We start from the raw sequence: 144,179 nt of genomic DNA on the forward strand, positions 1-144,179 counted from the left end.
AAATTAAATTAGTTTGGTGCAAGGCACTTTTATAAATCGTGTGTCTAAATGAATTAATGTCCGAGCCAGACGCTCCAACAAGATAAAAAGAGATTAATAGAGGTCCATAGAACTTAAAAGATTTCATCAAGAACAAAAAGACGCATCTATATTGTCTCGATTGCTGCCATGCGATTTGAAAACATGCTCGTAACGTGGCACGATCTAAAATCGCATCGCAGAAAGGATCATCGATTGTTCCTCGCCGAGCTACTGGATGAGTGTTTCTGCAAAAGTGGTAATATCGATGGCGAAACGAGAGGAGAGGTGAGGTGCGGCAGGGACGCGACAGGCTTGAATCGAGAATATAGATACCGGCAATCGCGAGGGGAAACCATTAAGGGCTGTTTCTGAGGCTTATCGTAGCTGTGCAGCGAGAACGCCAAAGCAAGGAGGGCTCGACCCATTCAATTGTCGCGATAACGTCGGGATTCGAGTCAAGACGCATCAGACTTCGGCCGGAAACGACCACGTCCAAGAGTTTCCTCCCTCGTTTAGCCCTGCTCCCTACGAACACTCGCGTTTCCGACCTTACACCCCTTTTGCTTCGTCCTCCACCAGAAGATTACAACCTTGAGATGTAATATAGATATTGGTAAAATGCCACTTCCTCAGTTATTCCGGCCGATCAAGTATTGTTGACCCGCAATTTGATCGCGGTTAGATATAATTCCTAATCACTTATCCGCTATAAAATCTCAACGAAATTTCAAGCCTTAACAATAAATTCCTCTATCGTTAATTCTGATGAAGTATACTTAACAGAATGAATAAGAGTGATTTGATAGTTATGCATGTTAGTGATAGCTTAAGATAGTTATGCATATTAGTTTTATATTCGATTTTCTTTCTTTTCATATGGTAATTTATCACAAAGAGACGATTGTATAGTACTAAAAGCGCGAATGACGAGTAAGAACGGGCAGATTAAACATCCGCTGAAACGTTTGGGCATTTGAGCGTGTAATGAAAAACACGAGAAAAAACGGTAATTTGGCTTTCAAGAGTCGGCGGGATGAGGGCCGCGCGTTCCCGGGAAGACAGAGCCGTGCCATCAATTTCCGCTATGGCCCAATAACCCCACCTCTCCATTCGCGCCACCACCGCCGACTTCCGCTCAGAAAGCACGAAGCATTCCCTTCCGCCCGTAGTTCGTCATGTGTACATGACAATAGAATCGCGAGGGTTCATGCATAAATGCGACGTAACAATAAACAGAGCGGTGCCGGTTAAGGGCACGGGGAGATGAAGCGTGGGAGGGAAGTGCCAAGTTCAAAAGCCGTCATAGCCGGAGGATCAGAAACCGATATGAGATTCGGGCCATATATGAATGATGTATCGCGCTTCCACGCAGCCACGCTGCACCACGTACTATTTCTGTCGCGTTATTACGAGAGCGCGAGTAAGAAACCGTGAAAATGCTTCATGCTTCATTCGAAATTTTCACGCGCGACGTGCATCAATGCGCATTCTCAAACTTGCCGAATGTACATCATGGAAAAAAAAATCTGTTGTAAATTGTGAATTTAACTTCGGTTAATGCGCACACAATAAAAGGCGACGGTAATTAACAAAAAACGCGAAGATTGTAAATGGTACAAGATAAATAAGATCCTGTAATTTATAATTATAATCAATATATCACATTTCTAGAAGAATCACAACTCAAAAATTCACAAGTTTTAGGAGAGAGAGAAAAAAACAAAAATTTAATTCAATTTTAGGCATACTTTTTATAGGCTTAACTCAAAATAATTTTTTGAGTTGTGACAGTATTCTTCTTCTAGGAATGCGATATGTAAATCATATATGTGCGCAATCGTATGTATGCGGCTGCGCTTCTGTCCTCCAGCTCATATAAGAGCTATCTAAGAAAGTAAAACATTAAAGGCGATACACGGTTGCCGAAGGAAGAGCAGTAATAGTTTATGAAGCGAGTTGTTTCGCGCGTGCAATCACGGTGATGCTTATACGAAAATCTGCCTCTTTCGTTCTTTCATTTTTCATCTCGTCTCTCCATTTTCTTTCGGGATCAAAGATATTTCGACTTGTGTCCCAAAAAAGAGAAATATGTATATTACTTTTTCATATTATCTTCGCATAAGATGTTAAGACTTTTGCGAAATGACTCAAGCTACATGAGAGAAAACACTAATAAATATATTATTTAAAACAATTTTCTTTACATATATACACATATATGCGTTTTAATTTAATTAAATTTAATTAAAAATGTTTTAGCCTCGACGTTCTTGTTCGTGAAAATTCAATATATTTCAAATTGAGAGATGAAGCGTTTAGCATTAAATTATAAAAATAAAGCATATTGTACATATCCCTGAATATTCAGTGAAGATAAAAAAAAAGTACAGAATGTGAAGCATTCGAAAAGTATTTTGTCAATAACTGCACATAGCTGCATAAAAAGATGTTAGAAGTTTAATTAAAACAATCCAACGAGCAAAGAGTTTGTGAACATGCTCTTTAAAAAATTCTTGAATCAAATTAAAAGTCCTAACGACGCGTGTCGGCTCGCTACTCTGATTATTTCAATGGCAATTGAGATCAAACGAAGTGTAACGCGCTACACATTTCTGAATTAAGATCTACATGTATATCTCCACTCTCTTTACTCTCTTTATCTAGGTCGCTACAAGAGTAGCGAGGAGCCTCATCGTTTACAGAGTAAGTACGACCCCCGTCTCTCTGCCGGATTAGATACTCGTAAACTCTTACAGGTGACAGGAAGATGAGGAACGCGGAGGGGGAGGGGGGCGAGGGATGAAAAGGGGTGGCACTCAGGTCCATGAAGAAGATACGAAAGGAAGAAGGAGGCGGAGGGGTTTGATGGCACGCGGGGACCGAGGTTGCCTCGAGTGGCGAAACGGCTGAAAGTTCCTTTCATGTAAAGTAATTAACTACCGGCAACCGTTGACAAACACCTTACCCTCGTTCGCGGGCATTCTGGCCTCGAGTGTCCCGGCGTCGTTTTTCTAACATGAATCCACCACCGCCGTCCACCCCTTTACTCTTTCAAAAGAGAAAATTTTTGTATTTTTCATCAGCCCTCCGACCTTTCGTTTTCCTCGCTGCTCTCTGGTCGCTAACTTGTCTAGCTTTATAACCTGCGTTCCTTTTCGTTCTTGAGGCTTCTCCTCTCCTGCATTAAGCTTCTATCATCTTTGATCCTCTTCGGCTTATGCGCAAACCACTGGCCTGGCCGACGAAAATCGACCTCACCCTTTTATTTTATATATATATATATATATATATATATATATATATATATATATATATGAGGCCTTTTTTATTATCATATATATTTTCAACAAGAAACCCGTACCTCAAAGCGTTATAAAAATTGTATGCACGTGCAATTTTACATCTGAACGTACACAGAGATTAGTTCTTTGCATATCTAAGTACTGGCCAGAAGAAGACAAACCATAATTTGAATTGCAAATGCTCAAATTAATAAAGGTTTTAGCAAGTCCAACACTTTTGCATAAAAACTATATCTTGTTTTTTAAACGTATGTAAAAATATATCCATCGAGATATTCGGATACCTTTAAAACGCTTTATTACTCGGTATTTAGCTAAACTACAAGTCTATTTATGATCTTAGTAGTTTTATTCATTTTTCACCCTGAGAATTTGCCTTCGGCTACAAACTTTCACATCTCTCAGGATATTTAGACTTTTCTGATCACCTATTCTCGAGAGATACAAGTCTGTATTTTTAATCAGTATACGAGAGATGAGCGCCTCCATTTACCCTTCCCTTTCTTAACTTTATTGTTCAGTTACCTTGCCTTCCACCACGATGTTATCTACTTCTTCCACGTCTTCCACTACTTCGTCATCGGCGTCCCATCGGGCCAATAAGCATCGAAGTTTCCACGTTAAGTGGATAACGGGCTTGACAAATAATTATGAACTTCGTACAACGTCGCCAGCGTCGTTTCAATTAATTACAGATTTATAAATTACATAAAAAAATTAATAAATTAATAAGAATATATACAATATATTTAAAATAAGATAATACAAGTCACAATAACATACAAAAACGTAAGTACTTATTAATATTATGAAATTCGACAGCCATTTCTTAGTTTAAAGTAGACACTGTTATTGCAGATATACTTACTATCACTGCTACGTACTTTAACTTTAAAAAATAATCATTTCTCATGCATAATTATATTAACACGCACTTTTTTCATTTATAATAAGCATGAAATAATCACAATATAAATAATAAACGCAAAATATAAGATATTTCCTAATAAATCATGTTATCGCTAAGGAAAGAATAGAAGTGACTCATTTTAGATTATTTTAGATAATGCTAAATCAATCGTAATTACTTTAGTTATATTTGCCTCTTTTCTAACACCAATATAAAGATGTATATCGTCAGTTACGCATGCATAAAAATTAGCACTGTCGTGTTTCCTAGTTATACACAAAAAAGATGTCATATTAAATTAATATCATTATTTACATTCGATTAAACTTCAGTCGTTGTATTTTATATTATCTTATCTCAGAAAAACAATCGTAGAAAATCTATACACATAAAATGAAAAAGAAAGTATTAATCAGCAATGATGCAATAAATATACTTTTGATATGCTTCTTTACTTAATGATAGACTTCGGTGAGAGAAGTATAAAAAAGAGACAGAGAAAATTAGAGATAACCAATATGAGCTATCTCAGAAACTATATATCCCGCTAAAGTAAATTATGTCAGGTTAATAAAGTCTAATTATAGATCGTTAATTAATCTCTCGTAAATTGGAATTTAACACTTCCGAGGTAATCATCAATTCCATTGATAAGCTATCTTCGCCACCAACTCTTTTCCATGATGAAGCGAACCATCAAGGAAAGGGCCATGAGAAAGATGATGACCGCCGCTGCCACAAGGATAGCGCCGTATCCTGTTAAAAATTATTTGTGTTTAGATCTTTTTATATCTCTTTTTAATAACTGCATTTAGCATAATAGCAGATATTATGAGATCTTGTTGATTAATCTAAAAAAAATTTGACCTTGTCTATTATTGCATGATGATGTAATGTTGCTATACAATCACTCGCCTATCGTCGAGTTAAATTGTGTTGATATTATTCGCCAATTTACTCATATTCCAATATGCTGCTTAGATAAAGTAATGACCAATCAGCTTTTTCACTATCATTTCTTACAAGTTGTTTATTAATACTTTTTATTTATAACCAAGGAAATCTTCTCTATTGCGTGGAATTATGAGTTTTAGAATTAAGACAGATATTTTAATTTATTCAGAAAAGCTTTAAATGTAATAGCAATTAGTATTATTTCTATAATCTTTTATAATTAAAAAATACACGTAGCAAAGACCACAATTCAACCACCGATGCTCACTTCGTGATTTTCTATCGTCGATTTTCTCCGCGATCCCGTCGTCCGCCATTTCCCTCGGCACGAAAGAGCTCCTGCGGCAACCAAACTTGAAAAACTGGTAAGGCATTAAGGGCATCGGATACGACGCGTATTGACCGTTAATCCCTTCGGGATGGAAACTCGCTGCCGGTGCCAGACAGGCTTGGAAAGGTGTCAACGGTATTTCCATCCTACGAGTCGTCCCGTCCGTGGAATACGACGAATCGCCGAATGAAAAAAGTCCGTACGGCCAACCGATGTGATCCGGTGGCGAGATCGCGGTATAAGGCGGCGGAATCGTGGCATAAGGCGGCGGATCGTCATTACTCTCGTTGCCGTTTGCGACGATCGAGGACGGCGTTATCACAGCCGTCGGACCGCTCGAGCTCTCCCCTATGTGTGCGTTATGATTTAATAACACGGATTTGTCCTGAAGCGATGACGAAACGCCACCTTGCAGATACAACTCGTTCATGGACAACCGCTCATCTGGTTGTAGTCTTCTCACACGTGTGTTTGGCGTGTCATCGCCTGCCTCGGCGCTCGGCAACAGCTGCTCGACCTCCGGGTTTGCCGAAAAATCTGTAATCGAAGTCAAAATGATATACACGATCTTCTGATTAATTAACAATTCTTCGTTAAATTAATTCTAACTGACATAATTATTTGACATAATAAAACTAAATATATAATTAGATTGTATTCATACAAAATTTGTATTACAGTGATAAAAACACATAAGTTTATTTTAAATTATCAATTTTCCTTTATATACTCTCCTGTAAAAGTTTATATATAATTAAAACTAAAAAAATCACTAAAAAAACAAATGATTAAAATATTTACACAAAGTGTACCTCTAGCAAATGTACGTCAGTTAAAATTAACTCATGAATTGACTCATGCTAATCAGTTGACGTCATCAGTAAACACCGTCGCAGAAAAAAAAATGATCCGATAATGCATTTTCCTAAGTTGGAGAACCATTTTATTTTTATACATTACCGACACGTAATCCGTTGTAAATCTCATGCGACAAAATATGAAGCACGAGCTATTTGAAAGATAACCGCGTGCACGCTACATGTAAATTTCAAGATTAGCTTTAATTTATGGTGTGCACCATTAGCATGGCACTGCGTCAACGAATTTTAAGCCACTGTTGACTCAAGAATATTTTATATCATTAATGCTTGTTTGACATGAATAATTTTTACAAGATCTTACGTGAATAACAATGTTTCGACAATTGTAACGTAGTCTCTTGTGTGTTTACTTTTTCGTTTTCAACGCACGATTTCTTTATTTCAAGCGGATATGGCTAACTCGAAAATTTATTACGCAAATACAGTATTCAATATGAGTATAATTGTGTGTATCCGTTGCACGGGCACATACGTTGCATACTCAATTAGCAAATACCTTGAAACTATACTTTCATCTACGAAGGACAATTAACCAATTTGATGTATAAGGACCCCATCGGCGACCTTTTAAAACTCAAATATTTCATGTAATCCCCCTGAAGACTGTGGAAATGTACGAGAAAAATTTCCTGAATATGTAAGTTTGAAGAAAAAGTGATATAACGGATCTTTTGCATTACATAATTTTTTTATCGTTTACGTTACCATTACCTTACAACGAACACGAGAAGAAGCTTTTTGATGGTTATTTTATGATAATAAAGTACGTGCATTACGCGTGTGTCTGTCATTACAATTCTAATAAGTTGGATGACGTCCGTTTCAAAGCAATAAGTCGCGGCTATTTTACATTCAAATACTATAACGCCAATTGATTAGCCGCTCGCAGTGTTTGTTTCATCGCCAAGTCCTTGAGAACCCGCAGCCAATATGTTACTATCACACTGTTAAAGAGCAGTAGCTCTGAAGAAATACTTTCTATTATCGTAGACTTTGTAAATGGCAACGTGAGTCGAATTCCCGCGTCTATCGTTGCATTAAACATGGCGTCTATAAAGAAAGAGTTTCACCCAAAGCATCGGGCGCTTTTCATTCTGTCCAGCACATATTGCAATTTACTTAATAGCTAAATGATGTTGCCATCTGTCATATCCTATCTATCATAATTACTCCGAAATATTTGTTTCTAAATATATTCATATCAAGCGTGATATTCATATAAGATAGTTTTTAATATACATTTATCTTTTAATAACTCTTAGCTATACCATAAATATTATAAAAAAATTTTAGCAAGATATTTGCAATGTCAAAACGTTATAAATTCAATAGAAGATAATCGATTCCCGTATCAAATTTCTTACACATACACAGAAATAGAAAATTACAATTATATTTTATAAATCTACCAGGTACACACACAGAAAAAAAGAAATGTTAAATCAATACCACTGATACACTCGTATATACAATAATATTGTATATAATCTTATAAGAATTTTAACTTTTTATTTCAATTTTTTTTCTTGATGGTTGAATCATATAAAGCTTCGTTTAATATAAATGACTTCTTTCAAGCAAATTTTCTTTGTTTAACGCAATATAATCGCATTTCAAGATTATACCTATTGCGTATATGTACGCCGCGAGTATATCAGTGTTGATTTGACACTACTTTGTTTTCTTGTACATAACGCGTATAATTTTTTTCTCATTTAGCAGTATTTCTTATCAACCATTTAAATAATAAACTCTAAAAAACACCACAAAATTTTCAACGATCTTACGGGAGTCCTACTGAGCAGTATCTTGTGCGTGATTCTATACTCAATATTCAACAAAAACTGGTAAGATAACGGAGATTGAAATTTGCGCGACACGGGTGAATCGGAGAACTGATTTCCTTGTCTCGGAGCAAGTGGTATCAGTATCACGCGCACTCGAAAATTCGCAAACATTACACGGAAAATTTATTTATATCGTACGCGCATACCTTTTCGAGCGTCCCTCGACATTTCTCCATGCTACGTATACGTAGACCTCTCGAATAACGACTGAGCGACAAGAATGTCGCGCGAGTATCGGTAGCGCGCGTCTGTGATCCGAATGGCGATCACGATGATACACCTGACTAAATGTACACAAGTACGCGGACACGCGTACCCACCCACGCACGCACGTAGAATGCACGCGCGTGCATACACGTGTAACTGCGTGCCGATTGCAGACCGACGATAAGAGATGATGCGTCGCGAGGCTGACGCTCAACACAACTGAACGAGCGGCGCGCACGACGCCAGCGGAACTGCGATCGCTAACGCTCGCCAATCGGCGAGCAATACGAACACAATGAGGGAGTGGACACGTGACCAGCCGTATACCGATTCCGCAATACCATGGAGAACTCATCCCGTTGACCGCCGTCATTCAAGGTCACACAGAGGTAAGTACGTTGATTTCCGAGTAGAAAGATCGGAGTGATCGGTCTCGCGAAGAAAGCGCGTTATAAAGTAGAGAAATCCGTCCTTGGTCAAACGGTCAAACGGTTCCTTATTACTAGAGATGTGCAAACTATTCGATTTAAATTCGAATTTCTAATGTTTCGAATCCAAACTATTCGAAAATTTCGACTTTAGATGGATCGAATACGAATCGTATGCATTGTCAATTTCATAAAATCATATTTCCCGTTAATAAACAAAAGTACGATCATGTTAATAGGTGCATTCAGTGAGTGCACTCAGTATTATAACCGCTCACTGAGCGGCTAAGTAGCAATTAAAAAGTTTATTTCTAATTTGTAACATTGCCCTGTGACCCTAGCGAATTATAAGTAAAAATTTGAATATGCGTGAAAATATAATAAGCTATCTATAAGTACTGATAATAAAATAAACGATATTATTTTATTTTAATTTTTATGTATGTAATTTGATAACGTTATCGGATAATACATAAGAGTATCTTAATAATTTTATCTATAATTTTTCGCCTAATTGATTCGGTTACTGCGACATTAAATAAAGTATATTTTATTAGTTTTATATTAAATATTTAAATGTGTTTTTTTTGCTTTAAAAAGAATTTATATTATATAATTAATATTATTTTTTCACATATTTTTTAAAATATTCTTATATTATCTACGTGTTAAAATTCAGTCTAATAATAATAATAATTAAAAATCACATTTCAACGATTCGATTCAAAAGTGTTCTATTCGTTTCGATTCGAATAAAATTTTTTCGATTTAATTCGACATCAAAAATGCTTGATTCGCACATCTCTAGTTAATTATTACAACAGTTAAGCATCGTTAAAAACTAGACTATAAAATTTCTTGAATATGCTCAACGAACATATTCTATAAATCACATATTTTATAAAGTGTTACTACTGTCTTTCTCAATTAAGTCATAATTTTAGCTTCATCCAGCAATACACAAAATGTTAATGACCAAAACTTCATGTATTACAAAATAAGATGAAGCAATTATTGGTGAGTCGTAAACAACATGGGATATAATGCTGAATTAGCATAACAGAAGAAAACAGGTTAAGGTCGACGTCTGGTTTAACGAGCGGCCTCGACGCCAACAGGAGTTCCAATTATCCGAATAGAGTCGTATATGCGGTTTCAAGCGAGCAGACGTCGTAAACTTTGTTATAAAGCCTTTCGTGCAGAAAATTATATATCGATCAAGCTATTGAAGTGCAATCGAAATTGCACTTTGAAGCGTGTCGCGTATGCAAGACGGAAGAATACAAAAAATGGAAGGTATATGAGAACGGACATGGAAAATTTTACTCTTATAAGCGTTTTATGAGTTATTATTACTGCTTATGGTAAATCAGTGACCGACACCTGCGCAAACAGCATCAAGAAAACTGAAATTAAACAATTATAATATTGTAATTGCTGACAATTATATAAAATGTAAATTATTCTATAATTATCATCGACGTCAATAAGCACGGGTCGCTAACGTGTCATTTCCTGAAATTTATTAATGTTAATTGATTTATTGAAATAATTCTCTCTAAACTTATCTTTAATCTAACAGCGCGCGTATATTTATCGCATTATTCGTTTAAAAGTTGCCATTTGCATAATGCATTCGCGTTCACATTTTTAGAGGAATATTCCGTTCAATTTATACGACATAAAAGAAGTGAGAGATATGTGATTCATATATCGCATGCTGATATTTTATCTTATGCACGATCGGTTATAAATTATAATTGATGAGTACAATACGTTCTGAATATACCTAAAAATCGGCCGTTTACGGTCGAACTCCGGCAAAGAATATGAAATAATAATCCGGATATACAAATGTTTTTAATTTTTCGACACGTACTTATAATAAAACTCGATCTCGTGATGACATGAGATTGCGACGGTGTTCGTAATAAAAACTTATTTTGCTGCTTTTCATGCGACTCGGCGCGGAGCGCGGAGTACACTTCACACGGATACGCGCGCTATATTCGCGATTACGTGTCTCGCATGTCCTCCGCCGAGCGACGAAACGATCCCTCCGGAACGACGACGGAACGTTCCTTCCCCGACCGGTCCTTTTACGGTCGTCGGAATAACACTCCGTCGTGATTTCTCGCGGATTCGGAGAAAACTCGGCCGGCGCGGCGCGGCGATTTCCTCGAGCCAGGTGTCATTCTCGTATGTTTTATTTCGGAGACAGCCGGCTGTCGTAAACTGACTACGGAATGAGACGTCTCACATTTTCGCGATACGCTACGTGGGCCGCAACGGTAAACTGCCGGCCTGATTTTTCACGGATAATTGGACGTGGCGTGAGATTTCCATCATTTAAATTAACTGATTGGAAAAATATGATTTATTATATTTCTGATAAATACTTTGTAAATAATACGAAACCACCAAATATAAATCAAGTCATAATAGGTAATAACAATTACGTGTGTAATAACAATTATGTGTGAATCCGACAAACCAAGTTGGCTCACAGTTTTTCAATGTTCATATCAGAGAGACGTTATATATATTGCCAGTCAGGTCGATTTAAATTACTTTAATTGTTATTTTATATACTGCGGCAAAAGAAATTTATTATTCTGTTAATAACAATTATATATATAGTATGTATAATATATATATATATATATATATATATATATATATATATAAGAAATATTAATTATTTTATTATATAATAATTTTATAATAGTACGTTTTTTAAAAATAACTTGTATTATCATCGATGAGCTTTGTAGCTTGTGTTATTAAGTACAGGCCAACCGCGATATCATCGGTAGTTCATATACGATGAGACGCTATTAAAATTACAATCATAAGAGCAGCTCTTAATCTTCTAGGGTAGCTTTCAAGATTTCTCTCGCCTTTACTGCGTGGATGATACGGCGAACGGGGAAAAGGGAAAACGCACTTTCCACGAACGTTGGGTCATAAAGGTGGGTTACTACCGGGGATGCGCGCACTACCACAGCTTCGCCTACGTGAAACTACTACTCTCATATAGCACATCCGCGTTGTCTTCTCTTCTTTCCGTATGCGCCATATGCATAACTACTCACTCACAGCGTGTACATCCGCTGCGTGTCCCATAAGCGCACAGGACGTGCTTGTTAAAGTTTGACGTCGTGCCCGATGCTCGCGTGTGCGTGCATCGCGATGGGCATCATTTGGGGGACGCATAAACCGGAAGCGATGACGTTGCGGCCACAGGAAGCAATGATAAGCCGAACAATTAAAAATGTGATCAGGTTGCTTTCTTTATTCTAGAACGCGCTCCCATATACATGACTGCAAATAAAAAATGTAATTGGTGAGCAGAAATGCCATAGGCCGTTCAATTTGACCATAACATCGAATTTCTTTGAACATAAATTTAAAATAAATTCTATTTAAAATCAAATAAATAATAGTAGATAAATTTTGTCTCTCATTGAGTCTCCTATTGAGATACGTCCAAAAGCTGTAACAAATATGTATTGTTAAAAATGGCAAAAACAGATTAGTACGTTTCCGTGCGAAGAACATTGTAGCTTACAAACGGGTCGCAATTGCAGATCTGTATTAGAGTCCCTCATCATCGATTTCCATTCTTTGGCTAACGACTTTACTGATGGTTACGAGCGAACGCTAAGACTGTCGCAAAACAAACGAACAAACGAATGTTTAGCCACAAAAGGCGAGAACGGAAGCTTGAACTCGCACACTTTAATAGCAATTTTGCGCGAAGTTGCGGGCCCAAGTACACAAGTTCGACGTTCCAGGCTGTACCGGGTAGATTAGATTTGGCTTAAGAGTGGATGAACTGTCCTGCGATAAAAGCAGGTAATTCCGCGACACTCGCTAACTTCGACACGACTTGGGCGCCCGGAAAATAATCAGCCGCGGGGGTTGAGTCGGTGTTTGTGTCGACGGGCCACGACATAGACAAACCGCCTTGTTCCAGAGAGCCCCGTTACCTAACGACAGCCCGAGACGAGAAGGGACCGTCTTTGTGCACTGTGGAAATCGTAAGATTGGTATCGTCGCTCGGGCTGCCACCCGGTATTGCGCTTCACGGCAACATCACCGCCGTTGTGGTCGTCGCCTTTTATTTCGAGGGAAATTAACGACGACCGCTGAGTAATTGTCGGGCGTTAAGCTCCCGCGGAACGTAATTACGCGAGGACAAAGCGCTGCACGAAGTAAGTAAATACGAAAACGCGGCCGCGGGACGAATTTGTCGCGGCGCTTTCGAAGCGACGAAACTTCTTCGGAACTCCATCGTCGGATGTTGTTCCCGTTTGTGTGTGAGTCTGAAGTTTTCTAATTGACGAAAGAGTGTCTTCACAACAAAAGCCCGCGACCAAATAGTTAATAAAATTTAGGTAATAGAGTTATGTGGCTACTGCATGGCAATGATAATGTCGCTTTTCTAAATATATGAATATATTAAAAAATTGTATTTTCTTTAAATAAATGTTTTAAAACTAAATTTTACACATTTTTTTTTAAAGGTATGCAAAGTGAAATAAATTATAAAACTTGAATATAATAAAATTAGCTGCATCTTCTAATAAAATAGCGAGAAAAACGTTGCAAATTTGCAATATTTTTTTGCAATACTTTTGTGCTATTTCTTAGAAAATATTGTCAAATTTTAAGAATTTTATACAATACACCAATATAATGCTTTTAAAACATAAAGTTTATTGTTATTCTCCATGTAGAATTAAAAGAAGGTTACGCTTATATCTCGAAGAAGAAGAATTTTGATTCCTAAATATATTTAATTTTTTTTAAATATTTTTTAATAATTCATGAGGTAGTACTAATAGCAATTATAATACAGTATAATACAAAAGTTCTTTAAATTGATCTCTCAAAGTTGTGTCTACCAAGCCAATCGCTGATTATCTCAAAAATTCATATGGATACCAGACGATCGATTGTGGCGATTATCTCGCGGGAAACGTATCCGTTGTACCGCTGGTAACTTCTGACGTGAATTAAGCGTCGCGGTGTTGTAATTACTGCGAGAACAAAGCGCGAGGCACGCGCGATGTGCGCATCGAAGTAAACACGAAGATATAATGGCACGAATTTGTCGCGTGCCGGCACAGGCGTACCGCTGCATTCGTTATCGGTGGCTATTGCGACTACAGGTGAGACCCGCCGCTGCAATTTAAAAGTCCATTTGTTTCTGGATAACGTCAGGAAACACCGACGCCACCGGCACGCGCATTTTATCCGTAAAATATTGAGATTGAAAATAGTATACGAGGCCAACACGTAGAAAGAAACGTGACACGAGTACAAAGTGCACGCGAGAGAAGGTCGTAAAAGGAAGAAAAGGATGTTAAATGCGCAAGAACAAAAAAAAACTCTTGTCGATAATCTCAACATGTTATAAACATGTTGACAAAATTTCCGATATTTGCCGAGAAATGAAAATAATGACGGGTAATATAATAGAATAACAAATGTTTATAACTGCTTTTATCAGTTTTACTTTATGAATTGGTGTAAATGAGTTTATCACTTTATAAATGGATGAATATATGTATGACAATTAATTCTTTTTTTTTTAACAAAAAACATAGTATTATGTATTATAGTTAATCATGTATAAAATTTTAATCGGATACTAGAATTGCTATACATTAATGAACAACTCATATAAGCAAAAAAACACATAATGATGATCACATGATGATTAATTGCTTTAATTTCTAAGTGGAACATAAAGTCTCTTAAGGAGGTTTCAATAATCGCTTCGGATGTCGGGTGATTGACCCACTACACTCTAAGGTCTAAAACGATATATATAATGATTTTGTGTATTTTATTAAATATTTGTCTCCTTTGCTGACGCATATACTTGCAATAGCTTTTTCATTAATAATTTATTCATGTTTTAATAAATAATATCTTTGGCATCATATATATACATTTATATAAATTTGAAATATCACACATTATCGATCAGGGATATGTTTTCCCAACATCTATATACAGATATATTCGTCGTACGAAATATTTATTTTTTCAGCGAGCAAATCATCGGTATTATTAAACTCACACTTGTACAGAGTTTTGCAATTCTACAAGCCATTCTTGACAAAATTTATTGCAATCCTGTCAAAATTCCGATTGACCTCTGTTCTTTCGACCATATGTAGCATTACGAAATGTTAGCTCTTAAATTTTTTCAATAATAAATAAACGATTTCTTAAAAAAAAAATGTTTTCTCGTTTTCTTAATGTAATTATTAATAATTACATAATTATTGGCTTATATAAACTTTATATGCATCCTTAATTAATATTTTGAAACAACGTATAACATATAAGTTACGATAGTGACCTCGACATTTATGATTTTTTGGACTAATTTGAAAGAAAAAAAACGAGAGGGAGAGAAAGTCTTTCATTTAATAACCATCTATTAACATAAATTGACCTGTCGGTAGACTTTGCAGCTATTGCGTCAGTCTTTTTATCGTTTTGTGAAGCAAGAAATACGTGCCATGAAAAGATGCGTGTGCGTAGTGCGTATGTAATATTTATACGCGACCTTGATGGGACATACACGTAAACACGAAACAACTGCATGGATTTTATTTGCAAGTGAAGTGATCGCGAATGTTGAGCGTAACACACCTTTCACCGGTTGCATTCTTTGCACATGACGTCGTATTGAAAAAGAAACAATGAGAGCATGAATTGATCTTGATACGTAATTACTGTATATCTTTTGTCATTTTAATCGAATCAGCAATTAGCAGTAAGATTTTATGACTTCTTCGATCAATCATGTATGATTTTGTGTAAAATTAATAACATATGCAAAACTTGTAATTGTAAAAATAAATATGAATAGATGTGCATTCTATAATTGTAGCTATTCTTGAATGGAAGGATATCTAATGCCATTAAATCAAATACACGCAGTTAGATTGATGTAAAATGCGTTTCTGCTAAACGATTCAGCTGTGAGCTGTGACATTTGTTCATGCATATTCTCGATTAGTTAATGATATTTGAGTTTCTTTTACGGATCAGCGGACTCGACTGTATAGCTGCGAATAGAAATAGCCAAGTTGGAAGAGTTGACGGCTTTTCGCGTGCAAACATCGTACGATGTAGTAAATGCGGAAAAGCTTAGTAAAATTTGCGCGTCCGCGAACATCCTGATTTGCATGTGCTTCGTAGTACACGGATGGGAAAACGTGTTTTGGAATTATGATTTAAATAACAAATCGCATGGGTTAAACGAATGACTATGAACCACTGAAACGTGATCTCCCTATATTTTCGCCATAAACCTCATGTTAAGAGGCATTTATTGAGACTAATCTATTGTGCACATATATTATTGTATATGCATATTTATTATACATATTTAGAGCTGTTTTAATAAATTATATATGTATAGATATATATTTTATTTTTTAACAGGTTATAAAATGTTAGCAAAAGTGTATAATATTAACGAAATTATTATAATCATATTCTCACACAATATTATAAAGAACTATACGGTAAATCTGGAATACTGTTAAGTGAAACATTTTAAACACGTGAACTATTTCAGGGCCAAGCATAGATTAGACAACAAAAATAGTTAAGCAGTATACATTGTTTGTATAGATTAAAATTTTCCATTACAAAAGTCCCCTATACAATTGTAACTCCACTTCGACATTCCGCTTAATACTGATGACGTATGTAGTAATGAGAAATATGTAAAAGTAGTGATAAATATGTTAAAGATGTCTAACAATGTATGGATTTAATGTCGCGGAGATATACGTCAAAAGATATATATGTGATATATATGTGATGTAGAAGAACAGTGCACTAATTTAATGTTAGCTGTTATTTTTAAAAAAAATATTTTTAAGTTGGAATGTATATAATCTTATGAATAACAAATGTATTTCAATTGTATCAACTTAACTGACCACAATTCAGTACAAAATTACGACGTTTCAGCCCTTGGTTTGGGTCCTTTTCAAGTGTAAACTAAATCATCTGTAAGAATCGTCGTTGAAATCACAAGACATCCGTAATGTATGAAATTATTCCAGAAAGATCATAAAATATGTCTTGTCCAATAATAAGATGTACATAGTCACTTATAAAAATAGCCGAGAGTGACAGGTCGGTTGATCGCTTTCGTACAAACAAACATGTCACTCTCGGATATATTTTTATAAGTGACTATGTATACATCTTATTATTGGACACACAAGACATCTTTTATGAACTTTTTGGAATAATTCGTTGAAATATATTCGTTAATAATCACTGGCAAATTACGAAATTGCTATTTTTTTCTTATGAATATTTTATATTCTGAATTAAAAGAGAGACATTTCTTCTTTAAAAAGATATGTTTCTTCTTTGAGAAACTAAAACATAATTTAATTCACTAATTCGTACAAAAAAGTTGTATTATATATTATAGGTACATATGTCATGAGTAAATTATATAAGAAATGAAAGAAAAACAACCGATAAATGAATGTCCTCTACGCGTTAATGCGCATTGCAGTGTTCTCGATCTCACGAACTTTAATCGCGCTTATCTGTGACTCAACTTTAACTCTAATTAAAACTTATTATAATATCAATCATAATCTTGTTACCACGAGCTATTGTCTGCTTATCTCTGGGAAAATTTGTACATGCAGGTATTACGATGACGTTTTACACACGATGGCATGGCTGTAGCGAATTACCGCGGATGTCACATTGCCATTTTGCTTCTTCGCTGACAGAAACCACCGTCACACCCGGAAATTATGTGGCGTGAATTCAGTGCCTTAACGTTCGACAGCCTGTCTGAGTACATTTTCCGGCGCTACACGTTATAGTCGCCGAAGTCTCGCGGAAGCACGACCTCCTGACGTTTTAAGATCGTATATTATCGCGTTACAGGAGTTACACGTGACATTTCCTGTATCACGTAAATTGTTACCGCCAAATACGTTTCATTTTACATCGACTAATACATAATGGTAAAATTTATTAATAATATTGTTATTTAAAATAACATTATTTGAGAAAAAATACACAGATAGAACAAACAATTTTTATAGATAGGACGATATAAAGGCGATAAAAAAAGATAATTGTTCGAACGTCTGTTTCATAAGTACTTAATAATATTGACGCGCAAAATATATATCATTAAAAATATGAATAGTATTTTTTATTAAATACATAATTAGCTGTGATTAATGTTTACAAATTTACATGCATTTAGCATTTATTTAATGCATATACATTTATTATATATCATGTTGGATGAAATTGATTGAAAGCAGGATTGACACAAAATAAACTTTTATTATAATATCGTGCCGTTTCTCTTACGACCGAACGACGACATCTTGGTTGAACATAAAGAACATAGAGATGGCGTAACATAGAGTAGAATATACACGAGGAGAAAAAAATCAGGTTCGCCATCTTTAGCAGATGCGCATCAGTGTGTACATAAGAAAAACTAAAGTTCGTTTACATGAGCTTAAAATAAAATACAGTGAATAATTGCAACGTATATAAACAGATCAATATAAAATGAATACGCAAATCTCCACATATCACTTACAGAATGTTTTATTTAAGTTATCTGAATTAATCTGTTTAAACAAAATTAAGATAATTATTTTTTTATGTTGTATTTAAAAAAAGAATAAAATTAAATAAACGTGGTTCATTAATTGTCCTATTTACATAAATCTAATAACTTGACTCAACTTCTATCTGCAATTTAAATGAAGTCTCATCTGCATTTTATGTTTCACAATCTGATGACATCTTACATGTTAAATTTTTACATACCTATATATTTGCAAATTCTATTTTGTTACGTTTATCGTTTTTTTTTTATACAGAACGTCATTTCTGTATCAGATTACTACTAGGCCTGCAACTCAACCGCTAAAAGCCTTCTAAAATGCGAGTAACCGGCAACGACGAGATAACCAGCTCTAACTATGAAATATCGAAAGTACATCGTGTGACAAGTAAATAAACGAAAGTTCGCTAAAATTCGCGCGTCGGCCGGAACAATACAAAATGGCATCTTAAACATAGGATTCTTCTCGATTTTTTTTCACATCTTTGGCTTGATAAAATTGAAATTATTAGTATTGTGTTGAAGAAAAGTAGAAAATGCACTTAAAAAGATGTACGTGGCAAGTATATTTGTGGAAAATGCTCATTTCCCATCAGTCATTGAAATTCTTGATCTAAAAGAGTACGGATGGCAATTAATTAATGGACAACTGATTCCCGTTTATTTTAAAGGTCCTACAAATTTTCAATTACTGCAAAAATATATATGTAACTGAAGTTAAACAAGATTTTTTTGCCGAACATCTATTTCATGTCCTTGCCGTGCTGCTGATTTGTCCTGCAGTAAAATTTGCAAATGTACTGAAAAATGTGGCAATAATTCAAATGACGAGAGTGAGGATGATGAATAAGTTTCTTCCCGTTAATATATTATATATTAAAATATAAAAATTAAAAAAATCTTGAAAAATATAAAAAAAAAACAAAATAAAAAAAGTACAAAAAAGTAAATAAAAAATGTAAATAAAAAATGCACTTTTAGAGTCCAACTCTTATCCTTTCCGTGGTATTGTGCGTAAGTAGATTTATGACTAAAACTAAAAGAGCTCTGGCACTAATTATAAAGTAATAATAATAATAATAATAATAATAATAATAATAATAGTGGGACACCGGCGACGACGACCGGCTTGTCCTAATAGTAAGAATAACAATAATGGTTAGTTCATAACCATTTTACTACTTGAAAGTAAATATATTCAAAGTTTTAGGTATAATATATGATTACGGATCGCATTACGCAACAACCTCGTGCGTAATTAAAATTTCTTCACGTATATACGTTTGGGCAGCATTGTATCCACCATTATAGGTGTTTCTTATGTAAAGAAGTACGCTCTACAACTTTCATTTGAACATTTTTGTCGAAAAATTAACTATAAAAAAGTTATGGCGTGTTTTATTAGAGAAAATATAAAAAAATATCGAAAAATTTGACTTTTCGCCAAAAATTTCACTGTATTAATGATATATTTGACTATTTTATAATGCATATTCTTAAAGTTTACACTTTTCTGAATAAAATTCGATACTAATAATTTCAATTTTATCAAGCCAAAGATGTGAAAAAAAATCGAGAAGAATCCTATGTTCAAGACGCCATTTTGTATTGTTCCGACGCGCGAACTTTAGCGAACTTTCGTTTATTTACTTGTCACACGATGTACTTTCGATATTTCATAGTTAGAGCTGGTTATCTCGTCGTTGCCGGTTCGGTAACAAATGTCAGGGTGAGTTGCAGACTTATACCCTCTTTCTCTTTTGTCAAAGTACGAAATTAAATATTTGGAAAGAACTGCTGTCTATATATGAATTATGCATATCAAACACATATATATGTATATTCAGGAAGAAACTCGTGAATAAATAGTTACATTTTTAGATCATTACTATCAGCTAAGCAGTATTCGTATTTGATTGCTACTAATTCTAATTACAGCTAATTCTATTCTGAGAATGCATATAATGTTTGACGTATTAATAGACTACGTCATACTACGATACAAGACTTTAATAATACACATGTCAGAAGAGTTGCAACTTGCAATAACATTTTTTATTAATATCGCATATTTTCCGTATGAATGAATTCTAAATATGTATTTGATTATTCAACAAGTTGTTTCTATCTTGACATGCATGCCAGTCACACCTAGTGATCAGTTCAAATTTAATGTGCTCATAAAAAAATATCTTTAAACAACGATTCCTATGCTCGGCGTCAATTCGTACGTCGCCAGAAACAATCGAGCGTATACGTGCGGCCTCTTTTACATACATAGATGGAAGTTTGATTCGGTCGATGACACGGATGCCACACACGCAACTTCTTTCCGTCGTATGTATGTACCTCTCAACATTGACGAGTGAGCGACGAGTGTCACATTCGGCGCCAGGGTGACTTGCGGAGCGACGGCGCCGCAACGACGTCGTTCGAAAGAAAGAAACAAAAAGCGGGAAAGAGGGTGCACGATAAAACGACGTGCGTGGACGGCCGGAACGACGGGCAGGAGACGAGATGCAGCTAAGGGAGGCCGCGTGCCTCGGCAAGAAGTAGAGAGAGGTGAGGGAGGAGACAGAGAGAGAGGATGCATTCGATGAAGGCGCTTATCGCGAAGCGAATGACAATCCGAATCTTCGTTGTTATATAGAAACGGCTTGTGCATTTTTTTTACAGACACGCCCGGTTGGCGCCGAAACCATTGATTAAACCCTGGCGCCGACCCATTTTTCCCCTCTCTCGCGACCTGATCTTCTCCCCTCCTTTCCTCAGCCTTTTCCCCGAACCTCTCAAGCCATCACATGCGCCCCGTACGAGGCAAACTTTTTGGCAACGAAATACACTCGCCGTTATTGCCCCGCACCGATTGAGAACCACTGGGATCACTTGGCTCACCGGACTAATCCATAAACACCGTTCCTCTCGCGCAGCGTCGCAGCATCTATCGCGTATGGGAGCTTTAGAGCCGAAAGTCGACACTCGATAAAATACGAACACGACACACATCGCTCGCGAGACTTTTTTCCCTCTGATATTGACATTGCAATGCTTCACGCGAGAGTATGACTCGATCAGATAGCGATTTGATGGAAATGCGTTTCTTCTATATATAGAGACAGCAAAGCAAACCAACTACGCTATACGCGAAACGGAATGTAAGAATCGTTAACGATTGTTTTAAATAAATTTTTCTTTATCTTCTTTCTTTTTATTATTACAATAACAAATTGTATAAATAATTAATAATATGAATAACTCATTTTTGTACTGTTAATTGCGTGTTTTACAACATAATATATTATGTATTTAATATATAAATATTGTAGAGATAATTTCATTTTTTTATATTACAAAGTTGTACGAGCATGTTCCGGTTCTTAAAAACGCGACCTCTTTATCAAAAAAGAAAGTATATCCAAAAGAGTATTACATAATATACGACGAAAGAAAAAAAGCATAAAACCCTTTCTATTAAAATAATTAAAAAACCAGCACTTATTGGATTCGCTTATCCACTATCTTCTGGAACAATCTTGCGATAATTTCTATATATAACTCGAATAGTTCACATCTGACTCGATTCTACTATATATAATTGTATCCTTTTCCTATTATATTATTATATTATATAATTATATTAATCACATATATATATATATAATATATCATTATGATATTTTCAAAAAAATACAACATTATTGTAAATTAATTTAATACTGCACTTTAAAAATTAATTACAATTTTCCTCATGTACTTTTCATATGTTTTTAATCCGCGATTATGTTAAATGCTGCTCGTTATATGTATATCGTATATTTAAACTTTCTGCTCGTATATAATTTCTGTTTAAAAGCGGGAGTATCAAGAACTGATAACGCCAATATTGATAAAATCTATCTCTTTGTTCTTGTACATACTTAAGAGTTCACGAGATAACAAAATGCAGTAACTAACAGTGATAATACAGGAACGGTCCAATAAAGCCACGTGTAAACGCGCTATTAAGTGAGATTTTTATATTATACAAGATGAAAAGGAGAAACTATAACACAATTCGCTTGAGATTAATCTAATTTTATCTAATTCTCGCATAAATTTTACGGTACTTGTGCTAATGTGTTTGCCTCCAATATCTAACAAAAAAAACATATTAATAAATTTATTACGTGGATAATTTAAGTTAAGTGTTACTATAGAAATCACGGGACATGTCTATGGACATTTAATATACATATATTACGTTTAATCAAATATTGAAATATTTACAGTAAATTATGCATAAAACATAAATTACATAAATTACACAAATTACAGACAATAAAAAAACAATATTAGAACAAAATTTATTTTTTATTTATAAGCATTACTAAATATAAAATTTGTTCAATGACATTTAATATTCCGCGAAAAAATGTGTGGCTGATAATGGCAACGTGACGTGTTATCTTTAGAACGTTGATATGTAATCGCTTTGCTATAGCACCGAAATCAAGCACTTGACTTTTATTCAGACGCTTCAGAATTGAACGTCAAGTTGTGAAACATCATAATTGAATTATTTAAACATTTTTGCAATTATCTTAGTTTTGTAAACAATACAAAATGTATATGTATATGTATATATCTTGCTGCAGGCTACGATTTGCACACTAAAAAAACCATTGACGTCATCATCGTTGGAGAAGTCAGCGATACACCAGGTACGATCACAAAATTTTCCTTATTCTTACAATGAGTCATTCATTATTTATCACAATAGCATAAAATATAAAATATCTTGAAACTTAGCTAATATGAAAAAATCAAGATAAAAAAACAATATAAAATCTAGAAGATATTGAGACCAGATAAAATAACTAAAATAAAGAAATTAGATAAAAAGTATATAAAAAAGCATCTGAGGAATACACGTAGATGAGTACCCTATATACTACTATTAAATCCTAATTACTTACTACAGAAAATTCGAAGATAAAACGACAATTTGTATTAACGTTTGTTAAAATTTTGTCCTTTTTTGCAATAAAACTTTATTCAAGAAAAGCTTAATTAAAGACTATTTATTTAATTAATCTAATTAAAGATTATTTTAGCTCTAATTTGCGAATGTTTTTTTTTTAATTAAAAATAGAATTTGCACTGTCGATAAAAAAATCACATAACAAATTACTATTGAAAATATGTTACCTGATATGTATTTTTTTGAAAAACGAAGAGAAAAGCCATCATATATGAAAACGTACATTTATATATGCTTATGATACGGTTCGATATTAATCATTTTTATGTCAGTCGTTGACGCTATATACGTACAGAAAATTCGTTTTTATGCCAGTGGTGTTATTTTCGCATCACATCATAGGCGCGAAGCACGTATAATTCATTATAAGAATTGCTTCCGGCCAATGATACACAGGAAGAGATAAAAGTATTAACTAAAATTTGTTTACTGCGAATCTATAGAGATAAGAACATGGCGTGATATCGGTATCTTCATACGAAATATATATATATATATATATATATATATATATATATATATAATAAAAGAACTTATTAAAATATATCATGTTATCGCATGGAATATTCTGGGTATTTTTTTTATCGCAATCATGTTAAATATAATCACATCAGAAACTTTTACTCGCCAGTAAATGATCAACGATAAGAATTTTTATTTATTCGACAACTGGTTTATTCTATTAATTCTACTTAATCATCAACGACGTATAGAGCATTGGTTTTGATTTGAATAGAGAATGCTTATATACATATATGAGCATCAAAGTTACATTGAAAAGGACTAAAAACGGTCAGAACGTCATGATGATTATAATTGACCAATGATCTAAACGTTGTTGACGATTATAATATGTATAATAGAGATATGTCGAATAAAAAAATCTTTATCATGTTAAACTCCGTGTCATCAACAAAAACAACTATGAGAAAAATATATTATCTGTTCTTCAAAGACAAATTTTATAGCTCATATATAAGAATACGAATAAAATAACAGTATGGATAATAATGGATGAGAGTCACAACATATTTTTTAAATTTAGACTGTTGTCAATATATAAAACATACGTGCATGTACAATTTCATTTCACTACCTGTGTAGCAATTTATGAAACTTTTTACTTAAATTATTCACTACACTAAAAAAATAAAATATGTAAAGTTGTTATCATATATAAATATGTATAATATAAATATCTTTAATAAAAATCCTTTTTTATTTCTTTGTGTCTTTACCAGTTATATATATTTTTGATATACCAATCACCGAGCCAACCACGATTATTAATTTATCGCGCTTTAAACAATTTAATTTTCTTTTTTTTAAGAAAAAAATATCTTATTTAATTTTTTTTTCTTTCAGATTTTGCGATAATTGCTACAGCGTTGCGATAATCCAGTATGAATCTTCAGAATAAACCGAATATTTATACAATAAGCAATGCCGCACCACCTTCATACGCGGAGGCAACAGGACTATCTACATCTACAAGGACATACAATCCAGAGTTCAACCAAAGATATCCACATGTAGTAGTCCGTTCATCACCTTCGGCGCCGTCATCGTGTTCGTACCCGGCTACTTTTTATCTGAATAATACGCCTGTTCAATCGACTTACCCGCAATATGAATCGGCGCAACGACAAAATCAACCATTGAGCATACCTCATACCAGAGTATTAGTAACAAGACATAGACAAGAACCCACACGTAAGTTAAAAATGAATGTCGTAGATATTAGTTAAGCATCGATTTGACAATGTGTGTTTTAACGGAAAGTAAAGTAGGGGGAGTCCGGGAGACTTGCAGACCATAGAAAAGAGTTGAACCCCCCACTTCAAATATCTCGTTCAAATTTTGCGCCAAGCGCGCAATTGTTAAGTTGCTGTATTATATTATATTGTTGTATTTATATAATATTTATATAATATTTTTATATAATATATTTTTTTACATAATATTTTTATATAATACACAACAATATAATATAATACAGCAACTTAACAATTGCGCGCTTGGCGCAAAATTTGAACGAGATATTTGAAGTGGTTCAACTCTTCTCTATGGTCAATTAAGTCTCCCGGACTCCCCCTATATCACAAAAATTAGGAAAAAAACGCTACTGAAACTCGCTGTATTTCTTTAGAACTAATCAAAGGATTTATTTAATTTTAAAATGCCAAAAAAAATTAACGTAAAAATAATCATTTTTAGCATAAATAGCTACATCAGATAGAAATGAAATATTTATGACGGTTATATAGTCACAATTGTGACGTTTATACATACGCATTACCTATTAAAGTAATTTACACGTGCATGTGCACAATTTGATTCTAATATTGATGAATGTATCTGAACAATTCAGATACGGTTACGGTATCTGAAAGACGGTATTGCAAAAACTCCCTATTATAATAACTTCTTTTCGTTTGTTTCAGCATGTTTCAAACTTTTTCGGTTCTTATGGATAGCAGTTACTATTATAATTATCGTGGGTATCCTTACGATAATAATTAAAGCCGCTCGATCACCATAACTTATATGCCGTGCAAGTATTTCCGTCACCAATCGCTGCAGTCGTTACGCAAAAATTTGCTATAAAATGGGTCATTGCCACCCATGGAACCAGCGGAACGATAAGAATCGTCCTTCCACACGCGCCGTCATAGTTCCTTCATTTTCCTCCGTTCCGCATAAAAGAACTCATAACGTCTATTCACGGCGACGTTACACCGTGTAAAGTAACGTAGCGGTGAGAAAAGGAAGGAAGAAGGGGGAACGGTGAAGGTTGAACCGTTAACGGCCCTTTATAATACAAGATCGCGGTGTAACAAAATCCCATGTTGCACGGTAGTCTCGTATATATGTCTCAGCGCGAGCATGAAAGACATCGGTCGATGTGCGTAAAGCCCCGTAGTATAAGTAACGACCATATTTCGCAGCTATAACAAAACGTCACATACACGTTGGCAGGAGAGCGGGGGGGGGGGAGGAAGAGAGAATGCTATAGGTGCGGGAGAGGAAGGTGGAAAGGCCGGCGGGTGGGCCACTTTTATTATTGGTGCAATAAAATCTCGGTAACTGAGTAATAATTTAAAAGTTGAGCGCCGTTCAGCTCGAGCACCTTTGGCGCCGCGCCGCTTCAAGCAATCGACGGCGTCCAACGCAACGATATCCGCGCCAATAAGTGCGACCGGTGAAATTCGCGAATATTTCGAAGCTATACACAATCTACGGAGGTGTTGATTTTATTGTATGTACAATCTGTCGTATATCAAATGTTTTACTGTTCAAAATCGTGTTAAACAAATATAGAGAAAGGCTGCTGAGTTTTCTTATGTAAATGCATGTGATAGAAAAAGGCGGAAGGTAGGAAAATTGAACGATCTAATGATAGACAATATAAATGACTAATATTTATGTCACATTTGATGACATTCCATTCGCAGTATAATAATTAGATTATTACACAAATTTTCGAAATTTATCACAATTTCTACAGAAGACAAGAATTGATTTTTCTTGTTGATAAGACTAATGTATAACAAACAATTTTCCGCATTGCGAGTAATGTATATGTAATATGTCAATAATAAAAAAAGTTTATCATATGAAATGTAGAAAAGAAATTAAAGATGTATGTCACTTATATGTCAAAATAACAGGATAAAGCTGAAATTTACAGAGATTGTGCACTTATATATTCCAAAAACCTGTGTTAAATTTGCGATCGATTGTCCGACTCGTTTCTAAGATATTTGCTTTAAAAGTTACAAAAATTGTATATATATAGATATACTTTCCATGTAAATATCATAATATGTATCTCTGCTCATGTACGGTAAAAATGGATGAAATTTTTATGGTACACTTCTATGACATCGAGAATTGCAATTACGGTTTTTTAAGATTTTCTGGTTATATATATTTTTCAATTTTTTAATAATTTATTTAAACAATATCAAGTACCCCTCTAAATGGGACAAAATTGCGATTTTTACGCTTTTTCTGTCCCAATGTTACCATGTTGTTTATGAATAATTTCTGAGATTAGATCTACACTGTTTAATCAAAAAACAAATTTATACTACATATAGCAATCTGACATACATCTTTAATATAAGGTTCAGTAATAGGTGCACAATTTGATCGAATGTATATATTTATATGTATAAAATGTGAAATAAAATATTTAATTCTGTTAGCAACTACTGCATAAATTTGTAAACAAAATTATTTAATTTATCTATTTAACATATCTATAGGTAGAACTTCACATATGACATGCCGTTTAATATAATAATGCGTTACAGCGAGAGTAAATTTTGGCAAAAACTACTCATTTCGTATCCGTCAAAAATTACATGCGGCGTAATTAATTTGCACGTACGGCGACGTGAATTGCAGAATGAGGCTTGTCGAAAGCTCATCGCGCTCCTTGGTCGTCGACGGGGAATTTACGAGGCGGCTTTTGTGCGATTCCGACGAATCGATCAGAAAAACTTGAATAAGTGCGAAGGACGCATTGTCGAACGGGCGGAGAATACGGGAATTGTCGTTAGCCTCCCTCCTCACCCCCCTGGTGACACGTCTGAGTTGTGGAGCGGAGAGATGGGGACTAGATATACGGTCGGACGTTGAGAGTGTAACAAGGTTTTCCGTTATCGAGTCTAAGATATCTTTAAAAAACGAGCGCCGATCGCGATGCATCTCCGCGTTGCTATCCGGGGGGACCCTGGGAAAAGGGAAGAAGGAATGCGAGGGAAAACGCGGTTCCGCTCGCGCCTCGCGTGTTAAAATAGATCTTCTTACGCGGAGCCGCCGCCGCGCTGCTGCGGAATTCGATATCGCTTGTATACGTTGCACTCTCGCATCCCCGTTGTGAAACGTAAAACGAATTAAATATTTTCTCGCAGCGGGGCGGCCCGGAGAATTCCAATGTAACGACGGCGCGGCGGCGCGGCGCCGCGCGCATATCCGCGGATTTCGTTCGCGAATTAAAATTAATAGAACGCCTATCGGGACGGAATGATTGCACGCTCCGCATGTGCATTTGCTTCTGGTTACTATGTACGCGCGCGCGTTACATAACCCGAGATTATCGTTACGATCGATCGAACCGATACCTGGTAGCGTATAGGTATATGTACATATAAGAGAGGATTTCAAATGACTGTTGGAAAAGTAGGTTTTTCCCGGGCTCTCCACGCCGGACTTTCGAGCTCGCTGCGGCGAGATGTGGGCTCACGTGGGCTTAACGTTTTTACCGTACCTTTTTCCGATAATTAATGTTCGTCCCTACGCGCCTGCAAAGCGAACGAAAGGGACAAACGCGAAAGAGAGAGGCAGATCAGATTAATGATTGTTTTACCCGCTCGTCATTACGTGAAAGACGACGCGGGTTATCGCCGAGCGAGATAGCGGAAGGGAGAACGAGACGGAGAAAATGCAGGAAAGGACGTGGAACGTTGTCGGGCGAGAAATCAAAGAGTGCCGTGTGCGTCATTCTAACTCTGTGGGGAAGGGAAAAAAGAGGGGGAAAAGTCGGAAAAGAACGGAATCGGCGGACGGAGTGACGCTTTCGTTTTGCACGAATTATTTTCCGGACTTCTATAACGAAAAAAATACGTGTTGTGCATTTAAACGGCCGTCGCAAAGGTCTTTGTGATCAAATTGCGATGTATGGTATTTTTTGTACACATGATGTTGCAATATAAATTTTGCTCTTTATTGGAATTAATGTTATTAATATTGCAATCAATAACTGTTTCACAATTAATCGTTTAGATAATTAATCAATATATAATTTCATATTTAATAGAGGTAAAGAATAGAGTTTGTTCTATTTCTGTTATGTTGAAAACATTTCTATTACTTCAAGATTTAAATGATGGTGATAGGACACAAAATTAAATATTTCTCCAAATTTAAATTTACAATCGCATATATCACGGTCATCATAATGTCAATTTCAAAATTATATATACATATAATCATATCGTTGGTGTGTTAAGCATAAAATATTATTTAATAATGTTAATAATCACGTAAAAACCGATATAATGGCGATAGATAAATGATCACTTGGTGATCTATAACGAAACGGTTGCTCTGGAAAACTTATAATGCAAAAGAAATTGATTCACATGTAATCTGCAACTTTTTAATAAAATGTAATATTATAAATAACGATAATAGAATCCCGCCAGAAATATTCTCAATTATTGAGAAAGTCATTGAAAAAGTTTGCTTTTTAGTCCAAAAACAAAGAGAGTGAGAAAGTGTGAGTGAACATAAAAAGGATAGCACAATCAGAAGAGAGAAAAAGACTCCGTGATAGGTCAGTTAAAACCCGAAAAGGCTTATTTGGTAGAATTTGACACCGAATTTAATCAATAAGTTACGATCAAGTCAATGTTTGTACCAATTTGCTATCGTTCCTTTCCTTCCGTGTGATTAGAGATATCGAGCGGTTTTAAGTCGTATAGAAGAAACTTTATCTTCTTTTTATTTGGAATATATCGCAAATACGAGTGTCGCTGTCGTGTCGCCGAAACGAGCGACGAAGTGGTTTCATTGAAACGAAAAATCCCAATCTTTAAAAATACTGTAAATCGTTTATACTATTCCATTGTACAAATGAAAACCCAGTACTTTGCGATGAATGTTTCACTAAAATTTATAGGATTTCGGTAATTTGTCGGAACTCGCTCTCTCGCATTAAAGTAATTAATGACACGCATGTTTTACTACAAATGCCGACGTTTGAAAGTTGTGTTGCCAAAACGAGCAAAACGGCCCGCAACGGAAAATTATGTATACTCGAACGCGCGACACACAATGGCGAACGAAAGTGACCGGCAACGTCACAGCCCTCGGGAAAGCCTTAATCCAACATAAACCGATATAAACTTCAAAACTTATATAACGCTGTAACAGCGGCGTGGCGAGGACACGTTTGCGCGGGCCCCCCTCGAAATGGAAGTGGCGCGGTCGCTGCGAGTGCTAAAAGGGGTTGAACGGACGTGAGAAGTTGGTGGATGCGGTCGTTGGAGGGCGACATAGAGACCGGGTCTGGGACTTCTCGTCTAAGTTGCCGCGTTCGTTTCTTTTCTTCTTGCCTATAGCCACATTTACGCTCGCCTAGCCCTTCAACTCCCGCTTCGGCTCCCGTCTTCTTTCCGCCGCGTTTTTCTTTCTTGTCATCCCTCTTGCCCGACCGACGGGCACATCGTCGTGACAACCGGAAGTTGAAGAAGCTGCTCCCGATCGATACCTGGCACTGTTTGGCTCGCCTCTCACCCCACGAGAGGGAGAAAAAAACGGGAGAGCGTCTTTCGCGGTGAGGAACAGGCGACGACGGCGGCAACCGCGGCACGACGCGACACGGCGTTCCAAATTGAGAGCGATAACGATAACGCGGCGGGACGGCTTAAAATCGAGGACGGCCGAGGCACGAAGAAACCGTTGCGAATCTTCACGGCTTGCGCTTATCCGAGGAGACGTGCATCGAACGAGGCCGACGAAAAGACGCATTTCTATCGGCTATGTGATGTGGCGTGTGTGTTTCTTCTCCCCGAGATTCTTTTCTCGAATGCGATTTCAGAAAGGTCAATTCTCGAAAGTACTCGAGATATATCGGATATCAAGATGGAGACATGCAAAATCAATTTTTCATATTTTGGATAACTGAAAGCAATACCCATTTTGAGAGATATATTGAAAATGTATTATATATCTATAATATCTAGTATCTAGTATATATATATATATATATATATATATATATATATATATATATATATAAAACTTAAGATTAATCAATGATGACTAAAATGGATTACTGCATTACTAAAATATCTAATTTTGGAAAGATTATCGGTATTAAATATTTTAAAAGGCATCCTACATTATACAGAAACTTGATAATCATTCTCTTTTAATATATTTAATACCTCTTTTTTAGATTCAATTAAAATAATTATTTATTATGATTTAATATGTACAGAGAGCATTAATTAATACATTTAATTTAATTCCTATTTCCAAAAAAATTATTAAAATTTTCACCAGTTAACACATTTAATTTTTTTTTAACACAAAATTCCGTTTTTTTTTAAATAACCAAACTCTATCACTTTCAAGAATCATTTAATTATTTATTTAAGTATTTCACCGAATATATATATTATGCACGGGGTGATTTATTTTGCGGATTATGGATAGAATGGTCGGAAAGTGTAGGCATTAAAAACCTAGTTAAAACTTCCCGTCTGCGATAAAAGCGAGAACCCCTCGAGAAGTCAAATGAGAGAAAGTACTTGTACGAAGTGCTAAACTCGCGGCACCCTCGGCAATTTGCATACGTTTCAATTAAACATCCCTTAACACACTATTCCGAATCGGTACGATCCTAATCCCGTGCGCGCAGCATTTTGCATAACTTCGCCAATTTGCATGTGCGATACAAGCGTCGCGAAAAAATAACGAATATTGGGAAATCGGCAGAAACCGCGAATGCAGGTATAAAGGCGTAAATTTGAATGAATTTGGCGAAACAGATATATGGATCATGTTCATTCGTCTCACATATAATACTTCTTCACGGACGATGAGCATTTGCCGCTACACGATGGCATATTGCGTCGTAGACAAATGAAAAGAAGACACGAAACTGCCGGATAAGAGAAGAGAGAGAAAGAGCAACAGGAAAGGAACGTGGAAAAATGTTTCGCGTGCAGCGACAAGTCGACAATGCGCTTGCTTTAAAACTCGATGCACTTTACCGTGGCTTACGTTTACACGTTTGCATTTGCATGCATGCAATGGACCGCGACGGTACATACGTAGATAAACGTACGAAAGAACTCATGTAGGTTATGTACTCCGTCATGCACGTGTGCCAATGCAGCGAACGCGCACTCACATGCATGGATGAGCGTATGTGCATCCACTGTATGAAATCCGTGATCGGTAAAGTTGCAGAGTCGCGAATCCGGGAATCGTTGGCAACGGCATATTAAAGTTTACGCTATAAACCGCTTTTCGGTTCCCTGAAAACTTTCGTCGAAAAGAACTCTCTGCTTCCAAGCTGTAACAAAACAATTTGCAAAATAGACTGACGACCGGTAAAGCTGACATAAATCCTATGAAAATGCAGAGTTAAGTATTGTTGCGAACTCAATTTGAATAATTAAGATCAATAAAATTATAATGAATAAGGTAAACACGTAAGTATAAAACATTCTAAATAAAATAAATATTTGGTGCTAAATATAATATCGCAACGTGCAAATATATTGATGCTATAATATCGATCAGAAAAGTAATTTTGACCGATACCATAGTTTATTCGCGAAACTTGAAACTTCTATCTGCGATACAATTCGCAGGTATAGCAGCGCGTCATAAAGGGACACCATACAATCAAGTTACACATGAAATTCATTACAAATATGAATATATAAGCCACTTGGAGTAGATGAAGCGCGGAGTTCTACGTCGGAAAGTTCCAATGCCATCGGCGAGAGTGTTTCTCACAAGTTGCGCTTTATAGACCGAAGTGGCACGACGAATGTATCATATACCGAGACGGGGTTAAACGCTTCCATCCGACTTCCCTTCGTGTAGTTAAGCCACGAGCAAATACAAGTTCGGAGATAAGTACACGCGGTCGAGCATCCGTCTCTCGAATGTCGATTCGGGGATATATAGATAATTTACGAAATTACATTTCGTCCATTGCAATTTGCTACCAAAAAAAAAATAAATGAGAAAAATACTAAAATACGCGCGGTTTCGCATGCGAGAGCGACAAAATATACGCGCGCTCTCCCCGATAACAATCGTCCACCTCTTCCCTCTGCCGGCAGCGGTGAGTTCGGATGCATTTACATATGCGCGATTGTATACGAGAGAGTACTCGGAACCATAATTCACCTGGTGAACCGTTCAACCGCCATATTATCTGCGCACCAATTAAGTGCGAGCATTGTAATACAGGCTCATAATTCATTCATTTGGCCTTTTGATATCCGCGTTACCTGAATCTCGCGGTACACAGTTGTAACACGCAAATTATGCAAATCGCCGACTATAGCGTTTATTTCATCGATATACACATTTTTACATTCAATTTTTACTTGCCAAAAATTTAGGTATACAAAAATCACGGAGCAAAAACTTATCGTGTATTTTACGCACAATTTTATAATTTTATACGTTGCATGTTAAAATAATTCAAATTATGAATCTAACGTGTCTCTATTCTCCGGTATCGCATGCAACTGCTCGTGCTAAAAATGATTTTGACGTAGAACTACGTCTTTGTCGACAGTAAGGAGGGAGTATAAGAGGGGTATTAGGGGGGGGGGGGTTTGGGGGGGTAAGGGGGGTTAAATCCAGGCACAGCCTGCAACGAATGCAACAAAAATATGTCACACTTTGAACGTTTATATCTTCGAAACTAATATTCGTTGAATAATGATCAACATCTCATTTTAAAGCTTAAGAAGTCCCATTTATGATAAAATTAGTCAGAACCTTCTACTTCTTATCTCTTCGATACAGTAGCGTTCTAAAGTTTAGCTAAATTTCTTGTAGATGCAACGAAAACATGTCACACTTTGAACGTTTATATCTTCGAAACTAATAATCGTAGAATAATGATCAATATCTCATTTTAAAGCTTAAGAAGTCCCATTTATGATCCTCCAACGAAAAAAAAAATTGGCTTAACAAATAACTTAAAAACTAACTATTATTCACTATTATTCAGCGAAAGACAGTTGACGTAGCCCTACGTCTACTTTCTTTCGCTGAATATTTTAACATGAAATAGTGACAGTTGACGTAGTTCTACGTTGTTGTTTGCGGCACAGTTGTTACTGTGCCCGTTTCTGATGTTTCTAATACTTTACTCTTGTAACTTGCTGCACGCTGAGTTTTATATATTATTGTTTCACGCGTTTTAAAGCTTGTCACAAAGATGATGTTTCAAATACAGGTATAAAACAAATTATTTTTATGCAAACACTATTTATTATATTATACAAAATATTATTATTTTCGTCATCATTATATTCTAAATGTTATTTTTCATTACCATATTCCAAGATAACGTACATTCATTAATATAATCGAATTACTAGACAATGATTGTGTCTGAATGCTGCCTTTTGTTAGACGAGATGTACTTTGAAACAGTAATTCTAACCGGTTCATGAGTATCTTGATTCTGTTTCGAACTGCGATTGCATGCAACTCTATAGTTGCGTGCAATCTGCACTTCCAACATCCGAGACAGAGAAGTGGAGAATATAGCTACGAGGACATACAATTAAAACAGTTTGGTAATGGAGCGCGAACAAAGTGATTCTTCTCGTTCTATGTGCGTACAGCATACAAACCGTAGATATGTGCTCCTTCGTTTCTACAAACCACTGTAAAGCGTTTTATGCGCATACTTACATTTAATGTGCTTCATAAGTATGTTATAAAGGAATACAGCGGCATGCGAATTAATATTATAATTTACATCCAATGATAATTTTACGATGATTAAAATTAAAAGATTGATTTATCTCATTCAAAAATTTGAATTATTATAACGTATTTTTACTCTTGTTTTAAAGCTTATGTTTGTATTAACAATCTTATAAAAAATACAGGAATAATGCGATGTTTCTTATGTGTTTACAATAATTGTAACTTAACCGTTGTTTTAATTATTCATATCACACTTTGCTATGTTGCATTAACTCACCGTAAAACTCTTTAAACTGCTAATTGTTTATTTTCCTCATGTCTGTGTAATAGTTTTCATCAAAAGATATTTAAGAAAATTAAAAATACACGTGTTTCCCATCTTACGTATATTTATCCCATGCAGACATCGACAGCAGTATTATTCCTCAATTCCTTGTTGCAAAATGGAATTTGATGCGAATGTAAATGTCAATGAAATTGCACAATTACTAAATGCAACCGTCTGAAAGGAAAGTTACCGTCCTCGATTCTAATCCACGCAACGAGATTTTCACCAATACGTCGTTGCACTTCCTATTGGTTGCGGTCGCTTTCATACGTGACCACCTGTTTGGCAAACGTGGTACTATAATTTCTATAATGGTCGTTGCGCCGTAGGACGTGTCGAAATCTCACGCGGTAAGCGCATTATCGTAAGGCGCTTACCCCGATTGCTGACCAATGCAATTAGATACATCACGATTAGTCGCCAACGCTGGTTAACGACTAATGACCCGTGCGAAGACTGCAAAATCGAAGGAAGCATGCCAAACACCATTTTAAAAGACGTAGGGGAAAAGAAAAAAATGAAACTATAGAGGAGAGTTTCTAGCGAAACGCGACGACTTAACTATCCGTTCGGTGCTAGGAAGCAGCAGACGAAGAGAGGAAAATAAAAGAGGTCTTCATTAAGATCTGAAAGGGCACTGTTTTAAGAGCAAACGAATAAGAATAGTTAACAATAAGACACGAATGTCGTGAGACTACGGGCAACGGCGGCAAGCGAAAGAAAGAGAGAGAACGAGAGAGAGAAAGAGAGAGAGCAGCAAATTTAAACGCTTCACGTTAAAACGAACAATTTCTCAAGTATTATTTACTCTCGCTCTTGAAAGACACAGAATCGAATTAAATTCGAAGTGAACGATCGAGCAAAAAGAAAGTATCATTAAGTAGAATAAAATAAATCTACTCGCGTGTGTACGTGAATTTTCCGAGAAATAGAAAGAAAACGTTGCAATTATCGCAATAATATTTTAGGCAAATCAAACCTCTATTCGTCGTATAGATTTAATCGCAAAATATTATTTTACTCGACAATGTTATTTTATTTCGATCGTAAAATTTCACTTCCAATTTCCTTTACATTTTCGATGATGAGGGTTTTGAGCTTCTATTTGAAAATCGTGTCGCGCTTAACTCCACGAATCGGTCCGAGTGTTTCCATGTAAATTGCCCCGAGTATGAACATAATGCCGAATAGAATGAAGCAAATCGGTTGCAAAGATAAGGTCACACGAATGAACGAGTAACACTGATATTCATCTATATGCCGCGCCGCGTAGACAAGGAATAACACGCCGAACACACAACTAGAGAAACTTCAGCATTTTTGTCTCATGCATTATGGAGCAGTCGGTTATTAGACGACAGACGATGGTAAAGAAAGTCACGGTTCGTTTTCTGATAGCATTACCTCGTAACCTCGCCGCGTTCTCATTGCCGCGAACCGACACTTTTGACCAAGATTTTAAATCTTGGAACGTGAAAGCGCTATCACCTCCATCCGTCCGCCTGTCCCTCGTCTGCGTATATCGATTTCCAATTCAGCCAGATATTTTCAATATCGTTGTCATGTCCGTGCTATTTGCCATTCCTCCACCTTGTCTGTATTCGGCGCAACTTTAAAAGCTCCCGACAAGACCTTTGATTTCTTTTTTCCCCGGTAAAGTTAACCCCTGCAATTTCTCATTAACGCTTTTGTCAATACTTGGGGATTGTTTGATCTTAATTGTTACTTATGTTTGACAGCATTTAATAATTTAGTAATTTTTTTATAATTTTGCGTATACTTATTGCGAAGAAATGCATGTATACTTATTTTAAATTATGCAAAAAAATTAATTTCTCAACCGTATTATAACTTTTTATAAACTAAGATTCAGTGGCTTGTAAAAAAATATCAGAATTACTAGATTTCTTTTCCATCGACATATTTGTCTGAGACGTATTGTTTCCGCTGTTATTTGAAAATTCTAAAACATATCTGTAATGTATTTTACACATAAACGTTTTTCTAATACATTTTATATGTCTCGACGGAAAATCCTGTCGCAACAACTGAATCGTACCATTTTTATCAAATCATTTCTATCAGAATTACAGCAAAAAAAACGAGAACCATCCGTCACGAAGCTATACCGAGGTCAGCGTGGAAAGCACGCAATCAGCAACATCGCGGTATCGAAACCAACCTATCGACAACGAGACAGAATTAACGTCCCGTCGAAGGTGGATTGAGTTTAGCCCTGGAAGAAGGATAGGGCCAAAAGAAGCGGAAGGAGGAAGACGTGTAGAAGAAACGGGAAAAAGAGAATCACGAGAGAACTCGGTGGCTCTCCTAGTTTTCGAGTACTTTACGGCCCTTGCTGGGTTAAGTACGTAGCGGCAGCCGACGTTTGCCACCGGCACACGTAAAGTATATATCGTAAAGAGGGCACGAGGGAACGCGGAGGGAGTCGGCGGATGTCCTCGGCCGACTCGCCAGTTCAATCAACTGTACACCCGGCAACAAACCACCGCCGTTAATTGGATCCGAGCTCGCAGACCCGGCTTTACGAGGGCCAATCGCGCCGAATTATCCGACCTGCATTTCCCAATCGCCCTGCAACGGCTGCAACCTGGAGGCGCACACCCCGCTGCGGATGCACCACTCGAAAGTTAAAGCGCGGCGCCGACCGCGAGCAACTTCCGACTCGAGACAAGGAGAGGGTTTGAAGGCAGCAGCCTAACGGCGGGATTAAGTTGGTCCGTTTCACGGAATACAGAATAAGGCCGGTCAATGATGGAAACGGCTTGAAATCAGAATCAGATGTAATACCGAAGGAATAAATTAAACATCGACTATCTTTATAATGTATACATAGCCGAGATTTATTACGTAAAAAAGATTGCACAAAATAAATATGAACTTTTCTTCTTGTTTTGTAAAGAATAAATAAATATTCATGGATGTTTCAGAATATCTATTGGAATCATTGTAACAATTGTAAAAAAAAAACTAGCTGGATATTAATACTAAAACGGAAATAGACGATTTTTATTTGACTAATTGCGATTATTTGTTTAACGTTAAGTGCCATGAATATGTTTGAGTACTTTATTTATATATTTTACAAAAAAAAAAAATATTTTTTAAATGAAATATTTTTTATTTCTATTTGATTATTTTAATAAATTTTACTTCCTTATAGTTTCTTTTGAACTACTATTTCAAAAATTCGTGAAATCGTATTAAATAACAAAAAAAATACTAAAATCACGTAATTAAATGTACAGATAGATGATATTTATGTATACAGAAAATGGAACTGCATACAGGCGGAGATAGTTCCCTTTGAGCTAAAGATACAAACTTATCTCTTTGCGCAGACGTTTCACATAACTGAAGCAATGATTAATCCTCGAAACCAACACAGGATACGATCGTATGGGAGATACAGCGGACTAGCATTACAAGTTACGCGGATAGTCGGATAGGCAAATGCTCCGTAAAAACCACGGAAATCGAACGGGGGTCCAAATTTCCGGTACACTCCAAGTTAGTCGAGAGGGAGGTGAAATCTCGTTTTATTTCTTCGGTAATATATACGTATATACATACACGACCCCGCCATCATCGTCCCCCGTAAAAATGCTTCCACCGCGCGAAGTATCCTTTTTGCAACGACCCTCCATTTCCGAAAACCTATAGAGGGACCTCTTCACCTTGACGAGCCGGGAGGGTATCAAGAAAAACGAGACACTATTCGAACGTCGTCACCACCCTTTATTTGCCACTTAGCTTAAACCCTTTTACCCACCCAACGAACTTTATACTGAAACATTAGATCTTCGGCGAAGACAACGCTGCGCGCATATATGTGTGTGCACCGCGTGCACCGATTTCGCAATTGTTAGGTAACGTGTTTACATAAATACCAAGCTAAGAGAGTACTTTCGAATCTCTATTTAAATATCCTAATGCACTAAACAACCTAAATAGAAAGTAAGCATGTTTACATGTTTGCGTAAGATTCTATTGCCGTACACTAAATATATAACGATTGAAAGCAGCATACACGGCCATGTATGCACATTCTATACATCCTTAAGCACAGACGTAACTTTACGGTTCCCAACGGATTGTATTCATCAAGAGCGGCGCGCGCGCTTAGCTCGGGAATCTTGATTCAATTTACGACAGTAAGTAGTGGATTCTGTAATAGAAGTACGTTGAACACAATGCACAATGCTGGACAATGCACGTTCTGCGCTCTCCGCGAAATTACGGCACGGTCGTTAAAAGTGACTTACAATTACAATTTGGAATGCTCTGTGAGAAAAAAACTCCACGAATTTCCGCGAGGATTTTTGGCCATGCATAATGATTTAATACTTCACAACAATCATGAAGAATGATCATGGAATAACAATAAAAAAATTTTTGTAATAAGTTTTCCATGGAGATTATTCTATAGGAATATCTTGTATAAATACTTTTCGAAATTACGATTAACAATTATTAAAAAGTATTATCTAAAATTACATTTAATTAAGTTTCTGTATATTTGCATTGTTTTATGATAAACTCTATTAATAACTATTTCTCTCTCTCTCTCTCTCTCTCTCTCTCTCTCTCTCTCTCTCTCTCTCTCTCTTTCTCTCCTTCTCTCTCTCAAAATCAATACACAAACACAAATTAATTATTAGTAAAGATTCATTGGCATATTGAATTGATCAAACTAGAAACTTTCATAAACATCCAATATGGCAATTGCTAACAAGATTTTAAAAGGAATCGGAAAGGAAATGCAAGGCGAATAAAGAAAAATGGAAATATTTAAAAGCGTAAAGAAAAATATTAAAAAGCATAAAAAAAGGGATTAAATCTCAATAATAAGCTGAAAGAGAATTTCTTTCTACCGTTGCAATTATTGATTTAGTTTCTACCCAGCAATGAAAGTATTTTATGAATTTTGCAAATTACGCCAAATCGAAGCTTATAATTGTTTGATTCAATCATATCGCTGTCAAAATGTTCCGGTCCTATAATAAAGACGGCAGAGTTGCATATTAGAATAATCTGCCATTAAAGGAATTAAAAAAATCTAGTTCTTGAAAAATTTATAGGTGATAATATCGCAATCAAAGAACCGAGAGCACCAGCGTGCGCCACGAAGATGTGCAGGTTCTTCATACGGAATTACTAATGATCATTCGTACAGGTCGCATGGTGCCGCATACCCACGGGAGCTTCTTCGCGAAAGGTAAGGACGTTCCAAGAGCAGTCGGGGAGAGATTGCGAAGGTGGATTTCGGAGCAGAAGGGTGACAAATCAATGGCGGATGGTAGGGTAGGTAGCGGCATATGAGCGCTGGTCTCCTATCTTATCAACGCATTATTCAACGGCGGAGGCTGCTCGGGACTCTAACTGCCTGCATTTGCATAAATCCATAGATCTTCCGGACCTGCTCGGCTGCCCGGCCGTGTCTATCCATCTCTGGATGCATGCATACAGCAAATTACAGTGCCCGCAAGCGGAATTGTGGGTGGCGAATCGGTATATGTGTGTATGTGTGTTTATATATGTGTGAGTGTCTCTCTCTCTCTCTCGGTCTCACCTCTTACCGATCTCCTCTCATCCCATTCACGGGAGGACTGAAGGGTGCACTACGGCGACTGGGGTGACATCCATTCTAGTTACGGCTTTGTATTGGATCGTTAACGACACCCCGCCTCCTAGCCTTCTCTTATTGCTCTTGCCTTGATTGCCTTGCCGAAGAACGTTAGCATAACGAAGAACACTCAGCTCTCAAAAAGTTGACAATATGGTAACGCGACACGTGTTAAACTTCACGACAAAACAGATTACATATTTCAGGTGTAACGCTTTTATAATTATTTTATAATTAACACAATTAAAAACATAAAAAATATTACAGAATTTAATATCTTGTATATAACTTTCATGTTACAAAATATTTTTCAGCGATGTGTGTCCACGTAATGCATATTAGATCAACAGCAAACACATACACATACAACAGCAAACGCGCGATAATTAAAATATTGTTTACGTCATTTTAAGGCTGTGCGTTCTAAAAGTTTTCACAAAGCAATATGAAAATTACGCATTAACTGGAAAACATCGACAAGATTTACCACGGTAAATAAAAATGCCGTCATTTATGAAATTTGTCACATGTAATTTCAAATTCAGATCTTGCTTTGATGGCGTATTCGAAGCACAATCTTCGTCAAATCACTAATCAGTAAGAGAAACAAAATGATTGTTTCATTGTATTAAGGTGCCACACGGAAACCCGTTTCACCGTGTCAGGATTGCAGTCGAGCCTCCCGCCATGGCGGTTCGTTAGCAAAAGGAGACGAAATTATGAGTTCTGGTGCAAATACCGTCGATTACGTGCCAAGCAATAATCCCGATCCTTAGTGGATTTTCGTGCACGGCGGGTTATTGATTGTTACGTGAGCTCCATGAAATCAGAATCTACTGACTTATCGTGCGCTATGTGTGCAGCTAACTCATTAAATAATTTCTCTACAATTACATAATTAATTTGCACCGAGCTTTCCCGGGGAACGTGACCCTTTGAAACGCGCCTCTTCGAAATATAAATTAATATTTACTCCACACATGCGTTACACATCTATCAGCGTTTCGGTCATCATAATTAGTAAATTTATACTCGATGTAAATTTTAATTATGTCATGCTCACGCGATATTTCGTAATTTTATTATTATGTTTATCGATGCTAGAACGCGTCTTGTTTTCCATCATTATTATGAACGTGCTGATATTCAAAAAATATTAGGAAAATATTTATTAAAGACTACAAATCAATATACGTTAAAAACAATAAAGTTTCTAATTATCAAGAAATCAGCTAAATTTTCGCACAAAGCGAGAATCAAGTCCCGCCATATGTACAAAATCCATTTCACTCAATCACTGGTTAAAAGTTCTCATGTTATTATTCAACCGCGTTGGGTGATCGCACCGATTTCGAGAACGGCTGAAACCGATTCCCGAGATTCTCGCGAGTAGGGTGCAATGGACGCGTAATAAATTCCAGGTTTACCTATTCTGCTTGCGACAGGAATTATTCAGCGAGCTCGTAGGTGTACGATCGATTAAACCAAGAGAGATGAAATACGGGGGACGCACCAATTCGTTGTGCCGGTTCAGTAGTTCTACGGTAATCTACGATTATCTCTCAATCCTCTCCTGATTGTTTCAGCGGACCTTCTCCGTTCCGGCTTTACGCTTGGTCCTTCATGATTACGCGATCAAATCGATTTCATAAGTTAAGCGACATTTATTAATGTGTCTATGTATATAATATCAATATAATTATCTAATAACATTTTTTGCTAGATATCTTATTTCTGAAAAAGTATATCGAGTTATCCTTTTCCTCTTGCGCAATTGCATCGTTTCTCAAACGGCTAGATGCAACACGGAAGGTGATGAAATGGGCCGAGCAAGTAGTTCGCACTCTAATTTAACGCAGCACGCTTGAACTCGCCAGCAACTCGCGGGAAAAGCCGCATCGCATTTTACCGAGCCCACGTACGCTATATCGCGCTCGAAGGAGCACTTCCGTGGAGGGAAAACGTGGAAAAGCCGACGCCGACGGCGGAAGTTACGCTCCACTGCTCAGCCTTAAAAACTTCGTTCAACAACCCCTCTCTCTCTCTCTCTCTCTTTCTCTCTCTCTCTTTTTCTGTCGTCGGTGTATCATCAACATGCTATCTTACGAGCATTTCAACGAGCGACGAAATGACTGCGGAGTGGCCAACTTAAGAGAGAGAGAGTCGAGTCCTTCTCTCGAATGTCCCTGACGGCGACGGGACGAGTAGTTAATTAACACCTCCGCTCCCTTCGTTGGTGGCAGCCGCAGCAGACTGCCGGCGTGTTCCTCTCCTGGAGTGTACCGCCAGCCTTTCCCACTCCCCCGGAAAAGCCTTCCTCCGTCCGCGGAAAAGCCCTACTCGAGGCCCTCTCCGCTCCCTTCGTCTCCGTGCACCCTTTCCTGGCAGCACTTATCGGGTCTCCCTTCCTTCTCCGGTATTTTCTTCGTCGCCTTCGCAAGATCGGTTGGTAATTAAGATGCTCTCACAGAGTAGAAAAAGTCACCGGCAAGCACGAGACAGAATCTCATGTATTTTTAATTTAGGTAGTGCCATCTCCTCGTACCGCGCCACGCCGCGCCGTTCAAGGCATAAAAAACGAGTGAGAGACCACTTATATCGCAGACAGATGACTCAGCACAAACGTACTGTCTGTTTGACTTTTGCGTGTCTTATTTGGTTACCTTTACGCAATTTCCCCGCATTCATGGTTTCTCACAATTTTACGATATATGTGTTCAACGATTAGATCTACATGTCTAGATTGTTATATCATCAAAGATGGAAAAATCTATCTTTTGTGCAGAAGTGATCCAGTCAAACGATTTTCATTACACAGAAATATCTGCTTTAATATTATTCTCCCCAAAACGTCGAAATGAATACAAGTGTCACATATCCTTGAAAATGGTGAAGCGACCGCCGGCGGCAAAAACTTATATTCCTACATACAATATCCAACGAATAATCCGGCGAATCCAGATCCCTTCGCGGCGAATTTCGGATGTCCATGGCATAAATATTTCCAGGAGTATCCGTGCGCGGTTGGGTGCAAACAGACGTGACAAGAACGGTAATATTCAACGGCTCAGCCTTGCCGCAGCTCGTTATCCTTGCGATGTTAATGGTTTTATAATATCGGGACGTCACAGAAGAGCGCAGCAATGGCGGAGACCAGCATCGGATGTATTTAGCAAAAGACGGCGCAAAATCGCGAGAAGAGATCGGTAAGCTGCTGGAAGGGTATACGGACGGGAGGATAGACGCGGACGGTTCCTTTAATCCGGTGGCGACGCTAAACATCGTGGCGCTGAATAGCTCCTCATCGCCGCTATATCCAAACCGGTTATCGGTTTTCGATCTGTGCGACGAAGCGCGAGAAACGTTGAGTGATAATGCGGCGGCTAATATCGTAAACGATAATTTAACGGCGTTCCGCCCGACGTCGACGCGGTCGGGGCTCCGATTCTTTCAACGTTAAAACATGACGCGAAATGCAATGGCTGATATTACACAACTGTATTGTACATTGTGTGTTTCCACAAAAAAGAATAAAAAGAAAAAGAAATGAAAAATAAACTGAAATTATCCGAAAGAAAAGTGAACATTTCTGTGGGTGAAAATTAAAGCTCAAGCAAGAAAATATATTTGACACGTTTATCTGTGACGTATTTGGTGATACTGCTTTTTGCGTGCTCAACGATCTTACATTAATCTTCAATTCACTATTTCTTGAACGGAAAAAAAATTTTACTTAAAGAAAAACACGTTAAAAAAATTCCTAATCAATGTCAAAAACGTACATGACATATATACTGATAAAATATTATAAAAGTAAAGAGGAAAATATTAGTTCAGAATATACAGCCTTCTTCAGTTCTATGTATATAGTAATGATGAATCGAAACTTGACATTTCTCTCATTATATATTTCTTTTGTTCTAACTGCCTAACACAATTTCGTATCTCAACTCCTTTGATGTATTCCTCGATATTCCTCGGGAATGGTACTTCTCTTTAATCGTTACGGACCCACAAAGCGCAAAGTCATTTACGCCAAATCGCTAATTGATGCAAGCGGAAATCGTACGTAGGGTTTATACACACGAGTAACAAGCGACATTGCCATAAATAAACCATTGCGGTGCGCCTGCGCGTTATAATTATGTGCTAACTACTCGGTAAACAGCACTTCGTCCTAATGACGTCATATAGGTCCTGCTAACGACGGGACAGTAATATGCGCGTTGTGCACAATACCAAAACCAGAATGTTACAGATCACTTGCATTACTCTGTATCACGCTCAATCTAATCTTGGATTATCGCCCATAGTTCCAACGTGATTGCTTTAAAACAAGCGAATCCGATTTTCTAATCAGATTATATTTATTATATTAACTATTTATTAACCACAAATATATAATTCAATATCTTTCAAATATAAATGTCACTTTATTACTTCAAACTTTAAATCTGTAACGGTTTAACGTTGAATAATAAATTTTATATCGAAATATTGAAATATGACGAAAAAGTCAACACAAAACGAAGAATATATTTTCAGCTAAATACATTAACAATGCATAGCCATTACTTTTAATCAAACAATACGATAAAGTTTCAATTCCAAATTAATTGAGATACCTGCGGTAATCGCGTCACGAGGGCGCAATATTACAATATTAATGACTCAAATCAATGTCCACTGAATGCAGAAATTCGAATATCTGACATCGAACGTTAGTGTTTACACTGTTTACTGAATTTCGCGCAAATAGCTTTTTTTCATCCGCCATGACGACAGATTGTAAACTGCAAGGCTCAAGTTTTACGAATCAGTCGATCCATTATAGTCAAGCGCGTATCCGGAGTACTCTTTTAAGTACAATGCCCGCTTCACTCAAAATTGACATATCCCGACATAAAAAATTTTCGCGTGACGTACTGCGAAATGCAATTTCCACGTATACATGGCGCGCCGATTTCCTACACTGCAACGCGCTTAAGTAATTACTACGCGCACAACGTGCAACCCTCAAATCGGATTTGACGCACCCGCTTTTGCGTCGCGTTTACGTCCCCTCGCAATCCTTCACCACCTTATTCGTGTCTGCCTAAACGAGGTACACAATGAGATTCTCCGCGCTTAAATCTCTTAAACAATAATTTTTCGACGATCGTAATGGGAATGTACTTGCCGAAGATGTCGGATGTCGGCAATCGACGGGATCACGATCACCGATCGTAATCGCGGGGTTAGTGGAATCGCGTCATTCCGCGGCGGCCAGGTATTTCACGTCGACCCGATGCAATCATCCTTCCACAGCCTAGCCACTGCTACTCTGTATAGCGGGGCTGGCGTTAATTGATCAAATTACAGGGCCGTGAGCCGCCCCGTCGAAATTGCAGGACTGACGGACGCCACGTTTTCGGACCCGCTCTACCCCGAAAGGGGGCCGTCATGGGGGTGCCCCGTGATACTACGTGAATTTCAACCCCTATCTCCGGATACCCTTCTAACCGCCCTCGAACGACCCTTCGTTCACGGGCGGAAGAGGGAGGTCGGGAGAAGGGGGATAGAGAATCACTTCAAACCGATCGGGATGATGTTCCGCGAGGCTGCTCGACCGGTCAAGTGTTCATTGCCGGTTCATTCGTGCGAATTCCGCTTTTAATTAATGACTACCCAAACTCGATGATTGATCGACAGTATCGTTGATTGGCGCCGTTGCCGTGTCGATCAGAATTTATCTCCTATTCGATAGACAATATCTTATTATTGAAGTCTCTCTTAAAAAACGTGTCTTGTCACTTGTTACGTATTTTTCGAGATAGCCCTTCTTTAAAGACCCGTAACTAATCCCTTAAAACTCCGCGAACAAGTAATAAAATTTCAATGAAAATATGTTAACAATTTGCCAATTTGCAAAATAGCAGACAAATTATAATTCCAAATTCATATTTAAAAAGTACATTTTCCACATATGATTATGATTGCAAGCATAGTTTATTAATTGAACATATAATAACATGTATATATTTTTCTTGAATAATTATATGTATGTGTGCAGTTATATTTCCTCAATATACTTAAAGAAATTAAGAAACGCAATTATTTCCGTAAAAATAAACTGTAACATGGAATAAAACAACTGTGATATTCTCTGGACGTTTGTGAAAATCATCAATGTTTATCGTTCTTCATTTTCCGTGCCGCCAAAAAATGCATTCACGCATTGTTCATAATCATAGAATTCTTGCATTTATATTAATTGACCTTGTGTCATCATATTTGAACAAAATATATAAATTAACATTTTAGGGGAAAATCTTAGGTTTTTGACTCGTCTGGTATTTTGGAGGTGGTAGGCAATTAGCCATATCAAACGGCTTGACGTGTCTCAGAGCACATTTACCGCCGATCTTTCGGCCCGACAGACCACCAACAACGGCCAGAATTTGTTGCAACAGTGACGAGGGTCGACATAGTTAAATATGATCGACGTGAAACGAGTGCCGCCAACGCCCCTACTTAGTTTGCCATTGTTTATAGTTGTTTTCAACCTGCCATGGGGCAAAGAGAGCGCAGGAGAAGCTTAAAGCATGCATGGATTGCGTAATATTCGAATACACCGATTTAATAAAATATGATTCAACATCCACGTCGAGCATTATTACTTTTATCTATCGCGATATGTAAAATTAACGCGAAACTGTACGAGAAATTTAACGTAAATTATATATAAAGTTTAGAATGTGTATCCGCGCGCGCGCCCCATACAGAATTACATGCGCAGCCATCGAGTTTTACAGTGTTTTATTTTGCGTAATATGAAATAAATTTATAAATGGAAATTGCGGCATAAAAACAGTTACATACAATTTACTATACGTTTTGCAAAGCATTCAGGTTTCAATAGAATTGAAGCTACAGTTCTCTAATACTTCATAAATCGCAGGTTTTAATTGTATATATTTTTTTCAAAAGATTAATGTTTTATATACGCAGATATTTACAATATGAAAACAGAGGTCTACTGCATTTTCGAACAAAGGGAAAATTTTATGATAAAGCTAGGTTTATCATATGTTTATTCGTTCTCCGTTTTTTTTTTCTAAGTCCTTCTCGCGTACGTATTTCCATTCTCCTGCGAACAAACCTGAGTCTGAGGTATTCGTGCAAATCAATTCTCAAGATTCGTAAGATGGTTGCAGCAATACTCGCGAGCAACGGACGCCCGAAACATTGATTCGTATCGCTTGAAACTTTGCGACGCCGCGAGGCATAACTTCCGCGAATGTTTGGTGCACGCGCCTAGGCGGTCAATAACGCTGAAAACTGGTCGGCGAGACGAAGGGAGCGAGGGGGAAATTGACGTAATGAAATATGATCGACGTAGAAGCGCGAGTGCCATCGCGATGAAGTTATCCAGCTTGGTTTTCACACAATGGATGACTTCGTTGAAATCCGTATACACGCACCAGGCCGGCATATCTACGGTGCGTATATAACACGTCAAACGCGAAAATATTGATTCGGCCATTGTCGAACTCTCTTTGGCAGAGAACGATATAGATTTGCGCGAAAACGCGTGACACATATGCGAGCTGAACTGCTATACACTCGTATCAATGTAATCGATGATATCCAGATAATCCAGATGACCCTCTCAAGTATAACAGGCCGGTGACAATTCCGAGTAATTGGCTCGATCAAAGTAACAATTTATTTAAATTTTTTTTTAACAAAGCTTCGCAGCGCGTGTTTTTGTAATATTGTAAAATTGCGCTCAAAACTACCAAAAATTGCTTGGCTATGACACGCAGTTGGATATGACACCAGTACGAATGTTACGAAAAATAATTTGTTTTGTAAAATTTGACGATATAAACGAGTCTGTTGATCTTTTATGTACTAGTTATTAATTTTCTAACGTAATTATAAAGGATTATTCTTTTAATCCTCTGTATCGATACTCATCTATCTGTATTTATACTTGCGAAATTTATATTTGCGAAAGAATGAAATAAAAGGACGTATATGCTTTCGGCATAAACGGTCATATTAAAAAAAAAAAAATCAAGCAATCAACGTAGGCGTGCAGTAGTCGATATTTCCGGCTGCACCGAATCGCGTTAAACAATTTACATGGCAAGCAGCCGAAGAATATACGAGTTCCATAACTCGATTCCTCGATTGCGATACAAACGAAATCATCCGCTTTTCAAAGTTTCCCAGGCCAACACGACCGGAAGATCGCGCAATTCCGTGCCCGTTTATCTTCGCGAGTGTACATAGAGAAACGCGGGCGATTGAAGTCGAGGGGAAGAGCAAAGAGTAACAGGGCTCGTCAAGGGCTAAATCGATTTGCCTGTACGTTGAAGCCGCTGGCGCATCCATCCTCTTACCATCATGCCGCCGACTTTTATTTGCCGGTTCAAGCTGTTCTGCACATCCGTCGTCGTCGTCGTCGTCGTCGTCGTCTTCGTCGTCATCGTCGTATGTACGCAAGTTTCTAAATTCAATGCACCACACGCAGGGCGCGACGCGAAAAAAGCCATGGCAGAAAGGACGATTGGTGTACGCGAGAAACGGTGAGCGAGAAGGGAACACGAGGCAAAGAAAATCAAAAGGGGAAAGGAAAAGGTTGCGGAGAAAAGAAGGGGCTGACCCAAGGTGAAATCTTGGGGAGAAATCGAAATTGCAGGTTTTCGTCGAAACGCTGGACTGGTCAGACGTGACCGAAGTGCCGAAATAAGGGACACAGGCCGTGTCCCTCTCCGCACCAAGATAAATAGGATATTTTGAGATAAATGCTTACCTACGCGTGCTTTCAAATGGTATCGAGTGCACTACCCCGAAGTTACCATGCCCAAAGTACTCTCGACCATCTCCCTTCCCTCTTCCCTATACGACAGAAATTTACTTACAGTAGAACCTGGAGACACACATATACATACACACGCACGTACGTACATACACCTTTACATCGTCGCCGTCGTTCTCGCTGCAACGCGAGCATTACTCTGTCGACGTTCCGAGAATTAAATGAACCGAATAATTGCATAGAGCACCTCGACGCTCATGGTGCCCCGAATCTCCTTTGCCACCCTTCCGCGCCTTTTCACCCTTTCATAGTTACTAAAGTAACCATTTTATCTCGCACGACCGACTTGCTCCGAATATCGATTCTCGAGGACGCGAACGTTTTCTTGAATAGAAGACTTTATTAATCTCTCTTGAAGTCTCGTAGATGTGTTTGATCAATTAACACTTCATTCTCGAAATTCTCGAAAAATAAAATTATATTTCATTATTTAAATACACGAATAAACGCTTACGTAAACGCTTTGATTATTGACCATGAGAAAGAACTTCGCGATAATGAATCAATGCAGGATATTGTAGCAACAGATTCGATATAATAAAATCTCGTGTAAATATCTGCATTATTAAACGTATTACGAAGGTCGATGATAAACATTTTCCCAAATAATTTCAAATATTTTCTACTGTAAATACCGAACGTAAATTTGTTGAAGCGGCGAAACGCGAGTTGTTAAAGCTTACTCAAACATGAAGTATTGTATCTCCGCTATTGAAAATAAAATTTCAATGCTGCGAAGCGGTAGAATTTTTTGTTGATCCGACGAGCGAGTTGCCCCAAAGTTGACACCTACGCACACAAGCCAATTCCCATCACTTGTTCCGAAAACGCCAACAGCCAATGAGTTCAAAGTTCAAAAGTAACGCTTTATATTGTCTTTTTAATTTCACGTCATAATGTTAGTACAAGACTCATTCACGATTACACGTCATAATGCCAGTATAAGAATCCATTGACAATTCGTATTTTTATAGATTTTAACGTGTATATCGATCCTGGTAACATGACATCATTCGCATTTTTTAAATAAAGTAACGCTTTGACGCAAAGTGCATATACTATATATCAAGCAAGAAATTTTATAAATATATTGTACGCAAAAAAAATATTAATCTAATAATCAGAGTGAAGAATAGGACAAGAAAAGCCGTAACAGGATGTTCGTGTTGAATTATTATTTTTAATATGACAATTATGCCAACCATTTCTTAACAGTTTTTAGATGCTTACCATCATAAATTAAATTGTAACGATTAGTTAAGGGGTGGGAAGAGATTTTACTACTCCAACCCAAAATTGTGTTTCAAGTCTGACGATTTATCGGCGCGTGTAGTTTACTATGGTTGAAATAATTGTCTATTAAAAATAATAATTCAAAACGAACATCCTGTTACGGCTTTCCTTGCCCTATTCTTCACTCTGAATTTTAATCCACGAAGCCATTTGAAAATTGCTAATAAATATTTAAAAATATTCATTATAATCTATTTCAATATCTTTAACGAACAAAGTGCTTGAATTTCTTTGAATTTTTCTTGACATGAAGAAAGGGCAGATATTAATCATCAGTATAATGATCGTATTGAATGTCCGAGAAAAAGTAAAACTTCTCTCATTTATCATTTGACAATTACGCGTGAAGTTGACACAAAATTCTCAGAGAATGTTCTAAAGCAATTAATTCTTGAAAAAATGGAATAATACTGATAAAATCATAGGATTCTTAATATATTGCGATTTCTCAACATGGTAATCAATATTTCCGAACAAAATTGTATCACTTTTTTGTAAGATTTTTTAGTGCCGTTGTTTTGTCATTCTTGTCTGCTAAGCAAATTTTCGAAAAAGAATAAATACGGAAAAAATAAGAAATTATCATGCAAACTTATTTTACATAAGCTTATTGTATATAAGCATCAATCGTGTTATAAAGAAACTTTGGGGAATCTGTCAGTGACGAATCGCTATATCATTCACATAGTCTTCCCTTAATAGAACATGTAAAACGATATACTATACAATTTACGTCTCTATATAAACAATCATCCATCTACCTATACAAGACATTTGAATTACGTTTAATAGAAATGGGATAAAGCAGATATAGGTACAATTGTATCATATGTCAAAGTCAAATACCAAAAATTGCAACGAATTAGATTATAGCATAAACTAATAAGTAATACTTACATTTATACGTAATACCTATTACAATAACATAATGCATATAATTCAGTTATAATGAAATGTGTTATAAATTAAATAACTAAACTGCATTATAACATAAGGAATTAATTCGCGACTGTAATATGTAATTGGAAAAAAATGTACAAAAATTATGGAACATAACATTTTAAACATTTTAAAATCTTAGTGTGTTCCAATTTTACATAATAAAATCCATTAAGTACATATATGTGTGTGCCCGTAAGCAATTTTCTGTGTTAAGAGCATCTGAATACTCATCCATATTACTTGCACATTCCATCATTGACGAGAATTGCGATCTATTCGAAACGAGTTTGTGGAAGGGATATGAGAGGAGGAAGGCTAATTGCTTGATCGACAGCGACGTCGCTCGGACCAGAGGAAGAAAATTTCCCCCTCGATCCTTCAACGTCATCGTCAACGTCACGTCAACAACATTCCATTACGAGGCTCGCGACGGCGACAATGTTGGTGTTCCCCTCGATCGATCTTCTTCCTAAAACGGTGCACTTTTAGTGTCGCGTCGGGTTGACGGGTAAATATGGATACCGTCAAAAATTTTGGGCGAAGTGCTCGAACGCAAGACGCGACGGACACAACACAATCGGATGATCCGCGGATTTTTTACGGGTCTTCAGTGGCAGTTCGAACGAAGAAAAGTCCATCACGCGACCATTACGAACTAACATCGTACTTTACACGCGTAACAGAACACTTTTCTCGGCGAAGCATCTGTAAACGCGACGTGCAGGCAGCTTGGAGAGGAATAAAAGTCGTACAAACATTGGAAACTCCGAAAGAGCGTTTTCGGTAGATAGGTGCGGGTATAAGTGCGGATAGGGGTTCTCGAGTATGACCGTGTTGCAATTTATGTTCGAGAGCGCGAGAGATCGCAAAATCATATAACTGTTTGGAGTCGGCGCGAGAACCAATGTTTACGCGAATAACTTTCGATAGTGTATAGACGGGCCTTAAATTTTACAGCTGCATCAATGCGAAACGACATCCCACGCCGATTCTTTCGCGACTTGAGATCTGATATAGCCTAATAAAATTTTGAACAATAACGATAAAAATGCAGAAATGCACGTCCGTTTATTCTTCTTCTGATATAATTGTTATTACTATTTATATTTTGCAATATTTTTATCTCCTCGGTTCATGCAACTATCAATGTGATATTTTACACTTTTAATAATTTTTCTAAAAAGAGTAATTTATTTCTGACGCGTCAGTTACTTTAAAAAAGATATGTTTTATAAAATAAATACTTGATAAAATAATTTTGCATATATATCTTGCAAATATATTAATTCATATATAAATCTAAGTTATATAATTTCTGTAATACCAAGTCATTAACGACAGGTCGGTTTGTCTTTAAAAATTTTTGAAAGTTTTTGAGACTAGTAAGATTTTGGTAAGAAAAACGTTAAGAATCCTTGAATATCTAATAGCACTTGCAACATACGGAGAATGTAGGCTACTGGAAAGTTGAAATTCGAATATAATTACCTAAAAAAGAGCAAGAGCTTATGTATATATAAAAGAACATATATTTAATATATCAATGCAATTTCTCTGTTCAATAATTAAGGCAATAGTTTATGTTACGTAAAAAATATATTAAAATTAAATACAAACAAAGATGTAAAATTCAGCAGCTTTAACATTTAACAACCTTTTATGCCATGATATTTTTGTAGCTAAAATAATTATGTTGACAATTTATTTTTATTTTTAATAAAACAATAAAAGATGCACATTTTTATTGCGTACTACACAGACAAAAATAATATGTAAAAGACGAAGCTTTCATAAGTGTGTGTTATAAATCACGATAGGTATTTATAAAATGATTGTTCTGTCATCGCGAATAAATTATTGTATTCCTAATATACATATATGTCCATGTTGATTTATGTTATCAATGCACAGATTGATTTTTATTACGCGACGTACGTCATTCAAATTTACGCTTAATGTGATGATCTGCCGCTGTCGATTTCACCGTTTATTTAAAGCGCGCTCGCATTATCTACCGCATTGCCGGCCCTACCGTTCCTCCACCTTTCATTATTATCATTTCACTTCTCTCTCAACTGCACACAACGAGCAATTTCACCGAACGATTTAACGATACCTTAATTTGGTATTCATTCAAGCGCGCTCCATCAAACTTCACATCTTCCCCGAGCGAAACACTTTGCGCCATCGTGGCCACGTCTTCGCCCGTCTTCGCTCTCGATCGTGATTTCGCGGGGGAATATTTGCAATTTAGATAGGGCCGCGTATATAGCGACGGGGACGACGCGGCATCCGGTGCATCCTCCGGTGCTCGGGTGTGGACGAAGCGCGAAGGGGCACCGGGAGACAAATGTTTCGAAGGGAAGAGGGTGGCCGGTCGTCGCTTGCTCGCTGGCGTCGCGATGTTAAATAATCGCGTCGCCGGCACGTTTTCGCGTAACGAGGACGTTTATCAGGATCCAGCAACCGGGAACTGATTTACAAATAGGCCCCGAGAGAGGCAGCTCCTCCATCCTCCCCTTCATTCCCCTCCTCCTTTCCTACCGACACCTTTCTCGCTCGCTCTCGCACCCGCTTACTTTACAAACTTCCCCCTACAAACATCCCTGTCCCACCTCAGCTTCTCCCTTTTCCTCGTGCCATTTTCCACTCTGCCTTCCTTTGGTGGCAGAGACGAATCAGCTGAAGTTTTCGGTGCATCGTCGAAGAATATTTCCTATTTCAAGCTTAGCCACGAGGATCGAACAAGAACGAAGAGTTTCATGTTTCATGATAATAATTTATGTATGATTCTCCATTGTTCAAATGTTTCAAATATTTCAAAACGCGATGCAATCATCATATAATATATATCATGTAGCCTATTATTTTTAACTCTAATTATTTTCCAGTGTTAATTTTTAATTATTAATGTTTATTTAGAATTGACATATTTCAACATAAGTGCTGCAGAAAGAAACTCCTAAAATTTTATTTAGGTAATTGTAAGAAATTGACACCTCATAGAAGATAATTATATATCTAAAATATCTCGTATATCTATAAAACGCTATTTTATTATATGATTTATTATATATACGATAAGAGACAGGGCCTTTGTTACTGTCTTGTCCCGGACTGTCTTGAAACAGCTAGTAAGTTCATGAAAAAGATACAAAAGCAATTTCTTCGGAATGAGACTCGAAGCAAAGGTCCATCAGACTCTTCCATCAAGAAATGGAATGGTATGAGTTTGTCTCGCGCGTAACCGCAAGTAGCATTAATTCGTAAGAGTTTATATTCCTCTCGTATTTGTGAAGAGAGACGAACGATAAAGTGGATGCGGTTCTTTCGGGATCTGATGGAGGTTAACCTAAGACGCTTTCCCTTCCCTGGCCTGTCCCTTCGTCGCGCGGCTTTTCCCAGCTTTTCCTCTCCAGGGAAATCATTTTCACATTTAAGATCGTACACTACGACACCGTCCACGACCAAGCCGGCGTAGAACTATCTCGCTCTCTCGCTTGGAATAAATTATTACCCGCACATCGACATGCGAATACCTTCTTCCCCCCACGGTACGTTTTGCAAACAGTTCTCGCGCCGCGATAAAAATAAGCGTGGAAGCTGTGTCTATTCAAACGGCGGATCGCTTTCAACGGTATCGTTATCGAACGTTGCTGTTGTTCAATGAACGCCAAACGAGAGCTTTTTTTTCCTTCATAAACACGTTATTATGTGTTTCCTTTCAAACAATGCATACGAAAAAGTACCAATCAAAAGATCGCAACCAAAACTCGCGCGATTATGGATAATACACGCTCGTTTACGCACACATATAATATACCAAGCAAACGTTATACTTCAATTATATCCTGATTTATCGAATAACAATAGTAAGAGTTAAATGATGTAAATATATATAGAAGTACTATTAAATTTGCTTAATTTCTCAATCAAGCGGTTTACACATTGCCGTCTTCTCTGCCTATTGTGATCAAAGTGCATCCCAAAAAGTTTAACGGTGTTTTCGTGAGCAAAAATTCAGTTTGACACAATCGGACGGCGTTTCGTTTTAACGAAGTCATGTTACATAGAACGAAGCGAGGCGGCGCGGTTTTGTACGAAGGATCAAAAAATACACCTGTCACGGCGTGAAATCGGAAAAAAATCGGCACGATGATCCGAAACAACAGAAAAACAGTAAGCCTGCGTGACTGAATGCCACAGATTGCCAACAAATCCCTGCGAAAACTGTGTCATGTAAAACTTGCAGTTTCGCCATTGACCACAAAATATACGATACACAACGGCGCATTGGTGCATCACGATATGTATAGTCGTTCGTAACAAAACTGCATTTAAAAAAAAAGCTTTTTGCAATAGTCTGTGAGAATGCATAAAGAAACTTTAATAAAGATTTTCAAACTTTTTTTTTAATATCACGTCAAAATAATCAAAACATAGTTACTCTTTTATCTATAAATTTTAAATAATTTAAAAACTATATATAATATACGATTAAAACGTAAATGTAAATATACATGTTATTTTAAAAGGTATTTTTACATACAATTATTATTAATTTTCAAATCATTGTATAAACGCCTAGGGCACTTTTCTGTTACGTTAAACTAATTTATTAAAATTGCATGTATTTTTAATTGTGCTGAATATATTCCATATGTCTCTATTTTTCGCGTCTTCTTTCTTATTTTCATGCGGTTTTTGTAACAAAAACAACGCTTATACTTATTAAATTTCTATATTATCTTTTCTACCGCGTTTTCTCTTTGCATTCGACAGTCTTTTTCGCCGTTTGAAGATTGACCAAGGCAGAAAACATAACTATCGAAACGATCGATATCCCCGAATAATAATTCGCTTGTCCCCGAAGATTCAACGATTTCCCGACGTACAGTTCTGACAAATCGGTGCGGTTGAGCCGCCAGGAGTACTGGGACGACCATAAAGCTCCTTGCCACGGGGTGAATCGAAGCGCGGTGTCCGCGATGTAAATCTATGCATAGCTTTTGTTCCCCCGTCGTACACGCGCGTTACCCCATTCGCAAAAGTTTTCTTATTGCTGTATTCGAATATTCGAATACGGCAAAGGTGCATGTATAGCGAAAGAGATGGTATGCTTTATCGCTTTGCTTTCCTCTTTCCTTATGTATAATTTGGGAATTTTATCACTCATTTGATTTAGAAATACAGTAGAGTCATCGAAAAATATATAGCTGTCCATTTGATTTTATTTATATTAATTTGTATCCTCTTCAAGGATTGCGTACGATTTTTCATAATTTTAATTTAGAGTAAGTAAATTTAGAGTAACGAGTAAGATATTTTGTAATGTTGAAAATTATATAAATGTTTAAAATGTATAACATTTCAAAAATTAGCAATAATCAATTACTGCAAATTGGAATACAAATATATTATGTAATAATATATTGCAACAATATATTAATGAAAAAAATATATATATAGGTAGTATTTTTTCTTCATTCCTAATTTCAGCATTATGCCGTTATTTAACAATATAAAACATATATCTTCAAGTAATAAATAATGATTCTTAACACGTATACATATTATAGTTTAAGATTATTAAATCTTTTATAGACCAATATCAGAGTCCAAATCCATTTAGAAACAAAATGTGATTTATAAAAAATTAATATTGCAATTTTATGGATTTACCAATTCACACGGACGGAATAATTCGATGAAAGCTTATTAATCGCGTATGCAAACTATGAGGCGCAACTTTTCTCTCAATATCATAAAATAACAGATATCATGGCGCCTTTTTGAAGCGTGAACGAATTACGAGTTAAATCATTGAGCGCTTTCCAATTGCCACGCTGACTGAAGCCTGACCGCCATTTAGTGGAACGTATATAACGGAGCGATCGTTTATAGCGTGTAAAAATACGCGCCACTTTTGACATCATAATGAGATTGAACGTCATTATAAGCGCATAAACACGTTCGACGCTCAAAAGGGGATAAAACGCGGCTTAATTATGTGCAATTAACCCGGATGGCACGAATAGATAACAGAGTCCCAATGAAAACGATGTACCCGCTAATGGATTAAAGTCCAATTTTCTTCTCGTACAAACGACCTAACAATTACTGACGAGAGTATCATTGACAAATACATTGACGATACGACTATCAACATTGAAAAATAAATAGCAATGCTTTACGCATGCTTTAAAGCCATTAATATCACAAAGAAATAATTGGGATTATATCGCGCTTATTCAAGCGTAATAATTAACAAAAGGCCAATAATCTGATAAAAATACAATGTAATAAATTATAATTGCATAATGCTCTCTGCAATGTTGATAATGCATATCGTCATTATTATCAAAATATAATAATATATTTCCACAAATTCATTAAAAGCAGAATATTAATTTCTTAATATTTTTATACAATCAATATCTACGTGATACGCGAGACAAATAAATATCTCGGGAAAATCGGCCTGAATATCCAACACAATTATAAAACGTCTCATTGGCGCGGAACTTCTTTTACAAGGCTTCTCTGCAACGATCGCTTGTTGTAAAAGCTCCGACCGGCATTTGAAATTGCGTGTGCAGCTTCTGAAGACTCGACTGAAGAAACACCGAGGCGGAGTCGTTAAACTTATCGTCGCTGTTAATGAGTAGGGACTTGTAAAGAGACAGCCAACAGCATTTATCTCTCGTCGCGGCTCTTTGTGACGCGGACTGCAATCAACGGTGTAAAGGAGTTCGGTCTACAAACCCCTTACATGACTAACTTCGTTGCATCGAGACTTTCCTCCTTTATCTCCCACGCACAAGAAATCCCGAAAGACATTCCGCGCTTAAGAAACTTACGTCTTCTTCTAAACAGGCCACGTATTCTCTTTTGTTCTTTCATGCATTTCGTTTATTGCTTCAGTCACGTCACGTCTTTAATCATCGAGCGTGCACGGGCAGTCGAGAAAAACAAACTTTAGTTCTTTGAGTAAAATCTTCGAGGGACCGGTGGTGAATCGTCTGAAAGACGATTATTGTACGATCGTATTTTTTATTGCTGAAGCTGGTGTTGTAAGCTTCAGAGTTTATATGTGAATAAACAAAAATAGGATCGTTTAATAATTATCGTGTGCATGATCCCCTATCATCTACTTTAATAACGTATACTAGAGATTAAATTAGAATCGGAAATTCCAATGCGAAAATATCTACGGTACAATAATTTTGAGTTATATAAATAATTAAAATTATCCAATGATATCAAAAGTTCGCGCGAAGTTTAGATTCGTATTCTAAGTTTAAATCTATCGCGATCTATTGAATGTTATAAATTTCTTTAATTCGGAGGCAATACTGATTTACTAACTTTTCATCATTTGGTTTCTCTTACATGCAGATACTATGCTATGTATATAACTGCAGAGCAATCAGCTGATATTGATTAGCGATAGCGAATTTTACTATAACACACCTATCATCTAATTCTATGTATCACATACATATATCGCAGAGAAACGTTTTCTTTCTATATATTCTTCCCGTATCTTTTAAACTGAATTTGATGGAAATATATTACATTATTATTTTTAATATTTCGTCAATTCTCGAAGTTTGATAATAAACTGAATCATATATAAATAAGAAAGATAAGCAAACACATATCTGCCTATATTTAATCATTTCTTTTTTAATATTCTTTTTCCTAAAATGGATTGAGCAATGAACCTATGAGACATTATATATATCTACTTATAATCCGTACGAATATAGAAAACGGGCTAACCAAGAACCAGGCGCAATAAATAATCGCAAGATTGGAAGATATGTAAAATAGAAATAAAAATAAAACTTTCGCGCATTATTTACCGCGCCTGGGTTCTTAAGTTATGGAACCTACTTCGAATTCTATTTATAATATTTTTATATTCTAAACTTGATGTTTTAATTACACATATCTTCTCTATTTATAAAACACTATTTTTTCATAGATTCATTCCCTCAAGTGGAAATTAAATATAACTTAACACTCACCGATACGATGCGCAGCAGCGCGGAGTTGTAGCACGACTACGCGTTGATCTGTAAAATACAAATATATCCAGATTTAAAAGCGGCTTCAAACTATTGTTTCAAAATATAATTGCGCACATTGAATTTTTACATATTTTTCTTTTAAGTGAAGATATTCATTAAAATAATTATATAATTTCCAAAAATAACATTCCTCAAGTTTATGAATAATAAGTATTATAATTAATAAAAAGTTAACAATATTATTTAAATACATAATAAACTCACTTTATGGTTGCTCCGCCGGTGCCCGATGCCTCCCAAGCCTCCTCCTCCTCTCAGAAATTCCTTCTCGCACTTGCGCAACACTCACTCGCGTAACTCAATCACACGGCACTTTGTTCGACATTTCTGAAATAAATCACAAGCGGATTGTATTTTATTATACTGCGACGGAATAATATAGAAATTGTACAAATTTACTATTTGCTTAGCATTCACGACATTTCGTAAATTATAATCTGAATTTCCACGAAATCTCAAGAAGGAGATAGTTTTAACGAATCATTGATGTACAAACGCTGAATTTATATTATGTAATTGATGAATATTAAAATGCGAATGTAATTGCGCAATTGTACTTACTAATTAAACTATAACATATAAACTCGCGTTGCAACGAACTTGGAGTTAAATGCTTTTCGTGACCGTGACGCTTTGTTAATAACCGAAAAATTCGTAAATGGTGTCGATATCTTCACACCGATATCGCGCAATACAATTAATGAAGTCGAGTTAATAAACTAATTAAAACGCGATAGCGCAATACATTTGGAATGCGCAATTCCCGCTAAATAAACGTATTATTAATAAATGGTCAATATATCGTGGCTTTCCGGTACTTGAATCATTCGATTCGGTGGTTCGCTTATAACTCGGTGCTTTCAATCCGAAAACGATGAACAAATTACATTTTATAGGATCGATGAAAAATGCGAACCGAAATACAATGCGAATATCGTTAAAAAACTATTTATGGCCCGTAAATATCGCAACGAGGCAATAATTCCCCTCTTCCGTCGCTTCAATTTGTGCTTTAAACGATTAACATTAAACAACGTTAAACATGAAATATTCACGTCGATAATTATTTTCGTCATCTTAATATACTTATATGTATATCGTTAAGCATAAGTATTAGCTAATTAACGCAAATGGATAAATGTGAAATAGAGTTAGAGAGAGAGAGAGAGAGAGAGTGATCGCGTATATTCTTGTCGCGATCGCGTCTCGAAGAGCAATACGACGATTTGCGGAGCGGCACGCACCGCGACTTACTCGCTCGATCGTTTCCGCGTGAATGATAGCGCGGCGACCTTGTTTACGCAGCATAGGCCTGGTAAGTACGTCACAACTACAAGAGTCAAAACCAAGACTGCCGCCAGTGCCGCCCCGAAATATTCTTCCAAATATTATAACGCTTTATAAAATATACATTCAAGCTGATGATCGAATATTCTATTTCTTTTCAAACACGTATACACACGTATTATGGATACTCGTTATTAAAATTTTACTTAATACGATGTACTTTGCGGTACTTGTGAGAGCACGATAAACAAATTATACTGTTTGCGAAATATACAAAGATCTCGTGTACGTAATATGTCATGCATATACCCGACCCTGTTTGCAAAACGAGCGCCGAGAACTGTGTAACACTGTGTAACAGCCGTTATAAAATATAACGTATTACAAAATAAATTCATAGATATTTCTATTTCTTGTATAAGTTAATTCGAAAGCATTATTTTGCACGCGCGACGCGCTTTGCTTCATAAACTTATTACCGTATGGAAAAATCATTAATTTGGAACAATTAATTGTAAAATTATTTTTAAAAATTACATCTATTTTGCATGCAACAGCTAAAATTCTAATACTAATTATGTATTATATAAAGTGGGTTTAATTTCCAGAATGTGCTATTAAAAGATTGTACAGTAGTACTTTCTAAGAAATATACGTAAGTTCCGTAGATATATAGTAAAGGGAGTAAAAGGACCAAATGTCGCGATCCGCCGCAAAACCCAATAACAATGTCGATACGTTGCAACCGAGTACTTTCCACCATTACGACGTTTTTTAACCGCCGAGATGGACGCAAAACCTTTTTATTTCTTTCGTGAACGGACGCGCCGACGTGGTGAAGTATAAAAGAGCGAAGTAACGGAAGAGAAGCCGTCGTTGAAGTCGAAGAAAGACAAACCACTCGGGTCGTGACGAGTCGTAAGTTCCCGCAGCCGGTAGTACCGGGACTCTGGAACGAAACTAATCGAAGAGCATGACGCAGAAGCCTCTCATCCGTGGAGGGTCGCCGCTATTGACTTAGCAAAGTTTGGATTGCCGTGCGGATAAGACGCGCAGCGGAGTCAGCAGGCGACCTGCGGAAGCTTCCAGCGAGCTTCAGCCTCATCCTCGTCTTCACGCGTATTCGGTAACGAAACTTCCGGTCGCGCAGTCTGCGTTTAAAGCGACCGGCGGCGAATTACGACGACGGCCGGACATGGACCTGCACTAAAAACTAAAACCGACATTAATACTTGTTCTGTCGAGACTCGCGAAAATACCAGATTCGACGTGTACAAGCGTTTGCTTTTGAACGGATAAATGTCTTCCCTTTGCGTTTTATAATACTCGTAGATATAATCCAAAAAAGTAAAGTTATTGATAAAATACACAAGTGCTTTTTAACGTACTTATTATTGAAAAATTTAAAATATATTTATTTCTCGTCGCGTGTAATGGTAATTATTTCACATAAAAGATGGCATATATATATATTTCTTTTCTTATTGATAATTTCATATAATAGATATAATTAATTGCAAATTATTTGAAAAAACCAAGCTCATAAGCGTTAAACAAGCCAAAATATTTAATTTCAAATTAGAAATAATGTTGTCTACAAAATTGAGAATCGCGGAAATATAGATTTATATAATAAGAATAAAAAATATTCTAAGCAAGCTAAATAGTAATAAATTATTATAAATACAATATTGTTATCAGTTTTTCTTAGCTTGCGTAGAAACAATATTAAAATATCAAATAAAGAAATACACTTTCCGAAGTTCATGGAAATTCGAAGGGACTGACAGATTAATCATCCACGTTTGCTTTGCCCGAGGAAAGAGTTCCTCGCAAATGTCAGAAAAAGTCAAATCAAAGGCAGAATCGGAGAATGCATTTATATCGTTCGCGAAAGACAACGCGGCGCTCGTTGTCTCGTTAAGTCGACAGAGATCGAGCGTTCGTTCCTTTGGTCTGCGAGAAGGAGCATCGCCCCTTTTCAATACGTCAACCCCATTCAACCTCCGGGGACCCTGGAACCTTTTCTCTGAGCAAGGTGGCTCACGAAGACATCCTTTGCATAAAGGAACACGGTTGGCTTTGATAAAGAGAAAAAGACAGAGGGACCCGAAAAATAACGATGCTGCGGTACGCATGATAATTCGTACGTGGAAAATATCCTCCAAACTTGATTAACGATTTCTGAGTATGCGAACGCGCTGCATGCAAAACACGAAACAAATAAAGCTTTCGTCGTTTTTCGTCATGTTTAATTTACAAGAACAAATTATCCGCACACACACACACACACACACATATATATATATACACACTTTAAATGTAATTATAACTAGTGTTATTCTTAACTGCACAATTATATATGTATTTTACTACGATAAAGCAAAATGCTCGTACCTATCAAACATAAATATTCTCTAATTATATCAAAATAAAATATTCCTTTGATTTTTATTGTCAAAAAAATGTTTCTGTGATGATCTTAATAAGTAGATAACCTGTTAGCGACGATAGAATATCAAAATTCAAACCGCGGACCAATCAGAAAAGTGCGAGACTGCTGTTTTCCGCAATTGTTCGCGTTAAGTAGAAACAGATCTGCATCTGTCCAGACATCATTTAGTAATTTAGTATGTCGAAATTCGTTAATAAAGCGCTCGCTATAACTCTTGATTTTCGCGACCGAGTCGAGGCTTGATGGCGAGCGAGCACGTGAAAACGTGGGAAGGAACGCGGGATGAATGCTATCGTTTCGCGATAATGGCCGTAATGACGACGATAATGCCTCGACACATGCGCCGCGAAGAACCGGCGGCTTAATATATCATTTAAATCACGACCGGTATCATTACGTACGGATGCTCCTCGTCGTAACAACGATTCCGACTACAGAGAATGCCGGAGTTAAGCGCACCCTATGGAGAAGACGCTCGTACGGTGTCGTTAACAATGTCATCTCCTTGTCGTCCACCTACGCGAACGACTGAATATGAAGTAAGCGGGTGCCACACGACGAGTCGTTTGCGGCAATAACGAAAGCCCCAACGGTAATAACCCTCGTCGTTTATACACATTGATGGAGCTCTACCGTTGCCAACGAGGAGGTATCACACGTGGAATTACGAGCGTTCGCTTTGTCTCTATTGTGAATGGAAATTTCAGAGTTATATTTCTTACATATATAGCGATATGGGTTCTGAGTAAACTGATCGTTAAGTAGCCTTCTTTACGCGCGTGGTGTGGTTTAATATAGGTGCCTATCTATTCCTTCCTAATCTCCTTTTGTTTTCAAACATAATAATATAATTCAGTTACAGTAATACAATAATAATTAGCGAGGTACAATTAATGTTATATAATAATTACTCTTGTGGAGTGTCAGTTTCTCAGAAAAAATGAAAAAACCTATCTGTATATATGCATTCTAAAGTTAAAAAAGAAATAAACAATTAATAATTTTAAATCATAAAAATATGTTGTTATACATATATAAGCAACAAGATATAACAAATGCTATGATTCTGAGTTTAATTTATCGTATGTCACAGCACATTTTTTTCATTAGACACATTTTGAGAAACGTTTTTTTCTATTAATGTATATTGAATAATATTTTTTTATAAACTCTCTCTCTTTCCTTTACATAAATTCCTAAACTCTTCAACTTTAAACTCATGTAACCATCGACATCTGATCGACAAATCGCCCCTTTTTCAATTTCAAACTATTATTGGGCAAACATGTCGCGTTTGCAATTGTAAATATTTTCCCAATTTCGAAAACCACGACCGTTTATTTACGCGATAGAAAATTCTCGGATGATCCTGAAAGATTATCGTCAGATTTAAATCATACGCATCCGCGTGAGTGAATCATTTCAGTCGTGTATTCGTTTGCAAAGTCAAATTAATTCGTATAATCTTCGTTATATCGCACAAAGCGGAGTGCATAAACCTCCGGTGCTTGCTAACCAATAATAGAATTTCTCTCCTCCGCCCGTGTTATTTCCGAATGAAATGGATAATACCAATTTCCACAATGCTCGTTGCAAATGCATCGCAAACGCTCAATAGATTTGACGCTCTCTAATGTTAGTAATGTTTAACGCGTCCGCCGCTTTATTCGTTGACTTCAAAAGCGCGACCGTTCGCTTAAGCAGTGAAGTTTTTCCGTTTCTATATATGACTCGATCGTATTGCTCACTCGTTTATTTTTATTGCCATCGCATATTTATTTTGAAAATTTGTTAAACAGCACTACAAATAACAATCTTATATAAAATTGGACGTTGTTTTCCAGAGTAGAGAGATATTGAAAATTGTTTTTAACAGTACAAATATATTCGTTATATATTTGCTGTTTTAATTTAACAACGCGTTTCGCGAGGCAAATCCTCTCGATTGAATATTACGCCAGATTGCGTTTCCGCGATAGACAGTATTTTCTTAACGGACTAAAATCATGGGGCGCGCGCATGTTTTCTCTGGGTTGAGAGAAATCGGGATCTTTCTTGTTTCTGTATTTTCCAAGCGAAGTAAACTTATCTACATTATTCAAATGATATCCTTCAGAGTTCTCGTTTTAGCCTCGTCCCATATATTACTCGCAACCGCCACAGTGAGAGGAGACGGAATTCATCCCTGTACCGCAGGGATCAGCGTCGCAATGGATTAAACTATGCACGGCCATGTCGGGAATGCGTTGATAACATTATGCGCATCTTTTTCCCTCATGAATGTCGCCGAGATGCAGACGGACGGAACGAGTGGATTTATAACGGAGGCGAAAGATTCCCCGCCGCCCCTCCCCACCACCGCCTACCCCTCGACAAGACCACCGTGCGTAATATTCATTCTGCGAGATACGTTCCTTGTAACACATAGGGCGGAAAATCAAGGTTCTATACCGCGCGAGTTACAATCCTCCCCCACGGAGGCTGTCCTTCGTCCTTCGTCGACTTATTTATTCCGCATTGTTCCAATCGCCCTACTACGTTCTTCGTCTCGGTATCGCGCGTCCATAACACGCGCGCGAATCGCGTCCAATTGGGCATGTATCGCGCGCGAGCACGATTAAATTCACTCGCCGGGCGAGAGAGGAAACTATTTCGTAACTTGGCCCGCTTTGCAGATTCACAACTACAGATTAAGCGAGAAGGAGTAGGACAGCAGTATAGCGGCGGCAACGGTAAGGAAGAAGCGCAGACTCTGGGGGATGTTGGAGCGCGAGATAACGTGCACGGTTTAGGCTGTATGTACTAAGCCGGTCGCCCCGAACAAGAATACGCGCTACTGCAGCTGCGACATTCTAGCTGCTACATATATACATGTGCCATATTGTATACGTTAGCTCGTGCATGAAAGAAAACGTTCTTGGCAGAAAAAAATATGATTAAAAGACAACATGGGAACAACGTCCTTAATTTAAATTTTCTTGTCTAGCTATAGATACATATTATCACTGTTTAAAAATAAAGTTTTCAAATATTAAAATAATCGAAAAAATATCAAAGTCAATTTGGTATTTTACCGAAAATCTTATTTTTTTTTTTTTTAAGTTTTATAAGAAAAAATTGCTACTTGAATCATGCGATGTAATCAAAGAATAACTCATTCATTAGACTTATTGAAGAGCTATATGAATTTGTTTTCTGAATCTTTAATTTTCTTTCTTCTAATTATTCTATTATTATTATAAATTCTCTAATAATTATAATAATGAGAGTATTTTGAATAATATATACTAATTAAGAAAAAAATAGCACGCTTAATTTGTGGCTTCTTATTTTACACGATAATAGTAAATCTTATAGCAAAGACACTGAATATATTTTATCATTGCCTACGTCTATCGGGAATATGTTCGGATGCGCTCGAAACCGCGCAATATAGTTGCTCCGGGAAAATAGCTTTCATTCGTGGCAGAATAATTGAGGTCACCGCGCCACTTCGATGAACGCGGAAATCGGCCGAAATCCCGAAAATCGAATTTTCCGCCTTCGCTCCAATTTCAGTCGGCTTTTAATAAGTCAACAGACAAGCTCGCTCGATATTCAGCCCAACGTGCGGTACCACGGCACAGGCCAATACCGAAACGGTCGTCCTCCCCGTCCGCGTCGTCGTCGGGGCGAAGGCGCGCAGTTCGCGTTTCGTTCCAACGCGTCACGTGCACGCCGTCACCGCGAACCACTTCAAATCTGACACCGCATCGGCGCACGTACGCAGCCGGTTTAAGCGGGCATGTTTGCACTGCCAGTGTTCCGCTAACGAACCTATATCCAACCACCCCGAACCCCCGTCTCGCGAACCCTTAGCGACCCCGGTTGACTCCTCCGTCGTCGCTGTATTCAACTGCCATGTTTCACTCCCCGCTTACGCATATTCGCTTTAATGATATAAATCGAAACGCCGCGAAACTCTTGACGCTTCGAAATCGTGTTTCTGTAGAATTCTAATTCTCAATCGCGGCACGTCACGTCGAAGAGAAAGCGCATTTCTTTTATTTGCATACGCAAAGACCAATTTTTTTCAAAGATATCAGCAAATTATTTCAATTTTTCTGCACTCTTTTTCTTGTTTTTTTTTTTAAAGAACGTAAGTATAAATATATTGCAAAAAATGTTTATATGTTATAGGTTATAACTTTCCATTGTATTAAAATTTTAATCTGTTTCGTTTATTTCTGATTTCTAAAACATATAATGATGTCACCATCGGAAAAAAAAGACGAGGATTCGATGGCTGTGCCGATAGAGTTATTTTGTAGATCTCAAGTCAGCAAATAAAGAGGCAGGAAACGATACAACATTCTCCAAAGAGTTATAAATGTATTCATCAATTGTTTAGATTTACCGAAGAGATACTCCGAGGCTAATTCAAATGCGCGAGAACTAGAGAAACACGGTCAAACAACTGTTAGTGCACGAGTCAGTAGGGAAGAGAAGGTGAGTTGTTCCCTGTCAGAAACAGTTACAAACGCATTTAAGGAAGTTAAATCGGGATATGTTTGTTCCTCAACATTTGGCGGCTCCGGCTAAATTCAAGGATTTGCGAGATTAGTTTCAATTTTGAAGGAAATATAGCAGCCGATGTGCAATGACACGAATGTTTGCATGGCCAAACGGCTAATAATTCCAATTTATAAGCTTGTTGTGTTGTTAACGTATACCGCTGCGAAACGTTTTAAACCTTTGTATCGATTAGAATCGTATCGGCTTAATTCGAAATATTTAATTTCTCTGCATTTGCATTGCGCGGACAAGTGCATGACAATGCTAACTTGCGAGATAAACTCGTCGCTGCGAAATGTAAACGGGGCTGAACGAAGCGACCGAATTTGGAAGCATCAGGTGTTATTATTTGAGGAAGGCGCGAAAGGCGCGGAAAAACAATGGCGCGGACGCTGCTGCCGTCCCGCGTAAATAAAGAGATAATTTATGGTCGTTACACAATGATCGTCATAAATCGCATTTCTACTGGTCGACAGAACGTGCCGTTATGCGAGGAACTCCGCTTCCGCCCGTTAGCCTCAATCCCACCCCCGCACCTTCGTGCCGCGCCGCACTGTCGATATTTTACCGCGGGAACGCAATACACGGCTGGCATAATTTATCTGTTTTCAAATATGCCCGCGCCGATAGATTTACATATTTTAATATAAATTCCTAAATGCCGGCCCCCGTCCATACAGACAGCCCCATGAAGCACCGAGTACGTCTTTATCGATCATCATCCCGCCGCTCTTCTGTGCTTTATATCTTGCTTCTTATATACCCCCCCGCCTTTCCTTAATGTAACAGCTAAGAGCACCTAAAAGTGAGGAATAAAAGCGACGGATTCTTTACATGTCCTCGCGTTATTAATTGTACCGTAGAAAGTAAAATAATAGCGCGGGACTATCATAACTTAAAGCTATACCTGGATGCAATTTTTTTATAAGTGTTTAGCAGGAATATAATCAATTTATAACTGAATATATATAACAATATTTAAATATTTAAATATATGTATAGTTTTGATTGATATATAGTTGTATATAATGTTAATAGTTTAATAATTATTATAATATTGTATTTTTACTGTATATATAGCTCTGTAAAGAAAAAAAATCCTGATTGAATGATATCATATGCAACCTTCGAAATGAGCGATAAATTGAATGTAGTATCTCATCCATAACTACACACTAACTAGAAGAAACGCAGAGATCTAATCACAGAGCTAGAATACACTTAGATTTTGACAGGACCCGACATCCGATGCATGCCGGGAAAATTGATTTTCCTGATAACGCGACGCGATTCCAACTGCTCGAAGCACGACGGAACTTGTTTGACACCTTAACTATCGCTCGCACTCGAATGCCTCCCTGGTTGACAGTCGAGCTTGGTACAGTGTGTGTCGCTATATTATCGGAAGTTCATGTTTAGAGAAGCACGCACACGGATGCGCAACGTGAAGATAACGGGAGACGTCCGTTTGTGTATAGGAAACGCGCATTTCGATCGTTCACGTATAAATGCCAAATGACACCGCTATATTTGTCATGCGCCAAGCAGGATGTAACCACTGGATGCATGTAGCAGCCACTTCGTCGAAATTTGAATACAACGATTGCACGTGAACGTATTGCCGATAACGTTGCCTCGCGATAAGCGGAATTTGTCACAATCTGAATTTCGAGTATATCTTTTTAGTGCGATATTTATAAGTACAAGCGCGAGACAAACATAGCAATATCCAATAGCTGATATTTGTCTGCTGATTAAATATTGACCATGAATTTCGAGTGTACATTCATGCGTTGTAGAATACACAAAAAATATATTTATTGTCATTTTTATTGTATTCTTATAAAACCAAGATAGGTAATATACAAAATTCCTATCTCAAATTTTATTGGATTATTTATTTTCATTTTCTAGACATAGGTAAACGTACATTACAGAAAAGATATAATAACATTAGCGAAACTATTAAGTGAAACGTAGACAGTATTACGATAAGAAAAGAGCATTTTTTCATATAAAAAATGCAAAGCAACATGAAAGCTTAGTCTTCACGAACCTCAAGTTTCCTAATTTATTATTAGCGTAAAGTTGTTTCTTGTAAAGTTGTTGATGCATTAAAAGACGGGCATCTTAGTGGAGATATTCTTCATGGCAACTCCCCGGTATGCTGAATGGTAAGCTCCGTAATCTGCAATTAAGTAACGCATAAAACAATTTTCCTATATATCAGGGAGAAAGTACGTTAACGATCGTTTGAACCTGAACTTCTGGTCGCATTCCAAGAGCATAAATGAGTGCATCCGCTATGTCTTTCGGTTGAAGAGTTGGTACTTTCTCGAAAAAATCTTTCATTTCCTTCGAATCCGCAAGTATGTTCGTTTTTACAATACCAGGACTAATGCTCTAAAAAGACTGGACAAGTAATAGTCTATAATAATTATTTGCATTGATAAAAAGACGTGTGCCTGGTAATATTTTGCAGCATTAAATAAAAACTCGAAATATGATCGCAGCTTACGGTAATGCGAATAGGAGCCTTAATTGATGCTAATTCTCGTCGTACTACATGAGTCAGAGCAACAGACCCATGCTTAGTAGCGGGATACAGATTGACATCAGCCAACAAACCGGCCACCGTCGAAACATTCGTCAGTAAATAATGGCCTATAACACTGCACATCAAAAGTATTAATATTAAACATATATATTGCACAGTAAATAAACGTTAAATTTTTTAAAAAGATTTCTCGCAATCCTTGTCTTATGATTTATGAAAAATTCCAAAAAATATTTATCTTACGAAAATCTATTTATTCTAAAGATTTGTGGAACTTTTTTTTATTCAGTCATTGTTAACATACGAATCATAGGTAACAATACCTGTTGATATTGAAAACATGTCCTTCGACGTTTCGTTTGCGCATCGAACGCACCGCTTTGTTGATACACACTGCGACTGCGAGGACATTAATATTTAACAGTCTTTCGAATGCCTTCCTGTCGCTCTCTGCAAGTGTAATTTATGGAATATTTTTAAATGCGCCAAGAGGAAATGTGCGACGGAGAAAATCTAAGTCTTTTATTGTAATACTGTCAGTATATCTCTCAACGTGGTATAACTCCTTCGTAAGAGACCGCTGCGTTTTTAACACTTCACGATCAAAATTAGATTTTTAAATGAGATATTTAATCAGTTCTCAAATTCTTCAAATACTCCAAAATGTATAAGTTCATAGTTTTAAATTAATATTAACCTGATTGCATATTAAAATTAAATGTACAACATACACATATTACATTTTTGTAGTTAATCACAGAGAGAGTTACAGGCTCATTTACCGCTATAAGAGCATACAAATAATATTCATTTCTAATAACTTAAAAGTCTCTATCCTCATTTGTGATATTCTGTATAAATATGAGATTCATCATACCTATTACTCGTGAAGTTTCGATAACCCCAGCATTGTTAACCATAACATCCACACCACCTAATGTCTCAATATGCGAGAATGCCGCATCGATCTCGTCCTCGCGAGTTATATCGCAGCATATAGTATGTAACGTGCCCGGGAAACCTTCCCGCCTGCATTCCGCATCGAGTTTCGCTAATCTTTCTTTCTGGACATCCAGAGCGGCTACGTTCACTCCGTTTTGCAGAAGAGCACATGTAATTGCTTCGCCGATGCCGGATGCAGCGCCGGTAACGACTGCGGTTTTACCAAGCCAACGATCCATAATTGCCTGTCTGCAAGTATATTATACGACGTAGCTCGCGCGGTTGACATGCCACTAATAACTACCGAGCCGAAAATAATATCAAGCTGGTAAAAAGCGTAATCATGAGCATTCACAATCGCAGCGACGTTAAATTCAGCCGTGAATTTGTAGAAATGGCATTTCGATTAACAACACTAACGCTGACTTATATATATTATACTTACATGCGTATCTCCTATTCGCGACTGTCAGTGAAACTAGTTTGTCACAAAATACACTGCGAAAATCGTGTTTTGCTGGAAATGGTAGTTGCTGCAGTGATAAAAAATTATCTGACGCAGCAGGTCAAACCGGTTACATCAATGTCGATCATACGAACTACGCGTAGCAAGTCACGTAATGTCGTAATATAATCGGAGCAATTCTGATATGAGCGAATCACTCTTTTAGTCGGAGTGGGGGTTGCTAAACTCAGAGATTGCACATGATTGCACAAGATTACACGGACGAGTGTATAATTCTCTATGTGAATATTATAGTCAACACATACCTACGTGCACACACATACATTCGCTCATTCCTTTACAAAAGTACATAGATATATCGTAATAATATAACAAATTTATGAGTACTAAACTTCCAAATTAAGGACTAGGATAAAGATTTGATCTCATGTACATATATATATACACACATTTTATAATTTTTTAAATAATATTATTGCATAACTTTTTCAGATGTCTATATATTATTATATTAATTACGAAGTCAGTAATTGATGTATTAATACAACCTTGCTATTATTCAAAACAAAGGAAAGAGATAAAGATTTCCTTTAAGATAAGGAGCAGACGCGAACGAGCCATTAATTTTCTTATAATTCACAGCCAGCAAACTGCTATGTTAAAAGTTTTTATACTCGTATCTCGTATCACACAACTCTAATAGAGAATATTCTGTGAGGGACCATTTTTCGTCGTAGACGTGTCCCGAACGTTGAGCACGTATAGGCCAGACGCATCATGAAGAAGGACAGAGATCCTTCGGCTTAGGTTTATCCGTTTACCCACTGGTTCCGTCCTACGGTTTTGCCGCGGCCTTTACTTGTTTTAAGTGAAGCGCGACGTGACCTGCCGCAATCCGGCCCCTTCGTATCCACGTACAATCACATTGGCTTCTGCGTACCGTCTCTGAACCAATCTCTTCCGCGGAGACATCGGGCAGAATATCAGGATATTTCGAAATCCCGAAGATTCCGGCAGACGACTTTCAGAGACCTATCCCGCTCCATAAGAGGGGATTTTATTGTCAAAATATACAATACAAATATCTCAACTTATGACCGTCAGAAGTTTAGGCTTCGATATCTTACCGAAAAATATTCATCTATACATGTTTAAATTAAAAGAAATAATTTGAGACACTCTGAAAACAAAATTAACGTTAATAATATATCCTGCGTAACTAATAGAGCAAGCAAAAAAATGCAAATATTGATTACTAAATTAATTAGATTGATTAATTGCTTTGTGAACCTGGAATATTTATAGAGAAAATCAGAAAGAATGAAAAGCATCGCGATATCTTCTAACGTGTCTAATAAGCAATGAACAAAATTCAGCAAATAACCGTACGTGTTTCAGCACCGAATATCATACGCGATTTTCCATTTATTATACAAACGAAAAATACTAGATGAAAGATTGGCGACTGTGGAATTTTGTATTTTATTTCAGGTAAAATTTATTTTTCTATTGATAATTTTGCTATCTGGGACTGGTGATCTCGAATCTCGAAATTCAGAATAGGAACCGCTGCCGTCGCCGCCGCGCCTTTTCCTCCTCTCGCTCTCTCCCCTTCTTCACAGATAAACGATACTCGTTTCCGGACGCAATAACAACGGCGTGTATCGATCTTCGTGAGCCGGCATCTGGTGTACCGGGTCCGGTGCCGGGCCGAGAGCATTATTCTTGTTCACGCAGGACGACGAGGAAATCGACAAGAAAACAGGAGGAGGCTCCTCTCTCGCTTCCTGGCCCGGTCCGGCCCGCCAGATGCTACTACTACTCGACCATTTCTCAATGTTGCCGTGATTACGCGCATCGTTCCGCACTTACTACCATGGATTCATGTTTTTTTCATAGGCGACAAATTATATAACGACTTGCGGGTACGTGATCTCGTTAAACTCAAGCGAATTTATGAGAAATATGGTATAAAAGATCGATTTCTCTACGAGGTGAACGGTAATTATGTATGCGTGAGCAAAGAGCTATATGTTTTCCTTTTGTATAAAATGTTTCAGAGTAAAGTTTTTTTCAAACTAAATGTTTTCTTTAGCAAAAATTTATGACATGTTACATAAATATGGAATTATTTAATATTAAAAACTGAATAATTTTAAAACCATATAGATTTCTTTCAATGCTAAATGCTTATATTTAATTCATTTCAAGCAAGCAAACGAGTATGTGTGATCCAACACAGTCTGTACAAAATATGTATATGCGCGCGCGTTTTGAGATTTTCTTAAATATTTCACTTACTCCGCAGAGTGCTTTGAAGTCGATGAAAGGCGAGCGTATTTCTTCAGATATCAGAAATGTTCGGGCACACGACTTAAAAAGTAACGACCTTCGAACCAAAAATATTATTATACTCCGCGCCAGCTGACGAGAAAATCAAAAAGAAAGGTGGAGGAAAGCTGTGTTCTTCGATTCCGGAGCGCCATATGCTTCTGCCCGCTTGGCTATTTTTCAACGGGTCGTGATTACATACACCAATCCGTATTGCTACAAGCTCTAAGCTTCCCTTTCCTACAGTATACGTAACCATGAATTGCACGTATTAAACGCGAAAGAAAATAAATTTCAACAAATTGAAAGTTGGTTATAGTACCAATAGAATAAGAAAAGCTTCAGAATAAACTGTGACACGGACGCGGACATTTTTAAGACGAATGTAATCTTTTCGTATAAGCGATTGATAAACCATTATACTTTCTCGGAAAATAGATAAAAATTTAATCACTACAATCTTACAACTTAATTCGAGAAAAGTTTTCAGATTTTATTTATTTGCTTCTTATGTACGTTATATGTATGTATCCTCGCCGTATTTCCAACAGCTTCGGTGAAAACGTATAACCGGTCGACTTCTGTCCAGAATCTTCGATTCTACAGAAGTTTGGCTTTACACGTCGTTTCCGCCGGCCAGATGTGGAGAAACGACCATTGGGCGCCCATAATTTTCGAGTTATCGAAAAAACTTGGGATCTCTGAAGCAAAGCGAGTGCCCGCCGAGAATTTCCGAAACTTTCTTTCCTCGCCAGGTGCAAACGAGATGCAAACAACTCGGCTGCCAGACCATTTTGAAAATTCCGAGCGGGTCATCCAAGTAGTTCCGCGCTCCGCGTGCGGGAAATGCAAAATCAGCCGCCTACGCGTTCGCGCGAGCATCCGGCTTCCGTAATAACTCGAAAACTATAATAGTTCGATTAAGGGGGAGGGGGTGCGACTTTTAAAATCTTAGCGTGACAAATAAAGTCGAAAAGGAACATGAAAGAAAATTTCGAAAATCCGGACTCGTTGACCCACTTCAACTTTCCGAGTTGAAGTAGTTGCTACCGGCGCGATAAGACGCAAACGAAGTGCGGCGACTTTGTCCAACAAAAACTCTGAAACTTAAGAGCGAGTCCATCGCGAAGTTCTCCATTACCGGCCCTCGGAAAACTGTTTGCGTAATATGTAGGACATAAATGGGAACGAAATTCAAGAAAGTCGCGGCAAAGTTACATCGCGCGGAGAGAGTCACGAGTTTCTTTTGTCCGTTCGTTTAATTATTCCTCCATTTCTCAGAGATTCATATTTATCCGGTGTGGAAATAAACTCGAAAATCTATGATGTTCGCGGCAAGAAAACGCTAACTAGAAAGTCCCGAGCGGGGATGAGAAAAATGAAGAAAGATTTACCCGTTTTCCGCTTCAAAGCACCAGATGTTCCCGTTAGTCGGCCATTTCTCAACGACGCCGTGATTACACGCATCACTTTTTATTGCCGCAATATCGCGCGTTTCTTTTTCGGATAGCCGCAAAATATGCATGATACAAGCGAGCGTTGTAGAAACTTATTCTAAGCTGGTATGTCATATTACGATTAACGAATAAATATTTCTTCGCAATTTTGTAGCAATCGATAAGATTACTCATTCAATTTCCATTGTCTTAACGTTTTTATTTAAAAAAAGAATAAATTCTCAGTTTATTGAACAATGTGTGTCACTAAAAATGGATGATAGTGAGATTTATATAAACTGAACTGAAGAATTATTCAGAACGTGTTTTTCAAATTTCAATAGCGGATTTTGCAAGAAGCATTGGTAGAGAAATACAACAGGTCAAGACGTGCAGACCCATGCGAAAAAGATGTCTGCAAGAATGATCAATTCTTGATTTCCGAGAGTATCTCTGATTCCACTTGACGAGGACGGAGATTCCTATATGACAGACAGCTTTACAAAGAGCTCATCTCTAACGGAGGTTGTTGCCTGGAAGTTATTTGGAAGCCTATTCGGAAGTTTAAAGGAACTATCGAAGAATAGCTGAGAACACATAGAGCGAGAGACGGCATTCAACTTCGTTTCCGAAGCAATAAACGATAACGGATGGTATCGACGTTCTTTCAGGCTATCGAACTAATCTATAAACGTGAAGTAACTGGTTCCGCGTTCTTATGATGTCAATTCCATATCTTCGTTCATCAATCTCGTTTCTTACATTTAAAAGATAGATGTGTACCCCTATATCTAAAAAATAACACACATAAATAAAACACTTATAAAATAAAAAATGCTTATGAAAAATAACCATTTCACTAATAATGCTAACAATAAGTAGGTTTACATTTAATAGATATTCCTATTACAATAAAGAAAAGAAATTTTTATTTAAATTATGCTCAACAAAAAAATGAATCGTCGTGATGTCTCCTAATGCAATAATAATAAATAACTACTGAAATCATTTCAAACTTTTTCCATTTACTGAAGCATGAATAAATGGCATCGGTACTTCATTTCGATATATAGTTTCCTGTAAAATATCTTCGACATTTAATGATCGCCGTCGATGTCTCAACGTTGTTGAATACATCCTGCATTGGACATATTTTACGAGAAAGGAAGAAGCGTTTCTCTCTCAACATTCTAATAAAAAAGACTAAAGCGAACAAAGAAATACAGAAATACGGAATGCTTCGACGTGACTCTAAAAATTCCGCCTGACAGCATTCCTGTTTAATTTATATCATTATCGAATTCTTTGTCTATTTCAGCGACTGCATTAAATTACATCACATCTATGTTTTATGTTTTCAACAAGATCACATCACGTGTTGTAATAAGTTTTACAAAGAGAATCCTATATTTTTATATAAAGAGATTTAATTTGCAACGTAATACTATATGTGTATAATATATGTGTAAAAATATCTATAAAAACACGCTTATAATAAACATCATTATAAGCATATGATACTTTTCCTCATGCACGCGCGTTAGTCCAAAAATTAAAAGAACTATAAATTCCACATTGCACTCCGAATTATAAAACGAAATGATGATAATTCAAATATTCAAGCCTGCGATTAACGCTAAATACTTCAACAACTGCGTACCCATGTTTTTCTGCCACCATCAAACTACCTTTTCGGCTGATTACTTCACCGCTAAAAAAACAAGGGAAATAAGGAGACCGTGCAAACTCGTAGTTAGTTTTATTCAACGCCCCGACCGTTTCCACGGTCTGCATTCTGATGCACGGGTCTTTCGCCGGCGCTTCCACCTGTTCCAGAGATCCCTCCTCTGTTTATCCCCGTGTATATAATTTCAGCCGACCGGTGACTCGTTAATTTCTCGGTGCCTCGTTCGCGGTCTATCCTATTCCCTCGAGCTCCTTCGTGCCTATCCCGGGCTTGTATTCGCCGTTGGTACGTCTAATGACCGGGCGTCACTGTGCGGTACAGCCCTGAGACCGATCACTTCTATACATATTCATGAGGCAATAAGCCCGCCGCTGATCTTCCGGGGAATGGAACAACAAGGGAAGAATGGAAAGTAGGGACGGCAGTGCTGAGGCCTGAGCAGACATCCGTCCGCTCTCGCTCACTGGGGAAACACTCGTCAACCCCCTGCCGACTGTTTCGGCATTCTCTCGCGTTTACGTGGTAGCTCGACCGCATTTTATATACCACGAACACCTAAGAAGCGAGAGCGTAGATGAGGGATCGTGCCCGATACGAGAACCGGCACGATATTATTTTATAGACTGTTTGCGTCGCACGTGTGCGATAGCCTCCTACGACAATTTTCTCTTTGAGTCGTCAAACGTAACGCTCGACTTACTGCATCAAACATCGCGTTGGATTGACAAGAATTGCGTTTACTTGCGGCAGTTACGGTCTCAAAGCCGTGAAATGTGCATGTATGCAGATGCACGAGTGTGAAATTTCTTGAATTTGAAATGTCGTCCAAAGAAAATTTGACGTTTTAGGAGCATATAACTAGTCAACATTCAACGTACGCGTAAATCAGTATCTATACATATAAAACTGAAAGTCTTTTAAAATGTAATATTGATTTAAATTTTATCTGTACGTATATATCATCTATTTGTCTCCAAAAAAGACGGTAAATTACTTTCAAATTTATGTTTTCATAAGCGCTGTTAATCCTTTTGGAACGGCTTTAGAGTATAAATTACATCATTAAACCACGTCCTGAAAGATTTAATATATTGACACTGCATTAATAACTAAAATAAATAATATGAGAAATTTACCTACGAGCAAAAACTAAACTCTACTTTAAATGTCAGAAAATGCATATTTTAGCAAAAATATAAAAATAATTGCAACTATTAGAATTTAAATCAGACATATCGAGCTGTCCATAATTTACTTGAAAAAATTGAATATTAGAACATCTCATTTATTTCTTCCCTTATTTTAGATTCGTGTGATACTAGGGAACACGTTTATGATGCAGATTGTACAAAAATCTCAGGATTTTTTATACGCTTAGTATTCCGATGCGAGTCGAATAAAATCCACACCAACATATATCTCAATTTTGAATTCGAATTTTGCGCATCAATCGTTCTGTATTAACAGCAGCCGACTCAGGAGTTCCACATGGCGGAAGTATTTGCGTCGCAAACATCGTGTTTGTCAGAGGCTGCGACGCCTCCATCTAGCTATCCATCCCCTCGCGCCGCGTCTGTCCCACCCTTTTTCAACATTCTCCATCTCGGGCTGTCCTTCTGCCTTCCACACTCGTGAAACGCCGTGGTGTGAATACGAAACCGTTTGGCACCTCTGAGTTGAATTCGAAATTCACTCAGACGACAATGCGACGATCGATAGAGATAGGACGGTTCTAATCTCGCCTTCTCATTAGCCCACGTTCGTTATTCACGGCGGTCGTGTCAGCCAAAAATTATTAGAGAACGAATGCAGCTCCCGCATTGAAGGAGTTAGGGAAACACGAAAAATATATTGCGATCTGCTCGAAATTCACGATTTGATCGGAAATGCCACGGCGGATCGTTCGTTTGAAAAGCAGAGAATTTAGAAAAACGTTATGTAAATATTATATATTAATGATTATCGCACGAGTTGTGGATGTGGATACACGGAGATGTAATAATTGATTGTCTCTGCCGCACGCCAAGTTTGCCGGCGATGAACTCTGAAGGATATTTTTCGTGACACGCAATTTATTCCGCCCACGTTACTCACGAACTTATAATTAATTTTGTGTTTTAACTGTAAGAGACAAAGTTTAAAATAACTCATCCGATATTGTCAATAGCAAGCAACAGTCTGTCGTCGACAACTCCTCGTCGCTTCTCGTCGTAGCCAAAGGGCACTCGACTCGAACAAAGAACCGCTGTTACCGGGTGTCTGAGACTTAAAGCTTCAGAAAATGTCACGCCCAGAAGAATGCATCGTTTACCATTTTCGACCATTTTCATTTTTTACCGTTACATCGGCGCCATGCACAAAGACCTACTGTCTTTGAACTCTGTCAACTGCAAGAGAGGATGCGAGAAGGATCCCTCATTCAATTCCGAGTTAATTAAGACTGTGCCAATTTTCTTGTTTATCTCGATTTTCCGTGCTCTTATATCTCATAAGCGTTTGCATAATACGGCCGCGGTTTAACGCCAAGTGCTTGTACTCTCACGGAGCTCAATTTTGTTTGAATCAATAGAAGTGTATTTTTCCGCGCGTTCTCATTCGTCGCGGTCTCCGCGGGCAAGGCGCGTTACGTCCATACGATTTTCAATCAGCAACTTCCCCGCGCGCTGGCACGCTGCACAATGCAACGTCACTCATCCAAGGGGGACAATACATCCCGGAATCCATTGATAAAATGCACAATACTCGCATTCGAAAGCTTCCCTTTCCCTGACATGCAAATGCTCCTGCAGATCGTTGCGTATCGCGCTTCTATTTCACCATAAACGAGTTAGTATTGCAGCGCTGCACATTTACGCTCTCAAAAAGCTGTAATCACAATATCAAAATATTGTGATTGTGGCTTATTGTCTTTGACATTTCATATCAGCGTATATCAATAACGAATTGACAATCACTTAGCAAAATGACTAAAACATTTTAAAAATCCTGTTTTATCTTATGCTTAAATATGTACATATTTAAAGATATTATTACAAGCTATCTTTATACTAGATATTTTTTAATCACTTAGTTCTACCTCCAAAACGATATATTGTTTACTATACATCTACTTCTAATTGCATCAGTTATTGTGGTAATCTATGCAAATTTATATAACTATTTCTATCATCTGTTTATTTGTCAAATTTTGATAAGAAAAATAGATCAAAATAAATATGAGTAGATTAAAATTAATATTAAAAATAAATAAAAATATTTGAATTTAATGTGTTGAATATTTGATTGCTGTCGAATACTGATTGATATTTTTATCACTTTTGATCTTATCATAATTATTTTTATGTTAATTGAACAATTGTGAATATTTCTATTAAATTTCTATTTTGGTCAATGTTCATCGAATACACATATATACGTATAACTGTGCTTTTCAATTTTGCATCAATTCGATATAGAACTGACCGTCCGCGAAATACAGTAAAATCTTATATAAATATAATTGCGCAATTAACATAAAATAACTATAACGAAATCAAATATGACAAAAATATCAAGTATTCGACATCGACCATTCATCGACACATCGACATTAAATCGACATCGATTTAATTAAGCACTTCTGGCTGAGTTCGGAATAATAATCATATATCTGAAATCTGATCTTAATGTTTGTCGTGCCAGTATATACCATGTTATTGCACATCAGAAATACAAGGTCGTCTCGTTTACATTCATACACTCAAGTTAACAGGTAATAATATAATGTCGTGAGCAACTTCGCGTCTCATTATTATTGACATGAAATACGATTATCGCATGAATAATCAACTGGTCTTAATTCATGCAATTATTTAACCTTCACTATTAACAATGCGCATAAACATATAAAAATAAGTATATAAAAGCGGTAACTACAGATATATTATGCGATTTATTCAAGTATCGAAATGACAGACGTGTCAAGAATTTTAATTTGTATCGTGATATTTACGGATGACGATAAATTCTTTAATGACGCTTGCTGATTTGATTATATCTCGATCGTATTGCGCTTTGAATTTTTCGTCAATATATAACTTGTCTATTATCATTTCTGAATTAAAAAAATAAAATAAAGCAAAAAGTAATTGATTGTTTATTAATATTTTTTTATATTTCACGGAATTGCGCATTACGTACAGTTAATATCGAGAATGCCGTGCAAAGGTATATTGTGTAATGACAATTGGCGTAATCTTTATCATCTTCAATAATTAATTTGCACGCGATAATATAATTATTGTATTATTGTATTTTCGTTGTGTTGTGTTGTGTAATGTGTGATGCAACCAAATAATTTGAGAGGAGGAGGCCTCAGGAAACATCGGATAAAGCATGTCTGTTAATCCGTCTATAGATCTTAAAATATGAAACTTTATTATAGGTATCTCATTGATACTCTCTTTTAGGACAGAATTCAAACGACGACTATAAATGTGATCTTCAGAACTTAAACTATAAAACTTTTTAACAATTTTCGATCGATTAAGTCTGCCCTATTCGCAATAAACGCGAATCTCACGTGTTCGGCAGACACTCAACGTCCCGTCTGAAGGACTTTGAAAATCCCTTTTTCAAATCGAAAAAAGGTCTATCTCGTATCCGACCTTTGTCCAGCAGCACCCATGGCAACGTTTTCGCTATAACGACGCTCTCGACGAAACATCGCTCGATTCTCGCGTCCCCGAATGACGCAATTACGCCCGTGATTCCTCTCTAGACGGGGTGGTCTACCGTGGTTTCGGGTAAGGGCTAAGTACAGCCCTGCGGCCTTTTCGCGCGGTAATTGGTCCTTGGCGAGTGCGGTCTCACTGTTTCATTACGCAAATTGACTGGCCGAGTAAGTGGCATGAGCATCTCGGAAGCTACCACTTGCGTTCATGACTCCGAACTCTGTCTAATGTGTTACCTGGACGAGATTCTGAACCTACGCTGTAAATCCTTGGTAAATCTTCCTCTTTTCATACTGGCGCGCCAGTGATTGCAAACTCTTGATGATAGCAGTGTCCCGCATTACTCTTGCTAAAAGTACGCGAAACCACAGAACGAGACTTCCTCTTTCTTTACTTGTAAGCCTCTTAGACATTTATATACCAAGCGACTTACGACTACTGACACAACCGTCGTGCGGAGAGCTTTGGATCTCTTTAAGAATTTCAATAAGATATACGTCACATTTGAGCAAATAGAGCGTAGAATTTATTGAGACGATTCATTAATTGCATTGTCCATTAAAACGTGTTTTTAATAAAGAAAATTTAATGACCAACGCGCATGACATCGATATCGTCAATGCAGCTTTTATGTACATTATGCAAGAATGCAAGAATAACCAGCGAATCGCGCCGTTTAAAACATTTATGACCCAGAAGTTTTGAGATAAATGTACCTTCACGCCTCTCGATGGAATGTTAAAAAATTAATGAGATACCTCGTGATTAACGTAAGCGACTGCATAAACTAGGCAGGCCCGCCGTCGTCGTCGGACGAAACGGAAGGCATGGCAAGGAAGCAAGGAGGGGAGAAGCACTTACATTAGAATATCATAAATTTGCGGCTGTGGTTGTGCAACGACCGCAATAAAAAAAAAGCAACTTACTCCGTAAACGCGATTTTGCATTAACCACTCGAGGGATGGGGGTTTGTAGCGCGGCGTCGGACGGCGCGCGGACGGGGAAGGGCTGGCATGGGCGGACAGGTATCTCAACTTTTCTCATATCGTTTCACGTTCGTTATTACGCGCCGAGTTGCCGCGAGGCGGATGAGTAAAATTAATGGCTCCCATTTGGAACTATTCCCACGGACTTTCGTCTTTTTTTCCTCTCGCCTATACCTCTCGCGCTCCCTCCAGCGTGTTCACTCCACGTCTATTCGTTTCTCTTTCCTCGTTATCGTTACACCGCCGGGATTTATAATTAACGTTAGAATTCCTCGGCCCGGTCGCCAATCGTGAGGCGCCGCCGACGCAAACTTTTATCAAATTATTGGAACACAATGCTCTCTTTACCTTAACGCTCGGCATTTTACCAAACGAAATGGGAACTAAATGATTTATCCTACGGAACTGTTAATGCCACATCGTAGCGCATTTATAAAATGATTACCGACGTTCTATCCGTTTCGTTTCATTCATTTTGCCGAGTAGTGAGCTCACTCACCAAAATGTCATGCTTTTAACCAACGTGACAACCAGTTTGACACTGTAGAGTAAAATACAATTTTCTACATTAATCTAATTATGTTGTAGTTCAAACATTACACCTGTTTTAAAATGATAAATTTAAAGAAATTATAAGAAACACAAAAATTACACCAAGTATAATATATATTCACAAAAATAATTTAAAGATATTTTAAAAAAAATTCTATGATTGTGTGTATATAGCTTTATTTATAAATCTATTATTGTATTAAGTTATCAAATTTTCTTAAGCGTATCCTTAAAAGAAAAAAATGCTTTCCACATCGCATTTAGCTGTCTGAAAGAAGATGCAAATGCATTTCGAATTAATCGGAATGTAATCACGGTAACACGTTTATCGCACACCTCGTGTATCTCTCTCATCCGACGCAATTACGAGATATACGTGACAAATTGCTCGCATTGCCTATAAGTTATTTACATTTCATTACCGGCGTCCGAGTAATTTGTACTCTCTGCCGGCGTATCGGAAATTTTTTGCTATCGCGCCACGTTGCCGTGAAAAAAGTGCGAGTGGTTGGAGAACAGGTATACAGGTAAGGGGTGGCCGGGGGCAAGGGGTTGGAAAGAGGAAGGAACGACGGGACGAGGCATAGAAAGAGGAGGAGAGTTACATCGATGCGGATGGAGACGCGACACGTTTTTATTAATACCTTCTCGCACACCCTCGTCCGTGGGCACGTGACGCGTCGAAGGAAAAAGTTAACGAACTTCTCGAAGCGTCGCGACGAAGGAACCTGCCTGATAAATAGCGGAGGATGATGGGGAAACGGCTGCAGGACCGCGCATAGCCGCATCTATCGGGCGAACCAAGAATGTCTCCGATGATATATGGGACAGATAACTCCGAAGGGTGACTGGGTAATTCATTCGTAAGTCATAAGTCCGCGCGATAAGGGTTATTTATCTATCTTTCCCCATTTTTGTGCTTTTTTTGGCCTCTCTCATATAGGCGTGTGTCGAACGAGAGTTAACGGAGCCCATCAGTTGATATCGAGTTTGTTAGAGCAGATGAAAAAAAATGGGCTAACTTAGACAGCTGAAATTAATTAGGAAGCGATATTGGGAACATTGCCCTTCTTTTTTAGGGTATTAAATATTAAAAATATAATTAAGTATAACTGTCATTGAAAGCGACTAAAATTATATTTAACAATAAGTGCAATTTATATATATATCTAATAAATCGTTTCATATCAATATATTACAATCAACCAAACTTTATGCTGATATTATAGTTTTTATAATGTAAATAAAAAATACAGCATTAAGAAAATATATGTATAAATACCAGAGTATTTATGATAAAATTACATAAAATTTTTATCATTTTTATCTTGGCAATAGTTATATCATGTAAGCAATATAATATCGTAATTAGAGCGGAATAGATAAGAAGTGCTTGACAGTAATCCAAGCAGTTTCCTTAACTGAGAGAGGGAGAGAGGGGAAGAAAGGAGGGGGAGAGAAAGAGAACCGGAAGGATAATGCACACCGTAAACAGACGTAAACACTGTGTTCGTGCTTGCTCGCGGACGTATACCGGTAATAAATCTAAATTTAGCGCGGATACAAAAAACTAAATCCTCTGCAATTTCTGCTCCGACGAAAAGCAAAAACCTGGAGAGAGCGCCGCTTGCCTCGGCGATGTGTCATAATAACGTTTCTGGAGCCATGGTTTCCCTGGCATGATAACCGTGGGTCACACGATCTCAGGACAGTGACTCGTCGCCTTTTCACCATGGAAACCCTTAAGTCTTAAACCGTACCGGGACTAAGGAATTTGTGGCTCCGCCGTGAAGCTGCGGCGACGTTGTTACCCTCTGTCTTCCTCGCCTTTCCTCATCCTTAACTTCAATTGTCCCTCCCTGCATCGTACTACGCGTTATTTAAGGTACATGTACGCGTGAAGAGACGTGCTTCAAGACAAACGCAAATAGCGACTTTAAAGCAATACACGTAAAGCCGTAGCTTATTAGGCTCAAAGACGGTCTGGAAGACAATCTAAGAGCTTCGTAACGTTATGACGGAAAAAAATCTTACAGTTTTAATACTTTAAATATATATCTTTAGAGAACAATTTTTTAGGCATACTGTTTATTAATTAATTTGAAACTTTCTTTTTATTAACTGTAAATCGAACTAATGTTTGCGTTAATAGAAGGAAACGTCATCAGTTTCCCAGAAGAACGCGATTAATGACGAAGAGATGATTCTTAATCAAGGATCGCTCAGAATAGAAAACCGCTCTGGAGCGTAAATTGATTGGTTCTGGGATGAGGTGGCAAGGTGGTAGATCTGATCGATTGATTTGCCTACCAGGAGTGCCTGTGGTACCTGTGGTACCATCGGAGAGTGCCTTAATTAATCCTGGAGTGGGGAGATATAGTATCCTGCGGTACGCGGCTGGTTTCCAATAGATGAGATTTCTATTTCCGAAGTGGCCCGCTGATTCCCTACCACGGAATGACATGTAGTACGAGATTGAACATTCCTCATATGGTATGAAGATGTCTAGAACATGCGCAATATTTTCGACCAGCCTGACCTACTTATTATTGAGCAGTATTTTTAGCAATTAAATAAATTGTAAAACACAAATCATAAATGACACGAGTCTTATATCGATACGTCTAAACGACGATATAATTAATTTGATGTAGCAAAAAATTCCGATATCGCAAGTTTTAATTTAGAAGTTCAGCGAAGAACATTTTTAACATCAATTTACTGTATTTATCGTATTTTTTCACAAGCTCATAATACTTCTAAAATTAAATTTAAGGAGAAATTACTGCTATACGAGTTTGATATATTCGTGACAATCGATGTAGAACTTCTATCTATCCCAAAATTGCATCCACCTTTGAAGCGTTTTATTTCAGAATATTCGCTGCCCCCTTTTCTCTCTTCTTGAATCGCACGTATATCCAGCTAAAACGAAATTACCAACTAAGGTACTTTTGACATTCAAATAACGCCGATTTAATATGCACGATGTCGCTCGGAGCCAATCGAATTGCGGAGAGCTCGTTTACTTGAGCCAAGGTCTTTACGCTAAGAATCTTCTATCCACTTTTATCTATCCCGCTGACAGTTTTCTCGCGGTCTACCCAACTATCTTACTAGACTACCAAGCTACAGATTTACGTATTCATTCTTTAGTCAATGACCCATCAGCTTTGCCTGCCAATTCTTTCACAAGCTAAAATTTTTGGCACGTTATACTTGACTACTTTCTTCGTCACTTTGTATAATATTTAACTTAGTTCTAGATATAGTTTATATTGCTCTAAAAAACTTGGAAAAATTATATTTTATTATATAAAATATATATTTTCGACCGTGTGTGTGTGTAAATATTTTTATGTCATGTTACATTTTAATACTTTTTATAATTATTTTACGGCAATAATTTCTACTTGTTTATTTGCCGTTATCAATATTATTTATCCCATAATTAGTATTAAATCTACCGGATATTTTACATCTTGCTCGCGTTTGTAATAAGTTTTACATTCGTATAATGAAAGAAAACGTCAAAAACTTCAAGCACGGTGCTCTCTGTCCTCATTTGCTCTTATTCCAAGCGATGCAACGATCGTGTTCCTTTTTCTGGTTTCATTGTGAAGAGGGAGAAGTATGAAATTTGTTCACCGATGAACTGAAAGTGGTCCTTCTCGTCCTCGTTGCAGTCGATAGAGACTCTCCCGGCAAATCGAGTGGCAAATCTGCCCTTTAATCTCGACCCTCCCTGCATAAAGGGTTAAAAATGACTGCCGTTACCCCCAATAGCTGACCCTCCCCTACTGGGACCCCTCACGTAACCACGGTGCCGTCGTGAGCGCGTGTACGTGAGCACGTACGGCTCGCTCACGCAAGCGCTCGCATCGCATCGCTCTTGTGCATGTAAATGAGTAATAAAGTGGGCCAGAGTGATGCACAAAATTTCATTCTTCTCTAGTAGTCCACACCACAAACGCCGGAGAATATCCGAGACGAATTATCAACCGGCCGCGCTTTAAGCCTAAGCCCGTTCGCGTCGTCATTTGACGCGTATACCTGTGCGCGTCAAGAGTTATTAAATGGTACAGATGGTACAGATCAACTGCAATTGATCTGTAATTAGTAATTCCAATCGACTGCATCAAGTTAAAATTTAACGTTTCGTCTGGCAATAATAATCCACATGTTGCAAATAACTAAATGATGAATGTGCTGGAGCTGATATAGATTGAAGTTAAGGATTTAACAATAAAACGCAATAATAAAACAAGTTCAAAGAAATAACAAGTATTCAACGTAACGAGTATTCAAATGATATTATTACTATACAGCACAAGATATCTTCGCATTTGTAATTACTGGTAGGAATAGCCTTTCAACCGTGGATTGTAAACTGAAATTTTAAATCAACTCGCGGTTTATCGTGATCTCCCCAATGTTCGCTTTCTCTCTCGATTCGATGTTTCTCATTATATACGGGAGGCAGGACGCTGGCGTATCGGGGAAAACAAGAAAAAGAGCGCTCCAGGCGTTAATCTCTTTATGAGACACGATAATCGTTCATAACGTACGGTGGCGCGAGGCGAGCAACAGACTCACGGATGACACGAAGCGAAGGCGCGTTAATTAAATTAAAAATCATCGTACCTATATTATGTCTCTCCGTTTATTCGGCGAGAGGCGAGAGATACGGGATCGTGAAAAAGTGCAGACAAAGAGAGACGACAATGAGTGAAACAGCGATAGAAGAAGAGAAAGAGCAGCGTTAGAGCAGGCAGGGGAGACAGATACGGAAGAGATACCTTTTTCACGATTAATTCGACAAGAGTTGACTGCCAGGGAGAACAGAGAGTTGCAGCGACATGAGCATAAAGGCATTGCAATATCCGTAATGGAAATTAATGAGATTATTGGAACGGCTTCGACGTAAAAAAAAAGGGCGAAGTAAAATGAGCGGTTTTTCCATCAGAAAGCACGATTCTTTGGTTTCGCTGCGAGCGAGATGATGCAGCGATACTATTAGTATTCATTGATTTATTAATTGTCAGAAATTTCTCCTCTTTTTCGAAATCTCTTAATCGACGGGATTTAGATTACTAAGGACGTTAATATTTTATTGGTACATTGGTGCATTGGCAATATCGACAGAAGAGATATACGTATACACAGACCTCAATTTCCTTCGTCTCTTCACGTAAAGTGCAATAACGTAACGTAATCTGTCAAATGTAGCATGCTATAAATTAGAACAGTTTATGGGCGAAACTTTCTCAATATTTTTGGAGCATCCATCGCTAGTAGTTTACATATTTATACCGCTGTCCTTGTTATTACAATATTAACGTGAAATATGCTCTCGCGTAAAACTCTTTTTATCATTAGCTATACAGGAAGAGATTTCACACGCGCCAGGCTCATGTCCCCCCCGTTAAATAATCGCTCTAATGCAGTGTCGTGAATGGATTTTCCGCGATATATATAACTGTACGACGATGCAAAAAGCAGCTCAATTAATTAACCTTCTTTGACTGCGCTTTGACTCCGCCGCTCGGGCGGAAGCGCGGGGTAGTTTTTGCGTGTTCTATGTACTTAAATCCCTAAATTTTCGCTGGCGTCGCGACTCCCGCCGCCCCATATATACCGCGGCTATATAACGTACGACGATAAAGTTTGTTATTGCGCGAATCGGGAATCCTGCATTACGACCTAGACAATCGTTTACTGCGCACCGCGTGCACAACCATCCTGCATTAATAATGCTAATCGTGTGTATATGCCGTCGACGCATTAATTAATGCCGCGGGACGATTGTGCTCCGTAAACAATGAAACTCGAACGTGATTGCGAGCAACGTGCTATTGCAAGCCCATTAATGATTACCTCATATAATTTTGCGATCGCGGCGATCGATAATTTATTTATCGTCACCACGCCGCGCGGAAGTCACCGCCAGCCACCGCGGTAACGGCGCGGGCGGTGTGCGGAGCGCCAATATTTTCGCGCGGACGAAGGAAATTTAAGATCGCGCAATGTGCGTTTCCGAAGAACGCGGAAGAACGCGCGATAAATTCGCGTCAACAATATGACTGCCGACGGATAAAACGATTTCGCGCGTCCGTTCGCATTCTGCTTTTTGCGCGATACGATTATTTATTCGCTAAACGGATCGGGTTTAACTTTTGCGCGACACCTTTGACGCCGATTGGATGTTTGATCGGCGCGTACGCGAGGCAACACGATTATTTAGCGTACATACACATCAAGGTAACAATCGCTTTATCTCTCCTCCAATTTAACGGGTCGCTCTGTAGTATTTGTAGAGTAGGTTACGAGAGCGTTGAAATTCCAAACTCAGTCGACGGACGCGTATTCGTGCGCGTATATTATAGGTACGCGCAATGCGGAGGAGAGGGACGAGACGATATATAAAGTGCTATTCGATGGCTCGTGTGCGCAAACTGAAATCGACGCGAGTGTGCTCAGCCCAGTAATCTATGATCATCGGCATCAGGTAACGAGTGTTTGTTGGCGCAGAATTTGCTATAGCCCGAGTACAACAAATCAGATTACTCGCACGGCTAAGTGCGTAACTCGTAAGTGATTTGCACGCAAGAAGCAGAATTATGCGCGAAATTGGAGACGCGCGCGTATTTCGCGCATATAGACGCGAAAACGATTTATCTTCTGGATTATTCAATTGCGTTTTAATTAACGCGCGACGCGGAATAAATCTTGCTAATAGCGTAGAATATGCATATAAACGGCGAGGATGCATTAACGTGGCGTAAGCCACTTTGCGGCTTTTAATAAATTTGTCCGTTCTGTGAAACATAGAAAACTGATCATCTATTAATAAAACTCTCATCGGTCCGGTTTACCAAATATCATGCCGCACTGTACAAACTTTGCCACTGGTTCGCTGATGTATTAGTGATGAATTCAATCGCACATCTGTTTTTTTAACATCTTGATTAAACATTCGATCGTCATATGACAGCGTGGAACAATACATTTCGCAATCCGCAGAGTTGCGCGCGATGTCCATATCGATGTCCGGAATTAATATAAAAAAAATGCTAATAACGTGCAGAATATTAATGATGGGAAAAAATAAATCGGAAATATTTACATAAAACGACTCATCGAGAAAAACCCGATCCGTTAAATATCCCACATGTGTACTATTTGTTTAAAGTAATTTATTTATCATTATCCAAATTTATATTATATTAGAAGAGGATTAGATAATGCATTTATCTCGATTCTCTTGTTCATCATGACAATTATATGATGCGTGGCAAGATAGTCAAAGCGAGATCTGAAAATTCATCTCGCATGCCGAGGTATAATATACAATATATATGCATGGCATGCACACGTGCATGAATGATACACTCGCAATCGAACTTAAAACGGCCGCCGCCGCCGCGCCGCGCCGTTGCGGTTCCACTGCATTTACGATCCGATGAGCGCTCGTCTTTACTGCCGGGCCGAAAAGTATTTTCTACCATCGCGTACCGATATTTGCAGTGCTGCGACGTTTCGAGAGGCAATAATATTGATGATGAGCTCCGTTACAGGCTAGAAAAGCCATCTCGCATTTACGTCACTCTCGATTCCAGAAGTCTGCTTTATATCATCGAACGTATCGATAAAAAGAGCGAGAAATAGAGGAAACCTAGATTCTTTTTGTTTTTGTCGATGTTTAGCGTTTGATGTGACAGACAAACGCTGGAGATAATAGCATAAATCAAAATAATATAAAATGTTGGAATTAGTACTTTTTCTATTCTGTTTAAAATCACGCATCTCGACGGTCGAAAAGACTTAATTACGCGACTAAGTCATTAAAATAAGACTATCAAAAGTTACGCGTATAAATTTACTTCGCAGCACAAATTCTACGCGCATCTTAGTGTTTAACGATAGCATGAACCTTTAAGATGGTGCCGTGAGTTTGCCTTTAAATTTCGGCCCTTCTTATCGTCGTCCAAGCATGCGCGACGTCGCCGTGGCTATTTGTCACTCTAAGCGGTAAGAGTTATGCGAGAAAACGCACCCTTCGCCGCGGTGTTTCACGCACGCCGGGATGACGGCATATTGTACACGCGCGTAAATAAGACTTTGCATAAACGTGGCCATCGTGATATGCGGATCCCAGGCCGATCCGCGTGCAAACATCAGGTATCACGGTTTTTAGCGGTTGATGCAGTGCACACAGACACGCATAACAAAGAGTATTATCTTGACTGCATCAGTTTTGCAAGAATTCTCATCTAAACATTTTCTTATGCGCACAGATAAATCGCGATAATTACGAAATATATACTTCTCGTTTATCAGTATTGTTATTGTAAAAAATATTATTTTTCGTGTATCATAACAGTAAAAAAAAGAGCAGGAATTTCACGTTATTTACTCAGGAAATATGATATTATTAGCTGGATGAGAAAAAGAGCAAACTATCGAATGGATCAGGCGCAAAAATGATATACGACGTGACGATGTTTTCACGGATTCATTAAACAAATATTATATTTGATCAAAAGTTATTTTTATAACTTTTATAATATATATATATATATATATATATATATATATTAATATAATAATAACAGTTATTGTAAAGAAAAAATCATTAATTAATTCATTTTGTCCAATATTTTAGTGTATAATATTTGATTATAGAGTTATAGAGTGTTGCAGTGTTTTATTATTTTTTGTCACATGATTAAAAAAAATACTTCTATAACATACAGTTAGAGACATAATTTGCCATGATATTTGGCAATTATGTTTTTTCATACTATCTTTCAGTAAAGAAAATGTACGCTAGAAAGCGCATTTATAGCGTCATTATATTCGAGCTTAAGTAAATGGAAGATATGCGAGAGAGAATGGCATCGGCGGTGGCGATGGCATCATTGCGTAATGTAGACACGAACGTGCTAATAAAAATTCTACAAACGTAATTGAAGGGTACACGGTGTTATGAGCGTTAGCGGGAATATTACTTTATTCGCCGGCGCAGCAATAACACTGCGTCGAAGATTATCAAGAGTCTGCGCTAGATTCCCGCCGCGAACCCCGAACGTGAAAAGTACAAGAGGGCTCCCTCTTTTTCTCTCGCGTATAGGATTAATACACTCGAGCAACCGGAACGGGTGAAGAAACGTGCTCTTAGCGCGCTGTGTACGTGACGTTATTCTCCCGTTTCTCGTCTTCCTCTTCTACATCATCCAGCCCGGATAGCAATAGCTTCCTCTCCTAAACTCCTTGCTTTTCCATTCGGCTTCCCTCTCCTCTACCCTTCTATCCCTCCCCCCTCCCTCACCTCCTCCGTTTCTCACAGATCTTCGCTATTACCCACTCGCATTACGCTTTGTACGGTTACTGCGACTGTCATCTTCCTCTTCCCTCCGCCTCCACCTCAGCCTGCTTCCCTTTCTCTCTCCCTCTCGGAAATTAAGCCGTACTCGGAGAATAAGAGAAACGTGAGGACGAACGCTCTCTCATTTCCATAGCAACAATCCGGGAAGCACGTTTTCCAAATTAACCCACGCGCTATGCAGAATTAACCCATCCTCCCGCGGCATCTTTATCCCTTTCGTTGCCCCGCCGGACGAGCCTCTAGTCTTCGCGATTATGTCGCGCGTTAATTTCGTTCCTAACGAATGACGTGAACGCAGGACACGAATTGAAATCTCTAATCACCGGTTTAAAACCGTGTCCAACACTGGCATTTACTCCCTTGTAGCACGCAGTTGGTATTCCTAATTGCGAGTAGAAACAACCGCGTTCGCCAGATATTAAGCAGATTTTAAAGTCTCCCCCGTAAACATTTTTCAGTAAAAAATTCTTTAAAACAAGAACAAGTCTGTTATAAATAAGAAACAAAAGTATTTATTTGGACAAATTTTATGTTTTTATCATAAACGTCAATGCAATTTCTTAATAAAAATATTTTTATATAAATTCGAAAGAAATGTAATATGAAAATGTACCTTTAAAAATGAGATATCACATCAACGTTGCAGTATTAATAATTACGATAGCAGCATAAAAATAGTGCCCTGTTCATTAATGTATAAGAACTTTACTTTCTTAGCGCATACAAATTTTCACACGTTCAATAAAGAGAAAAAGCAGACGCGAGCATGAACGAGAAGAACCAGATTATCAAACTCGCGTTATGAAGAAAATTCAATAAAACCGCTAAAGCATTAAGAAACTGGATCCTCATCTTTCGTGGGTCCTATCGGCCACGACGATCGAGTAAAATTCACGAAGGACAGCGGTACGGTCACTCTCATAAACCAAGTAAGTCGACCTTGCCGGCCATAAAACTCAACTTCGAAGTCTCTTTGTGTGCGCCCAGCTTTTTCTGAAGTAGAATGTGAACGCGGCGAGAAAGCGTCTAGTGAAAGGTGTTGCAGACTATAAGATAGAGAAGGAGGGGGGTTGTATTAAAGAGCAGGAAGAAGGACGATCTCGAAGAAAGAAGACGCGAAGGAGAAGAGCAGAAACGAAGGGTGCGCAAACACTTCGCCCGAGGACTGGCGCTCTATAGGCTTTTACCTACAGCCTTCGCGAAGGCGATTGATTATTTAAGTCCCTCTCTCTCTTGGCTTATATACCTAACGTTTTCTCCGGTATCTTCCCCGAGACCTCTGTTCCCGGTTGACCCGTAATCCTTTCTTCTTACTCGCTACCACTCGTATATTTGTAAATTCACAGTCTGCTTTTCTATCTCGTCGCGGCGCACAAAGAAGATACTTTCGGAGTATCGAAAATCGAAGTTACCGTCGTCCGATCGAATCGAGATCGAGAACACCATCGCCGTTGCCCACCTTCCTCTTCGTCGTCGTCGTCGTTGCTGCAATTTTTCTCTGTACGAATTTACTCTGTGCTACGCCAGAATCCTTTCTTACCCTCTTCTAGTTCACATGCTACAAGCCACGTAATGGTCTCGAGCTTTACACCGGACACGTGCTTCCTTGAATTAAAGACCGTCTTCGAACTGGTATGCCACACGCGGCTCGTATCACATACGGCTGGATCGTATACAAGGTTTCGCGGCCCCGGAAAAAGTCGTTGGAGCATGAAAACTTCAATGCCAGCGCTATTGCGCTATTCGTGCGAACATTCCATCGATGCACGTGTATGTGTGTGTGTGGGTGCGAGGGAAAGGGAGATCGGCACGAACATATCAAAATATAGGGCTCGCGGTTCGTAGCTCGCAAACAGCACTAACTTTTCGCGGATATCGGCGGATCGAACGCCAATCTCAAAGCTAATTCGAAGCTCACCGCGACAGCTCTACGGCTCCGCGATGGAAGACGTAAATATTTTATCGCCCGGCTATACGTAGCGACTACTTTAACGGCACCAACTAGATGGATGTTAAACATCGTGATTTACGAGCGTGTACATTGTACATGTGTATCGTTTGTTTCGCAAGTATTCTCTTTTGATGACACTAGCCGACAAGCGTCTCATTTGCCGACGCCAAAGCGGACAAATAATTCCAATAATACTTGGCCATTAATTACGCAACAAGAGCTTTTCTATCAGATAAAGCGGCTGTACAAACTTTATTTTTCTTATCGTTATTCCAATTTGTACTTAGTTAGAATGCAAATGACAAAAAGAAGTTTTGCGCGCAATCGAATTATGACAATTTATATTCATAACTGTAGTACAATAATAGTCATTGGAAAAACTTAATTTGTTAAATAGATTTCTAACAAGAGAGGTGTCATTCTTTCTTATCAATATTAATGAAAAATGACAAAACTAAAATAATTTTAAGTAATTATTTTAAATGTGAGATATCGGTAAGTAAGCTTAATAATAAAATGCGAGATATGCAGATATTCTACAGACTCGAAAATATGAAATATCAGAATCTCGTTTGAACCAATACCATCTTCGAATGCGAAAGCCCTACTCAAAGTCTTACCAAAGTTTCCAATCCGGCAGCTTCCCAACTTATCGCGGTTTATATTACATATATATGTACCCTTATACTTCTGCGGTCAACAAAACAGTTAACTCTCCGGGGGGATCTTCCACGAGGCCGCGCGACCGACGATAAATCCGATTGTTCCAATGGCATCTCGATTCGCGGTCGATTATATGTATACAGTATGTATACCTTGTGGGGTGCTCTTGGATGTACTCTTGTCATATCGGCTGGTCCACGAGCAACCATTGCGAGGGGGTTGGAAGGGGTTGGGGGTCGGACGAATACATCCGCCTCAAATTGATTGGAATTGTTCCCTGGCTGATATCTTGTTCCTGATGGTTCGTGGCAGCTTCAGATAGACAGTAGGCTGCACCTTGCACGCGGTGAGAGGACAACCTCGGTGCTTTGCGTTCGGTTGGGTTAGACTAGGTTAGTTTAACCCGGGCTATATCCGTCAGACCGCTCCCGTGTGTTTGCGGAAGGCTGTGGGCGAGTAGGGTAAGGACGAGCAACGACGAAGGGCTTCTTGCTTGGAATTAATTTCGAAGCTTCTACGGAGAGCGCCACTTATCCCACGCTTATCGTATCGTTCGATGGAAGGACGCGTTAGCTTCACCATCGGCATTCGCGGAAAATATTGAATGTTTATATTAAACACACTGTGGTTCAGCAAACCAGTCCCCAAAATAAAGCATTCTTTTATGCCAAATGCAACTGCGATTTATATTACATAATATAATATTTCTATATTTTTATTGCATCAAATCCCAAATTGCATTTTACTTCTCTTGCATTTGCGATGTGCCGAAACAAGCTTAAATGATCGATTTAATAAATACATATCGATCCAGAAAACTGGATAGTATTTTGATAAAACATTCTTAAATCAATCTGGAGTTAAGCTTGTTTTAGTGAAAATTTTAAAACTTCAATAATTTTTTAGTTGTAAATGATTAAAGAAGTAGAACCTTTTGTAAATTAAACTTTAAGAGACTGAATAAATAACTATATTTTTCAGCAAATTTCAGGCAAAGATACTTTTTTTCAAAGATTACTTACTAATAAAATTTTAATTCTAATTTTCCAAAAACGTTACAATAAATGATGATCTTTCTCTAAAATTTTGTTTTAAAAAAATCGATTATAAATTGGCCGAACAATTTGTTATTAAATAGCATAGCATTTAATCTTTCTTAGACACACACATTGAATTAACTACTTACAAATATAAGTAAGTGTATATATAGAAACAAAATATTATATATACATATAAAAATATGAGATATATAAGTGCAGTATAACAACTTTGGCTTAAAGCAAAGAGATTTGTAGAAACTATACTTTGCACATCGGAAACTATGTCTTTCTGCTCTATTAAAAATCCAACAATGAGATTTATTATATATCATACAATTTTAAATATCCATAATATACTCAAGAGAATAATTCATATTCGACATTTACAATCGTTCCGGCACGCGGATGTTTTGCTCGGGACACAATTATAAATTACTGCATGATAAACATACCACCAATAGTAATGCGCGATCGTTTGTAAACGTTGACACGCGCATTAGGAAGTATTATAAGTACAAAACCGATATTGATCATCCAGTGCGAGATAAATTGATGATAGTTTATCATATATTACCTTCTAAATGCAATTAGAATCATGTAACATTTGGTCAGAAAAATTCAATTATATTACGAAAAATTTATTCATCAACAATAATAATTAATTGTTTATGTAGGTTAATAAAAATAATTTTTTTATCCTTTTAATTAGTCATATTACTCGTTATTTAAGGGCTCTTGTTATTTAATCCTCGTTACGCTTGAATACTTATTACAAGAAAATGATTGTATTGTCGAAACTGCGAACCTGACAGTTTTATTTATAAATTTACTATAATCACAAATTCCCCCTATCTCCATTTCGTAAAAATAATTGTCAATTTATTTGTTGCTACACAATTTTTGCCAGATTACTATCGTAAAAAGCATCGAGAACAATCAGACAAATCAAAGAAATATTACTCGTGTGCTGCTGCACTGCACATATACAGAATCGTAATAAAAGATTATTTATGGCGTTTCAGCAGCAACTATAAAAATTTCGGGATAAAGTCGTAATTTACAGTCTGCTAAACGTAGCACACCATGAAACGCAATCCATCGTTACGCCTAACGTTTTACGGCCTGCAACGATAGCTATAAGAAAAAGATTGTAGGAACTCACCGTACAGTTGCAATCGAGTGTACCGAGTTGTCGTTTTACGCTTCCAACGAGGCGTCGGACTTAGGAGAGTCTATAGCTGAGATCGAGCCAGGAGATAATCTCTGAAACAATCCGTAAAATATAATTAATCTCAAATATGCATCACATTAAGAAACAATCCACTGCAATGGATTAAAATTAAAAAATAGATATTTATGAAGTTATTATCAATATTATTATAGTTACGATACTATTTAGTTGTGATATAAAATAATACAATGCCAAATGTTAATCTATGCAATCTCGGTACATATGTGTACGATTGATTTAAACGTTTCGAGAGTATGAGTCTTCGGTGGATCGTTGATTCATGAGTGAGTCATATATCATCTGCGCATTAATGACATTAAATTGCACAAAACAGCGAAATGCTTTCAAACTTGGCAGACGCCGTATCACCACGACTTCCGCGATACGTAACGGCTAATATGCACGGGCGCAGTCTATAACTGCGTAACAATACGTGCTTTGCTTTATATTGCCACAGGCAATAATTACCGCAGCAGCAAGGTGAACTTCAGTTTCATGAATCCTCCAAGGAAACCGCCGCTACATTAGATTAGCTAGTTTGACACTAAGGAGGTGAACGTGCATCCAAGCCTAATCTGGAAAGCAATAGTTCGTGTTTACGTCCTGGTGTACCCTGCCTTATAGTGTTACCGCTTTTGATATCCAAGAAAGACTTGTTCATCAAATTAGTGTGTGAATTACGTAAACGAGATGACGAAATACAAAGTATAATGGATAGACTTTTAAATATTGATAAATGCGGTCGTTTAATTTAAGAATGCTTTAGTGGTTTTAAATTCTTCACCAAGAATAAATTTTACAGCGCAAACACAATAAAAAGAGCTTTTTAAAATAGTTATGTCGCACATGTTATATAAATGTCTAAATTTAAAAAAAAAAATTTTTCTAAATTACAGAAAATTCGACAAAGTTCAACTACAGATTATTTTAATATTTTCAACCCTCATATATACAAAGCAGAGCCCGCTATTACTAGATATTAATTATTAATTGCATTACTAACTGTTTTATCATAACGTTATTAGTAAATATATACCACTGATTACATTGTCGCAATTGATACTAAATTGCTTCGATTTCAATAAAATATACATACGCGCGCGCGGCAAACTACCCCTCCCTCCAATAAAAATCTAATTACGTAATTAACGAGAATAACAGCAATTCGAAGGGTATTCGTGATTAGTGTCGACAATTATTATTCGTTTCTCCAATTAATTGATAGAATGTACATGATCGAGTAAATTTATAAACTCTCTCCGCGCGCATGCTAAATTAAATAGCGTCATCGATAATAACTTTTATTACGACGTAATTAGTCATACATTAGACAATGCCGCCGGAGAGTTAAACAGGCGAAGTCACATCTTTCTCCCGTTCCTCGACGTAAAGGGCGATTCCATGGTACGTTGGAAATACGCGTGAGGGATGGCTTCGGCCATTTTATATGACGTGCCGTAGGTAATCCCCATTGCGAAACGATCTGGGCCACGAGCCGAGGAACGACCTTTTTATTTCTCGACCGGTTTTACGGCGGGCTCGCTTCCACATTTATCTCAGCTCTTTCTCTGCCCTTCGTCCCATCTTCAGCCCCTCCTGCATTCTCTTAGGTAGCTCCTGTTTCTCTATTCTTTGTACCTTTACGGCTTCTTTCCTCGTGCGACAGGACTTTTAACGGTGTCCTCAGTTTCTCCATTGCCTTACTTATCCGGGGGCTTTTTATCGAAGAATTCTCGAGTATATGAGAAATAATTGACAAGTATCACGACGCGCGCGTGAAAGAAGATTCTTCTGGTAGAAATACACCGAGAATATAGTCTTCGCGATTGCGAATCAATTTCGATGAATGCAACAAGTGCACGGTAAAACAAATTATCAAAGAAACTTGTCTATATATACTCGTTAAATTAACGAGTTTTACTATTTACGCGCGTCTTAGATACAGTATGTAATCAATACACTGCACATATTGAAGCAGTATAGATAGGCAATGGCAAACTCCAGCATTGGTAGGCATTGCGCACACACGCACACAAGACGCATTCAGCATATATATGTCCCGTTTCTCTATGTAACTAGCTCGAAGGATTCGGCCAAGTGATAGGACGACAACCCCAAATCCTATCCACGTGTATTCGAGATGAGAAGCTTGTGAAATAGATAGGATTTGACTATGGAGTGAATCGCGCAGGGGGACTGTAGAATCATATATATAAGCAGGCTATGAACTAATCTCAGTTACAATAAGGTAAATATTAATTAAACAATAAGATAAGTTTTTAAATAAAGATGTTCACCCTAAAACAATGTTGTCCTATTGTAATTGTTTGAAATGAAATAAAAAGAATCATTAATTAATCTCAACAAGAAAACATTGTTTTCATCATTTAATAATGCCATATACATATAGTCAATATATGCATATACATAGTCAATATAATAATTCCTTTATCATACGATATGCGAATGTTGCAACTAATAACTCAGTTTTTTAAAACTGAGGAAATGCTATTTTATGCATGTGTCCGTAGAGCCGGCTATGTTCGCTTTGGCAACAATACTGATATTGTTTTTTTGTTCATCTATATCTATCTCGTGCAAGGACGGCTCCCGTGGAATAAAATTCGGCGCTGCAATTTTTGTTTTATGTGAAAAAAAAAGAAGAAAGAAAAAACGATATCTCATCCTTCCCGATTCGCCACTAAACTGGGTTGACGAAGGGTGACGCACCAAAATACATGACGAGCTAATAAAGCTCGCGAGCAGCGTCTCTTTATATATATCCTATATGAAGAAGAAATAAAGCTTCATTGTGTCTCGTAGCCTTGAGGCTACCGCAGTTTCATCGAGGGACAAAAGGGATAGGGCCAATGGCGAGAAGCGAGGCGGGTGCGATATTATTACGCAATACGAATAGAACTTTTTTGTCGTTTGCTGTTAAGGGCGTCGCGGCAAAAAGATCCCTTCGTCTGCAGATTGCGGCTGCTAGTATGCGGAAAAACTTAAGAGCTTAAAGCGGCCATCCTATTGCGTGCGTCTTAATGCAACGTTAAATTCGTAAACTTGCATCGACTTTAGCTAAAGATTAATTGAATTTTATATCACGTTTTAACTTAAAAGCTCTTCCATGTATGCGTCCGTGTGTATATGTATATTTCGTTCTACTTTAAACGTCTATATGTATCGGCCATAAGAAATGCAACTGCAAATGCAAGACTGTAGCAGAGTGTCATTACGCATCTGAGACATTGTCCTGTGTTCGTTTTCTTCGGACATAAATTAAATCCTACTACTTCGTTAGAAACGAGAAGTTAATTAAGATGCACGACAAAGCGCTATTTCATTTGATCCCACTATTTTCTACGGTACAGTATATAGTGAAATTTAATGCGATGCCGCCATTATTCCTCTGTACGCTCGTACAAAATGACAGTAAAAAATTTAAGTGGCATCACTCTTCGCAATATACAATATAAGGTACATTGTAAAAGATTTTCGCACAGCATTATTGCAACAATTGACGATAATTCTCAATATCGTAAAAGGGTAAATCCATTGTGCTATAAACAAAATTATTACCACACGCATCGTGTACTACAGCGAACGATCGACGTGAGTTCCTATTTTTTATGACGATATAGAATCTCGAAAATGTTATGAAACCTCCTCTGGAATTCTGGATTTTTTAAAGCCCCTCTGACAGAGTATATAAAGCTGTGCGTATAATTTAAATGCGTGAAATAACACATTTATATAAAAGTTCGTGGATTTAATCATAGCTAAATATCGCTAAATATGCACAACTACAATATATAGCGATAAATATAGTAACAGTAACTATACGTATCGACAATGGAAATCAAACAAATTGACCATTCAGTTGCATCAAAGCTATCAGAAAGTTCGGTTAACTTTTTTTTAATCAAACGATAAATCGACTGCCTGCGAGCGAGCCAGCAATTCCGCAAGCCGAACTAGGTCGGCATATTCAGGCATATATGTATCGCTGCATGTAAAGGGAAAAATCTATTATCAGACAGAAAATATACATATATTCCACCGGGGTAACGGGAAGAAGATCACCTTCACTTTTGTTTCCAATATTTCGGATGACGCAATCAAATCCAGAAATAATTACTTTCCTCTCGTTTCAAATCAAATACGGTTTTTACTTCTCTCACGAGGGAAAATCTAATCGCACTTTCGTAACCTGCCATCTTTACAATTGCTTGCTCGTAGAAAAATGTAAATTTTATAAGCGTTTAAATATAAGTTTAAGCTTTATTATAATATTTCATTTGCGCAATATCTATTTCTTGTAACAAACTTCCCGAGGGATCATCCTTTAATAATTTTATACCCCCTGATATATTCTGATAAATAAACTTCGTGCTTGGGAAAAGTGTCTATAGTAATTGTCGATAAGTGAATTCACAGACTGCGAAGTGTAAAGTGGTCTTTTACGCCGTGTGCCAAAGTGTCAGAACCCGTGTGGATGCCGTAAGATTCAATTAAAAGCCAATGGGCTATGCAGTTTACCGTCGGCCCTCTCTGTCGGCCCTCTCTGTCGGCCCTTCTCTCTTTCTCTCTCTCTCTCTCCCTCTCCCTTTCTCTTTCTGTCTCACCTAGTGCTAGTGAACATTTTCCGAAACCCCATAGAGACATGCGCACAGAGCCGTTTGATGCCAGATGCTGCCGCGGATATTGGATAAAAGTTTCTCAGTTCGCGGAGGAAATAATTTCACAAGCCGCGCGCGGGCCAGGGCTGCTACTGCCTCTCTTGCGCTTTCACCCCTCGTTGCGCAACGTTCGTTCTTTCGCAGGGACCAGCGCGCTAGGAAAGAAACTTACCAGGATCGAGTAAGACTCTCCCCCCCTTCGAATTTTCTCGACTTGTCGTGTTTCTCTGTAGACAAAACGGGCGGCGACGCCACCTGGCACTTAACATATATGGTAAAGCCCGGCTCGTATCGCGCAATGGTGAAACTTTCCGCCACTTTTCTCCCGACCGATTAAGAGGTAAAGATGTTTGCGAGGAAGCAACTCAATTGTTGTGTTAGTCTCTCCTCTGTTATGAAATTCATCATATAGAATTTGATGAATGTCAATCGCGTCGCAAGGTACGCGTTGCAAAAATATTTATTCAGTTTTAACAATTTCAATAACAGATCTTTGGGAACTATTCTCGTTATCAAAATATATGGATACAAATATAAATCGCATAAATGTTTCAACGAAGGCTGTTATCCCAGCATATATTAAAGCATATATATTAAAGCGCACAATTCACTCTTCCCTCTGTTACTGATACGATGTCTGGATACAAACACCATGTAATTCTCATCCTCGTCAACGCGCACTCCAAGCTGCATACTGTTATTTACTGAATACGATCGTCTTATCATTGATAAGCTAGGCGATTCTATACAGAATACATGAGAGAAAATCGATAGAACACAAGACGCAAGAGTATTTCGTATTTGAGGTTTAGTAATTAATCCTTAAAGAATGAGATAAGTACATTAACATAAATTAACATAATAAAAAAATTATGATTTTCCATATTAAAACATCATGGCAGTAATGTCAGTTATTCTTTATGTGGAGTTCAATGTACATAATTCGAGATATAATTATTTGTTTTCGATATGTCAGACTCAACAATTATTACAACGAAAGAAAATATCAATAAAAAATATTTTATATTAAATATTTAAATATTTCATATCAATAAAATATTTTATATTAACTCATGTAAAAAATATGCTACAAACGTTTATATCGCTTAAATATTTCTCGAAAATAGATATTTCATAAAAAATTAAAACACTATATTTTTGCAATATGTAGACAAATTGTAAATATGTTCAAATAGAAAAAGGTAGAAAAGAGTGCAATAAAAGAAATGAATCCGGGATTACTTATAAAATAACGATTATCCCTCCTTGGCTTTTCTTATTCAATTAATTTCATTGATATTAAAAAAGCGAATGAACTGTCACGTACTACAGGAAATCGACACGTTCGGTATAACGAGGTCTTAAGCTCACTTAAAAAAAATCACTACGATTTTCAAATAATCTCTCCGATAATCTTGATCTTTGAACTCGCGATTCGCGTATCACATAGATTACACGAGACTTTGATCATCCGATGCAATATCGACGAGAATTTTTCTCTGTTTAGTACAGTTTCTCGATATACATTGCAGTTTTAGCGATCGGACTATTTTTGTCACGGATTTGTTTTGAAAGCATTCGATAAACAGCGCTGGCTCGGTCTAGCTAAGTGCTCTCGGCAGTAAGCGGATATTATTCTGTCACGGCGCTCCGATAATCTATGAACAGCGTTCGTATAAATGCTTTTTTAATCGCTCACATGGCACATGGATTGCACCGAGTAGTGATTACTAAGAAAATGATAATAATATCCAATGCTTAATAATTCCATTAGTTTTTCAACTCAGAAAAAATTTAGAAAATATTTCGTACATAGAAAAGACTTGCAACTATTGAAATATAGAAGCAATAATAAAATAACAAATTTCTACAATTATTAATGCTATATACAAACGCTTTTTTGAGAGAAAATAAAAATTTTAAATACTAGACATTTCTAAAATAATTTGATTTAATTTAATTAATTTTTTCTATTTCTATATTAATTTTAAAAATATTTGAAACGTGTACATTAATAGATTATAAAGAAATTTATAACATATTTTATCAATAATTTAATTTATATTCTATAGTTGGAATATATTTTTCACATTTTCTAAATTTAAATGGCGTGACAAATTTTAAACCACAAAAATTAAATAAAATTAAGAGCTTAAAATAAAATTTTCTTGTATCGCACAAAATATTTACGCGCGCTTTGCTCGAGATTTATTTACACTAGAGAGCACACAGTGTCACCGCAGTATTGATTTATTTTCCTATTGCATATAACGATTCTTTCATAGATTACATCATGAATCAATCGCGTTGCCTATCTTTAAACGGCCACCAATTTTTTGCCATACTCGATTTCTGTCGCGTCCGTATAGGAAATCATAAAATCAGCGCATATAAATCAATCATATCGTGAAAGAGAGACACGCTTTACGCGCGTCGTCAAGACCAAATTTCGCGATAATATTTCTTATTTATTTCCATCTTGTATTTTAAAAGTTTATCAGTTTGTAATTAAAGCGTTAAATGATACGGTAAATAAGATAGGATAGATATGTGTGCATCGCTAGTACAAACTCCACACATTTCTTAGATAAAACGACATGCGATTCGGATAAAATTGATCAAAAAGAACTAAAGAATTGTCCCGATATAGCAGCTAATTATATACGTAGCCGTGGAAAAAAAATGTGCCATAAAGAATTTAATTTTATTGTTCGCGATAATATAGAAAACACACGCGACGTTTTCTTTATATTTCTCAACGGAATGGTAAAGCGCAATTATATATATATTTATGTAAATGCAACATTGATTACAGTTATTCTCGATCAAAAAGCGCTTCCATAGATATTGCATGTTCTTTGAATTTGTCATAAGTGTTTAAACACGGTAAAATATTCGATGTTAAAAAAAGAACAAAATATAATTTTTTCAAACAACGAATTATTACGTCAATTTTTCTTATTCTACAATTCTTCTTCATGCAACAATTTGTAATGCAACATTTATTAAAAATAAAAAATGTGACGATCAAATAAACTATCGTTTTGTTATAAAATTTAGTAAAATTCCCGTTGACAGGCAATTAAAAATTGTTATACAACATACACGCGATATGCACACAAATGATTTCTAGTGAACGCATAAAGATTGCCCATTCGGCTAAATTTCATCTCGTGGAAACGGTATTATGGCTGCCGTGCATCGCTATTTTTGCTGCGCGTGCCACATAAAACATGTAAGAGAGAAGTTGATCTCATATAGCGACGGAAAGTAATTTATTTTCATCCCATAAGTGATCTTGCTCTGCCACATGCCAGTAAATACGCTACGCGTATTTGACCTCTTTCTGAAGCTAGACATCCTATTTTCAGAATTCCACATTTCAATATAATTGATGGAATTTTTATTTTTCTTGAAAATTTTTACTTAATTGATGTATGTATTTAAAAGTTTTATTTATAAATAAATAAAAAGAAATTTAAAAAAGTAATTAGAATTTTTTGTTATATATACAAATTGTAGTAATAACTTTTCTATTTCAATCAAAAAAATATTATAATAAAGATAATATTTCTGTAATTATTGTGTGTGTGATAGAAATTAGAATTTTCCCAAATAATTGATAAATTAAAAAATCCACATAAGATTGCATACGAATTAATTTTTTATATTAAAAAATATGTTACTATATAATTACATTCGAGAACATACGACTTTTAATAGCATCGATGATCACGTATTTTCTACTCCAATTCCTAATACATGCATCATTATACATTTTACATACTGCACATGACAAGTTACATTCTTTCCTGTCAGCATCAGGGAAGTGCATAATATATACCCTAATAATAATTTAATTTGTTTAATTAATCATAAAGCGTAAAATTGTATTGGTAATTCCTATGAGCTTGAACGGAGAGAACAGTATAATGTTTCCTCGATTTTCGATCTCTGGGATATAAATTGCGTTCCGCACGATTATTTCCGAAATAAAGAAACATTTTAGTTATTACATTTTTAACAAAATGCATCGCTGTATACGAAAAAGCAATGAATTATCATCGTCAATCTGTTAAAAATATTTCGCGCATTTTTCTCTTTCTAAAGCTGAATAAAATAATTAATCGGTTAGCAGATATTGAAAGATTTTATTAAATAATGATCTGCGATGTATCATTGGCAAAAACCGGTTTTGTAATCTGCAATCTCATCACGCTTTTGGCATTAGGAAGATTTAGAACGCGCGCCACGCAATATTTCTTCCGGCAGCGATATTTCAATAACGCCCGCATAAAGTATCGGCGCAGTCTGCCGATACAACCTCTATATTCAATAGGCGCCTATCAGTTCTCGCAAACGACATTAAATCTACATTGATTGAAATCTACCTGCTTTCTCTGAAAATTATGCGGAAGACTTCGTTTCGAGAAATCTGCAACCGACAACATTCATCAATATCTGCAATGTTAATGATCACGAAAGAAGGATATTATGTTTGTCGCGAGAATATTTTTTCATTTACGCAGTTCATCGCGATAAAGGAATTAATTCGCAGATTAAAAAAAAATACAAGGCACCGCGTAACACAGTATGAGCGATTCTGATGACAACGAGATAATCGATAGGATAACATTACGACCAAAAGTTTCATAAACTGTGAAACCATCTACGAGTTTTATTCCATAAATTCCACATATGGGTGGCGAAATCCATTTCGAATGGCAAAATTTGTGCAAATGACAACACGCGTCGTCGCGGCTACGTTGGATTTCACAATTCGCCGTTTGGTTTGGCCAAAATGGTAAACTCGTTATCGAAAACGATAGGAATTTTTGCGTCGGAAAATTGGACATAAACTTCAATATTGATAATTCGTGATGACGGACTATCGAACTTGTCCTAGAGTCATTTCGCGGAAATTCGTTGTATAAAAAATTTCTGTTTAATTAACTCGTAAACGTGTATATGATATGTATGCAAGTGTGTGTGTCTATGTGTGTGCGTATATATGTAACAGAACGTGAATTTGATTGCGGGGACCGCAATATCGACGGTGGTTATACGCGGTGCAAAATTATACTGTCATGCACTGAGAAATATTTGAATATAAATACGAGTGTGTGTCGCGCGGTAGGACATTATCGTGCGGGACGTAACTGTGGCAAGGATTAGTTAAACGGTCAATGTTTAACCACGGTGCCGTTACGCAACTATAATTTGGTGACTTCGTCGCACGAATGCAAGACGGCAATAAAATCTACTTTGCTAAAAGCACAGCCGAGAGAATTAATTCGGGCGGGCTATTACTCTCCAGCCGGATGTCGCGTCATTAACGCCTCACCATGTAGCTGCGCTGTGTACTAAATTATTCGTGAAGCTGTCGCCGGCAGTATGAAATAGTTACGAAGCGTATAATATACTTCAATATCTATCTCTATTCTGTAGTTAATATTATTAATATGAATATTATTACCATATATTATCCGTATTATTATTATATTATAGTTCAAGTTCTTCTTTAATACAACCCAATTATAACATGTACAAATTATGCAATATAATTGGGTATTTCGATACATTTGCTTGCTTATTTATCATATGTATTTTTACGATATGTACCCACAATTTCAGTATTCCAAATGAAATCAGACTAAGACTATGATTTTTCTGCAGTTCGGGATTAATGTCACTTCGGAATATCAATGAGCTAATTATTAAAAGAAATAAACGTATAAGAAAAAAGATGAAGGAATCACAACGCTTTTGTATGCACAGGAAAAAGAAGGCGCAGGGGCGCTGCCATTAAAATGCAGCGTGTTGGTCTGCAATCAGATCGGTGAGGTTCCTAACCAAGTCCAAATGTAGTAAAAGATATAAGCTTGCGTCAAACTGATACGTTTTGTGAGTATTTTCAACATTCGTTTTTAACATAGATTTATTAAAGTAATCAAACATATCATTTGTAGAATTATCTGCGTGAAGGTATAGATCAACGTTAAATTAATTAAAATTTGTATTTCACCGAAAAAAGCCTGGACTGTGAAAAGTTAACAGTCGTTCTTGTGTTATGTACATTATTGCTAATAATAAAGAAATGAGTTTTGTGTGTGTGTGCGTATATTTAAATAAGTAGAACGCGGTAAATATAAACGGAGACAGTGTTCCTAACCATTGCTAGCCTAGTGCGGCTGCATTCGTACGCCAGGCACGTGACTTTGTTACGAGATAACGCTACTTCCGAATTTATACGTAACCTGCGCCTTAGAGATTCCGCGGATTCGGATTCCCTAATTAACGAACGAGAGGAGACAAAGCGCGATCGTCGCCCTCTCTCCGGCTCACGGGGATGTCAGATATAATTAATTTTACATCACATATCTACGATACGCGAGCCAAGTCAGTTCGAATAGCAGAAATGTCCGCAAACTTAATATCTCGCAATCTTAATTACTTTCTTCATATAAAATTAAAATCTAATTGCCTTCTAACATTTCCCTCATGCTCAATATGGTTGATGAACAAGTCGACATGAAAAATTCATGTTTTTATTAATAAAAATGGAATAATTTACAATATATGAATCCTGCAATATAACAATTATAAAAATTAAACCAATTTTAAAGTAGATTAAAAAAATGTATTTCTGTAATATTTAATATATTTTTCTTTTGAGATTAAAATAACATTTCTCGCGGATCTTCTACCGAATTTGCGAATATGCTATACCTAGAGTCGGAAACGATAAGATTAAAATGCACTTTAGAATTTAAACCTTATTTGCGACGATAAGATCATAAGAGTATTATAGAAAAGCAACTTTCCATTACATTCATGTGAATTAAATAATTTCCAGGTTTTTATTATTTTTTATTACATTAAAGGAAATATGCTAAAAGCTAAAAGTGAATGTTAAAAGCGAACCACTGAAGAAGTCAGACTGTCTCAAAGAAGATGAATGATGAATGACACTTTGTATACGCGAAATAAAATCACGTACACATGAGAGACGTATATATGCTCATTAAATAATTGAAATTAATTCAAAAAAGAAATGAATTATCCTTTATTCTGTATTTAACACGGCCTAAGTGCAGGCGGTGAACGACGGAGAAAATCCTGGCCGGTGTTTAAAAGCGCTTCTAAACGTCCGGCGACAAAAGGTCAAAGGATCGAATATCCAGATAGCCCGCGGTAATTTGAATGCGGTAGTTTGAAATAAAAGGTCACGCGAAAGCAGGACAAAACGGATCTCTGTGTACAGACGACGTATGGCGGCTAATGGAAGCCGGAGGAGGAATCATGAGTGGTGGAAAAAGCACGGGTGGAATAGGGGGAAAAATCAAGGGACAGAAGGAGGACGAGATGAACAGGGGAGAGGAGAACGAAAGGGAGGACAAAAAGAGGCCGAGAAGGGGAGGGCGAGGGGGTGGATACGGCGAAGCGACAGAAGAGAAGACTCGATTACACGTCACCAGCAGCCCAGGAGCCTATTTGATCGCAATCGGTTTTTCATTACCAAAAGCTTCGCCGGGCTTTATACTAAATTGTACATTCGGCGACCCTTGTAAAATTCATCGGGACGCACACCGAGCAACGGAAGTCGCAGGGTAGCGCATAATTGATCATCCCGCGTGCATACATCTCGCGCGCGTGCTGCCCATAACTTCCGGCGAACGCGGGATAAAAGTATACGCGGAACCTTCGGGTGCCATGCCGTTCACGTCAAATCTTCAATTCGCGGAAATTGATTGTGAAATTCATGCATCCACCACTCGCGGCTTCCTTTCCGAACCTTTATTACGAGTTTCCGATAGATTATGCATCTCCGGCGTGTTGTTCGTTAAAATTTCAAACGACACAAGCTGAATCTAAGAGTTCTTTCGCGTCGATGCAAATATCAAAAAATGGCGGGCACGAAAATTTCGCATATACTGAGAAAAAAAAGTTGTTAACTAAATATTTTCAACTGATTATTATTTTTTTAATTTAAGTATTTAAGTATTTGAGTCAAATTATGTCATGTTAGATTTAAAAAATATATTGTATTTAATTTAAATACATAAATATTTCAATTAAAAAATAATAATTAGTTGAAAATATTTAGTCAAATTAACAACTTTTTTTCTCAAAGTAATTATACCGTGTATTTTTAACATTAAACATACTTTCACAAACACTCTCTAATGCCCCTTCCATATCCCGCAAGTATTCCGCCCCTCTTATCGCCCCATTTTCAAACTCTATCTTTAACGGTGCAACAATAACACACGTTCAGCGAAATATCGTGGGAGCTTCGTCGTGAAATCTGCAACGATCATCTACGTAACCAATTGTCACTCGTAATCAGGCAGATTATTGTCGATTTTCCATCAGCGGAGTAACGAGTTGAAAAATGAATATAGGGTGCGATATCTGTAGTGATTTACTGATACTATATCCGACGATGTTTTCCACACACCGTGTGGACATCTTTTTCATGGCACATTGCGTGCTTGAACCAGTGGTTGGAAAAGTAAATATTTGATACTATCAAAAATTTCTGCATTCTCTTGTAGTTCTCTTTCTTTTTTTGCCTATTATTCAAAAAAGTTTTTTATAATTTTTGAAAATGTTTTATGTTGCTTGCACATGAATGTGTTTAGCTTGATCTGTGGAATTGTTGCAGATCAAAAACCTGCCCAAAATGTCGGGTCTGGACAACAGAAGAGATAACACATAAAACAGAATTGAATTAATGCAGAACAGAATTGACAGTTTGACAATTTATTTGCATATCCCTCTCACTTTAACCCTTTGGACCAACGGCTTAACGTCTCTGTCCAAAAGACGGAGCCCAGTTTGCTCCGCAAAGGGCCCTAATCTTGCACGGAGAGGCGCAGCTTTCGGAAAAACATTCCACGGCTCTATAGTGGACTCGAACCTGATGGTTCCTCAGATTACGAGTCTGGCGCTCTACCACTAGACCACACTGCCGCCCAGTTTGTTTCACATAGTATTTATAAGTTTTAAATATATATACGTATGTTCGCGATCGAACCTAACCGACGGAAACCTTCAGAAAAACAAAGCTGTTTTTGCCTAATCCCGACTCGCTTCTTTGTCTCGGGGACTCGGTGCGCGAGGCATACATCCGGGGCAAAGCGAGCGAGCGCGGTGTTTCAAAACAGCTGATCAGCTGCCGGCCTCAGTGACATTCGTTAAATATACGAATTTGTCGAAGTGTCGATAGATGATTAGCTCACAGCAAGAATACACGCGTGCTTCTACAGAAAACAAGGTTTTAACGGAAAAGCGTACTAAGCGAAAGTATATAATTTTCTTGATATATCAAATTGTCTTAGAATCATCGTCCTTAGATTCTATTACCATCATTTTTTTTAGAGAAATGAAAGAACAATTAATGAGATCTGTGAGAGCCAGAAACGTTAGTAATAAAACACTTATTGCGTTCAACTAAAATGTTTTATTTTAAATCATTTTGAATATCTCAATATCATAAATTATTATTTCTTGTCGCAGGATAGTATACAAGTAACTGTTTTATTACTTTTATTTCGAGACTTTCTGAATATCTAAATATGAGATTTATCTAGATAATATATATAATTTTGATTTGTAAATTATGCAGCTACATTTGAGTTATTTACAATATATTTTTTTTGCGTGATTCAAAGTATAGATTTGTAAAATAAAATTACATTAATACTTATATGAAAACATAAATACGGCGCAAATATCGTGGCAAAAACTTCTTCCTATTAAATTTTTTTATTAGAGATTATATATTATATTTTATTTATTACCTTTTGTTAGATTATTTTGCTCAGATATAATTTATTAGACTCTTTTATAAGAAACGTTCTTATATATAAAATTCTATTCTTACATAATTATTCTTCTCAACAAAAAATAATTATTAAAAAAATGGTTATTAAACTTTCACAATTAAATATCAATTACGTATATCAAACCTTTAACTGCCACTTAACATGGAGTCTTAAAATAGTAGTCCTAAAATATTATACTAAAAACGAAAGATTCTCGAAAATTAATGACGTAGAGAGGTTTCTGATGGTGCTGATAACGAATTTCAAGTCAAATTAAAATAATTTATGTCAGAAATCTTTATGAAAACTATCATCAAACTGTTTAAACATATTTTGTTCAAATATAACTTTAAAATCATATGCAGCACACCCAAAAACTCCTAAATGTGTATGTACGTACCTTGTTTCAGTCATTAATTTCATGACGAGAAGATGCATTCTGTTAGCACTGAACGCAAAGTCCAAAATGACGAGAATTCTCGTCATCGGCAGTCAAAGGGTTATGTAAGAAACGGGAGGCAGATTTTCGCTTCCTCCAGGAAACCATTGCCCGCTTATCAAGCTCCGCACATTTCGACTTGAAAGAATTCACAACGTTATGGTCTTATTGCCAATGTTATTCATAATTCAGAGCCTAATTTACAATTACATATACATATGTATGTATTTTATACATACCTGAATTGATTCGTCTGTCCGACGGGCCGGCCGCCACTTTTAATACCCGCGCGATTGCGCAGTGCGCGGCTGCGCGGTGTAGCGAGAAAACGGCTGTAAAGATGTGCACGCGACGATCAACCGATTATGTTATTGACGGTACGTGTCAAACGCACGATTTCGAACGAGCGGACGCAACAACGAGCGGACACGACAACGTCTGGCACAAACGGCGGTTTACCCGCGTTACCTGTTATCGCGCGCGCGCGCCGATTAACCGCTTTTAGCGGCGATCGCACATTATTCGGCACTCCCGACGTTTATTCGCACGCGAGGCTGGCTTTTTGACGCGGAAACCGCGGAGTAGCGAGTAGCGGAGTAGCTCGCGTGCCGGCGACCGACGCGAAAACGCGCGAAACCAAAATGGCGACTGGTTAGTTTCGCGGCCGCGCATGCGCGGCGCGCGGCCGCGACGCGCGCTAATTAATCGCGTTTGGCGGATTCTTCTTTTCGTTATCACATATAGTAAGGGAGCCCAATAGGGGATTTTGTGATTTACTCGAGCGCGACAGATTACATATAGGGAGATATGACGCCATCACAGCTGATCACACGCGTTCGTGGCTTCGTGGCATTATAAATTATATGTACAACGCTCTAGCTTGCCAGACTTGCAGTACGACGATAATTCCACGGATGAAGATGAAGATTAACCCTTAAATGCTCCGTGGGGTCCGGCGGACCTCAGACCCTTTAGAATGAAATGTTTCCAAATGCTCTTGCCAAAAATAGAGCTCATGCTCCCATTGATGATAGTTGAGTGCGTGACCTACCCGTTTGTACACTTAGCAGTACTCAGTTTACTTAATTTTTTATACTATGTTGAAATTGAAATTTTAACAATATAAGTATTTTATTCTCTTTTCTAAGCCTTGAACAACATTGAAAACAATTTTCATAACTAAAGATCAAAAAATCAATGAGTAAGGAGACATTTTTCATGCTGGTGTCTTTTAGACCCCTCATGTCATTTACGAGATTCTTGAGAGGTGTGGCATTTAAGGGTTAAAAAAAATATTTTTAAAGTTTTTTTTTATTTTACTATTTTTTTCTGTATATATTATAATTGAAAGAAATAGATTTTTTTTTGCATTTTATTTTCCATGCATTTTATTTGTCACATTTAGTAATTTAAAAAAAAATTTTTTTTAATTAAAAAAATTTTGTTTTAATTCGTCAGATTAAGAAAATCCCTCCAAATAATCGTCAGATTATGGGTCAGCACGACTAGGACATCAAGCTGAATCACCTGTATAATAATCTGACGCGCTCGAGTATTTCAAAATGGCGATTTTTTAAATTGCATTATCAAGAAGCCGCCATGAGCTTGCGTCATGTCCGAATCGTCAGTCTTTTGAATGGGAGCTTCTTTCGGGTTCACTTAACATCCCCTCTGAATATCTGACGAGCTCGAATAAAATTTTTTTTTTTCTCGTTTTCAACCGTTCCGTACAGCCACCCACACCATGCAAACCGGCAGATTAACATATACCTCCAATATCAGAGACACCTGAGGCATATATATATACACTATCAATATCTGACGCGCTCGAGTATTTTCATGTGACTACTTTTTTTTACATTTTTGAAAACCTGTAGACGCTTCCCCCACCGGTGAAAGGGTGTACATTATATAACCTTTTTTTCTTTCTACCATCTAATCTTCAAAATCCAATATACGACGCTCGAGTAAATCGCCATTTAGCCTTCTGGGCTCCCCTACTAATATTAGCGCTCGTTATTACAGGACATTTGGGTAAAATGTTACGTCACTTGACGTTCCATATATTTCGCGATCATTTGCACAAAAGGGCACTTTTGACGAACGATATAAACGCGAAATATATTACACGTTCATCGGAAGCAACATTAATTTCGTTTGCATTTTGCGAACAAAGCCTGCTCTAGACGCGACAATTCGAAATTCGCAATAGAATTGTAATATAGTTTTATGAACCGTACGTGCAGTAAACGAAAAACGCTCAAAGAGTTAGAATATGAGCGTACATATTTGTTTTACAAAATTATAAATATATATAGCATTGTATCCTTGAAATCTGACAAAAATTAAAGATCGTCCGGCCAAAGGTAGCATTAAAATGTGATATTAAACAATTATTATTAATGCAGCATGAACAAAGATAGATCATATTTTACGAGCAAATAATATCAAGTTTCAATAAAATACTAATAAAAATTAGTAGAAATATTTTTTAAAAATTATTTGCTCGACAGATTTTTTGTTTTATTGACATAAAAAATGTGTGAGAAAAAGAAAATCATATATTGTAATTAATCTAAAATTTAGCAATTTTTTTTTCTTATTATACAGTAAAACAATACGGGGCTCGGAGTCTTGAATGGTACATCATCTGTCATCTTACAGTGTCGTGTTGAAACTTGCAGCCGTTTTAGTACGAATTTACGACTACAGATGGGGACAATAACATTCACAGTCTTTTTTGACAGTCTCTTTACACGACGGAGTAGATCAACAGCTGATCGTTTATTTTGGGACAAGGCACGGCACGCACGGATCTGGCAAAATAATAAAACGCAGTTACCAAATTATCACCGTATTTTATTATCGACCGACATTTTTTATCGTAAAGAAGAGGAAAAAAAATTTCCACTATAAGAACTGCAAAAGGATTGAAAAGAGTGAGCTTTGCGATTGTGGCTCGAATCCGCAAAGAGATACCAAAGAAAAATACACAGAATCGTAATCGTACGGAGGAGCACGTCGCCAGAGACATGTCAGCGTTGTCGGAGAGTGTTACGATCAAGCAGCCTATTAGACGTCTGGAGATCCAGATCAATAATTTTAACGTTGCCATTCCGCATCATGTGAATTTGTTAAAGCGACACAAGAACAATATCAAAAAGGTGAGTCTGTTTTACACATCTCATATTTTTTTAGAGTCCTTGATACGAGCCTTTCAAAATCTTTGCAGTATCAGAATCAACAGGATTGGGAACAGGTACGTAGGGAGCATGTGAATGTCTCTCGGATCGTCAAGCAACTGAAAGAGTTGTTGTACCAGATGGACACTCTTAGAGCACAGGTCCTCGATGTTGACATCGGTAAATTTGACAAATTGACAACGAATGCACGATCGAGTATCATGAGCGCAATCGAGGAGTATTTAGGTAAGAAACGCAGTGCAACATATATAATACTCCCTCTTAATTTTGATTGGCATAAAATTATAGGGAACTAATATGAATGCAAATATGTCGTTTATAGAAATGGAATTGAATTTTTCGACATCACCACCTACGACATCACCTTCGCCTATAAGTGAGTCAGAAGAGCTTCCGCATCCGCTTCACGACAGGGGTATCCAATTGCAAGCAGAGCAGGAAGATTTGCAACGCCAGCAGACATGTATGCAAGTCTGGAATCGACTGCAAGGGGAAATACAACAGTTGCACGAGCTCTTCGTTGAATTTAATAAAGTTGTACATGTAAGTGTTTTTAAATGTTTTCATACATCGTCAACATGTGAGAAAGGGAGTTTATTAAGTCTTTATTATTATTAAATGTATATTTTCTTGCAATCATGTAGGATCAGAAAGAAATGGTGGATAATATGGAAAACAACATTGAGGAGACTCAAATAAACGTGAACGAAGGTGCAAAATACCTGCAGAAGGCTTCCAGATATAAAGTCGCTGCGTATCCCCTAGCAGGCGCTATGCTGGGCACATGTATTGGAGGACCAATAGGTTTGTTAGCTGGATTGAAAATTGGTGGTCTTGCTGCCGTGGGTTGTGGTATTTTAGGTAAGTTGTATGAATTTATATAAAATTAAAGTTGAATACTGAAATAATTATATAAGAGAATAATTACATGAGAGACGATGAAATGAGAAATAAAGATAATGTGCAATTATTCATCTTTAGGTTTCACAGGAGGATCATTATTGAAAAAGAAACAAATAGAATCGCGTAAACAAGAACCGTGTTTAGATGAATCGACAATAGATCTCAAAAGTGTTAAGAAATCTGCCTCTTGTCCTGACGATTTAAAACAAGACAAAAAACATTTGTGACAAACGATGACTACGTCGACAGGCGACATTAATTTTAAGCGTAAAAAGAAGTGCACTGTTATATAATTGTAAATTACTAAGATATTTGTACATTTTCCTATTTTTTGTGGACATGTTTTTTATTTGTATATAAAAACTATATAAATTTTGTAAAGCTACGTAGTTTAAAAATTCTTCGAGGGAAATTTTTTAACTTTTATGACTTAGTATTTATAACTTTGTATGTTTGAACGAAACAAATGACTAGTCTTCGAACTGTAAATCTTTTAAAATGTAACCTATTTAACAATGTATTATAAGATCATTGTACTTTACACAGAACTTGTCACAGTAAATATATGCACGGCTAAAATCAGGTTAAAGAGATAAGGAGATGTCTCTTTTATAAAATAATGACTTTTATATGCCTCTTGCGTGCCTTGTAACTACTTTAAATTATTAAAATACTTATCATAGTCTGTAAGTTTGAAGTCTGAATTAATATAAAACGGTCACGTCCGAAAGTAAGACTTGATAAATGCATAATTAAAAAAGTTTACGTTAATAGAAATTTAATTTTCGCCATTATATATTTTGCACTTTGACGTAGATTGTCTCAGAAGATATTGCTTTTCGCACTTCAATCAAGAAGTGCATGTTACATAAAATATAAAAGTGCTTTGCATTAATCATATTATGTGCAAATTATTAAACTATTTGCGGAGAATACTACGTAAAATATACGATATACCGATATGGCGATTGTAATAAACAATCGAAACATATGAAACATCGAAATATTTATTCCGGCAAATAATTACATACTGGAAATGGTATATAGACATACGTGGTAGATAATACGGTGTGATAACGTTCACAAAAACATTTGAGTTCTCTACAAAAGGCACCCAATACAGTATATATTTAGCAAGTAATAAAATACATCGGTGTTAGACACAGTACAATACTGAAATAATCGTGTGTTATTAAATGTAATATATACATTTCATTTATAATAGGAATACTTAATCTAGAGACTAAAATGTTCTACTTAAAAAAATATTAATAAATATCTAAGAACATGTAATATTAAGTGACTATCGGCATATTTTCTTATAAGGTACTATGTTGTTATTTATTGTTACTCCAACATCCCTAATTCAAAAGCAACACCAAACACGTATTCACAGTATTGTGGAAAATAGAGATTGTTTACTTTCTTTCGCTTAGTTTTACTTTCGAAGCTCGGGATGCTCAGCCAGATGCACCGATGTATGCATGGCATATTAATGTAATTGAAATTCAGATGAACAAATATAGGTAATGACGTTTGATTGAAAATTATTGTAAATTGCGATTTGAATACAATTCGTAATAAAATAGGGTGCATCGGACTGTGCCAAAGTTCTTTGTAATACTCTTATGATCTACAACTACACTTCTAAATATTTGCGACTTTTCTCTTCACACAAAAGATATAAAATAAACAGTTTGGTCACTATCCATAAGGTACTTACAATACCTTGACAGACCTTGGCAATGAAGATGGCTAATTAATCGACTTATTTGGAAGCAAATATAACGATGCAGAATCACATATAAACCGCTATTATTCACATTTACTCGAATTTAAAGAGTTAAATGACTACTGTTTAAAAATTTAAAGTTGATCTTAATTTTTCCGTTTCTCAAATATTATCTTTTACAATTGGTTGCAAGTTTTACAATTTTTAACAATAATTATACAAATAATTTAACAAATATCATACAAGAAATTTTTCCGATTAGCCGTTAGGTGATATGATCGATTCTGCATAGTTGAATTAATTGATTTATGAAAAAGAACATTGGAATATGTAGTGTGGATTGTCTTAAGGCAAGCTTACCACTCTAATTGATCCTAAGCTGTTCCAAAACATTTATCCACACATGTATAGAAACAAATTTATTTCTTAAACATAATAGTATTTCATAAAAAAGAACAGAAATTTGGCTTTCAAGTACAGGCCAGAGTTAAATTTACACCTACGACGTGTGATAAAAGGTTTTACAAATGACTCTGACATAAAAAGAATATAATATTTTATATATATATCTATATATATATATATATATATATATATATATATATATATATATTTAATATATAATCTGGAAATATATAATATATAGACTATCGGTTATATTACTTGTGGCTACATTGTATAAACCTTTGATATTACATTATATTACAAATTGGTATGTATGTGTGCGCAGTGATTTGACATTCCTGAATATATATAATCCATAATCAACTTATTACATCTCTTTGAGAGATAGCATCGATATAATGGATGATAATTAAGGAAAATATATATATTTTCTCCAATTTCTGTATGAAATACCTCTCTAAGATGATCATATATTTCCCTTAATATAATACAATAAGCGCGAACACAATGTGGAATTGAAATATTACTATTTATTAACTATAATATAAATAAATGTATAAAACTCTTTTCTCTCTTTCGCTCTGTCGTAAGTCATCGGAAATTTCGCAAAATTTTCCGCCACTGTAATCAGGAATGCCAATGTAAATGAGGATGGCGACGAGTGCATATCGTTTATGGTACTGTAGCATACCGCGACATGTGAGTGTACATTTGATAGAACATGTTTATCTCACGTCGTCTTGAGCACATTGGTAAAATTAATAGACGGAATAAGAAAATACACGTTTCCATTACTTCAGAAACCTGAGCTTCATAAGTAATAGCTTTACGATCTCATAAATCTGTGGATATTTCGAAGCGTATCAAAAGATAGATTCACAGACGGATTCACTTGAAAGTTAAATGTCAAAATTCGGTACTCCACTTCCGCAACTTTAAGATAAAAATCTACGTTTATGTAATGCGATTACAAATTCGTAGCTGGGCACACGTGTTAAGCGTAATGCGGCGACCTACCGAATTGCATGTGGCTTTATATTTTTCTCCATTATGTTGTCAAACTATAGTTGCTCAAGGATACAATGCATTCTAGTGCTACAGTACGCGTGCGACGATATTACCTCATTGTACCTATCTAAATATGCCACGATAATATGTTACGTCTCTGCAATCGTAACACAAACTTGCAAGTGAATCAATGATAAACTCGTTTTTTCCCGATGGTTCGCGTGTCGAGAAAACTTCATAGATTAATAGACATGTCTTGGTCATAAGATGTGAGATTCGTATCCGTCGAGGAAGCAGGGGTAACCGTTGCCGCTGTTGCGCTGGTTGGCGACTGCAGTGGAGTGGAAGTCGTAGGTAGCGACGTAGGACTCTCCAGGGTTGAATTCCAGTGGCTTCTTTCAGTGCCGTCACCCCCATCATCGGACACGATTGAGATGTCAGCGATAATACCACTCTCTGCAATGGGAACATTAACATCATTTAATAAATTAATATCGATGTCGAATTTCCTTAAAAAATCAAATCACTGAGATCAAAGCATAATACTCACCAACGCTACATTGACTGTTCAGTGTAGTACTACGATGATGCGGTCGTGGACTCGTGTCTAATCCAAGATTAAGCGTCGTAGGGGGGCCGCTGCTTCCACCGCTGCTCGAAGATGAGCTGACGGAAATTACGCTGTGCGGCCTTCTGCTGCAACGACTGGAGTCCTCCGTCATTGATACCGCTATAGAGTTCCTAAATCTGGGTGCTATACAGACAAATGCAAATAATTGTTTTAATATTCAGCGATATAAGCAAATGGTTTTCGATAATTCGCGAATTGTACTCACTCTTCGAGAGTTGAGCCACACTGATGGAGCGATCGTTTATCTGATCTGCACTAGGCCTTATATCTAAACACGGCTTATTCCCAATGCCCATGCTCGACATCTCCGCCAGGCGCACTTCTAAAAAGTGAAATATCATCGATAATTTGCGCTCTTTAAAATTTATATTTATATTAATAAACGAAGTGAAAATAGTGAATTACCTCTGTTTCGAAGCGCCTGCTTCCATAAGAGGTTGCTGAGTTCCTCGGTCCAGGCTTTCTTAATATCCTCACTCGCGCACTGTAACGTGTATGTATCTCCTGGTTTCCTTTTGCGGAACCAGATCTCGAATTTTGTAGGCGAGTCCGCGATAACGGCAGTCAAGCCGATATCTGTCGTTTTAATGCTATGTTTATAGATGTAAATATCAAGATTCTGAAAAAAATATATACATGTAAGTAACAAAAATGAAACAGAGACATAAAATAGTGTTAAAATGCACGCAGAGCAAACATGCAGAAAATCTTACCTTTCTATCGGGGAATCTCCTTGCCTTACTGAAGAGTATAAGATCTTCGAACAGGAAGACTTGACGCAGGCATTTTTTGCCTTTTCCTTGCCAGACTAAAAATTCGTTTTGCCGCAACAGCCTGCCTTGTTCTTTTACATTTACCTAGGAAATAATATCACGTCTTTTGCATTGTGCAATATATTTATGTAAATTATTATAATACTCATTTATATATATATTCACTGAAATGGATAATTACTAATTTTATTTTATTATTCTAGCACAACAAAATGAAACTTACGTCACAATCACGAAGCGAATCCATCGCCAAAAGATCGTTCCCATGTCGAAGCTGAAATCGAACCATCTGCTCGGCAGCCCTCAAATCCGCTTCACCTTCTACCATCGGTTTCATGCCATCTTCCTTCTCGTCTTTCTCCTCTTTGCCGGACAATTGTTCCGATAAATCTGTACCAGCTTTGACCAGCTGCTGAAGTAGCAAAGCGTATTTTCCCATTCGCTGAACCGGTTTCAGCAAATAACTAGCTAAGTCCATTTTATCTCCCAACTCTAATTGCTTCTGTTTGAAGAAACTCGTGCCGTATTCCGCCATCAGCGAATCCGAATTTGGTTTATTCTTATTGTACAAGGCATAAAGATAAAATTTCTTCTCCTGCAAGAAATTTATTATTCGCGTGATATCTCCCTTTTATGTGTTGGATTAAATTGTCAAGAATTTCGATATAGTCATGCTTACGTGTCGGAGGAAGCATTGTCCCACCAGCATGGGCGATTGCTCGCACTGCTCTAGTTCGCGTAGAAAGTGTTGACTGTGAAACTCGTATATCTTCTCGACATTCCCGAAGATCACGTTTCTCTGGCCTCTGAGAGCCTGCGGGATGTCCTCCCGTACGAGTTCCGGAATATAGTTCTTCAAGAAAGTACAGATATTACGCTCAGCACGCGCGATAAATAATGAAATTACGCGAGAATAAACTCTAACGATGCGCACATTATAATAATTACCTCTATTATATACTCGAGGGACTTGACGTAGTCTCGTTCAGTCTGTATCATCTCCCTCATTATGAGTAGTATTGTTCTGCAAGGTGAAATTCTTCGTTAACGACGTTATAACAATCGGTACGATGGCATAACGGAAATTACGGGGGAACAATGGGTCGCTATTAAAATAGCAATGACGCAGCAATAAAATGTCACACCTAGGACACACTAATGACTTTACCGATCCATTTTACAATACAAATGTTCTTTTATTTTAATTGGTTTTATCAAATTAAAAATGATGAGAAGTCAAATGCTCGATCCAAAAAAAACTTAAAGGAAAGGTGTTAGATAAAGAAAAAATGGAGGTTTATTATGGTTTCATCTCAATATCAATTCTTAACTTTCTTGGAAATTTTGGTTGCAAGTACGGTAAAAGAATAAAAGATAAAAGATTGGTATCAAAGCTGTACAAGCATCGTACTTTTTCGCCTTCATTCCTGGCGCGATACTGGCTGATCTGTGAAGGTGCGAGTTCACTGGCGGCTTAACCAGCCTCCGTGGTGCCGGGCTTCGCGGAGGCGTACGCGGTGGCGAGCAGTCCAGAAGCTGCTCGGCACTCTCTCGAAGTTCGGCGATGTTGTCCAGCACCGGCCGACCACCGCTACCAGCTGACCCGACGCTTTCCATCGGGCAAGCATAAGACGCGCTGCTGTCGCTATCGTCCCAAGACGTTCCTGAAAACATGTGTAATCCCAACATGTAGATATTCTTCTTGCAACAACTCTAAGAAAAGGGAAAAAGAAGAAACCTCACTTTTGGCCAAGGCGTCGTCCCAGGAGGTCGACTCGGAAGCGGCGAAAGATCTTCTCCTCGCGGGACTCCCCGGCGCGGACGTGGTCCTGGCGATCTCGAGGGCTTCCGCGCACTTGTGCCGGGCGATGCGACATTGATCCAGGAGGACTTCGTTACCGAGTTTTTCCGCCAAGGCCATCATCTCGGTGAAGTGTTCGGGCGGTAGAGGCGGCCTCGCCATCAAGAATTGCTGGGCCCTCCTGTCGCTCGCTAGGCGAGCCTCTTGCGCCCACTCGTAGGCGCGATCCTGCAGGAGGCAGCATCTCGACGTGTCCTCCAGGTATTCTCGCCTGTCCTCCAAGCGCGAGCCGAAGCCTCGTAGATGCTGCTTCAGAGATCTCGCGAGCTCGCGAAGTCCGCTCGCGCTCGCCGCCTCGGCAAGATCGCTCGCCTTGTCCAGGTGTCTCTGTAACACAAAGAAGAACACAAATCAAAATGACAAATGCTCTTCGTGCGTATCGTAATTTCGATCGTAATCCAAGAACAAAATATTAATTCGGCGGATGTATTTTCTTGCGTTACTCATTACCGCCGTAGAGTTCCATCCGGAATCTGATCTAGAATTTCATTTAGAACTTCGCGCGATGAATACAGGACGGTAACGAAAGTCAGACGAATATTTCATCCACAAACTCATAACGAAGGGCGTGATAAAGGACAAGAATCTCCCGTCTCTCGATGAGAGACGATATTCCGGTCCCCCCCGCCTCGGCGTCGGAGTTGCATGCTGGATCTCCCGCGGTGCCCGGCAGACCCGTCCCTAATGGAGGGGCCATAAATCGACATATGGGGGTAAATAATGTCGCGATAAGCCAGGGGGGTCCGTACCGGCCGCCACCGTACAACTCGTACGGATGGATAACACGCGCGTTTACACAGAAAATCTCCGCGTGCCACGTTCGTTCCGCTCGCGTATCGCATCACCGCGCGATGATACACGTACTCTCGCATTCGTGCGAGCGTGAAATCCACTTAGACACGGCTCGGCTGCATCCTGGAGCACGGACTGCTCGATCGAGTGCCCGTGACGAAAGACGCTCTCGTATCTCGTCCCACGATAGCTCCGGATGCAATATGCGATCGAGAGAGAGAGAGAGAGAGAGAGAGAGAGAGAGAGAGAGAGACCGCCGCGTCACGGATAAGAATCGTATGCGTGCCACGCACGGTTATGCGTAATATCGACGACGTAACGCGCTCGTGATAAGTCGTCCGGCGACTGAAATTTTTCCTTTACTTATTATACATAATAACGCATTAGTATGCGTGATCAAAGACGCCCGGACGACATCTGATGTGCGGGGGAACGTTCGAGACGGCTTCTGCACGAAGAAGAAAGTATTTCGCACGTAACGTTGGTCGACGCATGATACGCGTCACGTTACACCCTTTGATGAAATATCACGTCTACCGTAGCGCCGTGAGACACTTTAATATCGTAAGTAGAAAGTGTGCGGCATATTAAACGCTTTAGATGCGTTACCATACTGATGTGAACAGAGAAAAGAAATGTGTGCAAAGTTCGAATACAAATGACCTGGGGATACAGTGGCACGAGCTATTAAAAGTTTCATTACACTTCGCTATAGTTATTATTGCAGTTTTACTGCAGTTTATTGTGCAGTAAAACGACTGTATCTATAAATTATGAATTGAACATGAATAGAACAGAGGATGCTTTATTATATCTTTAAGTGTCTCACTTGATAATTCAAATATTAACAAGATTTATACAGATAAAAAAAATAAAAATGTTTTTAATTCCTAATTTTTCGAGAAGCCCGTTGACATTTATTTCTGACGTATCGAAAGTCTATTTGTTAAGAATATTTACAACGCCAAATGCACATTAATCTTCAACAATAATCGCACATTAATCTCCTAAGAAACCAGACATTACTTGTTACTTTGGCAATAAATCTTTATACTATATGTATCCCATAAATTTATAAATTGCGTCCTTGGGAAATATAATTGCACGAAACGGATGTGTGCCTTTTTTATTCATTGAACCGCCGCACGCGTTACACGGGATGATCTTCGTTCACTCTAATGGCGTTTGTTCGCGTACGCGCACGTAGCAGACTCTCCCAAAAATCTCGAATTATCGGAACTATTTTTCCCTTCGCCTCACGTCAAAGCACGAAACTCGTGAGAGAATTATGTGGCACGTGCAATGGTGTATTTTTCACGCTACTAGTACTCAAGCACGGCATTATCAATGTATTCAATGTATCACATTACAATGTATCAATATAATCACGTGTCGACCCGTATAGCGTAAAAAATATCGCCCAAGTTAATCACGTTATTTTATAACAAAGTATATTTTATTTTTCAAGTTGTTATTAATAGCGCGGTAGAACTCGTCTACTTCATTTCTGTCTGTAACGCAAATATGCCTTGATTCTTTTAACGTTATTCATATTGTGCGACGATTTAGGTAGAAATCTCCAAAAATCATTTTCTTAGAAATAAGCTTTGAGTTGATGAAATTCGTTCTAAACACTGCTGAAATCATCGACGAAAAATCGGAATATGATTCTCTCGATTGCACACGTCAGTGCAGCGTAATCACGAGTACCGTTGCAAATTGAATTCCGCAAATTGATCGTCGATTAAAATCGTAAATCAATGTATAAATTCACACGCGTGTCGACAATGTTTTTTTGTTATTTCCGTACGGTTCGCGCACTTTCCAATCAGGATATTGAATCTTCTATTGAAACAGATCGATTTGCGCGCGCGGTCCATCTTCATGATTATAAGCGGTTTGTAAAGCACGTGAAATATTGCTTCCAGGGTCATGATATATCTTCTCCCTCTTTCTTCTCTTTCACATCGAGTCGTTTAATCAGAGGGACCGCGTTTCGGCACAGGGTATAATCCTCTCCGAATAGGCGTGCGACCCTTTCACGCATTGTAGATGCGCGCGCGTGCACATAAGGGTGATTATTAAATTTCATATACCCAATAGCCATTATCTCGCGGTACAGTCCTTTAAAAGTTCACACGTGATATCGTATTCTCTATTTCCGCTTCCGAAGAGCGTTTCGCGTGTTTCGGCGAGTTGTTAATTGTTTATCTACACGAGAAAATCAACCCGCATTTTTATGAAAGTTTGCCAATGACTTGTTAATTTATCGTTGCCCTCATTATGACGTGCATATCCAGACCATCGAATCCCTAAATCATCGTGAAAGTGTACTTGTTTAATTGCACTTGCATATTTAAAAAAACAAGCAAATGAATGTCTTATTTCACGGTATTTGTTTGATGTTTTTTTTTAAATGTAAATGCAATTAAACAGTTACACTTTCACGATGATTTTGATGGAATTTGATGGTTTTTTAAATATAAAAGTGCAATTGAACAATTACACTTTCACGATGATTTCGGGATTTGCGCTTGTTTGGAAATGCACATATAAGTTCAAGTCTCTGACATGATTGTTTAAACCGCATAACAATTTTCTCGCGCAACTATATTGAATATAAATAAGTATAATCAAATATGATAAATTACGGTAATTGCATTCGACTAACACGTAAATTGCTGCATTACTGTATAAAAAAAAGCGCAGACGATGCAACTCAATCATAAAAATACCTAGCTCGAGACGTCGATATCATCGATTATTAAATGTGCAAATTATACCGAAATTATTCTACAAATCCGTAATAATTATTCTAACGTGACATTAGTAGATATGAATGATCTTAGGACTGAAGTGATTATTATAGCGGAATGTAGAAAGGCGCCTCTCGGAGCGTAATTGTTGGAGCGTGAAACCAGATTAGCTAAAACGTGACCAATCTCGCGGACACGTAGACTCGCTTGCGAACGGTCATGCTTATGTTCGTGCGTTCATTAATTGACACGTATCGTTGATTATCATAATAGATTGTCAATTAATATCAAGGAAGTTCGTAGGCGCACGGACAAAGACCCCTGGTAACACGCTGAACACACGGCGCCGATTATACTTTCTAATTACGGCAGCGCACGCCGCATCCGTATCCGTCGAGAATGGAAAGTCCCTGTTTTAGACAGAGATTACTCCCAGTTGTCTCGGAAGGACCCGACTGCGATTTATCTTTTCGAATGCAATGAAAGTACCTAATTAACACATCCCTCTCGATCATCCAAGGATGCGCGCATCATGATCTTTCGCAAGCGCGAAGACGATTCGTGTCTTCACGATCGACGGCTGGAAATAATTACAGCTGGCGTGCGGCGATTCTCTGGGTATCGCCTGCGATTGTGTATTTTGGCGTAACGCGGACGTGAGCCACGATGTGTGAAATCGATATATGCGAAAGAGAATGGGACCAGAGGCCGCGAAGGGTGAGCAAGCGGCAAAAATGCAAGTCAGTGCATCGAGGGCACTTAGCATCCTGCAGCGTAATTAATTGTAGATGAGTTGCAATGAACGTCTATGAAGCGAATGCAATGACTCACATTTTGTTTGATCACGGTAGTCTTTGGTCCGACTTAATCGGCCATTATGTGTCGCGCTTCGTGCAGCGGTGGTATGCTAACAAATTGAATTCCATCTTATGATTCAAGCACGTCGCAAGTTATTTGTTTCTACTTCAAACTACTCGACCTGTTTACACAAGCAACTGCAAGTATTTAATCGATAATATAATTATTTACGCGCGTACGACAAAGATAATGATAATTCTGAGCATATTTAAATTTCGTAGCATTTTTAATTAGATTATTTATCCGAAAATTAAAAAGCTCATAAAACTTTTTAAATATTTAACACGTTTCGGTTTTTATATATATAATTACTGCCTTTAAAATGCATGACTGCATGAGTTAGAACAATTTCTTTCGATAGCATTATACGACATTCTATTTGCGACGCCAGCATGCCGACGCAGTCGATTTAAATTGATCTATCCTTCTGCCATTCGATAGTTGGGGCCTATTAATATGCAGTAAGAAATAAAAATGACGTAAGACACGTGGCTGCAATATTATTTAATTGTTATCGTACATTGCGACGAACCTTTGAAATGGCTCTTAATCTTCCTCTCCAACAGTCTTTACGTGCTTCATTAAACCACGTTAATTAACCGTCAAAGTAATCATACGGTATCGTTAGCTATATGGGCGGGCTTTTAAGTCAAGAATATTTCTCGACTCCCGGCTTATACTGGTGGTTCAACCGGTACTTGAAACATTTTCCTGACTGTTTAACGAACGATAAGACGACGCCATTAGTAAACACGCCAGCTGACGATTAGTCGATTACCGAACGGTTTTCCTAGTTTTACGTTCGAGAGATCGTAAATAATTGACGGAAACTTTCATGTTGATATGGCTAAACGGATCATAGAGTACGTCGATTGCTCATCACTGCAACAGGTTGTTGACCAACACGGAATGTCGTGCAAGAAAAATCGCAGCAAAATGCGGACGACATTGCACTTGTTAAATCCAATGTTCAGCAAGACGATGTAGTAAGCATTACTGCATTATTAACGATGACTCTCCTCGCATATCCATGAGATACGAATGTGTGACACGTAAAAGAGAACGATTGACAGTCCTGCGACAGATTCCGCCGTGTTAGTCGCGGTCGAGCAATCAAAAGTAGAGTTCTACAGCGATATAATTATAGAGGAAAAAATTATAATGGCTCAGCAATAAAATAGAAAACGGAATTTATTATAAAACAAAAGCTGCGGTAAACATTTAAGTAAATAAATACCATGTAGGAAACGTTGCAAAAAAAGACGCAATCAAATGGTCATTACTGAAGAATAATCTTTTCGCAAATACGCTGGAAAGTTTGCTCAGGGAAGGAAAAACTAAAGATTTCTGAAATAATTGCGATTTTATAAATTATAGATGTTACTTGTTTACGCTCGCGGCATTGAATATTTATGGCAGAAACTTTCATCGCGGTAAATCACGAAGAATCTTGCTATTGGAGGATACACACGCTTAGGACACGAATAGCAAATGCATTTCGAAAGTTATATGCTCACGGGCTTCCTTTCCCGCGCAACTCAATTCCAGATGCAAATTTCGGGCGGTGACGCGATGCAACGACCTCTTATTTTCAACCGGAATAGCCGGGAGGATTTCGTTCTTTGTATTCGAGGATGGCTCCGCGATGCCATGCCACTTCCAGCGACAACAAATCACCTGTCACGATACTTTCTCCTATTGCAATCCTATTGCACGCTACAGAAAAGGTAGAGTTACGCGCGCGTCGTTATGCCGCACGTGCAGCCTGAGATGCATCATCTTATTCGCGAGGATCCACGAACACTTCGCTTTGTCCCATTTGATTCGATTTATGATCATGGCAAATAAGTTAAACAAAACCTCGGGAGAATGGAGTCAAAGTATCATTGAATAGTCATGAAGTGACAAGACTAGTACAAAAGTATATAAAGATCTAGTTACATCTGTAACGTGTTATTTCAATTCGCTAATGCAATTATTTTCACATAATCACAGTTATATTCATTTAATTATAAGTTTATGTTAAAATTATTAAATAATATACATGAATTGCAGCGAACGTTTACTTATCTTTATAAAAAAAATAATAAAAATCACGATTATATATATATATATATATATATATATATGTATATATATATATATATACAAATGGAATAATCGAGTAAACGTACGCGTTAATTCGAACAATTTATGAGAAAAGGAGAAATGCATCGAGGTTGAGCAATATTGTAATTAAGAAAACAAATATGTGTAACGATTCAATACAGAATGTTTCATACAATAGTGGACCATTACTTCACTTTCGATCGCATGCCACGACGTATATATATTTATGCAATAAAATATAATAAAACGGCGTGCCTAAGTCTGGCTTTTAAAGACAGAGAAAGTACGTTATTACATACAATCACGTCATTTTATAATAGCTTATAATGCACCTGTTGTTCCCTTCTCAGAAATATAAAAACTTCCGCTACATCTGGCGATACTTTATTAAATAATATAAGTATTTAATTGCTGAAATATAAAAATAAGAATTATCTTTACCAATCAAAAAACATAAAGATATAAAACAGTGGACGTATCGTGTATGATATAACTGCCATTGCGATAAAATCTGTTGAATGCATCCTTTATTCAAATCATACGTGAAAATATGCGCGCGTCCACGTTTCTTTACGAGTCGTCTTGTATGCGCAACGGCCGGCGCACTTAAATACGCCTCGGTCAGAACGTTTCGACACCAATCGCGTTATTGCAAAGTTCAAGAGTACTTTTATTACTTTCCCTCCCGCGCCCGACCACTTTCACTTCTCCTCTTCCTGCCTTTTCGAGCGCGCGCCGCGCGATTAGCCGCAGAAATGCAGGTATTCGCGATGAAAACCTGATGGTACCGGTCGCGTACGTGAAATCGATAATCGCCGTAGCCACGAACGGCGACCCAAGTGTCCCGAGATATTGCATTCCGCGGCGGTAAAGGTCGCAGTACCTCTCCGCTATAAGTCGTCTGCATTCGTCGCCACGCGAGAGCTCTCTCTCCCTATTTCGACGTAGATCGCGCGTCTCTCTCCCATCGACGTGGAGATCGTGCTCGGCGCCTTAATCGTCGCGAGATTTTACCTCCTGCACTCGACGGATATCTTTTACGGCCGAGGAAACTTTAACGAAGAACGTAGGGCTTCATTACGGAAAATATCGCGCGATTCGAGGGAATCACCGCGGTCGGATCCAGGAAACGCAGTCGGATCCTAAAACGCAGTCGTTAGACTGAAGGATCATATTAATGATCTCTCATATTTTATTCGTGGCGCCTCATGAAGATTACTCGAGGCCTCGAGGCGAGTAGTCGCGTAAGTTGTAATTTCCACCATAAACGTTAATTCGATGCGTTTTCATATATAGAGTTATTCGCTGCGCGAAATTATTGCCCCATCAGCAATGCTTGTAATTAAGACCAAACATCCTCTAATTATGGAAAAAAAAAAACCATTGCTTGCAGGAAAATCATCCGTTTCCTAGAAGCGAAAAAGATCAAGCTCAGAAAGTGAGCTGACACGAGATTCTTTTAGTCTCGTTAAACGCTAAGTTAATTAATTTAAAACTGAAATTAATCTTACATATCTATTAGGCAAAGTAATTAAAATTTATTAACACGGAAAACGCATTTACGATTATCTTTGAATATGTTTTACGGCATCGCATTTCGTTCTCAGAGATTACTGGAGTTTCGCTCTGGAGTTCCTGAAGGCCATTTTCATCAGGAAGACACGCATGAAGAAATACTATAAAATATGAGAAAAGATCGAACCGAATCGGATCGAGGTCGATGGCTCTAAGCATGATCGATCAATCCGATCTATAGTTTCGCTTTATGCGCTTCTCGATTTCTATCCATCGATTTTTATTGGCCACTTTATTGATCGGCCGTGATCCTTATTGCCACATAGATGCAGATATATTGCATGCGCGGGAAAACATGCACCTAAATCGTTCGTGAGAAGGTCAAATTCCAAGATCTCGTGGTTTCGCGACCCTCAAAGCGATGCAACGTGAGAAAAATGCAACGTAATATGTCTAGCGCTTCTTGACGAGATATTGGCCGGTATTCATAATCAGATCTTATTTCAAGACCGTCTTAAGTAATATCTTAAGATGCTAATACGGCTCTGTGATTGGTTAATGACATCTTAAGATTGTACTTAAGATGGTCTTAAATATAAGAACCGACTATGAATACCGGCTATTGTCCTCTGGGCGCCTAAAACCGCGTTTGTTCGTTTTATTGCTTCACTTCGCCGAACTCGAAGGGCGTTGGTTTTGATTTGAGTGCAGAAAATGCAGCCGAAAAGACGAGCAAGAACCGACGCGGTAGCCAATCAACGTGCCGTTTTTTCGTAAGAATTAATTTTATTGGCTACTATTATACCCCTTCCTACCGCGTTACCGCGTAGCGAGCGTTTCAGCATCCTGTGTGCAGGAGACAGGAGTTCAGAACCAGAGATGTGTGTGTGTGTGTGTTGTTGCGTCTCCCGCTATTTCTTCAACTTGCCTCTTGGAGATTCGTCCATTCGAACCGTTCGTATCTTTCTTTCATAGACGGTTTTCTGTCATAGACGCATGCAGTTGCACGGTTGCGTGAACGTGTTGCTCTACGGCCATATTTTTTCCCGCGTTAATGGATTTTTTTAACGTATTTCTAGGGCCCGATTCTCTAACGAGAAACGTATGCGCAAACTCTGCTTTAACAGAAAGGCTGCAAATTGATTGGTTATCGCACAATTTTTAGCCAATAAGCTTGCAGCTTTTCTATTAGAGCAGAGTTTACACATACGTTTGTCGTCAGAGAATCGAGCCCTAGCTTTGCATCACATAGCGTTAACGTTGTACCGGTCTTGCAGGTCAACCAGTGTCCTTTGATGTTTATCCTATGCGGCCGCGTGCGTGAATATAATAATAATCACGCCTTCCAGTTGCTATTGTCTGAGCAGTGGAAGAACGGCCTCCTGTGGAAGATTATTATTCTTCCGGTACTACGTATTGTAAAGGAGGAAAAACGTTTTGATCCTTTACAACTTTGCAAACGTGAAATTAGCATTGTGCGCAATATGGCGCACTTCGATGGCTTCGATGGTGATAGTTTATATATATATATATATATATATATATATATATAATTATAAATTAAGTTAAATAAGTTAAACAACTTAGTAAATTTTTAGATATGCAAATTGATATCTATACATATTTTTTAATGCTAGTTTTCTTTTAGAAAAATATTGTTTGCACATTAATGTGATTGTTCTTTATTACGATTAAGTAACATAATAAAGTAGACAAATTCTAGATTGAAAACCATATTTACTTCATTTACTTCAGTCCATTGTTCCGGTGTTATCAATCACAACTAAACTTTTAGTTATAAATTTTTTTCACAGAGCATTGGTGGAAGAACCGATTGGTGGTATGTCATCATTGAAAATTAATCAAGATGTAAATCAAACAAAGAAGACATCAATACCAAATATAATTCATAAAACTGCTAAATCTATAGTGATGTAAAACTGCGACGGCCCAATGCGATTGATGCAGTGCAAGTGGAAAACTCGAGTAATATGAATACAGACATGGGTAAGAAAATAATATTTGTAAGTGAGTAATATGGTCTGGAAATGGATTTCGTGAAACGTAATCGCGCCAAATTGTAGACTATGTTACATGGCTACGATGGATAATCTGCTACATGACGATAATAAGATATTTTCTCAAACAAAACAGGAATTTAATATTTCGTACGTGTGTTGCGCAAACATTTGAAAGTACATTAAAGCGATAACGACACAAATAACGACATTTTACGCAAAAACTACGATAAATGAGATTCGAATTTTGCAAGCCGCAAACAATTGTTACATCCAATTTTATCAAGTCGTTTAGTGTTCGCAGTTATCTTTTATAACAAATTCTTTGCCGCAGGCCGAAAGCCGGGGATACCAATGAGAATCGTGAGAAGGCTAGCGCTGATGGCAACCGCATTCGTGGTCACATTTTTTTGTCGGGGATAACCACGTGGAGGGAAGAATGATTTTACGAGAGCACGATCTCGCGTTGAAACGTATATAAAGAGTGATTTATGATCGGTGGAAGCAGTCGGGACGCAGGAAGAAGATGAGGAGACGCACCCTCAGTGGTTACTCGATTCTCGACCCTTGAGCCACGACGCGTTATTTATGCGCAACACACACGGGGTGTCGTTTTTCAGTCGTGCACCTTTACGTACTTCCTGCATGCACGTTCGTGCCAGAGGAATCGCAAAACTGTATACGAATGTTTGACTTTTGTGGTTGATCTGCGTGCCATCACGCCATGAAAAGTGCTGTCGAGACGATAAGGATATGTCGACAGAGATGTATTGTAATGCACAGATATCGGTTACCAACATAATCGTATATATCGTTATATATTTTAGTCATTTTCAAATTGATATACGCCGAAGAAAAAATATAGAAGTAGTAGACGCTAAATGTAATCTCAATTTTTCGAAGAAAGAATAAGAAGTTTAAATTGTGGTATAACTTATGTAATCTGTATTTTATTAAAAGGGCATAAAATTTTAAAAAGAGAATTTAAAAAATCAAATATCCAATTTTTATGAGTAAACAATATAATAGACATACACATACATATTCGTATCTCCTCATATATTACGTTTAATAATATTATAAATTTCTTCATATTTTTCGGTTTAAAACTGTTTAAAACAAAATTTATACGTTTTTATGCCGCCTGAGGTACATTTTTGTGTGTTCAGTTTAAAATAAATTTCTTTTAATGCACCTTTGAACGCACTTGAGACCACCATGACCACATAAATACATATTCTAACGGTCCGGAAAATGTTCAACATTCATGATGAAACAAACATCACCATAAAGCGCGTTAGCACAATAGGACATAAACGACTCTTGCATCTGTCGCCGTTCTTATTGTCTGGGGAGTGGTGTCAACCTGTCGAAAACCCTGACGGTGGGGTCCGCGTTTAGCGCGAAAGTTTACAGCTGTCAGATGAACCTCCGAATGAAAAGCGAGAGCCGCTGCAATCGATAGATCATGTGCTCGCATAACAGCGTCGAGAGACGATTAGGGTGAACGGCCGTAAATAGTTTCCATAAACCGCCTCTTAGATTATTACGGCATCGTAAATCTTGTGTGAAGTGTTTACACGCACAGATGTATACTTTATTTAGAGTTAACTGTACAGTAAAAAATTCATATGTCTTTTTTTTACATCCCGTATATCGTACATAGTTATATAGTGCAACGAAAATTACGTATACGCTATGTTATTACTCACGTTACGAATTTTATTTATTTATCTTCGACTATTTTACGATATGACAAATAGTTACATTTGATAAAAATATTGCAGATCAGAATTTATAAAAATTCGCGTGTGGTGCTTTGAAGAGAATCATCAAATTTCAATGTAATATCGAGAGAACGTAGTCGTAACTATTCAACCAAATATAATTCGGGTGATTATGAGAGAGTACACGGGAGAGCACGTTATAATTATCGCTTTGTAGTTCGCTACAAGCACCCTCCCTCTTCCGACGTTTAATTCAACGTTACCCGCTTCAGTTAAAGAGCAAAAGCACGAAACGTGTGTCGACATAACGGTCCTGCTGCACACACACATACACCGATAGAAAAATATAATACAAAAATCAGTCTCTGGTATGCTCGAGTTTCATCAATTACCATTGTAACCACACCTGGTAATGATTCAAAATCATTATGTCGTTAAAAATAACCGGTTTAAATACACAATACGTTGCTTTTCACTTTATAAAATAAAATATAAACTTGCAGACCTATATTGTACTTTATCTCTTTAGTATCTACTATTTAAAAATATTTATTATGGTAAATATTTATAAATACAGTATCATTATTCTTCGTTACATTCTTTTGCCGTCCTATATTTTTGGACCAAAGTGTAAAAATATACGTTTCGTCATAGATTCGCCTAGATTTTCTTGCGCTTGCTTAATTCTGCAAGCACGTTTATATCAGCCTTTGAGATTGTCAATGCTAGTGGACAGAATAAGAACTATCGTGTTTCATATCTAAAAAAGGTGCTACAACCAAGCCCGTGATTAATGATGCAATATAATGGAATGCGAGGCAGTACCATAACGATCACTGCAAATCTTTCGATATATAGCATTTATTACATAAATCAATCATTAGTCAAACTGACAAAGTCGTAAGTTATAGAAAAAAATTGTACTAATCGCTGTCCGCAACGTACATCTATTTTCACATTTGTAATGTCGTTCTCTCGTCTTCGACAAAGACTTCCTACGAGCCACGAGGCGACAACTCTCGGCGTTCGTCTCGGTTGCATGTGACTTGCACATCCTATGCATCGCGTTCAGTTATTCTTAGACCGTAAAACGTTTATTTTTCTCGGCTTAAAAGGTTTCAAACTATGGGATCTACACGTACGCGCGTTCTAATAACTCGACGATGTTATGCACATCGTCAAGTGATGCATATGCATCAGAGGCTATAAATTCTTCAACCGAGATTCCTTCGCACAGTAGTAATGAAATTCACGGGATTATTCGCGGAATCGTTTCTTACGTAATGCAGCGTAATGATTAATAGTCAATCGTTACGCAGATTTCTAAGTGAAAGATCACTGATATTTTAATAAACCAACAATATGCAATAACTATTATCGAGATAGCTTACCTCATCTTTTCTAAGATTACCAGTGATCTCACAGGTACCTATTACAAGAAAAACCTTCTATATATAGGAGAAGATTATTTTAATAATATACATTTTATATTTATATTCCAAAAAATAAAAATAATTATTGAATTATCAGCAATTCCAATTTAAAAATTTTAATGACTTAAACCTCACGTTAAATACGACAAAAAAATTATCATTGAAGAATTGTTACAAAACTGTATTTTGCGATTAACTTTGATTGAATTTTATTTATATATAAAGCAAAATATTGGCTCGAACTTTAAATGTCAAAATAATCAATGTTAGAATTTTGATGGTTTCCAGCCTCGAAGATTTTACACAGCGTTCACTTATTCACGATAATAATCTATCGATCCGACTCGAGATTCGAGTTCTTCTAAAAAAGAACAACGATGTCTTAATTCACACTCGTTTAGTAGCTTATGCAAACTGAAGATTCTATCTGACTATGGCGTATAAGTTAGTGTTACGATCGAACGCGTTATTACAAGGCTGCGATCGGCAATGTATATGTTAGATCCGATGATAAGAGTTGTATCAGATACGATAAATTTCCATGCACGAGCGTGCCACCAACAGATTGGATCACTCCAGCGAGTGTCACGATTAGATTATTCCCAGAAACGACGACTAATTCAATTTCCTTTGCGGGCATCGGGAAATATTCAAAATATTCGCGTCAGCTAAATGAATATTCTATTCTATATTGTCTATATGTACATTGTCATTTAAATGACAAGCCTATATGATAAATGATGTCGCGATTCTCTCTGAATTTTGATTATATATAATATTTGATTTTATTTGTGTTCAAAAACTCTAATCGTACATTTAGTTATATATGTTATACATCTGTTAGCATTAAATAATTTTAGCAACTTTATAGTTATAAATTGTCGTTCAACGAGAGAGAACTGTCAACATTTTGACTTTAATATTTTGAGGTACGTTCTCCGTTTCGCCAATTACAGACCAAAGGGCGCGAGAAAATCACGATTAGCATAAGCATTAACGGAACTACCTGTGGTTGTTTGATCAATTTGACGCAGATCAAATGTAATCGGTCTCGATTGAATCGCAAGTATCAAAGGGGCCCATGCTCGCACGATGTTGCTGAGGGCGCAAAGGCGAGTGTATTGACGTTTACATAAGCGTCTCTCTGATGTAATTAATCACGAACGCCGGTGACTCGGGCGGACCGGTACGCAGACCGCTGATTACATTACCAGTGCGATCTATCCCGTCGGTGATTCGCGGAGCGGTAAAAAAGGATACGAGAACGTAGCAGCGCGCGAGCGTGGGATACAATTAGCTCGCCCCGACTTAATTGTCTAGCGCGAAGCACTACGTAATCCGTCTCTGATGGAGCTCGGGTTTAACGAGCTTCCATCGAGTAAAAAAGATCCTGCCGCAATGACCGCGCCCATGCGCCACACCACGGAAATTTCCAGCCTTCTCCGGATAGATAATGCTCCACGAATGTCATGGTGGGCGGGTATTTACCGGCTCCGTGTATCGAAATCAAAAGCACCCGCCGAGTGCACGCAGAGTTCAAGTACAGCGATTACCTCGCACCCATCAGACGGCGTTGAATTTGCGCCTGTGTGGGTAGAGGATAACCGCGGGTGGAGAGAGAGCAGGGGAGGGTGATTCGGATTTTACATTAAAAGCCGTTCCGCTTCCACTCACTTCCAGCTTAATGTACCCAACTCTCCTTGATCGTCAGAGGAAACGGTTACTCTTATATCCAATTATGCTTTCTCCGGAGCATGAATCTTTAGTCTTAACGCAATTTACTACGTCATCGCATTCATCTGTGCCTACAATCTTTCCGAATAGATCGAAATATTATTTTCTTTTTACTACTCTCTAAAAATGTTAAAAATGTTAAATTTTAGGTCTGCTGCTTGCACTCCGGATTGCCTGGGTCGGTCAACGAACTTTCGACGAAGTGCCAAATTATCCGTAACATGCCAAATAGCGCGTATCATAGTAAATACGCATGAATGCCGGTTTCGAAAGGGAAAAGAATGATCGTGGCGCGTCGTGTTATTATACGCTTTTGCCTATCGCGATATATATATTTTTTTCCACCAGCAGTGGCGAGCCTTTAACGGTATACATTCGGAAAACGAATCGCTCCAGGAGGCCTTTGCGCACGTCTGCGGCATGGCATACCGATATCGGTGGCTTTAGGCTCCGGGTGCATCGCCATGCCCAACATCGAATGCCGTTCGCGCGACACGAATAATAGCTAACGGCGAAGCGTATTGCGAACATGCCGGTGTCTGAATATCACGCTTTGTCACGCAAATAAGTACGGGCTCGCACGCTAATACGCGCCGTGTACGCGCAGTGGGTACATTTATTACGGTATGCAACCGCTGCGCCAAAGAACGCATCGTATACGAGACGTGAGAGCCTCGCACGTAGGAAAATGGGATGATTGATGGCCGAGAGTCATTTGTACTGTCCACGTAGGCACGTTGATAGGTGCGAGAGAGAATTTTTACTCTGCTAAATACCGGGACACGGCGAGAGAAATGGTCAAAATGGTCATAGTCAGAAAGACGCTCACGTAAGTGACCGTTGATGAATTGTGCCAGTTCGTTTTAAACACTTTCATCTCAGCAAACTTTTCCTGCTGCAGTCTTAATATGTAGAAGTTATATATGTCACACCAGGATTACAGTGAAATCGCATTATTTGACAATTTTAATCACATCTATCGAGTTTTCACTACATTACTTATATTATATGCTTATATATACATCGTTTACAAAGGCATATATGTAAATGAAAATAGTACGTTTATAAATTGAATAGAACTCTTTAAATGTTTTCGCGAGCCACTAGAGGTAATAACGATAAATGAGCCCATGACCGTACATAAATATAATTACAAACTACACTGACTTGCTGTATTAATAATATCTGCATTTTTTTAATAATTCAATCGATTTATCAATTGTATATCAAGAATAAGTGAAATCAGGAATGTCATAATATTTTCTACATTTTTTACATCAATTTTTGTTCTTTAAAACTCGGTTTCTTGAAACTAGGAGGTTTCACTCAAAATTGCAAAACGTTTGAATACCTGCATTTTCAATCATTTCTTTTTTGCACGCTTTAGAAATAGAATGTGATCAAATCATGCTGGTCTTGATCTTAATATACACCTCCTTTTTGGTCACCGCTTATGACAGGCTTATCTGATGCCTGAATAAATTCCTGTGGTTCGCCGCCTTCACGCTCCTTTCTCTCTCCTTCTTGGTAATACAAATCTCTCGATTATGCCTCGTGCATTATAATATCGGCATCAGACATTCTGTTCAACCTGCGGTTCGGCGCGCATATTAATTATGCATCGATATGCTGCCGATCAACAGATAATAGCGTCACCCACATAGCGCGCGCACGCGATCGGGAACAGAAACACGTAGGATCTTTTTTTTTCTCGCCAACGCTTTTCTTTCACCTTGGTATTTCGTAAATGTCTCCGAGCGTTACTTTTTCAATGCAAATTATCAATCCAACTGTCCGAGATCTCATAAATATATAATGTCATCAGACACTACAAGACATTCTCTCGCTTGTTAGGTAAAATACTAGGTTTGCGTGAAATTTTTGCGTTTTCGTAATTGTAAGATACAGACAGACAAATAAATTTAAAAACCTCTAGACAGGCTAAAAAAAAAGCACAGCGCTAAAGCTGCCTGATGTTAAAGAATTACGGGAACAAAACGGGATGCAAGCGACAAAGATGCTCGTATGAGCATCTGCGAACAATTAGATACAGCCCGGTATTATGTATACTCATAAACGTTTTCCTCAAGGCACGTCGTTTTAGCCTGAGATGTTGCGCATGCATGCACACGCTATATTTATCGCGACAGACGGACGAATGTGCGATAGAAATACCGCGAGATCGTCTCGTTAATTAGACACAAAATCAACGGGGGATTTCCTTCGACTGTTCCATCCCGGAGAACGAAAGCAAAAGGCCAAACCGTCACGGCAAGGAGATTGTTTCGAAGGATAACCGGTGTGCCTATAGCGATATACCTATATATTATGCAATTGCACCGGTCAAGCAAATTGAACATGAATTTTAATAAGATTCGCGTATGTACGGTGTACTTGTTCTCTCCTTACGTGTGTTTACGCAGGGAGTGACCGCCTATTACGTGCGGGGCGTAATCGTAACGAGAGAACGCCGAGATAAATGACAGTTTACACTGTAATGAAGTCGTCGTGTTTCCTTCGAGCAATTCTTCGAACAATTCCGTGTGACTTTATTCGATAAGAATAAACGTTCTGAAGCAATACACTCTACATACGAAAACTTTATGCACACGAAAATTAAACGTTGTTCTTTTTAGCATGTTGAAACTATCGAGATATAGGTATTGACGCATATATAACGAGATACATATTATGAACAAAAATGATGAAATTGCCCTCAGATTTCGTCCAAGAGTAAATTACGAGATTGTGCGTTTGGCCGAGGAAAAATATTTTCTCGCGGCTTTCACGTCTGGCCGATGACCTACGAAAGAGCTGTTGCAATGCGTTACGCTGGCGCCGTTTCGCGCTCGCGGTTAATCATACGACGTTATATCGCGGCGGCAGGAGCGTTCTCGCGCGAACATTTACCTTGAAATAGCACGGTGACGCGCACAATTAAAATGCACGCGAACGGGTGCAATTCCGCGCGCGCGACAGCTGCGATCGTTGGTGGCGCAAAAGGGAGGACGAAAACTGCGAGAGGAAAGCGAAAGAGAATAATGGGCCGGGGCAACACACGCGGAGGGCGCAACGCGGAGGAGAATGTTGACCAGGCGTAATGCTAAAAATATATGCGGGCGTAAGAGAGAGACGCTGAACCCCGCGCGCCACCCCGACGCCCGCCGAATCCGCTTTTACCCTCGAAATTATTCGGCGCACCTTCGACAAGGAATTTTTGGCGCGCGTTGAAACAAGGGAGGAAAATTCCGGCGGTCTTAGAACTTCGAATAGCTGTTCTCGCACGCAAGCCCTCAAATATAGTACGGAGGTAACGCGAAAGGAATCTCTTCAGCAACGGTGAAAAATGATTGCACGTTACCCCCGTTTACTCGACACATTAATCTGCAAATTCCTGTGACATTAGGAACAGGACAGCACGATCACAACTACGTCGTACATCTTGAACTCGAGGCGTTTTTATATAAATAATAGCCGTAGAAATAGAGCCTGAAATTAAAGTACAAATTGTGTGCACGAATAATTTTAGAAAAATTTAAATTAATTATAAGCAGATACACACACACATATATACACACACTTATCATTGAGAAAAGATTCTCTTTGTTCCCCCTACAACAAAAAGAAGTTAAAAATCCAACGTTAGCATGGAGCATATAGAATATTTCCATGAAAACTTTTTTAACTTTTAGAATCGTTTGAAGTTTGATTCAGAACAGTCTCGGCAAACGAAACTAAAATTATATTTCATGGTTGCATGACTGACAGTGTGACATACTGTGAATTTTTGCATGACGCGGAACGGCACAAAGTTCGATTCCGAAAAAGACAGCGCGGCGCCCCTTGTTACGCAAAAGTTCGCGACGTGCATTCATTCCCGCTTATATACGTATTCGCGTGCACACTCGCTGAAGATAATACCATCTTGAAAGGTTCGCCGAGATCGAGAACTCGTTCGCATGCGATAGCACTTAAAGAGCGGCTTGACGAAGGTCGATCAATATAAAAATCGAGCTGCGGCCTTGCGATGCAATTAATGCAGTTGCGTATACGCGTAAGACGCAGCGGCAGCGATGGAACGCGATTTCACGGTGGGCGCGCGCGTTTTTGCTCGCGACGAATCACGCGAGTCACGTCGTTGCGTAATTCGAAATTACATTCGATAGGTAATTGTACGGCGTATCGATAATAGCGGACGAGCGACCGATCGACCATTTTTGTCCGTTATTAGGCCATAATTATATGCATTATGCAGACGTACTTTTAAAGGCGCCGCGCCGCCCCTAATCGCGTAGAATATTAAACGCTTATACGATGATCGCGAGTTACGATGAAGTCAATAATTCTGCAATTTATTATTTCCGCGAGTTCGCGAAATTATAACTCCTATCCATCGGATAAGAACCCTGCCCGGCGATGAATGAAATTGTTCGTGATTTTATCCAGCGAATTAACAGTGAATAAGTTAATGGCGATTTAAGTGTAACAAAGTTCTTAATGCCAGAAAATTCGAAATTTATTAGATTAATAGATTTTAACGCGCAATTTCCGAGGAATGTCGCTGAGTATATCCTCCCTTCGTTAATTCCGAGTATAACTCGCAACTCGAAGATAGCATTATCTTCGAGTACTACGCTCCTTCGGTTTTTCTGTCAATAATTCGTTTCGCAAAAATTCAGGATCTTTCTGGTTTTTGTCGTAGCAGCGCCATTGAAGGAAGTAATATAAAACCCCGGTGTCTCTTGACCGCGATATGTCCAGATCTTTCCCTCTTTGTAACGACCGAACCGAACTAGTAGCAGAGAGCTTGTCTTAGGAAAGATCTTTTTACTTAACAGAATAATTATTCCGTATAATTACTTTGAAGTTTGAGATGAGATTTATAATAAACTTTGTAATTTCGTTCCTCTCTCCAATTTAAAGTGACAAACTTCAAAAAGCTCCACTTTATTTCCTGAAACTCAATTATAGACATAGCTCTACATACTACTGTACGTAACGGTTTTATATATATGTAACTTAAATTCTTACAAAGTTAGCCAGTTACACAATTACTGGAAACGTCATTTTACGAGTATTAGAAAGTTTCGCGAGTGAGTTTGCTGTCGAAACCCGCGGCGAGCGTACAAAATGACACTTGAAACGTTTGACATTTACTTTTCCCCGTAATACATCTCGCGCTCTCGGCTGTCAATTAGACGAATTTCACAACGTGCCGTTTTCCCCGACGTAATTTCTCAGGATTCGACAGACCCAAAGCCGGACACGACCGCGAACGGCGGATTTTCTTCCCGGTCAAGAAATT

General features: G+C 37.6%; 4 protein-coding genes and 1 long non-coding RNA gene across 8 annotated transcripts in view; 2 read left to right on the top strand and 3 right to left on the bottom strand.

The window, feature by feature from the left end:
* Window positions 1-4,048: 4,048 nt before the first annotated feature.
* LOC143896625 (uncharacterized) lies at window positions 4,049-114,016 on the bottom strand. 3 transcript variants are annotated; one of them, XM_077404578.1, is made up of 7 exons: window positions 113,656-114,016; window positions 113,378-113,554; window positions 98,400-98,500; window positions 60,435-60,557; window positions 60,168-60,215; window positions 5,456-6,055; window positions 4,049-4,989 (listed from the first exon to the last, which is right to left on the bottom strand). In XM_077404578.1, exons 6-7 carry the CDS (start codon window positions 5,946-5,948, stop codon window positions 4,889-4,891), a joined length of 594 nt encoding a protein of 197 aa, XP_077260704.1. In that variant the 5' UTR covers window positions 5,949-6,055; window positions 60,168-60,215; window positions 60,435-60,557; window positions 98,400-98,500; window positions 113,378-113,554; window positions 113,656-114,016; the 3' UTR covers window positions 4,049-4,888. The 3 variants fall into 3 exon arrangements, with proteins under 3 accessions (XP_077260704.1, XP_077260705.1, XP_077260703.1); XM_077404579.1 differs by lacking the exons at window positions 60,168-60,215; window positions 60,435-60,557; XM_077404577.1 differs by lacking the exons at window positions 60,168-60,215; window positions 60,435-60,557; window positions 98,400-98,500; window positions 113,378-113,554; window positions 113,656-114,016 and adding an exon at window positions 8,393-8,687.
* LOC143896630 (uncharacterized) lies at window positions 8,707-23,245 on the top strand. Its single transcript, XR_013256715.1, has 3 exons — window positions 8,707-8,842; window positions 11,758-11,853; window positions 23,180-23,245. It is a non-coding gene; the product is annotated as an uncharacterized LOC143896630 (long non-coding RNA).
* On the bottom strand, window positions 70,405-72,634 carry LOC143896624 (farnesol dehydrogenase). 2 transcript variants are annotated; one of them, XM_077404576.1, is made up of 6 exons: window positions 72,471-72,634; window positions 71,961-72,270; window positions 71,407-71,533; window positions 71,045-71,198; window positions 70,786-70,929; window positions 70,405-70,714 (listed from the first exon to the last, which is right to left on the bottom strand). In XM_077404576.1, exons 2-6 carry the CDS (start codon window positions 72,262-72,264, stop codon window positions 70,673-70,675), a joined length of 771 nt encoding a protein of 256 aa, XP_077260702.1. In that variant the 5' UTR covers window positions 72,265-72,270; window positions 72,471-72,634; the 3' UTR covers window positions 70,405-70,672. The 2 variants fall into 2 exon arrangements, with proteins under 2 accessions (XP_077260702.1, XP_077260701.1); XM_077404575.1 differs by having other exon boundaries at window positions 71,961-72,274.
* A 2,137-nt stretch (window positions 114,017-116,153) lies between the features above and the next one.
* Syx17 (syntaxin 17) lies at window positions 116,154-118,817 on the top strand. The gene is made up of 5 exons (XM_077404574.1): window positions 116,154-116,580; window positions 116,649-116,844; window positions 116,942-117,162; window positions 117,264-117,480; window positions 117,601-118,817. Exons 1-5 carry the CDS (start codon window positions 116,449-116,451, stop codon window positions 117,747-117,749), a joined length of 915 nt encoding a protein of 304 aa, XP_077260700.1. The 5' UTR covers window positions 116,154-116,448; the 3' UTR covers window positions 117,750-118,817.
* The window catches only part of LOC143896615 (uncharacterized), a 292,658-nt gene continuing 266,994 nt past the window's right edge, over window positions 118,516-144,179 (bottom strand). Inside the window, 10 exon segments of the mRNA XM_077404566.1 lie at window positions 118,516-121,123; window positions 121,218-121,421; window positions 121,504-121,620; window positions 121,704-121,917; window positions 122,012-122,155; window positions 122,295-122,666; window positions 122,751-122,924; window positions 123,020-123,095; window positions 123,483-123,735; window positions 123,815-124,259. Of these exon segments, the coding sequence (XP_077260692.1) occupies window positions 120,903-121,123; window positions 121,218-121,421; window positions 121,504-121,620; window positions 121,704-121,917; window positions 122,012-122,155; window positions 122,295-122,666; window positions 122,751-122,924; window positions 123,020-123,095; window positions 123,483-123,735; window positions 123,815-124,259 (2,220 nt within the window). The 3' untranslated portion in view covers window positions 118,516-120,902.

Source organism: Temnothorax americanus, unplaced genomic scaffold, assembly GCF_048541705.1.
Source record: "Temnothorax americanus isolate GAGA-0224 unplaced genomic scaffold, ASM4854170v1 Scaffold19, whole genome shotgun sequence".
NCBI classification, from domain to species: Eukaryota; Metazoa; Arthropoda; class Insecta; order Hymenoptera; family Formicidae; genus Temnothorax; species Temnothorax americanus.

Excerpts from the sequence above, each read along its gene's own strand:
- LOC143896625 (XM_077404577.1), bottom strand. The coding sequence starts at position 8,414 with ATGTCGAGGGACGCTCGAAAAG. Across the intron at positions 6,056-8,392 it reads GTCGAGGGACGCTCGAAAAG|ATTTTTCGGCAAACCCGGAG; the intron begins GTATGCGCGTAC and ends CTTCGATTACAG. Across the intron at positions 4,990-5,455 it reads CGACGATAGAAAATCACGAA|GATACGGCGCTATCCTTGTG; the intron begins GTGAGCATCGGT and ends AATTTTTAACAG.
- Syx17 (XM_077404574.1), top strand. The coding sequence starts at position 116,449 with ATGTCAGCGTTGTCGGAGAGTGTTACGATCAAGCAGCCTATTAGACGT. Across the intron at positions 116,845-116,941 it reads CGCAATCGAGGAGTATTTAG|AAATGGAATTGAATTTTTCG; the intron begins GTAAGAAACGCA and ends TGTCGTTTATAG. Across the intron at positions 117,481-117,600 it reads CGTGGGTTGTGGTATTTTAG|GTTTCACAGGAGGATCATTA; the intron begins GTAAGTTGTATG and ends ATTCATCTTTAG.
- LOC143896624 (XM_077404576.1), bottom strand. The coding sequence starts at position 72,264 with ATGGATCGTTGGCTTGGTAAAACCGCAGTCGTTACCGGCGCTGCATCC. Across the intron at positions 71,534-71,960 it reads CGAAACTTCACGAGTAATAG|AGAGCGACAGGAAGGCATTC; the intron begins GTATGATGAATC and ends TTACACTTGCAG. Across the intron at positions 71,199-71,406 it reads CATGTTTTCAATATCAACAG|TGTTATAGGCCATTATTTAC; the intron begins GTATTGTTACCT and ends TTTGATGTGCAG.